This window comes from Tubulanus polymorphus, chromosome 5 (genome assembly GCF_964204645.1).
Source record: "Tubulanus polymorphus chromosome 5, tnTubPoly1.2, whole genome shotgun sequence".
Lineage (NCBI taxonomy): Eukaryota > Metazoa > Nemertea > Palaeonemertea > Tubulaniformes > Tubulanidae > Tubulanus > Tubulanus polymorphus.
This window is the reverse complement of record NC_134029.1, coordinates 862380-1004368: the sequence shown is the minus strand read 5'-3', so window position 1 is coordinate 1004368 and position 141989 is coordinate 862380. Positions and strand designations below refer to the sequence as shown.

The following is a 141989-nucleotide window of genomic DNA, read 5'->3' as shown; positions in this document are numbered from 1 at the left end:
CGGTATATTACACCTAGTTTGTATCACATTTATTGCTCTATCAATCTCTTTGTTCTGGAGTGCGTAATATATCTCAGATATCTTTTTACAACTTGAATATTCCTGAAAATGACTACTAAGATATAGTTGAAACGTCGAATAAACTACGAGCTCAATGACAAATTTCGGATCACTCTGAGTTGTATCTTTACAATCTATCTCTGGATAAACAACTTATTGATAAGAAGTTTAAATTTACCGGATTCATTTGATTTTTGTGAGGTAACCTCTGACTGTTTCTGTTCTTCATCTACACCAGTTTTCTGCTCTGCTGTTTGCTCTACTGCTGCTGCCTGTTCCGATGATTTCTCATCTTTGTTTATTTCAATTTGGACAGGTGCTTCAACTGTTTCATCTTTCTCTCCTCTTTCCTCTACATCTTTAGCTTCCTCTTCACTCTTATCCTCTACTGGAGCTGCTGGCGATGCTGTTTCGGTCTCCTGCTCAGTAGCACTGCTGTCAGGTTCAGCCACTGATTCTTTAACCTCTGGTTCTTCTGGCTGTGGTTCTCCAGCTGTAGGTTCGTCCTCCTTCTTTTCTTCGATATCCTCAGTCTTTACCTGCAGTAAATCAATGACCATCTTATTTATTGTTTCTAAAGAAATCTGAACATTTTCAGTTGTAAAATACATTAACAGCGTTACAAACCTCTTCAGTATTACTCTCTTCAGCTGTTACACCTTCTACAGTCACAGTTTCTTGCTCTTCATCTTTAACTGATTCTTGGTCTTTATCTTCTTTTTCATCAGTTTCTGCTACTTCAGTTACTGGTATTTGTTCTTAATATGAAAGTAACGGGGCACAAATTATTAACGATCTCATCTATAGATGTATCTCAGGTTTAGTTGAATGTCAATTTAAATTCATTAGGAATCTGGAGCTGGTTCCATAGTCGAGAATAGTCCAAAAGTCTTAAGTATAGAACTTAGATGGCCATAGACTGGTTTTAAGGCTAAGTCATGACTATGAAACTGGCCCCTGAAATCTTAAGAATTATACACCAGAACCGGAAATGTATATTCACAGGCAAGGAAGGAGTTCATCCACCGACAGAGCATCATACTAACTAATACCCTGCCTTAATCTCAACCGTTATAAACATGCCAGTAGATGGAATTACAACCAAAACCAATCCCTCAAATCTCTCAAGATACATCCATGCACCAAAATAACAAAATCACAAATCATTTTAACTGCAGATTATATTCATCCTCAAGATTTGTTTGGCTACGTTTTGATACATTCTGCAGTTAAAAATAGAGATTGAGTTTTGTATGTGTGTAAGACTAAGAGGTGATAGGATGACGACATACCAATTTCAGTAACTTCTCCTCCTAAAATACTCAGTACAACCCCGAGACACGGCTGCACTGAGACACTAGTGTTCTCTACAGCTTCTGTAGGAGTAAAGCGTTAACAGATTATGGACATATCAACTAGAGCGTCCATCATAGATTGGAGTGAAGGACAACTAAATGAATAGGGCTGTGAGATGAGTGAATAAAGCAGATCTATAAATAAAATCTAAAGGGATAAAATATTTGTACCTTCAGCTTCTGTTTCTGCCTCTGTGGCTGGTTTATTGTCATCAGACACTTCAACGGTTACATCATCAATACGGGTCACATCATTCTCATCCTTAGTTTCATCCTCTTTAACAACTTCTGTTTCATCCTCTTTAACCTCTGCAACCTCTTCCTTTACAACCTCCTTTACTTCCTCTACCTTCTCTTCAACCTTTGATTCAACTTCTTCAACCTCCTCCTTTACAACCGCCTTAACTTCTACATCTTCTTCAACCTCTTTGATTTCTTCCTTAACATCTTTTTCCACCTCTACGACCTCCTGGACCTGCTCGGTTTTTGGCTCCTCAGTTTTAGATACTTCCTGCTCCTCGTTCTCTTTCTCTTCAACGATTGTTTGAATTGTCTCCTCCTGTTTGTGTTGTTGGTGGTCGTTATGAATCTCGACTGAAACCTGAACTTGTTCCGATTCGGCTGCGTCCGAACTGCTGCCAGCACCACCTACGATAACATCATCGCTTTTAACCGATTCCTCATATTCTGATAAATCTGAAATAGACAATAAAATGAACATATGACTGACTGGATGGGTGAGGAGTTAGGAATTCATAAACATTAATGATAGCAATAGCAAGACTTGAGGCATAAGTCTTCAGGCATATTTCAGGACCAAGCTCCCCAGTTGCGACTTAAGTCCAAAAATAGTCTTAGATATTGTAATAAAGTCTTTAGAGGTGTTAGATTGGCGATCGATAGATGGTCTTAGATATAACCCATGATTGTGCAACTGTACCAAGAAGTTTACTAACAACTAACTTAAGGCTAGAAAGTACCGACATTTCAGAGAATACTGCATATTACAGTCCTACAAATGCTGCATTCATAAGATAGCTCTGAGTAAAACATTTATAGAAGACTAGTCAATGTAGAACTGTGAGATCCAGTGTTTCAATTAGGAACGAGTAATAATATCTCTTTAAAACATCTATAGAAGGAACTCGACAAACAAGAAACTGTTACTGTAAGATTGACTACATCAAATCCATTTAAACATGATATTAAATGGACCCACCTTTTTTATTTGGTTTTGGTTTAACGAGTATTTCATGATTAGCGCCGGACATATGAGCGAGAATACTTCCGCCGTCATCCTCAACAACGAGGACTTCCTGACGGCTACTCGTTCTTATACGAGAGCTCCCTCTACCAACTAATCCAAGCAGCAAACACAGAGAGATAGAGAGAGAGAGAAGGCTGTTAGTATCGAAGCGTTCAAATGAAATGAACATTTCAATGAGATGGAGTTAGGAATGTTAACTGGATGAAACATTCAAATTAGATGAACTTTTCATTGAGATGAATCTGATGAATGTTCGAATGAAAAGAACGTTCAAATGAATACGAACATGAAGAATATTGATCTAAATATATTTGAAATGGAACAGACAACAATTTTGCATGCAGCACCAGATGCAGCAGCAGCAGCATCTACCACAACCAATAAAATACTATATACCTCAAACCTTGCTATATACATCTACTACATCTATCAACAACTACTTTACACAAAGCCGTATGTCTCATGTAAAAATATGACATAAATGATATAAAACAGATGAAACCATTCAAGCAGAATAAACAAATCCAAAAGAGGAATAAATTCATTTATCAAAGTTATTGCAATAAGCAAAAAGATGCCGACTGATCATGCAGGTTTTACTGGACACCATCAAATCACTGAGACAGACACGCCACAAACAGTTCTTACCACTATAATCAGGATCACCATCCTGGACTGCTGCTCGTTGTCTGGCCGGAGTGCTGCTAGGTGTCGCCACTGGACTAGGTGGTTCGAGAATATCCCGATATTTCGATACCATTAAAACAGATACGAAATACACAATAGCCAACGCCAAGAATTGAGCTTGTTTCGTTTCCTCCTAAAACCAAAGTTTTAACATTCATAGTGAAACCGGCCCCAATAAGAAATATTTCAAGTATTTCATGGGTGAATTTAGAAAAATATTTTCATAAAAGTGAATGTATCATTATACTACAGGGATATCAACATATTATTGATGACTGTTTGATAAAGGTGATTTTCAAGAAAGATTTCAGAAGAAAGTTACCCTTGGACAAGAATATGACAACCCAGAACTATGATGCGTGAAGAGCAAAATGAATTTCCCAAATCAAATGAAAATCTATCAAATTCCCAAATATTTCAAAATTGTGAAATATTATCCTGAAATTTCAAGGTTTTTCCTGATTTTCTGTGGGGAGATGTAAATAAACACAGCAGTACTCACCACATCCCTGTAAACAACGGCTCTTAAACGATTAATATCCATATCCTGAAGCAAACGCTCCATATCTTTAATCGGAGAATTCTGATTGCCGAGATTATCGACGATATTCTAAAATAAACAGATTGAAATACGGTCGATCAGAATCGATACAATTCAAACTCAAAATAACGGATAAATTGCGCCGATTGTTACAACAGAAGGATCATGCAAACATTGAATGAGAATGAGTGGGAAACATGTGTAACTGAAACCTAGAAATAAATAACAAATTAGTATCAGATATTACTACAAATAGAGTGAAATACAAGTGGAAATGAAGTAAATAGAAATGAAAATGATTTGAAGTCAATATAGAGAAGTGATGTTGGTGCCATCTAATTTCATTTGACACAAGTGCAGTTAAACTATAGGGAGAGCGTTCAACACTCTACTAATGTAGGTATCAATGTGCAGCCTGGAACCAGCAACTCATCAGACAATCTGCTGCCTGTAACTTGCAGCCCTTCAGATAATCAGCAGCCTACAACCTGCAACCCATCGGACAATCTGCAGCCTGCAACCTGCAACACATCAGACAATCTGCAGCCTGGAACCAGCAACACATCAGACAATCTGCAGCCTGCAACCTACAACCCATCGGGCAATCTGCTGCCTGTACCCTGGTGACTTGGTGAAGTGTTGATGACTGTTAAGCGTTGAGATTTTAAGAGGTTAAGTTCTATTTGATAGAAAGGACCAACTGTTATTAATGGGACGTGGATTTGTTAAATACAGTACCTGAGGATCACATGCACTAATCGTAGACAGACGGGCAACATTTAAAGCCAACACCGAGAAAATAGAATATCTTATACATACATGTAAGTCCTGTACCTTAGACGTTGGTTGCGTTCCAACAATTAACGATTGAATCAGACTGTTGCTACGGGATTCGCGTCTCGGATGAGTCGGAGTCGCCATCGGAGTTTTAATCAGGTGACGATGACGACATTCGAGACAGTTTCTAACGGCGCACGTGCAGACAAGACGTAAACATTGACGTAATATTCCACCGCTCGACATGTTCTTCTCCTGTTCCAGTTCACCGAAGTTCGTAGAACTAGCGAACACTAGCACGTCGGTAAGATTCATGATGCGTTGTAGGAACGATACAGCCTGTTCTATCGATAGACCTTGACTAGACTCTAACATATCCAACTCGCACTGTAACATTAAACAACAAACGATTCAAAAAACATCTGAAATATCGTCAGGGAAAAACACACTAGAATAGATCTATGACTTCACATAGAAGAAGGTTTAGATGTGCAAGGGCCGTGCTGGTACAAAGATTGTAAGCTTCGTTTCTTTTTTAAGCCATCGTTTTTATTCATAAGTTTGGAAATCGCACTTTCTCAAAGATGGAATTTTTCTTCATTGGAGAAAATCTTCCAGTTCCAAAACATCCGACTTACGTATGGTTTACTGTATCTAGGCAGGTTTCAATTCCGGTTTAGGAAAATCAATACTGGATTAGAAACTCTCCGTGGTAAGACTGAAGATTATCATTAGCTAGCTCAGCTAAAGATTGTGCTTATTTTAAGTGAGTTACTTACACTGGGTGATGTAGCCGCAGCTAATAGAGGTAGTAAACCTCCACACGCCGTAACGAGGTTATCGGATAATTGTGAAACCATGTGTATTACATTGACTACGAACACGTGATTCTCAGTAGCATTCACAAAATCTATCACAGTCTTCGTACTGTGGCTGAAATATCAAAACAAACAAATATTACAATAGTCACTTATTCTCTACTGCGCAGTCCTCAGATCGGTTACAGTAGTGAATCAAATCCAAACTTATTTTCACAGATTAATTTTCAATTAAATAGAGGTCACATGATTTTGGAATTTAGAACCACTATCTACCCAGTTCCACAGGTTGTCAGTTCAAATTAGATCATTTCTGATGAGCCTGAACTGTAGAACAGGCTTCCTGGCTCATTTGCATAGTCATGACATAAGACCAAGAGTGGTCTTGAATCTTAAGAATACTGTTAGTCAGATTGGCTACAGAACTATGACTGGGGTGCAACATGCTCCCGATATTTACCTTTTCCACACTTGAACGTCCGTTTCTATAGAGAATAATAAATCTGACAGCAGTTTCTGATGTAAATACGACCAACGAAACTCTGGTATCCTGAACGGTGGCGCCCTCGGTCCCGGACTGAATATCTGACGACCTTGACCCTGTCTGAAACTGCCGTGCGAGCGACTGCGAGTGAAGTTATCGCGAGTGATTTCCGCGGTCGATTCGTGGAAACTCGTCGAGCGTCTGCTCGTGTTCGTCGCTGCCGGTGACGATGATGAGGTTGATGATGATGTAAATGATAAACTGTTCGGTTTATTAGCAGTAGCAGCTGTGGCAGGTGAGGAGAAACCGTTCACTAATTCATGTTTCTCTTCAACATGATTTGATTCTATTTTTGTATGTTGCGTTTGTTCCACCGGTTCCACCCGTTCTCCCTGTCCGACCTCTTCCACTTTCCCTTCCACTCCCTTCACGACTGAATCCACGATATCCTTCATGAAATCGATAATCTCGGAGTCGACTCCGGAATCTTTCTCCGGACTCTCACTCGAGATACTGCCATTCATTTTCGACGTGTCGACTGTTTTCTCGGCGGTTGTCAATGACGATGATTGTTGATCAGCTGATGATGATGTTTCGTTGCTGTGATCGTCATGAGATTCAGATGCTGCTGCTGCTGCTGCTGCTGATGAACTCTTTGGACTAGTTTCAACTGGTTCTACAACATAAAAACATAAAATTTTCAACTTTATTTAGCTTTTGACCATTCCTAATAAATAGTCCAGTGTAGGGGAAAAGGAGAGGTTTAGGGAAGAGAGGTAATAGTAATGGTTGCCACTTTTATTTAACTTGCTATTCCCCTGACTATTTCCTGACACGTATGTCATTTTCCCTGACTTGATCTGCTGGGAATCCAATCAATTAACACAGTCAAATATGTACAACATAGACAGAAACTGCTTGATTTCACGCGCAATCGAACAATCTCAAAAGATTTCCCTGACTGTTCCCTGATTTGTAGCTTACCTTCAGATATTTCAGTAACTGTAACAGTGCTTTTAGGTATTGGACGATTGAGTTCATCTTCAGCGTTCTGTGAAGCTGCTGATATCGTATTCACCGGATACTGATCTCTGATACTCGGATCACTGATTGTATCCACTCTTTGTTTCTCGTACTGTTGATACATCGCTGCCATGTGTATCTTAAAATCTTCATAAGCCACCTAAACATGAAACACGAAACATGAAACATACAGTAACTGTTTAGAAATACAGAGACTCATATCAGTAAATTAAAATGCGGTTTTGAGCTTGATTTCATGGCTTTTTATTATCAAGCTTTCAGGCAGTTTTTGAGGATTGATAGCTCTAAATCTTTGAGTAAAAGTAGTTACATGTGTAATGAATTCATTCAGTGAAATGAAGGGTAATGCTATCTCTTTGTCTCAATTTCTGAGTATATTAAGCAGTGCTCGCATCATGTAGCCTGTGTGCTTGAGGGTCAATGTTATGTATATAACATTATCCATCTATACAAAGTTGAAATGTATTTCATATTGTGAAAGTCCATTTCATGTGTTTTGCTGGGCAGGGGCTGCAGTCGCTCAAAAAGCTCTTTTAAGTTAACTAGTGGATAATAGATATAGTGGCAATTGAAATTGCAATGTTATCATGATATTTATCGGCCAGTAATCTCTAATGATGTTTTGAGTAACTAACTCGAGAATCTTAGTAACATTTCTATAATGTTTTTAGCTGATGAAATAAAGCGCTGTTTGTACCTTAGAGTGAAGAATAGCGAGAGTATCGATCCAAACTCTCCATCCTCCGTACTCGTATTTAATAGCGTGATGTAACAACATTCTGAATAAAGACATCACCATTTCAGTAATTCTCTTCTGCTCTTCGTCTCGCGGGTAAATATACGCCATCGTAAACAACCAATCCTGCCAGACGGACATCTGTAAAACGGTTCGTCGATTCTCGCGATTGTTGTTACACAGAATCGTTAAATCGGACAGAAACAGTTTCTTCACTTCGAGAACTTCGACGTCTTGAACCGATTGACGAATTAATGTCGCGATTACTTTCAGTATCACTGCGCAAAAAATAAATATAGCATTTTCAGATTTTTAAACAACTTCAATGAGACTAAGGCAGGTTTTGATTGGTCTCTACTGATTCTAGAATTCTCTTCAGGTGCGTGGATATGCTCTACCTATTCTGGAATAGCATAATCTATAAACCTGCGGCCGGTAGAGAATTTGTAATTCGGAATTGTTATTCTTAAACCAGAATACGATCAATCAAAACTTGCCCATCACTAGAATATATGTATATGCTAATCTGCAGCCCTGAACCCATCCATGCATTTCGACAGACAAATGAAAAACTTACTCGGATTTTCTAGTTTATAATTTGATTCCGGTTCTGGATGTTTGTCAAAATAAACTCTATTCGTCATTCTCTCAGTAAGAACCTACAAATACAATATAACAGTAGGTTAAACCTATAGAAACCTAACCACAGCAAGAGAAGAGAGTGAGAGAGGGACGGGGAGAGGGGGAGGAGTGAGAGGAGAGAGGGACGGGGAGTGAGAGAGAGGGAGTGAGAGAGGGACGGGGAGTGAGACTAGTGGAGAGAGGGAGGGAGAGAGAGAGGGACAGGGAGTGAGAGGGGAGGAGACAGGGAACAAGAGAGAGGGACAGGGAGTGAAAGAGAGGGTAGGAGTGATGAGTGAGAGAGAAAAGGGGAGAGAGGGGGAGGAGTGAGAGAGAAGGGGGATCGACAGAGGCATGGGGTGTGAGAAAGGGGAGGAGTGAGAGGAGAGAGAGAGGGACGGGGAGTGAGAGAGGAGAGAGCGAAGGAGTGAGGGAGCGAGAGGGACGGGGAGTGAGAGGAGAGAGGGGAGGAGTGATGAGAGTGAGAGAGGGACGGGGAGAGAGGGGGAGGAGTGAGAGGAGAGAGGAGACAGGGAACAAGAGAGAGAGGGACGGGGAGTGAAAGAGAGGGTAGGAGTGATGAGTGAGAGAGGGACGGGGAGAGAGGGGGAGGAGTGAGAGGAGAGAGGAGACAGGGAACAAGAGAGAGAGGGATGGGGAGTGAAAGAGAGGGTAGGAGTGATGAGTGAGAGAGGGACGGGGAGAGAGGGGGAGGAGTGAGAGGAGAGAGTGAGAGAGGGACGGGGAGTGAGAGGAGAGAGGGGAGGAGTGATGAGTGAGAGAGGGACGGGGAGAGAGGGGGAGGAGTGAGAGAGGAGATGAGAGAGAGAGACAGGGATTGACACTTACCTCAAACAGTACGTTATACGTAGCCATCGATAGTTTATTAGTATTCAACATCAATCGTTCAGAGATGAGAGAGAACAGATTCTGAGGTCCCATCGAATCGTGTTTACGTTTATGAGTCGAACGCATCAGGAAAAACCCGAGTAATTTCAACGATGAAATACGAATAGATTCATTGGCAGACGCTAACAGTTTATACACCGTTCTGAAATATCAACAACATCCTATACGTTATACTAACTACCAAAACATAAGACTACTTTTAAGAATGAGGTCCAAAAAGGTTTCCTAGAGCTAGGACTTCAGTAACGTGACGACTTATCAGATAATGACTTAATCAGGTTGAACATAGTAATCACTCGGTGAAAGTTTCCAGAATATCAGTAATATTTTACCTGACACCAGTTTTGCGATCGTAAGCAGGAACCATTGAAGCCGGATGTTCAGCCATTAGAGTAGTGAGAAAGTGTAACACATCCTGAAGGTTATCATCCTAAATAAACAGAGAAATAGAAACATCAAACTCATGAGCAAAAAAAATATCCCATTCTTCATATAATAATCAATCCACAATCTATCAGAACCTGAGCAATTTTTGATTGAAAATGAACTAAAAATATTGGACATTTTATCAGCACACTTTCAAAAACTGATTGTCCACACCTGACCAACATTTTTAATTGAACTCACTTCGTGCATAGTCGTCAGAAAGTTGAGAATGCTTTGTAGTTCATCGTCATGGATACCGTGACCTCGTAATATCAATTGTTTAATATACGCTAACATGTGACTGCGAATTGCCATGATTTGATCTTTCGGTGGTCGAGGGGCGTCTGAAATTATATCAACAATGAATATTTAGATCACGTTAATATAAATACCTGTGTTTTGTTGAGCTAAAATTTCAATCAACATTTCAACTACATCCTAATACTAGAAATCTTCAAGAATACTCAGTATTCCCTTCAATTATGTAGCTCAATGTTCATTAAATCATTATAAAGATCTTGTACATATATTGATAAATAAATATTATATTATATTATTATTCCTGAATAAAAGACTTACCACAGCCTTTAGGGGTAATACCACTTCTATCTTTAGGATTGATGACCCAGTAGTAATATTTGAGGGAATGCATAGTCTGTAATACAGCACTAACGCGGCGTATGTTTGTATAAATCTGAGCATCAGCGATGAAATCAGTGGCTAGGTATGCGTATAACTTATTCTGAACCTACAAGTAATAAACAGATAACGGTAGCATTAAGGCAAAAGATCAGACTCTGTTTACTGCATCATCTAACTCAGATATCAATGTCAAGTCAAAAGATCAGACTCGAGCGGAGTCTACTGTACCATCCAACTCAGATATCAATGTCAAGTCAAAAGATCAGACTTGAGCGGAGTCTACTGTACCATCCAACTCAGATATCACTCTCAAGTCAAAAGATCAGACTCGAGCGGAGTCTACTGTACCATCCAACTCAGATATCACTCTCAAGTCAAAAGATCAGACTCGAGCGGAGTCTACTGTACCATCCAACTCAGATATCAATGTCAAGTCAAAAGATCAGACTTGAGCGGAGTCTACTGTACCATCCAACTCAGATATCACTCTCAAGTCAAAAGATCAGACTCGAGCGGAGTCTACTGTACCATCCAACTCAGATATCAATGTCAAGTCAAAAGATCAGACTTGAGCGGAGTCTACTGTACCATCCAACTCAGATATCAATGTCAAGTCAAAAGATCAGAGACTTGAGCGGAGTCTACTGTACCATCCAACTCAGATATCAATGTCAAGTCAAAAGATCAGAGACTTGAGCGGAGTCTACTGTACCATCCAACTCAGATATCACTCTCAAGTCAAAAGATCAGACTTGAGCGGAGTCTACTGTATCATCCAACTCAGATATCACTCTCAAATCAAAAGATCAGACTCGAGCGGAGTCTACTGTATCATCCAACTCAGATATCACTCTCAAGTCAAAAGATCAGACTCGAGCGGAGTCTACTGTACCATCCAACTCAGATATCACTCTCAAGTCAAAAGACCAGACTTGAGCGGAGTCTACTGTACCATCCAACTCAGATATCACTCTCAAGTCAAATGATCAGACTCGAGCGGAGTCTACTGTACCATCCAACTCAGATATCAATGTCAAGTCAAAAGATCAGACTTGAGCGGAGTCTACTGTACCATCCAACTCAGATATCGATGTCAAGTCAAAAGATCAGAGACTTGAGCGGAGTCTACTGTACCATCCAACTCAGATATCAATGTCAAGTCAAAAGATCAGACTTGAGCGGAGTCTACTGTACCATCCAACTCAGATATCACTCTCAAGTCAAAAGATCAGACTCGAGCGGAGTCTACTGTACCATCCAACTCAGATATCAATGTCAAGTCAAAAGATCAGACTTGAGCGGAGTCTACTGTACCATCCAACTCAGATATCACTCTCAAGTCAAAAGATCAGACTCGAGCGGAGTGTACTGTACCATCCAACTCAGATATCAATGTCAAGTCAAAAGATCAGAGACTTGAGCGGAGTCTACTGTACCATCCAACTCAGATATCAATGTCAAGTCAAAAGATCAGAGACTTGAGCGGAGTCTACTGTACCATCCAACTCAGATATCACTCTCAAGTCAAAAGATCAGACTTGAGCGGAGTCTACTGTACCATCCAACTCAGATATCAATGTCAAGTCAAAAGATCAGAGACTTGAGCGGAGTCTACTGTACCATCCAACTCAGATATCACTCTCAAGTCAAAAGATCAGACTTGAGCGGAGTCTACTGTATCATCCAACTCAGATATCACTCTCAAATCAAAAGATCAGACTTGAGCGGAGTCTACTGTATCATCCAACTCAGATATCACTCTCAAATCAAAAGATCAGACTTGAGCGGAGTCTACTGTATCATCCAACTCAGATATCACTCTCAAATCAAAAGATCTGACTTGAGCGGAGTCTACTGTACCATCCAACTCAGATATCACTCTCAAGTCAAAAGATCAGACTTGAGCGGAGTCTACTGTATCATCCAACTCAGATATCACTCTCAAGTCAAAAGATCAGACTTGAGCGGAGTCTACTGTACCATCCAACTCAGATATCACTCTCAAGTCAAAAGATCAGACTTGAGCGGAGTCTACTGTATCATCCAACTCAGATATCACTCTCAAGTCAAAATATCAGACTTGAGCGGAGTCTACTGTACCATCCAACTCAGATATCACTCTCAAGTCAAAAGATCAGACTTGAGCGGAGTCTACTGTACCATCCAACTCGGATATCACTCTCAAGTCAAAAGATCAGACTTGAGCGGAGTCTACTGTACCATCAAACTCAGATATCACTCTCAAGCCAAAAGATCAGACTTGAGCTGAGTCTACTGTACCATCAAACTCAGATATCACTCTCAAGTCAAAATATCAGACTTGAGCGGAGTCTACTGTACCATCAAACTCAGATATCACTCTCAAGTCAAAAGATCAGACTTGAGCGGAGTCTACTGTACCATCAAACTCAGATATCACTCTCAAGTCAAAAGATCAGACTTGAGCGGAGTCTACTGTACCATCAAACTCAGATATCACTCTCAAGTCAAAAGATCAGACTTGAGCGGAGTCTACTGTATCATCCAACTCAGATATCACTCTCAAATCAAAAGATCAGACTTGAGCGGAGTCTACTGTATCATCCAACTCAGATATCACTCTCAAGTCAATAGATCTGACTTAAGCTAAGTGTATTCTTCTTACCTCAACAGGGGTATAGATCCACAGAGACGGATTAAACAATATATGATCGAACAGATGTTTAAGTAAAGGAGCTCCGGTCACTAAACACACGAGGTACTTCGTCAATTTGAGGAACGCATTTAAAACATCTTCAGTAATGTGTTCTCTTGATGACTGAAAAACAGAAACATAATCATCAGAATGTTGAACAAAGTATCATCATTTACAAATCCGAAATGAACGCACTTTTTCCAGTAAATGACTGATGACAAGGAATCCTTTATTTTGAAGTAATTGCTGTTGAATTGTAGTTGAACTTTCCAATAAATCACAAAGCAAACTCATCAATGTAGAGCTGAAAATAGTGAGAAAAATATCAAAATATTTAGAGCATGATAGACCACGAAGAAACAGGATAGAACATTTATTTAAGGCAAGTTCTCATTCAAACGTTGAAGCTAAAACAGTTATACAGAAAGGAGTTAGTTACATAGTCATGACTTTTTTGACCAGTCTATGCACTTATTTTGGTTCTAGATTAACCGTTTACCATACAACGAGTCTCAAGATTCTTACAGATTTCCCTGACCCATGATAAAAAATCCCCGATTATATCCTCAGTAGGGGCTTTTTATTATCAAGAAGTTCCTTGTGTCACTCGCCACCAGCAAGAACAAGACACCAAAAATTTAAATTCCCTGAATTATCCATGATTTTCAAGAAGAGAAGCAGAATTCTATGATCTGTAAGAATCCTGTTTTTCTAGGGTGGTTATGATTGTGAAACTGGGTTCCGTTTGGGTTTTATGATATCTACGTACCAGATAGTGTAGTCAACTAATTCATTGTTTCCGTCTGCAGTTTCATGGACACAATCTAACTGACCAAACAGTGGAAATAAAACCTGTATTCCTCCGAGGGAATGTAGGGTACTATGGATGGAATGGGTAACTATAGCTTTTACATCCTGAAAAAACAAAACATAAAAATCTTATTATTTCATCAGTCAATGAAAACAACAGGGAAGATTTTCATAACAAACAATTCAATAGAGATATCAATTTAATCAAACAGATAAAGAGAACAGATATTGACTGAATGTCTTCTCTCTCTTTCTCTTTCATGCACGCGTTCTGCTGTTATCGGTTTGTGCGATATTTCACTTGTTCATTATCAACTCGTTATTGATGAATGAACATTTTATCTGAACATCTCAAAACTGTATCTCAAGATCTCATTATCTAATAACTGTATCTCAAAACTGCATCTCAATATCATAAAACTGTATATCGATATTACATAACTGTATCTCAAGCTGTAAGACACTGTCAGAGTAAAATATCTCAATATCTTGAATTGTATAAGTAACTGTGAAGAGTAAAGTATTTCAAAATCTTAAAGTCTATCTCAATCTCAAAGTGTATCTCAATCTCAAAGTGTATCTCAATCTCAAAGTGTATCTCAATCTATCTGAAACTATAAGACACTTTGAATGGGGTTTTATGATGAAGGAACGCTTGCTCAATATCTCAGCACATGAAAATTTCCAATTTCAACATCCTCACGTGAAACTGCCCACATATAACAAAACGAAACATGAGACAAAAGCAAGAATACAAATTAAAATCTCTCGAGGGTGAAAACAAGAAGAGGATATGAACTAACCTGTAACATGAGTGAATGCGGTGAATGTATGAATATCGACTGATTGCCTTTGGGGGACGACTCCAGGCATAGCTGACTATCACAGGCTATTGGGTTGTACATAAACATGATGGAATTAGTTAATTTTCCGTCGTAGAGGATTTTACGCTGTTGTTCTCCGACTAACGCGATGCTCTCATTTTCATTACGATATTGACACTGAGAAAATAGAATAAAACAAACGAATCGTTTTATAATCGTATTTACAAATCACTCATTCATTCATTAATCAACGCATCAGATTACATTAGTAGCTGATAATAGCTACCGGTAGCTGTCACATTAATGCGCATCTGACTTTTTATAGCTTCTCATCTATTGCACCGGTATTTGTTTATCATTATCAACTGTCTCTTTAATTTCTACATCAGCTGCGAGTTTTACAGTTGTGAGTTTGTTGCTTTTACTCACTTTATAACCGGGTCCTAGTTGAAACATGGCACTGATCTGATTCTGATTCAGAGCTTCACTGAATCCGTAAATCGTAGACATCTGACCACAGAATATATTATCAACTTCATTCTCCGGCGACGCTCCGATATAACATTTATCAAACGGCTGAAAAACAAATCACATCAAAACAATGACAACAGAGAGAAGAGAGAGGGGGTGACGGGAGATAAAGAACTGTTGTTATAGTAGACTTTTTTCTGAGGGATGTGTTGTATCATCCTCCCCCAACAGGGATAGCTGATACTCGATACCATACCGGTTCGAATCCCTACCTGGAGAGGGAATGAGGCTCGATGCCATCAGGTTTGAATCCCTGCTGGGGGAGAGGATGATGTCATATAACGACACTAGAAACATCTAAGGGCAATATACATCTGGAGCCAGTGACGAAACAGTTACGACTTCCAAGTTTCCATTCTACATGATGTTGGTATAGCTATTCTAATATCTTAACATCAGTCATTTATTTCTAAGGATATATTTTGACTTGGTAAGTTTATGTGGGTCAGCTACGGCGATGGGTGAGCGATACTTACATCATTGGTACTGACTAACCAGGTCATATCAGTGAAAGAAACGAGTTGTCCATCAACGTAACATCGTAATTCACTTTTAGACCAACGATTGTATACAAATACTATTGATACCATATACCACTAGAAATACAACATTTATTCATAGTAAATCAAGAATTAATAGACGCAACGTTTCAAACTCATCTCTATTTTAAACCATCATCAGGTATGAGGAAATACGTGGAGGACTCTATGAACTACTGGGGAACCAGTTAATTGAGAAAATGTATGTATTTATCCACACCTGATGTTGGTTTCTAGAAAGAGTAAACAAATTTTGTTTCTAATCTTCTTCTAAATTTGTATATAGTGAATTTCAATTTTATTAACAAACAACATCATTTTTATCTATAGATTGACGCAACTGAAAAATATTTATGACGTAAATTATATCAAAGTCATCATCATACGGTATTATTATTATCTATTATGATTATTATTATACAATTATAGAGCAATGAAGAGTATAATTAATGGGTAGATGTATGACAGAAGAATTACAGAAATTCAGATCATCCGGGGTTCAATTTATAGAAATTATGATTGATAGAAAACATTTGCTGAAAATATATCAGATAATTTTCATCATAATTTGGCGTCTGTGTGTCATGTGGTCCGACTGACTGCAACTAGAACCCAGTTCCAACAGTTCTCACATGCATTTAGATTCTTATTGAAATACAAAGATGTACAGAAGCCACAATAACCAGTCAAATCAGTAACTGTGACGGGATGGCCACTTTTATTAGACTTGCTTTCCCCCCGATTATTCCCTGACATACGCGTTGTTTTCACTGACTTGATCTGCTAAAAATCCAATCAATAAACACAGTCAAATATGTAAGACATCGACGGCGGAAACTGTTTTATATGTGATTCCTGACTTTTCCCTGGTTCCCCTGTAAGTGGCCACCCTGTATGGGTAGTACTGTGTAGGTTAACCGAGTCTAGAATATTCTCTCTCCGTAACAACCCTAATTCAATCAATATAGTTGCCTACGACGATCAGTTTATACTTCAAAAATTCAAATAAATCATGATTATTTTTTAGTAAAATTTTAGGCAAATTTCTGATCTAAGAATTTATTACCTTTCTCGGTTGAAAGTCAAATTTGACGCAGTGTTGAAATCCTTTGCCTTTGATTTTCATTGCCGTGATCACGAGGGCGTTGCCCAAAAAATGTCCTGAATATCCGATACCTTTACTTGTCCGAAAACTAGAACAAAAATAACATCATTATGAGGATCTGGTTGGACAGGTTGGACATGTTGGACCAGATTGGACATGAAATACTTACCAGAATAGATAAGGTTTATCTCTGTCAATGGTAACACCTGATGCTGGATCTAATCTGATCCACGTACTGAATGTCCAACCGTTCTGATACGGCCATTTAGCAATAGGTGGCAGAGCGATCGCCGAACCCTTCGTTCCGGGGAAACTGAAGAATTCATCGGGACCATGTCTCTGAGGCATCTGTTTTAACACTGATAACAGTTTCACTGAATGACGAGGCTGAAATGTAATAAACAGAACCACAACAAATCAAATATCAGAAACAACCATGGGTCAGGGGTACACACTTAAGTAGTTAGATTGGCTATAGAACTAAGACCACCTTAGACTGGTCTTAAGTTGTTAGATTGGCTATAGAACTAAGTTGGTCTTAGACTGGTCTCAAGTTGTTTGATTGGCTATAGAATCGAGATGGTCTAAGACTGGTGATAAATCAAGTCATTATTTTGCAACTTGGTCTGGCATTTAGTCAGGATGTACAATAATTGATTGACTTCATGTCGGTAGCTAGTGAGAGAGATGAAGTGGCTGAGTGGTAGCTGAGAGGCAGCCGAGTGGTAGCTTTTGTTCACTGGCTCTTCTCAATCCAGGGTTCATGGTGGTAGCTGAGTTAGATTCATATCTGGGTCTCTAGCCTTAATCACAATGGGGACATGCACCGTGATAGATGCTCAATAGGTTGAAGGCTAAATTCAACAACAGTGATCGAGAGACTTACCCATTTACCCTGACGAGCTTTGAGCAGATTAAATAGCAGTTTTAATTCTTTGACTGTTATGCTGTAACTAGCCAGAACTCCGAGCATTTCAATCAACAAATCTACAATACAATAATAACATACATCATCATTACACGGTCACAAACATTTTAGTAAAGTGTATTGAAAAAATAGGGAACATTTTTTCTATCTACCAAGAATCATTGTAAGGGTACATTGCATAAATTTGAAGGTAAATTGATCTATTCTGGACTTTGATTTGTGTTGATGAGTTAAATTGTGGTTTTGGGCAGAGACTTGCAGCCAGCTAGCTATAGACACGTAATGCATCATTCATAATAGAATCAGCAGAATTTAACAGAGTCTTTTTACGCGTTGCTCCAGGGCATATTATTCAGATTCATCATTTATAACATGAATTACACATTAATAGCTCGAATCCATCATAACTGCATTATCATAGCAACCAGCCAACATAGCAACCATTACCCCCGGCAACCACAACTACTGTCATACACGCAATTCAGAAACAAGTCTCATGATAGGATACAGTATGAGAACCGCGGAGAGAGGAAAGAGAGACAGAGGGAAGAGAAATAGAATTTTGAAAGGAGAGACAGAGAGGAGAGAGAGAGATATCGGATATCTTAAAGATTATCTGTTTTTCCCCTGATGATATTCTCAATGAAAGTATCTATAATTTCGGATAGATAAAAAACCGATGTTGATTTAAAACGTTTTTCAGGATAGAAACCACTTATCCTGTATCAATATATCGACAACCAATATCAGCACCAGCTACAGCAGCAACAGCAGTACCAGCAGTTGCAGGTTCATCGATCAACACTTAGCAATTCTTAATAAACTATCAACTGATAAATCACTTTTCCTTTTCCTATTTATAAGCACAATGATACCAGGACTCAGTTGGGGCATGAGACCAGGACTCAGTTGGAGCATAGTCTGAATAAAGTCCAAAAGAGGGCTTAAATCTGAATACTACTCTTAAGTTGTTAGATTGAATATAAAACTAAGATGGACACAGATTAATATATCACTAATATCAGATTTCTAACTTTTCTTAATCTAAACAAATATGATTATTCATAGACGGAGATGAAATCATGAGACGATATTTGTGATAATTAATTTGATATATCTGAGATTGTGTTCAGCGTTGATGATATACCTGACCACGCGTCATGCGGGAATTACGTATCATAATAATCAATCAATAAATAATAATCAATCGATTAATAAAGATATTATCAATATTGGACGAGATGAAATTAATCCTCTTTCCTGCTAGTTCTATACAATACAGTATTACAACCGACCGCTGATACACAGATATCTGAAATATGTCGACGACATTTTCTTGCGACGCGAGGGAGAGAGTGAGGTAGAGGAAGAGAGAGATGAGGGAGTGAGGGTGAGAGACACGAGGGAGAGAGGAACTTTTCTTTTCTGTAAAGAAATGAGCATTGATTTTTTGTCGTGTAAGGTTAAGAACTGATGTGAATGATCTCACTGACGAAGGGCAGTTAAACGGTATAAATGATGATGATGATTGAGATCATTAGCTGATCACTGGACCATTGAATGTTTTATGAGACCCTCCTCACTACGTAAGACGTGCCATCAATTACCTATCACCGCAATAATCACACTCGTTACTAAGTCCGTTACTAGTCCACCAGTGCGATACTGATTTTAGTCTCGTACGGAAATACAGCGTTTTTTTCGCGCTTGTTTGAGAACTAAAGAAGAGATTTTTTCAAGTCAGTGTCACTGACAGAATTCAAAGTGGTAGAACTCGAGGCGACACAGTTCAGTGCTGTAAACGCCACATACTGATTACACTATTCTATTCACTGTAATTACATCGTGGAACATGAATCATCAGTGTAAACTCTCATTAGTTATTATAAAGTAGCCTTCATTAGCTGCACAGGTCCTCAGACATATTAGAATAGTCTCAGACATTGACCATTAGCTGTGTGAAGTGTGCACAATCAGAATTGGATACAAAGTGTCCTGTGGACTGAGCGGGTGCAGGTCCAGGCTGAGAGGGGGTGCACGGTCCATACCGAAAGGGTAACATGGTCCGGGCTAAGAACGTGCAGCTTCCAGGCTAGGAGGATGCAGGGTCCATGTTGCAGGGGTGCAGGGTGCAAGCTATACCTGTATTGGATATTGATTTGTCAATTTGAAAGATTGTTCAGACTTATTGATGAGTTCAGCTAATAACAATAAATCAGACACAATTTATGTAGACCTTTCGATCTGTTGTTCATTAACTACAATTAGATAGAGGCAGACAGCTACACCACTAATCAGGAGGAAATTTCTCCTCTACCCAGTTTTTATTCATGCCTTAAAACGGATAAAAAATTGGCTTTGTTTAGAAGCATTGACGTCACCGGCAGAAACGGAGAATGATGAAACACTTTTATAAGAGCAAAAACTTGAAATATCGAAAACCATTTCCATCTAGAAGAGACCGACTCCGAAATAGAACAAGCAAAGAGTTTGAAGATCATCGCATTCATCGATTTATCATTCGATGAATATCTCTGAGATAGAACTGCAAACAGTATCATCATCTATTGATAGAAATATCGAGAAGATTGCGTAACATATTTAAGTGTTAACCGTCACCGGAGTAAAATAATAACTACTGCTGCTTTTTAACTAGTTTTATTATCAACTTTATTTATCTGAACATCGCCTCTCAATGTCTCACTCAATTTCAGAATCTCTAATCATTTCTAAAGGTTTATTCATTATCAACTGTTTGATGAAGGGAGGGGAAGCTTGCTTATCTATGATATCAAAATCTCTGACTCAAAAAAAAGTTAATTGTCCTTCCCCTGCACCAGGCAGGATTTCATAAAATCTGATTATTATTCTTTCATTCATCTAGTTGGCCATAGTAAGTTTCAATTGACTATGTGACCTATCACACCCAATAAGTAACACAGTGAGCAGTGACACAGAAGTCATGTGACCTGCCTCTGCCAATGACCAACTTGTGGACTGACCTAAGCCAGAAGGTCATGTGACCACCAGCAACTACGAGTACTGACATATAGTCACAACCTAGGTCACATGAGCGACCTAAGCCAATCAGCGACCAGATTACAACTGACAACTGGATTGACCCCAGGAATAACAGATCTAATGGATTTAATTATAAAGCTGTTAAATAATAACAAATAGTAGAAATTTAGCAGTTATAGCAGAGACTATTGGATTGATGTGGATTATTACATGGATTAATATGGATTATTACATGGATAAGTTATCAGAATTAACGAAGTCTTGGATAATTAACATCTACCGCGAGATGGAAACTCAAAAAACCTTGAGATGTGATGTTCAGATAAAATGTCGATATTGAATCATGAGAAAGAAAAGAAGGTTAGTGCCACTTAAAGTTATTATACAGATGTGTGAATTAAGAATCTGATTGTGTTTAATGAATTCAATCATCAGTAGCTGCAGTAATTATAATAGTAATAGCGTATCAAACCTCAACCATTTTTAAAAGTGATACCTTGTTTTGCTAGTATATCATTAGGCACTATTTTACCATTTGAGCGAAACTCTACAAATACACATCATCAGTGTAAACAATCAATGGATGGATGAAGGGAGCAGTGGAGGTTTAATACTCCCCCATCTGTTGGGGGATTCAATATATCGGATATCACTCTTTAATCCAAGGAAATAAAGTCTTTTCAATGTTTTTGATGAGTTTTTTTTGTGCCTGCAGTCCATATACCACTAGTCCACTAGTGGTAATGTACAGGACCTCACTGAACACCCACTGGAATCACTTTCATTTTCTCTTAGGTTCTAAACTGTTAAGGAATATTTTAGATCATTTCAGATACAGCTATGAACCGTCATTGTTATATATTACAATATTACAAAGTTACTGATTAAAGTCATTAGTAAATAGTTTTAGGAAAGTAGCTATAGATTAGGTAGTTCCCCCTGGCAAGGCCTGATGGTGATACCGAACTCGGTAGTTTCTCCTGGCCAGGCCTGGTGGTGATACCGAACTCGGTAGTTTCTCCTGGCCAGGCCTGATGGTGATACCGAAATCGGTAGTTTCTCCTGGCCAGGCCTGATGGTGATACCGAAATCGGTAGTTTCTCCTGGCCAGGCCTGATGGTGATACCGAACTCGGTAGTTTCTCCTGGCCAGGTCTGATGGTGATACCGAACTCGGTAGTTTCTCCTGGCTAAACCAGGTTCACACTGTAGTTTGTAAGTTTTGGCTTGGCACATGTTCACCGAGGACAAGTGTCTGATCACTTGAAACGTACCTGCTACGACATTATCAGCGTGTCTTAGTCGTTCAAGTATTTGTTCTATAAGACTGATCTCCGTACACGCCTGTGAATTACGTTTACTTTTTCTCAATATCGCGATAAAAACGCTCCAGATTTCAGCCTGTAATTAAATGAGAAAAACATGAGGAGATTTGAGAGTCTCTCAGCAGCACGCCAACGACTCACTTCATAATTAATCTTAACACGAGAAAATAAAATCAAATTTGTCAAAACAAAAGAACATCAAAGTCACTTCATGCAGATGTTCTCAGACAACAACCGGGTTCTTCGACGGGGGTTCTCTGATGGGTTCTCTGAAGATCTAAGAATGATGTCAACAGAATGTAATTAATTTTGCTCAGTGGAATATCATCAGTTTTACACCTGTCAGGATTAAACTTCCTCTCCTCACTCACTCGTGTCACACTCTCTCATAAACCTCTTAGTTTTACCCTGATTAGAAATTTTCTCCGAGATTTTTGTCGTAATCTCAAATAATCCTCTTCACACGGACACTAATTATTCATTCTTATCGCAGAATTCAATTATTCTTTTATGGCCGGTTTTTATAAGATTCGATCCTCACTTCTGTTAAATTTGAGGCACAGTTTTTGATATTCAAGTCCCAGCTTCGAGATCTAAATCTCAGTTTTAAGATTTTAGTCTCAGTTTTGGAGATTTTCTTGGGGGGGGGATGAGGGTATCTATTTTACCTGTAATTTTGGTTTACAATGATCCAATAATTGCAGCATATAATTGATACTCTCCGGTTCCTGGATGATGAAATTATGCTCCAAATCAAACTGCGCACCGACCAACTATAAATATAAAAACAATACTTCGTTTAGATATTTTCACCTTGCGAAGGGTTAATCATAAGAAATACCAGAACCCTAGTTAACTATAAACACTCACTGTATGTAGTTAAAAAAACATAATGAAATGGTTGAAAAAAAAATAGAAGAGAATCCGACGTTTGGACTCAATTCTATGAGCCATTTTAAAAATCTGAACCATTTTCAAAATTTTACTTTATTGATATCAGATAGTCGCTTGTGTATGGAAACCAACATCACTGAAAACTATTGAGGTTTCTCTCGGAAACTGTTGTTTTTTTCTATAAGTTCTGTGTCGAGAGACAGCAGCAGAGATCTCTGATCATCTCTCATCTCTTAAGTTTTGAGTTGATTTTTAGCTCATTCTAAGATGCATCCTCAACTCTAATAACTATTTTTACTTCTATCGCCGAGCATTTGTCAGTTCGAACTTCACGCGACTCGTGTCATGTACTGTAGACTGATTGATTGATTCTCGTGACAATTCAAAATAGACGATCATTATTACAGTAATACACTGTCTATCTAGTGGAATATCTAATCCTCGCAGTAGGAACAGGAGAAGCCTCTACGTTGAGATGGAGTAACTGTGTCGTGGGATTCATATAAAACATTAGTCGAAGTGATTATTGAAGTGGCAATATAAAACTGATGATGCACGGTCGGAACAGTGCGTATGAGATACAACTACCTACAGCTCATACTCATCACTCAAGTGTTTAAAACATATCACTTTCAATCATTCTACAACAAGAGCTTTTCAACAATGTGTGTTCTGAACTACAAACTAGGATCAAACCCCGAGATAGCACAGTCAGCACAGACCAGGCTCAAACCAAGGATAGCATCGTCAACTCGGACCAGGCTCAAACCAGGGATAGTATAGTCAGCTCAGACCAGGCTCAAACCAAGGATAGCATCATCAACTCGGACCAGGCTCAAACCAAGGATAGCATAGTCAGCTCAGACCAGGCTCAAACCCCGAGATAGCATAGTCAGCTTGACCAGGCTAGGGCTAGCATAATCAACTAAGACCAGGCTCAAACAAGAGATAGCATAGTCAGCTCAGACCAGGTTCAAACCAAGGATGGCATCGTCAACTCGGACCAGGCTCAAACCAGGGATAGCATAGTCAGCTTAAACCAAGGATAGTATAGTCAGCTTGACCAGGCTAGGGCTAGCATAATCAACTAAGACCAGGCTCAAACAAGAGATAGCATAGTCAGCTCAGACCAGGCTCAAACAAGAGATAGCATAGTCAGCTCAGACCAGGTTCAAACGAGGGATAGCATATAGTCAACTTGACCAGGCTAGGGTTAGCTATGTATTAGTTTTAGTGTGTATAAGCCTCAGCTCAGCAGTACTCGCTGTACTACTCAGACTAATCACTTTCATTTTCTTACTTGACGCGGATTATTTTCTGTAAATGTCACTGGCTCAACCTAAATCCCGATGATGATTATAGAATCATAGAATACAGTGAGACATACACAGAGCTAACATCAGCATTAAATGAAATTCGCTGAAACTAATAACATTGATTCACTTATACCCAGACACACACTTACACAGATCCTAATCAGAAAGTGTTAAATGAATTCATGAATTCAATTGCAGCTGAGAATACTGAATCATGCATAACTGTGAAGACTGCTTCAGCGGTGGCGCGCGATTCATGTTTTCTAAGGCCATTTTCTCAGCGGAAAAAACATGTGTCAGTTGAGATGGGAGCAATAAACACTCATTCCACAATACATCCACTCTCCTCATAAATACAAATGACAGGATATAAATCTACTATTTCTGACCAGCACCAGTCACTGATGTTTAGAAGAATCTGTATTCACCGCTCAGCGAGGTGAGGCGAGGGAAAGTGAGGGGGTGAGGAAAGAGAAGGAAGAGGTGTTGGAAATTTATGATGGATTATGACTGATGAGGTTTTACCAGCTTGTTTTTAATATTTCAAAAAGCAATTTCTGGCGTGATTCCGACATGAATTGAATGAAGTTCTGCTGCCGTGATGTTTCACACACAGATCTGTATAATATCTGAAGTCAATGTCTGAACAAATATCAAAATCTACGTCAGAGAGAGAGAGATGAAAGGAGACAGTGCTGTGCCGTGAGACAGAGATAGAGGAGGGAGAGAGAAGGATAGAGAGACAGAGAGAGAGAGAGAGAGGGAGAGGGTCTCATGGTGACAGCGCTGGTCGTGAGATTTCATTTGCAATGAACCGCGATGCAACATTGAGAGTGAAAATGAAATATTGTCACTCTCTAAAAAGTGTTTACGGTGGAATAATAGTCAGTAGAGGGAGGGAGTGGGGGAGAGGGAGATGTGGGGAGTGGGGAGGGGGAGATGTGGGGGGACACACGCGTCGTGATGACTTTCATCAGATCCTGCCATGTGATAAAAATGTCGAACATTTTTTCATCTCTTTCTGCATCTCACGCAAACAATAAACGACACCACACCTTACTGACAAACACTGACAGATACTGCTGCTGCTGCTGCTGTTACTGCAGGTACAGCTGTAATCAGTGAATACCATGGTTACACAATGCAGTATCATGTCAGCTTATTACACAGTACTCATACATGATCTAATTACACAAACAATTGTATAATGACCTTTAATAGTTTAATTCCAATAACAGGACGGAGCATGGGAAACTCGTCTAACCCCTCACAGTCCGAGAACCTCATATAACCCCTCACTGCAGGGACAGTTCAAACATTTTTATGAGGTTCCTTTCAGGGGGCTTTCATGGTTGTAGTTCACCAACTCTCATAGAGGCAAGACAGGGGATGTTGAGGGGATGTGAGGTTGATGAACCCCTAGTGGATGATGAGAGACTGTTTTGAGTTGATAATCTCTGGAATTGTCAGTTATAGATGGTAGAGTTGATATATCGTGTGTATTCGGTGGGGACTAATGCCTGGATCCCATCCATCAAATAGTCAGACCCGCCCGGCTATCAGTCCGGCACGCAGTGACCAGTTGCAATATCATCAGTATTTCCATCGTGTAAGAACTAGTCGTCCAGATAGATACCTACTTCCTGTCTCTGGATACTGACTTCCTGTACACTGTGATCTGAATCTATAATCAGTTATACCGGTAACCCCCCAGTCTCTCACCACAGTGTCGCCCCCTATCACCCAGTCTCTGTCACCACAGTGTCGCCCCCTATCACCCAGTTTCTGTCACCACAGTGTCGCCCCCTATCACCCAGTCTCTGTAACCACAGTGTCGCCCCCTATCACCCAGCTTCTGTCACCACAGTGTCGCCCCCTATCACCCAGCTTCTGTCACCACAGTGTCGCCCCCTATCACCCAGTTTCTGTCACCACAGTGTCGCCCCCTATCACCCAGTCTCTGTCACTACAGTGTCGCCCCCTATCACCCAGGCTCTGTAACCACAGTGTCGCCCCCTATCACTCAGCACCATCACCATCCATGCATTGCATTTATAGACAAATAAATAACTGAACCAAAATGTGTACAATTTAATAATATAATGTAACAGAGTATAGTAAAGAGTGCCACACAGGCAGGTGACCCAGTCGCCACGCTTCATGAATATTGAATATTCATGAATAATTAATGAGTTGCTTAATCAATTCATTCAAATGACAATAGTTTCAGCATCTGTTGACAGAACGACAGGCAGACATCATATAGCCCCTCTATAACTATGAAAGACATATCTCACAACCAATAGTGCGAGATACATCATGATATCATCTCATCCTCCTCCCCATCTCTAAAGTATTCTCCAATTATATAATGTTAATACATGAACATGAAAAGTAATTGAGGAAGATTAAGTTATAGCAGTAAATACTATACTATATTGTAAGGTAATAATTAAGTGTAAAATAGTGACTAGTCTATAACTGAACTATTAGATCTATTACCGTTGAGAGTTTTTAAAGTGAATTCACTTAGATTTAAAGACATTGTAATATATAGCAAAGTGCTGATGTGAGATGACACTTATTGGGAATACAGATAGTTAATCTCAGGGAGGTACAGATGATAGTTTCTATCAGAGGAATCGGCTATACACAGCACATTTAGGATGCTACAGACATTTTTGTACAGTCGCTCGCAGCCAGTATTCTGCCTTCATCAAAATATCTTTAATCAGTCACAATCAAATTATTTTCATCAAGCCTCGGGATACGGTCGCATAATGTCTTCATTCAAGATGGCCGAACGTAATGTTTAGAGTAGGTTAGCGTTATTAGAACTGGGTTTAAGATGAGTTCAGGTTCAAACCAGTCAATTAATATACGATATGAATAAATGATAATATGTAAGATGATTAAAAACCACAAGCGAAGAAAGGAAGGAAAGGGGGAGGTTTAAAACAGATTCAGGCACAAAAAAACAACTTACGCTCGGATCCACAAAAACCTGCAGGATAAAAACATAAATAAAACACACATTTTAAATCAATTAATACTCTAATTAATTAATTGAATACGTAATCAGTTAAAACTATTATTTCGTTTTATGGTTCTAGAATGAGCCTGAATTTCTGGACTCAAACTGTCAATAGTTCAACGTTTTCGATTCAAAAATCGTTTCTAGTTTTGAATTTTTGATGCCATAAAAAGAAAATTCATGCGAACTCACAACATTCAATATTAAAATCACTGAAGAATTGTTTATTAACAGGGAAAACATAAAACATGCTTTCTATTAAATCTTCTATAGGTCAAATTTCATGCAAACGAAAGGAAACGATTGTCATGATGTCACGTGACCCCAAACAACGGCCGACCGAGTTCTTTTTCCCTGTCCCTTTATTTGGCGCTCCTGATTTTGGTGTAAAAATAAGTGGTCTATTTCTGACACAGATTTTTATTCTAACCTTAAATCTTATACTTTACACCAAACTATGACTAAGGGCTGTTTATGTACATAGCCAGGTGTCAGACACAATCAATAGCTGTATAATAATGAAGATAATAGCGTGAAAAAAATGATAAATGATATCGAGATCTCATTATGAGATTCTCAGTACATTATCACACACAGTATCTGAGACAATGAATAATTGATCACCGAGATATCAGTGAGATCAGATGAATTTCTCTAGGACCCCGTTCCCTCCTGACACTATTCACTCCCCTCACACTTAATCACTATCATTATCACACAGCATTCTGTGATTGCTGTTCTGATTGATGAACTCAGATCCACAGTCATACTCAGATATGGGGTCCAGACATTCTGTAAACCACAAACCCAGTGCTGGTAGAGATATTTCGACAAAAATTTGAAAGCATTGAATTCAGATTGCTTGAACGAGCGTGACGATTGGAAACAGTTATGTATCAGTATCTATGGTATCAATGATGAGCTGATACTGCTGATACTGCTGCTGCTGATACTGCCGCTGCTGCTGCTGCTATTGAGAAAAACATGAATTGTAAAACGTCAATGTATCATTGGCAACGAAATAAACAATCAGTTAATAGCTATATTCGGTGTGTCCCACATCAACATCAATATACATCAACACTTCGTAGTCTCAACACTGATCTTATTTGATGTAGAATTCCTACATTATGTAGTTAACTCCTCATTCTCCCTCTCACTCTCATCCTCCTTCTCATCCTCAAGGCCTCGGGAATCTTTAGGAATACACCAATCTATTTACTCAATGATAAAACAACAGGTGTCTGTTTCACTCTGCTGCGCTGTCAGGTGCGGAGTCTGTTCACTTTTTGTAGTTCTCTCTCTTCGTATTATTGTTTTTGGTGAATATCTCCTGCCTCGTGGATACGCTATTCTCATCAACAGCTCCCATCCACATACTGCTAGGAAATTGAATTGTCTGTGTGAGTTATGTCACTAAATCAACTTCCTACTGAAAAAATATCCGATAAAACAGCGGAGTGCGGGACCTGAGGACTTGCTGCTGATTATTACCTCCCAAATCAATACGTAAAAACATGTTTTTCTTCATTGCAAGAATTGGATTCACTCATAGACCCCAGTTCTAGTGATTTCACATATAAAACTAGAACTGATCTTATATCTGAAACCACATTCCAGTAGTCTTAAATACAAGACTGGTTCCAGTGATCTGAGATATGAGACCAGGTGTAGTAGTCACAGATATGAGACCAGCTGTAGTAGTCTCAGATATGAGACCAGCTGTAGTAGTCTCAGATATGAGACCAGCTGTAGTAGTCTCAGATATGAGACCAGGTGTAGTAGTCTCAGATATGAGACCAGCTGTAGTAGTCTCAGATATGAGACCAGCTGTAGTAGTCTCAGATATGAGACCAGCTGTAGTAGTCTCAGATATGAGACCAGCTGTAGTAGTCTCAGATATGAGACCAGCTGTAGTAGTCTCAGATATGAGACCAGCTGCAGTAGTCTCAGATATGAGACCAGCTGTAGTAGTCTCAGATATGAGACCAGCGCTGTAGTAGTCTCAGATATGAAATTCCAGTAGTCTTAAATATGAGACCAGCGCTGTAGTAGTCTCAGATATGACATTCCAGTAGTCTTAAATATGGGACCGGTTCCAGTGATCTGAGATATGAGACCAGCTGTAGTAGTCTCAGATATGAGACCAGCTGTAGTAGTCTCAGATATGAGACTGGTGTTTTCAATAGGCCCTATTCGACTATTTCAGTAATAAATATAATGTGTAATGTATGGGAATGTTGAGTGAATATTGGAGAATTGAAGAGTACTTCACACAAATACAACCGCATTCTATCTACATCTATCAATCAATATTTCATTTTTACAAAAAAAAAACAAAATAAAGAGTTAAAAAATGTTACGACTTGAAAAACATAATTCAATAGTTGTTCTTGGATAAATTAGACAGGATAGAAATTGTGAATGTAAATGAAGTCACCTGCCAGAGATAGTTTCACACTTCACACCAATTAAACTGGGTGGTAAACTGAGGGATTTTAGTTATTTCAGTAGATTGTGTTTATTGTAAACAATTATCATAGTAGTTGTGTATGGCAGAGAGTATTATGAATGAGACTATAGCTGGTCACTCAATCACTGTGACCCTGACCCTAACCTGTCATTGGTCTAGAGCTGGCAATTATGCAAATGAGTCTATAGCTGGTCAATGAATCTGCATAACAATAACCCTAACCCTAACCTGTCATTGGTCTAGAGCTGGCACTTTATGCAAATGAGTCTATAGCTGGTCAATGAATCTGCATAACAATAACCCTAACCCTAGCCTGTCATTGGTCAAGAGCTGCTCACCTGATATTTACAAACAGATCCCACCTAGGGTTAGCGCATGGCTCCTAACCCTAGCTTTTGATTGGTGTATAGCTGGTCACCTGATATTTACAACCAGCTCCCACCTATGGTTATCACATGGCTTCTACCCCTGCCTTTGAGAAAATTTTGAGGCTGGGAGACCGAGACCGTCCACCAGCCTCCAATAGTCCCATTACCATAATTGGGCACAGCGTGAATCCTCTAGATGATAATAGGATGTGAAGTGAGGTCACTCACTAAACCGGCTTATTAATATATGGAAACAAGGATTAAATATGAGGGGATGTAATGAGCTGTGATGAGTAAAAACTGAATCCATTGAGAACAAACGAGGGATGAGAACAACTCCTCGCTGTACGTGTCACTGGTGTGGTGAATACAGACATACAGGTACGTGTCACTGGTGTGGTGAATACAGACATACAGGTACGTGTCACTGGTGTGGTGAATACAGACATACAGGTACGTGTCACTGGTGTGGTGAATACAGACATACAGGTACGTGTCACTGGTGTGGTGAATATAGACATACAGGTACGTGTCACTGGTGTGGTAAATACAGACATACAGGTACGTGTCACTGGTGTGGTGAATACAGACATACAGGTACGTGTCACTGGTGTGGTGAATACAGACATACAGGTACGTGTCACTGGTGTGGTGAATATAGACATACAGGTACGTGTCACTGGTGTGGTGAATACAGACATACAGGTACGTGTCACTGGTGTGGTGAATACAGACATACAGGTACGTGTCACTGGTGTGGTGAATACAGACATACAGGTACGTGTCACTGGTGTGGTGAATACAGACATACAGGTACGTGTCACTGGTGTGGTGAATAGACATACAGGTACGTGTCACTGGTGTGGTGAATACAGACATACAGGTACGTGTCACTGGTGTGGTGAATATAGACATACAGGTACGTGTCACTGGTGTGGTGAATACAGACATACAGGTACGTGTCACTGGTGTGGTGAATACAGACATACAGGTACGTGTCACTGGTGTGGTGAATATAGACATACAGGTACGTGTCACTGGTGTGGTGAATACAGACATACAGGTACGTGTCACTGGTGTGGTGAATATAGACATACAGGTACGTGTCACTGGTGTGGTGAATACAGACATACAGGTACGTGTCACTGGTGTGGTGAATACAGACATACAGGTACGTGTCACTGGTGTGGTGAATACAGACATACATGTACGTGTCACTGGTGTGGTGAATACAGACATACAGGTACGTGTCACTGGTGTGGTGAATATAGACATACAGGTACGTGTCACTGGTGTGGTGAATACAGACATACAGGTACGTGTCACTGGTGTGGTGAATATAGACATACAGGTACGTGTCACTGGTGTGGTGAATACAGACATACAGGTACGTGTCACTGGTGTGGTGAATACAGACATACAGGTACGTGTCACTGGTGTGGTGAATATAGACATACAGGTACGTGTCACTGGTGTGGTGAATACAGACATACAGGTACGTGTCACTGGTGTGGTGAATACAGACATACAGGTACGTGTCACTGGTGTGGTGAATATAGACATACAGGTACGTGTCTGTCAGTATCAATATTCATCTCTCTCTATCTCACTGTATTTCAAACATTGATCTATTCATGTATCATCTATTTGAATGCAGTAAATGCAGTTTCACATCAGTGACAAATACATATCAGTTAATCTATAAGTTTTCATTTTTGATCATTGTAATGTATCATTAGTAATTCAGGGGGGATAGAAAATAAAGGTTTATAAATAGTCAGGACTCCGATACCAAACTAACATCCTCACTACCCTGTGCAGGCAGGCTACGTGTCTGAAACATCAATTCATTATTCTTAATCAAACAGTTATCAAGCACTGGTAATGAGAGAGTGAGTAGTGAACTAATACATTGATTACAATACATCAATCAATACCAGTCAGGAACCACTTATAAAATAATCCAGCAGCAAGTCAGCAATCATTCATAAAACACCCCAGCAGCAAGTCACCAACCGTTTACAAAACACTAAATCTACATTTTAAATTGAAAATCTTCACAGCTTCAATAAGATAAAACTGACTGTAGGCCTATGCATGATTCGAGGAAATGCTCGAAATGATGACAACTAGTGTCTTATCCTTCATGTATAATTGATGAATACTTGTCTCGACGCTCAAATGAACACCCACACAACTGTATAATGTCTGAAGTTTGTTTGTTTTTTGTAAGGAGTCAGTGATGAAGCAGCAACAAGCGGCATCTCCTCAGATATTGTGTTTAAAGGCGGATGCTAGAATAGTGAAAGCAGCTAGTCAACTTCTGAATACAGTAGTGAACAATGTGATACCTGGATGTAGCAAGGTATTATCAGAGATTTATAACATGTATTAATCCTCCTTTCAAACCTGATTGCATCGTGAAACTCTGCCACATTCCACCCTCGGCAGGGATTTGAACCAGATTGCATCGTGACACTCTGTCAGGTCATGTTCCTCCCTTGCAGCGATTCAAACCCGATGGTATTATGAGACTCATGAGTACTGATTTTTCTATAGTACAAATTCTCACGTATCCATATGAAAGATTCTTTTATTCCCTACTACAATATGTCTTATCTTCGCTCCGAGTCACTGTCAGTTGTCAGTTTCTGCCCTTCAAATAGATTCTGATATTTCTATATAAGTTCACAGCACTGAATGCTGTATTCTATTCAATGATATATTAGTCTGATAGGGCAGGGCAATAAAACGTTTTCACTGATAACATTAATTTCTGCAAATATTTGCTGAATATGAGACTGCATGAAATGGTAATACAACAATTACTGAGCTGTATTCTATCTCTACAGTTATACAGGGACTGTTCTATGTAGGCTACAAAAATCATTTTTTCAAACAGAAGGGTGCTGCAAACAGATGTTAGGCCTATACTTAAGGTTATGGGCTGATGATTTGGGTCACGTATACAGAACTTTTTTGTATCCAACATGAACCTAGAACCTGCAGAACATTGTATAAAAAAACCTCAAAGAATCACTTAAAAATGGATGGAAACTTCCACAGGATGAGATCATTGTGCGATGGTTTACTGCGTAACAATGGATCTGGTGCTGTGTGATTTGTCATTGTACAACTCTCTGCAGTACGTTCACTATCATTATTAGCAGTCAGTAGTACTTCAGTGTCAGTGTCACCAGTGAGTGCAGTATGTTTTGAGTTGAGGTTTAACCTTGTGGAGGATTTCTTATCAACATTAACAGCTGTTAAATCGTATTACATCCACTTTACTGTTGCATCCACCTGAGAGTGGACCTCCTAAACTTACCAAATTCAATACAGTATCGACTACATCTTTATCAGAGACCTGTCCAACCTCTATCAAACCGATCAATAATCCGAACTTCAGTTGAACATTTCCGGGTAATTTCAGTATATCATCGACTGTTTTAACGTCTTTCTCGTCGACTGGTTGACTCGGCTGATCTGAAGCCATATTCACACACCGGTTTCTGTTTCAATCTGTTAGATATTCCGCTCCGACGCCAGTATATCCAATAGAAAACAGTGATTTTATGATAATTTTCTCGCAGTATTTCACAGCGATACACCTCGATCCGCCATTTCACTTCCTGCTTCAGGGCGGTTAATACACGGCCGCCGCTGATTGGCTTTAATTCATTTTTCTCCCCTTAGTTATCTTTATGAAAAAAATAAATATAGTTTTATTAGATATTTGACCAGATTTGATAGAATTCTGTGACAATATCGTGATTTCTAGAGTTCATTCGGTATTTGTTTACTGAAAGGTTATATACTGTCCGCGGTGAATAAATATAAACTCGCGCACGCGTGGTTCGATGGACGGCGCTTACTGACGTCATCGAAATGGATGCGCATACCTGACTCGAACCCTAACCCTAGCCATCGATTCACCAGTGAGTTCGAATCCCAATTATTTGAATGGCCCGAAAAATATTCATACTTCGATTATAGTGATCTACGAAAATCTTTATCGAATGAATTGAAAGAACGATATTGTTAAAAAATTTCCTAATTTCGAGGTTTTGGAAGAAATATCATTTGAATTGGTGTTTTTAATGGGTATTCGACCTTGATTTGGGATACCGCGCAGGCGCACTGTCAATATGAGTAATTTATTTCCGGGTTGACCCAGTATTGAACATTGAATAGAGAATCATCATAGAAATATCCGTGAATAAATTACCAGTAAATGGAAGGTGGCGCCGTACAAAGTATTAAAATGGCTGCTGGAGCTGAAATCCAACGAATGCCGGTAAGAATAACCGTGAATTTATAGCGATCTCAGTCGATTTCAGGCTCGAATCGACCGTCGAAAGATTACATTTCAAAACCGCACCCGTTTTGAGTCGGGGAACAGAGGGGATGCTCGTCCTGTCTGGCTGTCAGACTCTTCTGCTGCTGTCAAATTTAATCATTCATCTCTGTGTGTATGTCCTGTTAGCCTGATTTGTTTATTTGTTAATTACTGATATCTGTTTAATTAGTGTCATCTCGTTAATGATAAAAGCATGCAGCGTAAATCATAAATTTATATATTACAATAACTAAACTCAGCCGCATGACGAAACCAGTTTTTAACTTGAGGGAGGAAAGACGTGGTTCGATTATCTGGAACGGTTTTAATTATATGTAAATAAGTGAAGTGTTGTATGAGTCATATTTCTCTCTCCCTGCGTGGTTGAATCCATGAATGACTTTCATTCAGATTGAAGACTCATCGACTATTGACTCCTCTTCACGGAGTCAAACTACTGACTCTTTGCTGGATACTAGTCGGAATATCCTGTCAATAACTACTGAAATATCAGAAGCAAGTATCGATCAAAATATTACCCAAGACTAATCATTCAACTATAGTTAATCAATGCTTTATCACTCTTTCAGTCAAACTCACTGCTGAAGTCATCATAGTTCTGGGACATACGGATCTTGGAGTAATCATTGAATAGGCTAATGCAGTGATTACTCCAAGATCAGATTTATTGTGTTGATGACCTTACATCAAGTAATTTGAATTGGGATGACTTCAGTAATGCAACGGCTTATCAGTCGAATGGCTGTTTAACAGTTTCACTGATACTGCAACAGAGTTTTAAAAACTCACTACTTAGACATTTTTAACCCCCTGTCCCCCATGACATCACTTCATCGAATAATTCAGTATTTCCCATTCTGCAGTGAGTTTTTCACATGTTTAACATTATTTACTCAAGAATTTTGACGGTAATCGGGGCCAAAGAATGAATAACTTTGTTAAAGCCTGCAGAAAAGATTGTGTTAGATTTTGGTGTTGGAATGAATGAGATTTATAACTCTCAACTGCATGAAAAAGATCCCGTTACTATAGATAGTGTTTATACTCATTATTTGACTATCAGCTGAAAATTATTGATTATTAATAAATGTCTGTAAATAAATCAGTCTAGATTAGTCATGGTGTCGACGATAGATGGCAGCACGTGCTGATGGTAGCAGCTGGTCTGTATACTGTGTTGACGCAGTCACGTCAGTCTCTCTCTGTACATGGATTAACAATGTATAGTAGTTATTTCTCACAGAAATATTCGGGTACCTACGACGAACGTAGATCTCATTTAGACGGATATAAATATTCTAGTTCTAGTTTAAGACGGACACCGTCTACTGCTGCTGCTGCTGCAGCTACTGTTAGTACCAGTAGTCAGTTGAGGTGTGGTACTGAAACCACTGATGTAAGTCTCTATGTCTCCTCATTCAATAATGGGCTGTATATTTTTCTGTCTGAAATCACTATTTAAGAAGTTTATATTCTGTGGATATTAAAAGATCTGTTTCCATTCAGTCGTCCACAGTTGTGTAGTCGAACTGTAGTCCTAACTGAGTGCTGTTAATCCTGTTTTTTTTTTGTCCCATTCAATCAAGTATGGAAAGGGTGTCACACACTAGTGTGTGACACATGTACCGGTTTACCAAGAAGATCAAGTCAGTGTATTGGACACTGTGTGACTCTAAGATGTGGACACTAGTGTGACTGTTGAAGTCAGTGTTCAGTGTGACCAGTGTTTTACTCATTGTACTATTGATTTAGGTGTATGTGTGGTGAACTAACAAACTTCGATACAATTTGAAGTGAACAATCAATCAATAACCTTCATATATTTATACATAATTAATGAGCAGCAGTATTTTAGTATTTAAGTTACACATAGAAACTAATGATTGATCGCGATATAGAAATCTGTTACATATTTACAGTTCTCTGCTGATGGATCCCATACCTGCTATAAAAACATAACATTCATCATTATACCGCAGTCTGAATTCATTATTGATAACTGAGAGGTTGGGGGGGGATGTGGAATGTCGAGTGATAAACATCAATTCTAAAGAAAGTAATGAATTGACTGTATATCTGAGCGAGGCGTATAGGACTGTACTCGCTATAGAGTTAAACTGTATTGATTCATTATTTAAATACATGAAGATCTCGTGTTCTGTGTGTAAAACACCTGCTTATATTAGATAACCAACTGTCGCATGTCGAATGATTCACAACCACATCGCAAAATATACATATATATATATATATATCCTGATTCTATTAGTATTTCAAACATCGCTGCGACCAAATGGTCTCTAGTGACTGATATTTGGTGAACTCTTCAGTCGTGTGGTTTACTAATGACAGGCTGTGATACTCTGCATCTCTCACTGCTTGTTCATACTCTCCTCTGCTTTAGGCATCGTCTCGCGCCGTTGGATTTATTCCAACTACATCGAGAGAAAAACTCGACAATCGAAACAACAAAAAAAACTATTGAGAATTATTTTAAAGTTTCAACTCAATTGTTAAACAGTTTCGAAAAAACTTCTAAATTTCTTTAAATTTTGGGTTTTTCTCTAATACTGAAGTAGACAATGACTCTGACAACATCTCGTGTCTATGGAAACCATTATTGCAACTAAGTTTAATGCGAATAGAAATGCTATCTCGTTGTAGAGGGCGCCGCACGCTACTCTGACGAAACCTCAAGATGTGCGACCGTTGAATTTGAACGGCCATGTTGGATTCGACAGTCTTCCCGATCAGCTCGTCAATAAATCCGTATCTCAAGGATTCTGTTTTAACATCATGTGTGTCGGTAAGTTTTAGAATTTAGTTCAACTCTGTAAAGAGTTGATATCCTGGATCCAGTTGTAAAGAGTTGATATCCTGGATCCAGTTGTAAAGAGTTGATATCCTGGATCTAGTTGCACAGTTATGGCTTGGATCTGAGTCTCTAAGATGACCTATGTGCGAAGTGAAGTGTGACTCTATGATTTAGAGTGAATTAAAGCTAATTTTCTTTCAATGATTATGGTTGTGTGAAGCCATTTTATAATATTTGTTTGTTTTATTTTTAGGTGAAACAGGAATTGGCAAATCGACGTTAATGAATACATTGTTTAATACAGAGTTTGATTCAGGGGCGTGTTCTCATGATCTACCAGGAGTGAAACTTAAAGCTCATACATATGGTACTTACATCATCTTACCCCCTCTTACCCTAACCTTCGTCTTCCCCCCTCTTACCCTAACCTTCATCTTACCCCCTCTTACCCTAACCTCCTTCATCTTCCCTCCTCTTACCCTAACCTCCTTCATCTTACCCTAACCTCCTTCGTCTTACCCCCTCTTACCCTAACCTTCGTCTTCCCCCTTCTTGCCCTAACCTCCTTCATCTCCCCCCTCTTACCCTAACCTCCTTCGTCTTACCCCGTCTTACCCTAACCTTCGTCTTCCCCCTCTTACCCTAACCTCCTTCGTCTTCCCCCCTCTTACCCTTCCCCCCTCTTACCCTACCCCCTTCAATCTGTTATTTATATGTTTTCTAATATTTGTAGATTTACGTGAGAGCAATGTGAGATTAAAGTTAACCTGCGTTGATACAGTTGGATTCGGGGATCAGATTGATAAAGAGGAGAGGTACGATTTATAATCACAATCCATTTCCACAGTTCTAGGCTCAGTTCCACAGTTCTGGATCTGGTTCCACACTGAATCCAGTTCCACAGTTCTAGGCTCAGTCCCACAGTTCTTGATCTGGTTCCACACTGAATCCAGTTCCACAGTTCTAAGCTCAGTCCCACAGTTCTGAATCTGGTTCCACACTGAATCCAGTTCCACAGTTCTAAGCTCAGTCCCACAGTTCTGAATCTGGTTCCACACTGAATCCAGTTCCACAGTTCTAAGCTCAGTCCCACAGTTCTGGATCTGGTTCCACACTGAATCCAGTTCCACAGTTCTAAGCTCAGTCCCACAGTTCTGGATCTGGTTCCACACTGAATCCAGTTCCACAGTTCTAAGCTCAGTCCCACAGTTCTGGATCTGGTTCCACACTGAATCCAGTTCCACAGTTCTAGGCTCTGTCCCACAGTTCTGGATCTGGTTCCACACTGAATCCAGTTCCACAGTTCTAAGCTCAGTCCCACAGTTCTGGATCTGGTTCCACACTGAATCCAGTTCCACAGTTCTAAGCTCAGTCCCACAGTTCTGGATCTGGTTCCACACTGAATCCAGTTCCACAGTTCTAAGCTCAGTCCCACAGTTCTGGATCTGGTTCCACACTGAATCCAGTTCCACAGTTCTAGGCTCTGTCCCACAGTTCTGGATCTGGTTCCACAGTTCTGAATCCAGTTCCACAGTTTGTGTGTTAGAATTTGAATCCGACACTGTTAAACTGGCTCCTGAAAATCAACCTCTAATTTCATTATGTAAATCATGTTATAGTAAATATTTTCTGCTATTGTTTGTGTTTTCAGTTATAAAGCGATTATTGATTACATCGATAAGAATTTCGAGGCGTTTTTACAAGAAGAATTAAAGATCAAACGAGCTTTACACACATTTCATGACACGAGAATTCATGTGTGTTTATATTTCATAGCTCCGACTGGACATTCGTAAGTATTACCGCTTCATTCATAACCCACAGAGTCAGTTGTAATGACATCAGTTGTAATTCTTGAATTCTCAATGAGGAATAAGTTGCTGGCACCCTATACACACTTTCTCTTCAGTCTGATAAAATGGAACCTCATTACTAATGATGTAACAATTGCTCGGTTATTACAAACATAGAATTTCATCCCAAATTGGACAATTTTAAACATTTCATATCTTCTTGATGTAACAAACTATCGGTTATAACGAACAGATTTTCTGGTGCCCTGATGTTCAATGTAATGATGTTACACTGTAATAATAAAAGCTTTCATGGTAATTGTATGAATGATTTTTGTGTAGATAGTGACAGCTGGCCGGCTTACTCGCCTGCCGCAGATTGTTTCATACATCAAATATTGATAGTTTGTAGGTTATGTTTCAATAGTTCTGTATTGCGGTTTATTTCAGGTTGAAAGCTATTGATTTGGTGACTATGAAGAAACTCGATAGTAAAGTCAACATCGTTCCCGTTGTAGCTAAAGCTGATACAATCACTAAAACTGAATTACAGAAATTCAAAGCCAAAGTAATGAAACTTCTAAAATCCTACTGAATGAATGAGAATATCGGAAAAATCCAATTTATGATACTTGGATCCAGTTCTTGTGTTAGTTGTTAAGATTTGACGAAAAGAGGAAAAACAAGACTCTAAATACAAACCTAGCCGAACTGAAGAGCTGGGTTCTGATTTTTTGAGAAATAATTTTTTATCAAATCTTCCACAATATATCTGGGTTTGTTCGACATCATAGAATGTTAAATCCACTGTGTATTTTATATAAACTGATCGTCGTATGCTGTGTTTACTGTATTTACAATTTCAAATCTCGAGAGTCGAATTAAATAGAAACCAAATCTGAATCTAATGGTGATAAAATGTGTTTCACAGATAATGAGTGAACTGGTGAGCAACGGAGTTCAGATCTATTCATTCCCTACTGATGACGAAACAGTGGCGGAAATCAATGCACAAATGAATGTAAGTTACATTTCATGTTTAAATAGAAATACCGCAATGTTGTTGATGATATTTATCTGAAGATGGGATTTAGATAAATCCCTGAAATGAAGAACGAATGTCAAATGAGAAACTTTTGAATGTCATCGTTGTAGGATTATTCATTATCTTCATCACTGAGATTAAATCAGAATGTCGAACACTCAGTAAAAATTTAACCCTTTCAGTGCTGACTAATCAATACTAAAAATTCCACCCTAGTGTTAAAGGTATAAATAAAACTGCGAAAAATGTATTCAAATCTTACCACGATAAGTGCCTTAGATGATGACCAAAAATTATGAAATATCGCAGTCTTATATTTAATATTCTAGACATTACGTTTGATGTAAAGAGAATTCTTATGTAGAGTACATCAGTATAATAGTTCATATTTGTGTCTGGTATGATTATAGAGTCACGTCCCGTTCGCCTGTGTCGGAAGCATGGATGAGATTAAAGTCGGTAATAAGATGGTGAAAGCGCGGCAGTATCCGTGGGGAACCGTACAAGGTAAATTCGTAACCGTTTGCATTGTTGCGTCGGTCGTTTTTTCTGTTCAAAATTTCTAAAAACAATTTTCTAAAAAATATTTTTTCAGTCGAGAATGAAAATCATTGCGATTTTATAAAACTACGCGAGATGTTGTTACGCACGAATATGGAAGATTTACGCGAGAAAACTCATTCGAAACACTACGAATTATACCGGAAAAACCGCTTAATATCGATGGGATTCGCTGATAATGATGGATCTAGGTACGACGATATTTCAATCATCACACGGGGCTTGTAGCGAGTCTGATAAAGTCTGAAAAGTGCTATTGGAAAAATTTGGGATAGGTCCCGATTGTTGGTTACTTTTCAGATAAAATCTTAAAAGTGCTGATTAAGGACTTAATGTCAAAAAATTATTCCAAGACAAATTTTATTGTGTCTTTCTGTTTAAAATAAAATTTTGGTTTGAAAATTTTACTACTTACAGTAACATCGATGATGTTAGATTTATAAAATCAATTCAATCAGCAGTAATTGACACTAGTCGACAGTAAGAGTTTCAAATCTGATTTCACTAACTTGCAGTTAAAAAAAAACTGATCAGTTTTGATTAATATTTGTTCTAATCGAAATTAAACCAATAGTTAAAGTTGTAATTTTTGGACAACTTCATTTTAGATAACCTTTCATAATCTATATTGTGAATTTTTGCATTATCGATTAACATTTGACACTATTTTCGATGTTTTCATTTTAACATTTGACGATGTTTTGACATTTGAATCAATCGGTGATGAAACTGTGGACGTGATTGTTGTATTATTTATTTCAGCCTTCAAGAAACTTACGAACAGAAACGTCAGGAACATTTAGCGCAGCTCCAAAAACGCGAGGAAGAAATGAGACAAATGTTCGTAGTTCGGGTGAAAGAAAAAGAAACCGAATTGAAAGATTCAGAGAAAGATGTGAGTTAAAACACGGTTTTAAGACTCCTTCGCCGTTTACCAAATTAGAAACCAAGTTTACTTAGTGTGGATGATAGAAATTTGCTTACAAAACCACCAAATAAACGGTTTACCGAGATAAACAGTACCGATTTAGGAGGAGTCTACTGTAATTGGGATATGAAAGTGATGCAGATGCTTCCTCAATTAGAAATTTTCTCCTTTCAAACATCCCGGAATGATTGATCTATAGGGACCTGTAATATTAGAGTAGGATGAAGGGGGTCTGATACCGTCTGGTTCCATTCCAGTTTTCCCGGTTAAAGGACTATAACTTGACATTTTGTCGTTTATTCTCAAACAGTTACATTTGAAATTTGATGCTCTGAAGAAACAGCACGCGGAGGAGAAAAAACGTATCGAAGACAAACGTAAATTCATGGAGGAAGAGATTAATCTGTTTAACAAGAAAAAACAAGCAGCAACGCTGGCAGCTCAACAGCAATCATCAACTCTATCGGCTACTATCGGTGGCAAGGGCAAGAAAAAATAAACCAGCCACTCTAAAACACCAGCGAGTGGAGGGTAGGGGAGTATCAAAAATATTGCAGCTTGGAGCAAACTACTTCAGCCTGGAGCCACCCTTCCTTTCAGCCTGGAATCACTCCACCTTCTATAGCCTAGAACTACCCTCTACAGCCTTGTGCCAACCCCCCTCTGAAAAGTACGGGTCCAGGCTGAGCGAAGGGATGCAGTATCCAGGTTGCAGATTATTTTGGTACTTGCATTGATGAAGCAGTAGAGACTGACTACATGTATATGTAATTAATTATTAAGATCGATTCGGCATCAATAGAAGAATTCGATTTAATACAAACATCTGCTCAATAATTAGGTAAAAGTGGCTTTGAATAGTGAATCGGTAGTTGTAGTGATTTTAGTGGTAAATTGTTGATGCTGTGCCTTCGATAGAGAGTAACGTGTTGTTTCAGTATTACGCGATGTATGGAATATTTAAGGTACATTCTGAGCAGCTATAACTCGCTTAAACGAAAACAATGATATAGGATTCTAGTACCGCGCGTCATCACCGCTGATCGCGGTACCGTATCTAGTCAATATCTACTTAAACCGATATCAATACGAAGTGACAACGAAAATAAGAAACCATTATCAGCAAGACTGTAGTGAACTGATATAAATCTCAGTAAAGTTAACGAATAAAAAAGATTTTTGTGGAAACAGTTTATTTCCTTACAGTTTCGAGGTTAATTTTAAAAAAAATAGTGAAGGTGAGGTTTAGTTTTAACCTATAAACTGTTAGGAAATAAACTGTTTCTACGAATCTACTGTGGGTTTTTATTCGTTATCAGCAAGTTCAGAATGAATAGAAAACTGTTTTTGAGACTGTAACCTGTAATTCACCTGTGTACAGTAGAAGTACATGTAGTAGTACTATTTTTTAAGTAGCAATATATATATAAACCTAGAACATGAAACAAAACCAAATATCAACCAAAAAAGGGGCCGTTTATTAAGTACATACACATCTACGCAGCAGGAGACAAAAAATTCCACTTTTTCCCCCATGTACATAATGCTTTAAATACAAGGTACAAGCGAACTAATTGCGAACTCTACTTTATAAACGGCCTCAAAAAAACTGTATCTTTTTCTCTAAATGTATTAAATGTTTTTATAAATGCTTCATGTATTCATCAATAATTCAATCTATATTCACTAGAAATTTTTATTCGTAGTTGTGTAAATGGTAAACATATATATAAAATGCTTGTATGATAATTAATTAGTTATAGATAGCTAAGTGTAATTAATGATTATTTAATTAGTTATGTTTTTGTACTCCGAGATCAAAATTCCTAGAATAGATTTTGCCCCCAAAAATTAATAGATTTATGAATAATTCAGAGATTCAGCGAGAGTATTTACAACTGAAATATCTATAGCTTTTCATTACGCAAAAAAATTGATACCTCTTCCAAACTGAACTGAGTGCATTTTATTAATCGTTGCATTTATAAACATTTGAGTTTAAGAGGTGCCTGGCTACACTGTGCCATCTATTACTGATGTTCGACATTTAATGCCCGAGCGCCATCTAATAAATAAAAAGATAACTCCCACGACACGTAGAAAAAACTACAAAATTTTAGAAAATGTTTCAAAAAGATTTGAGTCTAATTCTCTGGTAGTTTATCTTCAATTGCATTAGACAGTTGTCTACTGAAACCATAACTCTCATAATGTCGTAATGGCCCACTGACCAGCCGGAGAATTGTTTCCATGGCGCGTTGTGAAACTTTGTGATGATGATGCAATATTTGTGTATATTATAAGTGTCAATATCTCGTATTGTATTGTGTAGTTATTCATTGATAAAATCATTGTAAACTGTGCATTTCTTTATTATGCAAATTTATTTGTATTGGTTTTATCAAGAAGAGAATGCTTCGTATGAATTCAAGAATATTGATTTTAGTTGTCTTTTCATTGCTGTTGAAGAAACTTCAAGTGCTGCCCCGTGGATTCAAACCCTTAGAGTTTATCATTTCGAACTGTAACACCTATGGACGAACCGTAGAAGTGTAACTGAGTCCTGCTGCCGGGCATCCAGACAGTGAACCTCCTCTAGTGCTGCCACCTGAATTAAAACTGCTCCAGATTGAATGAATAACTATTGAATGAATACATAGAATATTGATTTATTTCATTGATATTCAAGTGACCCTTTTCCCCATCCAGTATTTATTAGTTGGTTTTTTAGAGGGTAAATCTCCGGCTGATCGGCGTATCTTGCGTCTCTCAACGTGGTGCGCGTGATTCTTCTCGCGCCATTTTTGCTCTTTATCCGATTTTCTCAAGGTGAAGGTCATCTCGTGTCCGCCGGTGATCGATTTACGAACTCCGGTTCCGTCGTCTAAACTCTTCAATCGATCGGCGAAACTTGATTTCGATTTCCGATCAACTTTCGACGCGGTCGAGTTTTTATTTAAACTGGCGACGTCCGACGACGATTTCAGTTCCATGAATTTAACCTTCGTTCCCGCGTCCGTATCGGCGCTGCGGTTACCGCGACGACGCTCTAGGTATTGTTGTTCTCGAACGAGACGATGTTGTTTACGGAATTCGCGTCGTAATTCCTGATCGTCGTCGGAGCTACTTTCCTCGTCGCTACTCGCTCGTCCATCCTCCTCACCCTCCTCTACCTCTTCGAACTGAGCCGCTAATATCGCCTGCTGTTGTTTCTTCTGTTTTTGTTTGTCTATTTTTGAAACGACGGGATTCAGTAGTTTATATTCGGCGCTCTCCGTGTCCACCTCGAAATCCGGATTCTCAAACATCGCCGTGAATCGAGAATCTTTCAGTAAATTACTCGCTGCTTGCGCCTGTTTCTTCTGTTTCTTAGTTTGCGGTACGTCTTGTTCTTCGACCAATAGTTTTGCGGCTAGAGCTTTATTTACCTGCAAAATATAAAATACAAAACTCACTTTTAGCGACAACTAGAACCATCGCAACTATTAACAGTCGACTCGTCTAAGGTCCGATCTGAACAACTCTAGGAGATAAGTGTTTAACTCAGAGGTGTCTGGTAACTGCTTAACTCTTGGTTGGGAAAAACTTTCACGGTCCAAGAAGGTCGGACTTGAACAGTGTATATTGTTTTCAGGAATATTAGTCATAATCATGGACATGTTCTTGACTCAAGTTCTAAAATGGTCTTACATCTAAAGATGGGTCAGTCGGATATAGAACCAAAGTGAGCTCGCTGGCCTTATTAAATCTAAGATGTAACTGACTCCCTGAGTGAGGGATGTAAGCAGTACTCGTTTATCTGAACGTACCTTCGGAAGTTTCTTGACGATAACCCGGTTCGAGCGCTGTTTATCAATTTTCTCTCTGATTTTCTGTTTTCTGTAATCGTCATAAGCGAACGGTTCGACGATCGACTTCGCTTTATGATACAGTCTCATATCGAGGAAATAACCGTGCATGTACGCTCTCAGTAGATTCGATCCGATCAAATGAGTTAAACCGAGTTCGTCTAATTCTTTACGAGTAACGAATTTATAATCGTCGTAAACCGTCGGTAGATTGCTCTCTTCTAACTCCTCGGTGAGGTTATCGAGGAACGCGCACCATTTCGGCGCCGGGCCGAGAGCCGGAACGAAATACGCCAACATCTTCGGCGCTTCGTTCGCCATGAAGAATAAACCGGTCTCGTCGCAAACGCATAAATCGTTTAAATCGGTTCCGGGTTCGATCGACGTGAACGCTTTTCCCGTTTGACGCGACCATAATTTCAAAATCTTTTTATCCATCGACATGACGAGGTCAAGGCCACCCGCTCGGTGGAATTCCAGCGATTTGATTGGTAGACCGTACATGTGATCTTTAGTAACGAGTGGTTTAGACGAGCGGATATCGTAGAGTAAGATTTGACCGGTGTCGGTTCCGACCGCGAAATTCAACGCGTCGCGATATTTTAACGATTTAATCGCCGGGACGTGTTTTATATCTTCATCCATCGCGGCGACCGCTTCGGCGCAATCGAGAATCCCGGCTCGAGTCCGGTCACGCGGATCCCAACATTCCACTTTACCTTCCGACGTACCGCACGAGAATAAATAATGATCCGGATTAAACTCGCAACAATTGATTTCCTTTGCTTCGGTTTTGATGGAATTCATAAACCGGCCCTGTTCGAGATTCATTCGATAAATCTCGGGACTGACTCCGACTACGTAGACCTCGCACGTCGATTCCAGATACGCGATATCTCGACCGAACTTCGGAACTCGCGTGCGATAATATCGGCCGAATTGAGCGTGGAATTCGAGATATCGATCGCTCTGCAGTAAAATCAGTTTCGAATAATCGTCCGATAATAAATGCATTTTAACGACTTCGGAATCGACGCAACGTTCGAATTTCATCGACATCTCCGCGACGTCATAGCAACGGATTCTCGGTTTATAAACGCCGCTCGTGTAGAGATATTTACCGTCTCGTGATAAACGCATACAGTTACTAACGGTCGGCATCTCGAAATCTTGCATCAACGTCACGCGTCGTCGGATATCGACGTCTTTTTTCTGAAGTTGTCGTTTTTTGCGATCTGATAACCACTCGGGGAGACTCTTACCCGCGCTCAGGTTATAGATCTTTACATCGTTAGGATTCGACACCTGCATCTTACACACACATTGACACCTGCCTAATAAATAATAACATGAAAATAGCTAAATTTCATCATCCTCTAAAATTGATCATCCGGCTGATAAGGCCACAGCAACGACAAGGGTATAGTCTGAATACCAGGGCTGGGTTTCATAGATGTGGAAGAAAAATAGTCCCTGGGAACATTTTAAAACATGGTTTCTCATTGTAACTATGAGTCTATGGTGGTTGTCACCTAGATTGAGGATTTACCCCTGGCCTAGAAGAGAATAACTTTGATACTCCAGTCTACGCCCAGGTTCCCCTACCCAAATTGTCCACTATTAGGGAACAACGGCTGGGGGACTAGGACCAGACAAGGGTGAGCAGGGTGCTGCTAACTTAGTAGCGTGGAATCAGAGGAGGCAATGATTACCTTGTGTATTGTATGTAGGATTTTTTTTGGGAACAGACTACTTCTCCTCTGCTTGAAGGAATAAGCCCTTTCGGCTTGGGTTTATGTTTGAAGTGGGGGTAAAAGTGCAGATCCGCACCTCTCCGCGTAACTGGTTCAATCAATTACGTTAAATATCATTGTTTCAGATTCAGAATGTCATCAGCAATTCAGTACATTGCCATTGGTTAATTTTAAGATATCTTCACTAGAAAGTAAGTAGTAGAAATATTTTAGCCAGGATTCTGGCAGTGGCATTCATCAGCAGATTGCGTCAATCACGAGAGGTGCGGATCTGCACTTTTACCGAAGTGGGATACTCTGATGATGGAATAAGAGAATTGAGGGTAAATTTATGGAGACATTTGACGATCTACTTACAATTAAAGTTTTAATATCAGGTCGAGCTTTAAACACGTGAATGCAATAAACTTAATTGAATTGACTGATTACGGCGTCAATAAAACCCGGACGAGGATTTTGATATTCAAATCCCGGTTACGGACTCCGAGGATGATGTCTGAAACCAGAACTCGAAAAACCGGGCCCTGTGAAACACCGGATGAGCGGGAAAACAATCTTTGAAGCAATAGTGCGAATAAATAAGCGACAAACATAAAGTGGAGGGAAAAACGTATATATTTCAGTGGGTTAATCAGACTAACATTAGTCACTTCCCCAGTGTCTGATGTTTTCTCGGCGGCCCAGTTTTTGAGACGAGCAGGAGAACATCTCAGGTTGGGTTTGTGAAATATAGTAGTAAAAACTTTCTTTTAATATCTACAAGTTTAGTGCATGGGTTCAATGTTTAGTTGCAAGCGAACAGACCTTATAACAGGCATAAGTCTGTAAAATTGACGAAAACAGCTAAATCACTGATAGACAAAACGTTCAGATAGTTAGCGTATGATAAACTGTAGAATTAACGACTTATCATTATTAGGAAAGTAGCCCAATTTCCAAAAGGACCAATAAATGAGTGTGATTGTTGGGCAACTTCTCTACGTCCTTTAGCTAACACTCCATACGCATTATACCAGTTAATTATCCAGGAGCGATTAGCGGAGAGTTCAGTATCACAGGGCTTGCACCATGTTCTCAAATCTTACATTTTAAGTTTGCTGTTTTGGGTTTTGTGATGTTTGTGTGGGGTTTTTGTCTTATTTCTGTAGTATTCGCACAACAGCGAGTGAGAATAGATTATTGACCGAAGTTTCTGGAACCAGTTCTCGAGCCATGATTATAATCAAACTTACTACGTATGATTATTTTACTGAATTTCTTCAGCGGATTTTCATACAGAAATATTCACGAATTTCTCGCCCCAGTAAAAGATATATGTAAAAGTTAATCACGTAATTACAGAGTTGAAGTGGAGTGGTGACGTCAAATAGGATTTTCCTCATGGAAGTTTCTAAGAAAGGTGTTACGGAAGTTGGAAGTGTGAACATTGCAAATGCGAGTGAAACTGTTACAAGCATTATTGTCGTACGTTTTGATTTTGTAGTTTTCCGATCGGACGAAACTATTTTTGGACCTATGAATAACTGAATTATAATAATAAGATTTGATGTTATTATCAAGGATAAGGGTAAGATGTAATTATGAATGACGACGGTAAAGAATACAACCTGGTCTGATAATTCATAGTAACACCCAAAATATGGATGAGAAAAAGACAAAGTTATCAGTCGTGGGATCCCTATTACCAATAGATTCTTCAAACAAATAATCCCAATGGTGCAACGGGCGAATCTAGGTGTACATATCAAACGAGATGTGAACGGGAAGAGAACAACTGCCGCACGTTCTAGAGATATCGCTACTATCAACCACGAACTAATGGCACAAATAACTCCCATTATTAATTCATAAGTTTTGCAACCTATTAGTGAATTTATCACGAATATTGGACTCGTGTATAAGTGCAAGAGAACAAACTGTATAATAGGCATCAGTGCAAAACCAATACAAACCACAAAATCACTGATAGACAAAGCGATCAGATAGTTAGCGTAAGATAAACTGCGGAATCTGCGACTTATCATTATCAGGAAACTAGCTACATTTCCAAAACCACCCGACAGAAATAAAAGCAACAAAGTGACGATATAAACCTTGCGGTAGCCATAAGATTTGTTATCTACAGATCTGATCACGATATAACTGTGGTAGGCGCGGCCAACATGCATCTGAGTAGAATTCATTGTGTGAAAATTCATGCTCAACCCGGTGTTCTTCTGAAACCATTATAACGAGAATAAACGCGTACGATTTGTTCAGAAGCATTTATACAAATGAATATAATTTGTCGATATATATTGTGTTAGGATCACTGCGGGGATGATGCGTTTACATGTCATGACGGTTACGGCTGTTTCTCTATTATCTCATTGATGAAAAACCAACTCTCTAAAGTTTCTGACTCATTTGTAAGTGGAAGTTTGTATAGTGCGTAAAATACACCTCGGGTGAAACTTTTGAAACTCGAATAGTTCATTGAGTTTAGGAAATTATTAAGTATTCACGCAGAGAAAACGCGAAAACTTTATCATACGACAACAGCAATTCGATTCGTGTGTCTCAGACACAGAGACTTCTTCACAGATACAGAATTTGTACAGATAAAGACTGTTATTGTAGCGGTATAGTTGTATGTATGATGTGACTGTATCGGGTTCTCCACCACCAAAAACGACGAGGCCCGGTGCCGATTCTGCGCTGTGGGTAGAAGTTAGCTTGAGAATCGACGACAATGATGTGAACGCATCTTATAAATTAACCTTCCTGCGCTAAACCCCGTATCAGATGTTTCTGCCAAACGCTATAAAATCTCCTCTTTATATAGTAAACTGAGTGTGCATGATGCAACCACCTGTTTACTAAAGTCATATTTACTATTCTTGGTATAATGTGTTACTTTTCTGTCGTTTCACCAGCGATACTTCGCACTTACCTCAACTTATTTATGTTACAAAAGAAAACTAAACGTTTCATATCAAAAATCAAATAAAATAACAATTTCAAACAAATTTGGAGCTAATAGGACACGGGACAATTATTACTGATTTTACCAGGTATATGGCTCAGGTGGGTCCAATGTTTAGATGCAAGCGAACATACCTTATAACAGGCATCAGTGTAAAATTGATCAAAACAGCTAAATCACTGATAGAAAAAACTATCAGATAGTTAGCGTATGATAAACTGTAGAATTTACGTATTACCATTATCAGGAAAGTAGCCGAATTTCCATCAAAGAAGAACAATGAATGGGGTGGACGTCAGACTTCCGATATCTGAGGCTATATGTCGCTCTGCCAGGATTCGATCCCGATTGACATTTTTGATATTTAGATATCTGACACATGCGCATTGCGCGAATTTGGAACATTATGACGTATGTGGTCATCGTGTCCACTGCGGGTTTCACTTTATAGTGCAGGAAAATGGCGTGCTTTAACATACAACACGAATACCAAAACCAAACCTTATTCCAAACATTACCACCCTCCCTACCCACCCCAGAAATCAGCATTTCAATAGTCGGTAAGTGTTTATAACATGGGTTAATATGGTGCAAATATATTTCATATCAGATATTGTGGGTATCTATATTTCTTGACCTTAAAATTCGTCTCATTTCGTTGTAATGAAATGATTCTTAAAAATGTGAATTAAGTAGGTTTGGTTCCGTGTGAATTCATCCTGTCCCTATTCCGTATCATTTTGAATACTTGATATCTATGTTTACGGTTGTATACGTGTAGATTAACTATTTCATGTAGAATCCATATCAGAAACAGTGAAAATAGACGTACATGCTTGTCTGCTACAAATGAGGTTGAAACTGTTAACGGAGATTTTCATAACTGTATTTCTTTCTTTCATGTTCAACTTTGGAGGAACCTAAAATAAAAGTACACAAAACAATCCTGAATGAATCAACTACAGATTAGAACAAGCAATTTGGTAAGTTTGATTTTAGAATTTGACTATTCTGCGGTTTTTGCTAAGGAAACAAAACGTCTTGAGATTTTCCTATCATTTCTATCATTTTTCTATCATAGGTATCATTTTCCAGTGAGATTTCTGGATTCAGCACAGGCTGGCTAACAAGGAATCCCAGTGTAAAATCAGACTTTCTTAGATTCAGCACAGTTAAACAAGGAATCACTGTGTTACAATCAGACTTTACTAGACTCAACACAGGCGTCACTGTGTTAGAATAAGACTTTCTTGGATTCAGCACAGAGCACATGAAAGAATTACGGTTTTATAATCACACCTTCGGATTCAGCAAAGGAAAAGAAAAATCGCTGTTTTAATCAGACTCTTGGGACTCATCACAGGACGTCAATGAATGGAAGTTCAAGATAAGTATAATTTTTCATACCACTATCACTGTTTATCAGTTGTTAATTTGATTTAAGGGACCAGTTTTAAAGTATCTTAAACCATGTTTGAAAATGAAATCACAGTTAGTTGTTGCGTCTTTAATTTTGTTCAATCCATCCAAATTACCTCCACTGATATTGGTGTGTATTTGCTAAGGGGTTATTTCGGCTTTCGGGTTGTAATTTCAGTGATACAAAAACGAATAAAGCAGGTTTATTGGTTTCCTACTGTGGATACACTCAATACGTTATTTCAATCAATATGAAACTGGTCTCTGATATCAATAACACAACTGTTATCAATCATGTTCTTTTATGAAAATTAGATATGTAGATCCATAGAGTTAGGATTTCTGTAGATTTTACTGCTGTACTGATTGAACAGTTACAGATACACGTAACATTGTGTACAGATACAGAGTACAGATCACTGCATTAACTTCATCCTGTGATTGAACAGTGATTTAATGTTCTCTCATCTTCATTAGATTCCCATCCGTCTAACTAAAACATCAGAACATTTCAACTCATCTAACCGTGGGGTTTGGGGAGGGTGGGTTGGGTTGGGGGAGGGAAGGGGTAGAGGGAGGGTGGGAGGGAAGGGGTAGAGGGAGGGTGGGAGGGAAGGGGTAGAGGGTGGGTGGGAGGGACGGGGTAGAGGGAGGGTGGGATGAAAGGGGTGAGGGAGGGTGGGAGGGAAAGTGAGGGAGGGATGGAGGGAGAGAAGGGGGAGGGGCTGTGGTAGGTCAGGGAGATATGGGTGGTGATATGACTTGCAGGAAGGTTTAGGTGGTCTAGGGTTTAGGTAGATGGTGGTTTAGGGTTTTTGGGAGATGGTGTGTTAGGGTCAGGTACACTGTAGGTTGAATAGTAGATATTCTTAGTCTTAAACAACACCATATTTCAGAAAATGTGTCCCACCTTTTTATTGTATTCGAATAACCTATATAGGATTAATAAGAATAAAATGCTTTTACTGTTAGGCATCACGTCACACGAGACTTTTGGAAAATGTCGTGTTACAATGACATAAGCGGTGCCCCAGATTTTTGAATGGGAATGTCCCAATTTGAGGGTCATTATTCAAGGAGTCCACGAACGAGTAACTTTGTATGATATGAAAAAGGACCGTGGCTGCAATTGAAACGCAGCTTAATTCAATTGAACATGATAATTACTGTTGAAACCTGGCGGTTACTGCTTCTTTTTGAATAAACTATCAGCAGCAGCTTTCTGTTTATTGTAAACGACTTTGAAAATATTCGAGTGCCGAATCACGTTTCACGCACAATCATTGTTGCTTCCTATTTAGCTGCAAATTCGAAGACAAACCTATAGTCTTCATTCATGAATACCGTGGAACTGATTAGAGAAGAGATTTAATCGCTTTTATAGATTTTCAGGTCCAATTAATTTGCCTTCAGCGAGCAGTACGCGGTATAGATATCACTATTTGAAGAAATATATTCTTAATAATTAGTTATCCTACTGTTATCAAAAACAAGAGGACACATTTTCTGAAATAGACCGTACGATTCATAGGTGAAACAATGATGACAAGGATTGACTAAGACAGAGTATTGTTTTATAATCCAGCAACATTTTCACGGATTAGGATCATTTCTGTGTTAGAGATTTTTGAGAATCCTTTTCAAGAACTCCATTTTAATGGAATATGTATCTTCTCACATATTATCAAATAACGATCCTATCAGAAATGGTAGATTTTTTCTCTTAGTGACGATTGTCATTTTTTCACGATCAAATCAGGTTAAGAATAGGCGGTATATTTCTAACGTAATAGGTGGATTATTTCTGAATATCTAAGTGCATTATTTCTGACTTCATTAATGCATTAATTCTGATTTTATTGATTAGTACATAGATTTTGAATACATTCAGTGTAAAATTTGACTTGATTCATGTGATCATATGGGTGACCATGTCTGATTAGTCAAAACGCTCCTTTTCAAAACAGGCAACGCTCAATTTCATGCTATGTGTGTTCGCTTGTTCAGCAGTTACAATTTTTTGTCTAGGCGGCTCCATATGTAATGTACCGTACCAAAATTCAGATTTATTATTAAGACCCAAAGCCTTTGGAAAGTGCCACTGCCAGGTGAACCGAAACCAGGGCCATCAACCAAATCTTTGACTCTTTGGTCACCAAACCAGGGCCATGAATGAAACATCAAACGAGGATCACGAATGAAAAATCTAAGCTATTCTATAATGCTTATAGAAACGTTATTCATTTCTGTTGTCTTCAAGAATCTATGATGAATTATATGAAATCGATATATGAATAATAATAATCCATATGAAATGATTTATGTGGAACCAATGACGTTGTAAAGGAAAAAATTAATATCTGTAGACAATATTGTATATCAATGCTGCTGCTACTACTATTGGTTTTATTGGCTGGCAACTTTGAGGGATTCAATATATCAACGAACATAACGTATTGCTGTTTGTCTCTAAAAGAGTTTTCTTGTCACTTATTCCTAGTCGGTACTGACGGATGCCGGCGAGAAGAAAATGAGAAAAATATAAAAAAGCAAAAAATAGAAAAAAGAATAAAAAAGAAGCCATATCGAACCTGTGAACTTAAAGCTGCAACAGCATAAAATGCTGATATAAAGAGTGGAGTCCGAGAGCAATTCGAAGGTTTAGTGTCCTGCTGGCCTAGATGGCGGGCATGGGTCTATTCCTACCTCCACTCAAAAAAAGAAAAATATAAAGAGTGGGGTCCGAGAGCAATTCGAAGGTTTAGTGACCTGCTGGCTTAGCGAGCGGGCAGGGGTCTATTCCTACCTCGACTCAAAAAAAAGAAAAAGAAAAAGAGAGTGAAAAGAGAAAGATGGCAAAATGATGAAATATGGCCGGATTTTTATTTGTCCCGCTGGGTTTAAGTGTTTAACAAGAAACTATCAATCAAACAGATACATTTTAAACGAGTTCTAGGAGTTCATACCAGGAGTTTATAATCAATAATTAAGAGATTATATGAATGGGATTCCATCAAACACCTTGCTCTGATATAAAGCCTCTAGTGGACTATCAACTGTCATTGGTCCACAATGGTTTCATAACGAGAATGATGACATGATGAATTCGTGAAGCAACAGAAATCGCGTTTTTAGTTTTGATCTATAGCTGAATCAGCCATCATTCTTGTCCTCGGTTTGTGCCTGGACTAGGAGAGTCCTTGGTTTGTGCATAGTTCTCTGGTTTGTGTTTGCCCTTCTCATTGTTAGTTGTAGAGGTTCAGTCCGAGTTTATCTCATTGCAACAAGCCGTGAAACGGTATACGACAATTTGAATGCCTCTTAAATGGTAAAGAAAGTATCAATGATGCAATTGATTAAGAATTTCGATTTGTTTATGAAATTGCTATGATCGTGAAAAATGGCAATCGTTTTGTAGTTATTGTAGAGTTGTAGTAGGAAGTGACACAGAGTTGACGTGGAGGGAGGGCACTACGGGAGGTTAGGTAGGAGGGCATTGAGGGAGGGCTAGGAGGGAGGGCACTACGGGAGGTTAGGTGGGAGGGCATTGAGGAAGGGCTAGGAGGGAGGGCATGGAGGGAGGGTGGGGGAGTGAGGGAGGGTGGCGCGGCGAGGGAGGGAGGGAAGGGGTGAGGGAGGGCGGGAGGGAAGGGGTGAGGGAGGGCGGGAGGGAAGGGGTGAGGGAGGGCGGGAGGGAAGGGGTGAGGGAGGGCGGGAGGGAAGGGGTGAGGGAGGGCGGGAGGGAAGGGGTCTGGGAGGGTCGGGTCGGGGGTTAGATGAGTTGAATTGTTCTGATGTTTTAGTTAGACGGATGGGATTCTAATGAAGATGAGAGAACATTAAATCACTGTTCAATCACAGGATGAAGTTAATGCAGTGATCTGTACTCTGTATCTTTACACTGGTGTTACGTGTATCTATAACTGAAATCAGTGCAGCAGTAAAATTCATATAAATCCTGTACTGCCTGAATTTAGAGATATGTTACATTTTGCTCTATTGTCACTGATCATTGTTTCTTTTTCTTTTCAGCAGCAGCGGCGGCAGCAGCAAGCGGTAGCAGCAACAGCGGCAGCGGCAATGGCAGCGGCAGCAGCAGCAGGTAAAACCCATTTGGAAATTCATCAGAATTCGCTTTTAGAACCATTCAATACTTGCTTATAATTTCCGGAATCAACAACTCTGAAGAGATCACATCATCTGTAATTTTGAATAGAGTGATCAGAAAAGGTGAGTTCTCTGACATTTACCTCCTGGTCAGAGTTATCAAGGTCCTTATGTTAGAATAATGAAGCCTAACAATTCTACAGTCAACAGATGAAATTTGTCTTGTCTGCCAAAAGCTTTATGAAGTTTGCAAATGGTGAATTTTTCAGTGCTCTTATTTCACTATTACCCCAAAATCTGTTAATCTACGTATACAATATTGCTTTATTTCTCTCGAATGTTTTACAGGAAGTGTCGATCCCGTATCAATCTACCAGGAAAATAGACAATAGGCTACGCGGTAATCGATACAAGTAAGATAGTAATTTACAGATTATAGCAGACGTGTACACGCGATGTTTCTGTATTTCAATGACCAATTTTTTCTTTACAGAATAAATTCCACCGAACACAAGAATTTACAGCTCAAAAGACTCGGTTCAAAGTTCACCGAACATTTTCAAATGATGACCATCAATTTGGATTCCTACATTTCAAAACGAATACCGGTAATTATCTCTCCAGATTCCAGTCTATATACCTGCTGTTTTACTGTAAACGTATCATTGATAAAAACTTGTTATTTTCAGTTTCACACATTGAATGAATTATTCGTGTATCTGATGAGCTCAGAAGTCGCTCAGATGTCGCCAGAAGTTTGAAAATGGTTTGTTTTCTAACAGGATTCAGCCCCTGACTGAGATATTACTCTAATTACGTAATTAATTCTTCTCGTGATATGATTTGGTATTTTTCAGTATGAAATTATCCCAATATCTGAAGAGAACGATTTGAAAGTTGATCAAAGATTGAGTAATGCCATTGCTTGCTTTCCGAACGCTGTTACGGTAAGTATCAGCTCTGTTTATGTTTTTAGGAAATACTTCAGGAACATACAAAGCTTTCCTATTTACAGTTAGGTTTCCTCGAGGAATTTTGTAATCTAAGAAGAAATGGAATTGTGGTACAATCATCAACTACAACTGTGAGTCAGTCAATACGTCGCCGAAATACAGGTGTAATGATAGTTTATTTCAGTTTACAGGCACAAATTTTCTCTATTCCAGGATGAACTAGTAACTAATATGCCATATGATAGGAACATGATGCAATATGCCATCTGAGAGAGATAGGGAGCAATTCACCATCAACCTGGGGATTGATTATTCACAGATCTGTCAGATTTTTAGCACAATCTTCACGAAGAGTCATGGAGAGTCGGCGAACATTTCATATTTGAGCGTATTTTCTTGAAACTTAGGAGAACTGCGTGTGCTTACAGGATCTAATGGTCCTCTTGTAGGTAATAAAACAAATGAATATTGTTTGATTGTGCCGGCCAATATGGGCATATTTGTTTTGTTTGTGATGGTTTCATGGACTGCGTATCACATATCCATAAAAACAACGGCTAAATCCCATGATTCGTTTCACAAAGCCGTAACTTCATTTTTGCTGGTAGAAATAGAGTTTAGCCTCAATGATTCAGACGTAGATTAGAACCCACTATATACACATTTAGATCATTAAACTCAAACTAAATTTATTTGCCAAGACTAATTTAAACGAAGTAAATGAATAGATAACTAGAACAGCCTACGAACTAAATCTCAACCTATAAGCACTGAATAACCTACTCTCTCTTTATACTTTCTCAATTAATTTGTTCTTACCGCTATATTTTTCGCTGTTCTAGTTATTTCATCACAACTGACGTAATTCTACGGTCTTGTCTTAATTCTTTAAATTTCTATATAACGGGTTTTAATCTTATTTTCATTTTTACTGAACGATTAATGATGGGCTTTCTGAGATGGATCAAGGGCATGAGATATCTACATCGCAATCCATGTAACTGCGTCTATATGTATAAATATGTATGTATAAACTTGTATGATAATGTAAATGGACTTGATTTTGTATGAACTGTTGTATGGTTTTAGTTGAAATAAAGATGAATATCTCTGTGTTGTTCTAATTGTGATTAAAGACCCCAGCAGTTTCATAGACTCAGTGCGTCACATCCCACTGCTTCAGTTTCATAATGCTTTACTCTGAGAACGGAATATAAGCTCAACTGAAGTTAAATCGAGTAAAGCTTTAAGAAACTAAGCCGAGGTTTCAGTTTCATAAAACTGCAGGCGTCTAGTTCAAACTGACCTCGAACATGCGATGGGCCAGTTGCTCAAAGGTTACAGTTAATCAGTAGATGGTTGACATAGTATTTATCTGCTGGTTATCCTTAAGCAACTGGCCCCCAGCATGCGAGGGTTTTAATGAATCTTGCCCTGGCATGCGAGGGTTGATTGATTCTGACCCTAGAATGCGAGGGTTTCAATAATTCTAGCCCCGCTATGCCAGGGTAATTTGATTCTGACCCTGGCATGCGAGGGTTTCAATTATTTTTGCCCTGGCATGCGAGGGTTAATTGATTCTGCCCCGGCATGCGAGGGTTTCAATAATTCTTGCTCTGGCATGCGAGGGTTTATTGATTCTGACCCCGGCATGCGAGGGTTTCAATTATTTTTGCCCTGGCATGCGAGGGTTAATTGATTCTGCCCCGGCATGCGAGGGTTTCAATAATTCTTGCTCTGGCATGCGAGGGTTTATTGATTCTGACCCCGGCATGCGAGGGTTTCAATTATTTTTGCCATGGCATGCGAGGGTTTTTTTATTGCCCCGGCATGCGAGGGCTTATTGATTCTGGCCCCGGCATGCGAGGGTTTATTGATTCTGACCCCGGCATGCGAGGGGTTCGATTATTCTTGCCATGGCATGCGAGGGTTACCATGTTTTCATATCATTGATCAACTTTGAATCCATTTCTTACAAAAGTGATAAAAAGAAACAACTAAACAATAAAAGGAAAATACTGCTTATTGCCTTAACGCCATTCGTGGCGGAGGCGCAATCGACAAACGAATTTCGCACAGAAATATTCACGAATTTCTCGACCCAGTAAAATATAGATATAGAAATTGATCGAATAGTTACACAATAGAAAGTGACTGTATATGTCTAAAAAAAATTCGTTTCTGTCCGACGAGATCGGTAAGAATATAGTAATAGCGGATGGAAGTGTGAACATTGCAAACGCGAGTGAAACTGTTACAAGCATTATTGTCGTGCGTTTCGCTTTCGAGGTTTTCTTATCGGACGAAACCATTTTTGAACCTCTGAATAACTGAATTATTATCATAGAATTTGATACAATTATTAACATTAAAGGAAGAAGAAAGACGTATATTACATACGAGATAGCAAGTATGAACTGGTCGACTAACTCGTAATAACATCCGACAAACTTGTAAGAAAACTTCATAATTACCGTAGGATGAATCACAATTATTAACGGATTCATTACGAAAATGAAAACAATGACGCATCGGGCAAAACTCGGTGTACATATCAAACGAGATGTGAACGGGAAGAGAACAACTGCCGCACGTTCTAGAGATATCGCTACTATTAACCACGAACTATTGGCACCCATACAACTTGTCACCAATTCGTAGATTTGACAACTGATCAGTGAATTCATGATGAATATAGGACCAGCGTTTAAATGCAAGAGAATAAACTGTAAAACAGGCATCAGTGTATGACTGATACAGAACGCAAAGTCACTGAGAGATAAAACGATCAGATAGTTAGCGTAAGATAAACTGCGGAATCTACAACTTATCATTATCAGGAAAGTAGCTGAATTTCCGAAGGCCCCTAACAAGAACAGGACGGGTAGAATGACCAATAAGACAGTACGGTAGATTCCAGACTTGTTCTCCACGGACATAAGAACGATGTAACTGTAGTAAGGTCTACCAACAATCTGCATTTCAGTAAGATTCATCGTCTCTCACGATATCTCGTGTCTCAACGAAAAAGAATTCTATGGTGATATAACAAAAGCTTATTTCTGCAACTTTAATATTCCTTTAAACATTTATGATACATATGTTTTCTGTAAATGATTTCTAAACTCACGGCTGATGAAAAATCGATTCGCGGATTTACAATGAATTCATTTCATCTGAACAAATATATACAATTCAAGCTCCAATATTGTATTCAGTGTTATGCTTAGAATTGATTGTCCTGAACTATTTTTTCTAATGGCCAGAATCACAGTATATAATGGTTGACTATGAGTTGTGAAGTCAGAATAATCGTCTCAAACCCGTGGCCGAACTTGTCGCCCGATCGCATCCAAGACAAGGTGCCCTTGCGCGCACCACACACACGAACAACTCAAGCAAATACTTAGGTTAGGTTAGATTAGGTTACTTAGGTTAGAAAAGGTTAGGCTATATATATATATATATATACCTTTATTCTTCATTCTTCGAGAGATTTGAAATAAGTGTCCGGTGGTTTCAGTCCAGGCAGGATTGCTGATGGCATGCTAGACTCACGTCTCGATGCCATCATGGGTTCGAATCCTTGTGGAGGGAGGATGGATTTGATTCGTAGAGATCTGTTGAATCTTACTGCGATCGTTAGGAAAAGGATAAACTTAAGAACGTTTTCCTAGAAATAATTCAACCAGCATTAGTTTCCCTATTCACCGCGACTGTGAGTGGCAGCACAAGTACAATATGATTCCTAGGTTAGAAATGAACATTTTCCTAGTTTAAATTCGACCATTATCCAATTGTTACTGAATGATTTAAAATGGTCGCCATTTTGAGTTTATTTCTTACATCTAATTTTCATACAGAAATATTGCCGAGCTTCTCGTCCCAGTAAAAGATATATGTAAAAGTTGATCGAGTAGTTGCATACTTGGAACTGGGTAAAGAAGAAACCCTTTTCTTCTGTGGAAATCGGCAAGAAAGTAGTTACTGCTGTTGGTAGTGTAAATATTGCAAATGCGAGTGAAACTGTTACGAGCATTATTGTCGTACGTTTTGATTTTGTAGTTTTCTGATCGGACGAAATCATTTTTGAACCTCTGAATAATTGAATTATTATAACAAAATTTGATACAATTATTACCGTTAAAGGTAAACAATAAACATGGACCACATAAGTGACGAAATAGATGTATTGGTCAGCGACTTCATAGTAACAACCAACGATTTGGTCAAGATACGTTGTGAAAACTCTTGCAATAAGGACTATCGAATTCACTGCGAGTATTATCAATATCGCAGCTCTTGCGAATCTAGGTGTACATATCAAACGAGATGTGAACGGGAAGAGAACAACTGCCACACGTTCTAGAGACATCGCTACTATCAACCACGAACTGCTGGAACCCATCAATGACATTATAAATTCGTAGATTTGACAACCAATTAGTGACTTAACCAACATTATCGGACCGGAGTTTAGGTGCAAGAGAAACGACTGTAAAACAGGCATCAGCGTAAAATTGATGCAAAACGTCAAATCACTGATAGACAAAACGATCAGATAGTTAGCGTAAGATAAACTGCGGAATCTGCGACTTATCATTATCAGAAAAGATGCCGTATTTCCAAAAGCTCCCAGTGAAAAAAAGAAGAGCGAATAAGCTATTGAAAATATGCGGTAGCTGCCAGTCTTTCGTTCAACAGACATGAGAAGAATGTAACTGTTATAAGGTCGGGCATATTGCAATTGTGTTGAATTCATGATTTAGTTCAACACGCAGACGTGCGACACTTGTTATCTCCCGTGTATTTTGGTAACTAATGAAGCCATTGAATTCACCTATTTGTGACGAGCTTATCTTCGTATCATTTCCATTGAAAGTTTACTGAAAATCAATTACTCCAGATTAGGCCTTATCACAAAGCGTATTGTGAGTTACAGTGTAGATTTATGCACATGAATTTGTATAAAACTGAATTGGAAAACCCATCAACATCGTGTGGAAAATTTACCTACGATGTCTAGGTTTGAATTAGATTAAATATATATTTTCAAAAACGGCTTCAAATCATAGGCGCTATAACATTTTTGTAAAAATTGGATTCACAATTTAACGTGGCTATGTTCTCTTCACACCAAGACTCGAGTGTCTGGTATAGTCATGTCCTGGTCGGTGGGCAAAATGTGGTGGGGTCAGAAAATGGTATCGCTTGATAAGAGATATTCTTATCATTTAATAGATCACCTTAGCAACGCTTTGCTGGATCCTCAGCCGGCTGACATCGCGAGCTCCTTGGAAAAATGTCCTCTCAACCGACCGGACATTTCAGAATTATCGAATCAGGATCGCGAGGGGAGACCCTCATTCGACCGGCCACTAGGGGACGTTTGTAGGTTAGAAAATTACAACAAATAACTTTTACAATTACAATTTACAATTTACAATTTATAAATGACGTCATATTGTCGAGTCAACCAGTATTAGTTCCTCAATCCACCGCACCCGTGGGTGGCAGCACAAGTACAATGCAATCTCTAGGTGAGAAATGGCTACCGAATTTTTTCCTAGTATAGATTCGACTATGTAAGAACTAAACTCTTTTTATATCATTCAGGACATCTTATTTTCATACAGAAATATTCTCGCGCTTCTCGTCCCAGTAAAAGATATATGTAAAAATTAATTGAAAAGTTACATACTTGGAACTGAGTGAAAATATCTAAAAGAAATTCTTTCCGATTCTCAGCTATCGGCAAAATCGCTGAAATAGAGGAAGGAATTGTGAATATTGTGAATGCGAGTGAAACTGTTACGAGCATTATTGTCGTACGTTTTGATTTTGTAGTTTTCTTATCGGACGAAACTATTTTCGAACCTCTTCTGAATAATTGAATTATTATAACAATATTTGATACGATTATCACCGTCAAAGGAATAAAGTTAACATGAATGACGTAAGTGATAAAATGTATGTATTGGTCAACTAACTCATAGTAACAACCGAATGTTCGTTCGTTAAAATGTAACTCCAGAATCCTTTGAAAATACAGGACAAGTACATTCACTGCGATAAGTATCGATATTGCAAACCTGGCGAATTTCGGCGTACATATCAAACGAGATGTGAACGGGAAGAGAACAACTGCCGCGCGTTCTAGAGATATAGCTACTATTAACCACGAACTGGTAGAGCCCATAAATGACATTATAAATTCGTAGATTTGACAATTGATCAGTGAATTCATGATGAATATAGGACCAGTGTTGACGCGCAAGAGAACAAACTGTAAAACAGGCATCAGTGTAAAATTGATGCAAAAAGTCAAATCACTGAGCGATAAAGCTATCAGATAGTTAGCGTAAGATAAACTGCGAAATCTGCGACTTATCATTATCAGGAATGATGCCGTATTTCCAAAAGCTCCCAGTGAAAAAAAGAATAGCGAATAAGCTATCGAAAATATGCGGTAGCTGCCAGTCTTTCGTTCCACAGACATGATGACGATGTAACTGTTGTAAGGTCGTCCAAACTGAGTAGAATTCATGATTCAGTTCTACTAACGTTTGTATAGCTTCAAAACTAATCTAGGTTTTCAAACTAAAACTAGGTTAGATTAGGTTACTTAGGTTAGAAAAGGTTAGGCTATATATATATATATATATATATATATATATATATATATATATATATATATATATATATATATATATATATATATATATATATATATATATATATATATATATATATATATATATATATATATATATATATACCTTTATTCTTCATTCTTCGAGAGATTTGAAATAAGTGTCCGGTGGTTTCAGTCCAGGCAGGATTGCTGATGGCATGCTAGACTCACGTCTCGATGCCATCATGGGTTCGAATCCGTGTGGAGGGAGGATGGATTTGATTCGTAGAGATCTGTTGAATCTTACTGCGATCGTTAGGAAAAGGATAAACTTAAGAACGTTTTCCTAGAAATAATTCAACCAGCATTAGTTTCCCTATTCACCGCGACTGTGAGTGGCAGCACAAGTACAATATGATTCCTAGGTTAGAAATGAACATTTTCCTAGTTTAAATTCGACCATTATCCAATCGTTACTGAATGATTTAAAATGGTCGCCATTTTGAGTTTATTTCTTACATCTAATTTTCATGCAGAAATATTGCCGAGCTTCTCGTCCCAGTAAAAGATATATGTAAAAGTTGATCGAGTAGTTGCATACTTGGAACTGGGTAAAGAAGAAACCCTTTTCTTCTGTGGAAATCGGCAAGAAAGTAGTTACTGCTGTTGGTAGTGTAAATATTGCAAATGCGAGTGAAACTGTTACAAGCATTATTGTCGTACGTTTTGATTTTGTAGTTTTCTGATCGGACGAAATCATTTTTGAACCTCTGAATAATTGAATTATTATAACAAAATTTGATACAATTATTACCGTTAAAGGTAAACAATAAACATGGACCACATAAGTGACGAAATAGATGTATTGGTCAGCGACTTCATAGTAACAACCAACGATTTGGTCAAGATACGTTGTGAAAACTCTTGCAATAAGGACTATCGAATTCACTGCGAGTATTATCAATATCGCAGCTCTTGCGAATCTCGGTGTACATATCAAACGAGATGTGAACGGGAAGAGAACAACTGCCACACGTTCTAGAGACATCGCTACTATCAACCACGAACTGCTGGAACCCATCAATGACATTATAAATTCGTAGATTTGACAACCAATTAGTGACTTAACCAACATTATCGGACCGGAGTTTAGGTGCAAGAGAAACGACTGTAAAACAGGCATCAGCGTAAAATTGATGCAAAACGTCAAATCACTGATAGACAAAACGATCAGATAGTTAGCGTAAGATAAACTGCGGAATCTGCGACTTATCATTATCAGAAAAGATGCCGTATTTCCAAAAGCTCCCAGTGAAAAAAAGAAGAGCGAATAAGCTATTGAAAATATGCGGTAGCTGCCAGTCTTTCGTTCAACAGACATGAGAAGAATGTAACTGTTATAAGGTCGGGCATATTGCAATTGTGTTGAATTCATGATTTAGTTCAACACGCAGACGTGCGACACTTGTTATCTCCCGTGTATTTTGGTAACTAATGAAGCCATTGAATTCACCTATTTGTGACGAGCTTATCTTCGTATCATTTCCATTGAAAGTTTACTGAAAATCAATTACTCCAGATTAGGCCTTATCACAAAGCGTATTGTGAGTTACAGTGTAGATTTATGCACATGAATTTGTATAAAACTGAATTGGAAAACCCATCAACATCGTGTGGAAAATTTACCTACGATGTCTAGGTTTGAATTAGATTAAATATATATTTTCAAAAACGGCTTCAAATCATAGGCGCTATAACATTTTTGTAAAAATTGGATTCACAATTTAACGTGGCTATGTTCTCTTCACACCAAGACTCGAGTGTCTGGTATAGTCATGTCCTGGTCGGTGGGCAAAATGTGGTGGGGTCAGAAAATGGTATCGCTTGATAAGAGATATTCTTATCATTTAATAGATCACCTTAGCAACGCTTTGCTGGATCCTCAGCCGGCTGACATCGCGAGCTCCTTGGAAAAATGTCCTCTCAACCGACCGGACATTTCAGAATTATCGAATCAGGATCGCGAGGGGAGACCCTCATTCGACCGGCCACTAGGGGACGTTTGTAGGTTAGAAAATTACAACAAATAACTTTTACAATTACAATTTACAATTTACAATTTATAAATGACGTCATATTGTCGAGTCAACCAGTATTAGTTCCTCAATCCACCGCACCCGTGGGTGGCAGCACAAGTACAATGCAATCTCTAGGTGAGAAATGGCTACCGAATTTTTTCCTAGTATCGATTCGACCATGCAAGAACTAAACTCTTTTTATATCATTCAGAACATCTTATTTTCATACAGAAATATTCTCGCGCTTCTCGTCCCAGTAAAAGATATATGTAAAAATTAATTGAAAAGTTACATACTTGGAACTGAGTGAAAATATCTAAAAGAAATTCTTTCCGATTCTCAGCTATCGGCAAGATTGCTGAAATAGAGGAAGGAATTGTAAATATTGTGAATGCGAGTGAAACTGTTACAAGCATTATTGTTGTACGTTTTGATTTTGTAGTTTTCTGATCGGACGAAACTATTTTCGAACCTCTTCTGAATAATTGAATTATTATAACAATATTTGATACGATTATCACCGTCAAAGGAATAAAGTTAACATGAATGACGTAAGTGATAAAATGTATATATTGGTCAACTAACTCATAGTAACAACCGAATGTTCGTTCGTTAAAATGTAACTCCAGAATCCTTTGAAGATACAGGACAAGTACATTCACTGCGATAAGTATCGATATTGCAAACCTGGCGAATCTCGGCGTACATATCAAACGAGATGTGAACGGGAAGAGAACAACTGCCGCGCGTTCTAGAGATATCGCTACTATTAACCACGAACTATTGCAGCAGTTAAACGCCATAATGAATTCATAGATTTGACAACCTATAATTGAGTTTATAACAAATATAGAACCAGTGACTACGTTCAAGAGTAGAAATTGTAAAACAGGCATCAGTGTAAAATTGAGACAATACATTAAGTCATTTATAGACAAAACGATCAGATAGTTAGCGTAAGATAAACTGCGGAATCTACGACTCATCATTATCAGGAATGATGCCGTATTTCCAAAAGCTCCCAGTGAAAAAAAGAATAGCGAATAAGCTATCGAAAATATGCGGTAGCTGCCAGTCTTTCGTTCAACAGACATGATGACGATGTAACTGTTGTAAGGTCGTCCAAACTGAGTAGAATTCATGATTCAGTTCTACTAACGTTTGTATGGCTTCAAAACTAATCGAAAGCTGCTCAACGCATGAGTAATATTAATCTATTAGCGGCGAGATCTCATACATCACAAAATCAATTTTGTTTGAGCGAACACAAAGGCGTAGAGAATGTCTTATGGGAATTAGTGTAAATATGAATCTATATCAACATAGCGAGAATCGCCAGTGTACGCTATTGTTTGAATAGGCGAATATGCATAGATACCATTTAAAATATTCAATCAACTTCGTGCCGAGAGTATTGAAATAATTGTTATAAGTGGGTGACCGTAGCAAGATTTGATCGCGAACCTCATCCCAAATGCTAAGGATCCCTGGGGAAGATAGTCATCCGTTCCGTCTGAGTTTCCTGGGGAACTTTCCCAACTTGGTCGACTAGAGTTCCTGTAGAAGCTGATCCTCACCGACAATGATGCCTTAGGGAAGGTAGCCATCCGACTGGACAGGTTTCCTGAGGAACGTTTAATCATAGAATAACAACACTGAGAATAGGAATAACTTCATATGTATTTAATAAGGCACATAGTGTTATACGCATTACATTCGTGTTTCTTAACAACATATTTATTATATGTATTTATACATTAAAATTTCAAAAGTATCAACTTTATACAAACTTTATTCTATTATATAACACATAATTGAATGAGAGACAGTTGCATCAATTTGTAACAAAATGGTCGGCCTCAAAGTACATGTAACCGTTTTTATGCATTAATATCAAAACGACGTGGATAACGCTTATGACTAACTAAAACTATTCTCTATTCGCGAAAACGAAGCTTATATTTTGGCACTTGACGAAAAAGTCGATGATTAATAAGATACGTGTAAATGAATGAATAAATACTATCACCAGAAAAACTGCTATGGCTTCTTTCATTACACATTTCAAAAAGAGTACGTCATGGTCTTTCGTAAGAGCATTTTAAATCTCAGGTCTTACATACAAATTTGTTTGGATTTCATGGCATTTCATCAAGAACGTCATGGAAGTTTACATTAGGTCGGGTCGCTTCAGCTGATAACAGAATCAGTAGATATGCATATAAAAACTATTTATATATTATATTACAGTAAAAACGAAGCCAATAATGTTAATTTGAAATGGAATGTACTTCTGGACGGTAACCATTGCTTAACTCTATATCCTTTACGTATATTGGTCCATAAGATTTCGTCCATACCCTGTTTCAGGATGGATGAATATCGCCGACCTTTCAAGGTCGCGTGCTTGTCACACGTGCTGCTCAACGCTAGTCACGTGGGTCACGACAGCTCTATTGTAATAATATCAAATAATAATACAAATTCAATACGTTTTAAACGCGCTATATACTGTTGGTCATTTAAGTAGAACTGAAAAAGTACGTAGCCTGGTAATTTAGTTTCCGCATTGAAACCAAATCGTTTGTAATACGTACTCCGCTGTTGCCGATGCTCTTGATGCATTTATTAAACATAGCGTTCTATAGTGTTTTGTTTCAAATTCGGTATTCGGGTCACGATGCTGACAGAAGTCCGGTAGCTATTGCTTCATTCGCTTTTTGATGTTTATAATAAAGGAAATAGGCTAAAGCAGCGCAAACTATTAACAACACGACACTAACTGTTACTCCGACTGGTATACCCCACTTACTCGAACCGGTCAATACTTGTCCTGAAAAACAGAGAGATATTGATGTAGTGATGATGTATTATATACTGTAGATGTCTTTCGTGTAATGGAAAACGTTGTGTGAAAGTCATATACAACATCGTTGATAACATAACATAAAAAACGTCCTAATGTTCTCTGTGCTAAAAGTAATCTATTTATGAATGGTGAATGAACACTTTCTACTTTCTATTCTGCGTATTATCTTTGATTTTCTGTGTTTAAGCTGGCAAAAATACGTATCACATACAATTTAAAGAGGATACTACAAAATATCGAAAAAAATGACGTCCGAGAGTTTTTTCTTGAGCTGGAATCAGAGTGTATTTAATGTTTCGTCTTCTAATAGTCATCTTCAGGAATACTGAAGAATAAACGTCAAAACGTTGAATAAACTACAAGCTCAAGGAATCATTTTCGGACTTAAGTTTTTGTTATTGCGGGATTCTCTTTATATCATCGTCACAAGACGGGAGTTTCTTATTAATGACGTATCATACAATAATTTGACCACACTCAACACGACTGCCTATAGTGATAATCGAGTTAGCTATTTGTGAATCTGTTAATTCTCGTGACACAACAGTTATATCATCGTCACAAGACGGGAGTTTCTTATTAATGACGTATCATACAAGATGTTGACCCAACACGACTGCCTATAGTGATAATCGAGTAAGCTATAAGTGAATCTGTTAATTCTCGTGATACAACAGTTAATAAAACACACGTGTATTAGAAGTTAGAAATACATTAGATAACACTGATAATGATGTATATACCTGGACCGCTGGTTGTTTGTTCTGGAAAATATAATGGCCATTGTAATAAATCATATTCCACTGTCTTTAGAAGTACCGTCCCAATCTTCATTTTAATCGTTTTTTGATTACTCTAAATGTCCCCGAGAGGTTTCCTTGCAAACTCACCTAAACATTGGGGAGGACTCTCCCAATTCCCGTTCGCTTGACAGGCTATCGTCGCTTGACCGTTGATGACTAACCCCTGTGAACACGTATAGGTGGCTCTGCTGCCAACTTGCAAACCCGTATCAGACAGGGTATACTGACCACCATCGACCACAGGTGGAACTCCGCAACCTTGAGCTACAATCGAATTAACCAAACGCGATATTTGATAACAGGAACCAAAAACAAAACCAAAACATCTGCCGCTGGTCTCGTGATGGAGTTCAAAACGTCATTCTAATTTTCAATTATTGATTTATGATACATTTGATTTAGCACCTACTACCGGGTAAGGCGGAGTCTACTGTAGTTAGATAAGTTTCAGGGCTTTCTACGTACCTTGACATTTCGGTGGGTTTGTCCACGTTTTGTCCGATTTACACGTCACAGTAGATACAGTACCGACCAATGAAAATGACGGGTTACACGTGTATGTAGCTATACTTCCATCTGTTTGTGAGGAGTATGTCGTTTTACTATTCTCTACTTTGGGCGGCACATTACAGAAAGTCACTGAAATTGTAGACATACATCCATCGTGAATATATGCTGGTTTTCAGAGGGTTCTTTAATGAGATTCAAAAACTGCAACAATCGTAATTCTACAAGCATTAGATAGTTCCCTGTACTACTAGAATTCCGACCTCCCTGATACAATCTAAACTATTCTGCACCATACCCATACATGAGATATAGGCTTTGCCTATACACATATACTTCTAAATCAAACGAACCTTCGCAAACTGGAGTTGGGACTGCCCATTTTCCATCGACTTTACAAGTGATAGGATTAGTACCAGCTATAGTGTAACCAGCGTTACACGTGTATTCAGCAGTGGAACCGTACGTGTTACCCGTAGAGACCTTACTACCATGAGTTATATCGGGAGGTACCGGACACGATAAAGCTAAAACATCGAAAGAACACATGGTCAAAAAATACGCCATACACGTCAGGAATATCTGGAAATCTATCCAAATTCGTTGAAATTAGAATTCAGATAGATGTCAGATAAGGTTCCCTTTCACGAAAAGCTTAATTCTTTAATTTCTGCATGATTTGGTTTTTCTTGAGTCGATCTACTTACCTGCACAGGTAGGTCGAGGCGACCATAAACTAGTCGTTTCACAAGTGATGACGCTTTGTCCTTGTAGTTGATATCCGGGGTTACACGTATAAGTGGTCGTCGAGCCGAAACTATTACCAGTGCTTGTCTTCGTAGAAAACGCAACGTCAGGAGGGTTACCGCAATCTTTCGCTGATATAGTTAAACAAATTCCGAGTTTAGCTATTTGTTCTAGTTTAACGTCAACTTCTTTTATCTTTACACTAATCCCTTACCTACGCAGGTTGGAGCTGGCGACGTCCACGTCCTGGATGCCAAGCAGTACAATATATTGTTACCAGTCAAAATAAACCCTGGTAAGCATGAATATTGCGCGGAGTCTATTTCGCGTTGTCCTGTTGCTATAAACCTTCCATTATTAATAGCAGGTGGCTGTCCGCAGAATTGCACTGAAAGTCGTAAGATAATTTATGTTAAAATGTGAAACCTTGATTTTGAAAGTGAAACTATATTTTAAAAGCATACCTTGACATTTTGGAGGTGCGGGCCACTGTCCATCATTCGGGCAAGTCACTTTATTCGATCCGATCATAATGTATGAAGGAGAGCACGTGTAAGTGACCTCATTGTTTAGAGTTGTAGCTGGAGGAACAGTGCGATCGCCATTCGTGATAGGAGGAGGAACGCCACAGTTAACAGCTAAATATAACAAAATTCAATCACTTTACATTTCAATCTCAGAATGTGTTCTTTTCTTAGAAATATATAACTTAGAATTGTGTGTTAATATTGGTGTTTATTGACATCACCAACAACGTTAAGCCATTTTGAGAGGCCAGTTGCGGTCATAGCTTGGTTTAATACCAATCTATTAGACAATGCGAGTTCCATAGCGAATTTAACAACTCCAGACCAGACTTTAAGTTAATGAAGCTATCGTGTCACAACTATGCAACTGGGCCCAGGAGATTAGGTGACTGAGGTCGTCATCAGGGTGACTATCTATTCTTTAAGTCTTTTCGTTGGTTTCAGTGATAATTTATCTCATTGGAATCCTTGTCTTTGTGCAGCTAGAATTGTTTTAAAGGTTGTTTTACTTACGGTTACACGCGGGCGCCGTCTCCCAATTACCAGTATTTCCTCCTCCTGTCACCACACATTTTATAGTAGGACCTCCCGACTGATTGTACCCCAGGTCACACGTATAGGTGGCGGTAGCGTCTTTCGTCTGTCCAGTGAATGTCCGTGCACCGTTTGTAACGACAGGCGGGGCCCCGCAAACACGACCTGAAAATAATGAGTTTAAGCATCTTGAAAAATTGAAATACACTAGAGAAACCCTATTCAGGAAGCAGTAAACTGTCGATTTATTCTCATGAATTTACTTCAACTTCTTGGCCAATTCTAAGATACTAAGGACCGTGTACCTAGGTCAAAGATAGAATACACGTTTGTATTGTAAACTATAAGAGGAAGTACACACCTTCACAAGTGGGTGCTTTTTCCCACTGTCCAGACGCCAAACATTTTATTTCGTTCTTCCCGACCAGAATAAAGTTGTTAGCGCAGGTATATACAACTTTATTATTGTATTTAGTATTAGACGTGGTGGATGGTGAACCATTAGCAACAGTCGGTGGTGCACCGCAGTCAACAACTACAAAAATACAAAACAACATTTACCAATACGTACATTTCTTTCCATATTCGTGTGTGACATCTACACGAAATAACAACTGATTTACCTGTACAGGACGGCGATGCTGACCACTGTCCAGTACGGCTGACCTGTGTAGACTGACAGACTGACGTAAATGGACTCGATAATTTGTAACCGGTATCACAAGTAAACGTTGCGACATCGTCTTTACGTTGACCGCTTATTTTTACTGAACCGTGCGCGATAGGCGTCGGCTGCCCACAGTAGGTTTCTGAGGTGATATAGAGATGAATTTTACATGAGATTAAGCCCACAAAACACACAATGATAAGTTATTGGTCTTACCTTCGCATTTCGGAACAGGCGACCACGTTCTATCCGGCTGACATGTTGATTTCACTGATCCTACTAATGTTAAACCCGCGTTACAACTGTAAGTTACAGCTGCTCCTATTCTGTAGTCGACACCGGTTATTTTACCGTTTGATATCGGTGTCGCTTGAGGACAACCAACAGCCGAGGAAGCTACGAATTGACAAAGATTTAGATGAAAATTCCATTAAGAAATTCACAGGCTTTCATGCATATATGCGCTGAAATTACCTAGACAAGAAGGTGCAGATGGCCACTTATTGTTCGTACACTTTATTGAGTATGCTCCCTGTATTTTGTAGCCTGTATTGCACGTATAACGAGCAGTATCGCCTTCACCTTGTCCCGCGAATGTTCGTGAACCGTGAGAAATTTGAGGTGGGGAACCGCATATTGTATCTGAAAATCAAACGGACAGGATATATACGTGTGCAAACGGCAAACTGTATTAGAAAGTCGGAATTAAGACTCGGTTGCAAATGCTGTTAGTATATTGCTTACCATTACATATCGGATGGACAGACCAGGCTCCATTATTCTGACAAGTAGTAGTTGAAGATCCGACCATAGTGAACTTAGGTTCACATGTATAAGTAGTTTGTGTTTTCGTGAATATTTTTGAAGCGTTTGGAATTTCAGGCGGAGGAATTGGACACGACACAGCTGTAAGAGAAGACGCGAGTTACAAATCCATCGTGAATATGATGATAATTTTTGGGAATATTTTCTTGCATACCTTCACACGTGCCAGGTTTACTCCATGTTTTCGTTGCACCGTCACATGTTACTGATGAAGCTCCTTTGATGGTGAATCCCTTATCGCACGTTACTTTAGCCGTAGCTCCACTAACTTGACTGGTATACTCAATTTTACCGTTCGAAACACTGGTCGGATGTCCACAGACAACAGCCTCACAAACTGGTAATGTGGACCATTTCGCATCTTTTTGGCATGTGATGAATTTTCCCATCAAGATGAAGTTGTTTTTGCACTCGTAGGAGGCGCTGTAACCGAATTTTGTCTGAGTGTACGTGAGCTTCTTCTGGTTCTGGATATCTGGAGGTTTTCCACAATCAACAGCTTAAAGGAAACGAACATTCAAAAGTTTATATTTTGCCCATTGCTCTTCTATTTCAGGACGCAACGGTTCTGGTTGAAAACATTGGAACTAAACGAGTTCGAGTCAAGCTGAACTATGACCTTTGGAACTGGGTTCGGTCTATATATCTAAATAACATACCGGCACATTGAGGAGCTAGTTTACTCCATTTTCGATCAGGTTGGCAGACGATAGTCGAATCACCTATCATCCTATAGCCTGGTTTACACGTGTACACCGCCTTATCACCTTCTAATTGACCGTCATATTTATATTCACCGTGATCAACTTGTGCCGGATAGCCACAAAACGTGTCTGAAGCGAGGAGGAAAACATAGTTAGTTCCAGTATTCCGGTTATACTGGTTGCTGCTGCAGCTTCCCGATCAGGAACCTTCTTTGAAGTCGTGATGATAGAGCGTTCACGAACAACATCAGAATTAAGTATGTTTTAGAAAGCAGCCAGAATCCGTACAGAGGTCGAGAATAATTAACAGCTTTACCTTCGCATCTGAGACTCGGTGCCCAGCTACTGTCAGCTTTACATTGACACGTATTCTGGTTCACTAACGTTCGTGTTGCTGAAGATGTGCACGTGTATTCGGCTAAACTCAGGTAGGTAGTTGTTAAGAATGATCTCTTAGCGCGGGCAACAACCGGCGGATTCCCACAATCTTTAACTGGTGGAAAAGAGGAAAAAGTCGAAGATTTGTACAGTTTTTACATAGTCGTGACGGCCTGGTAGTATGTTCCTAGTAGGTCTCATCACATATATCACGCTTTTCTTACATAAGAAAGGGATCATTGTGAGCATGTTTATCAAATTTGTTCTATTGTTTAGTAGTTGCCTTTTTGTGATGAATTAACTCGAGGAAATTGCAACATTTAGATTTTATCTCTCGTTCAGAACTTGTTTGCCCAGACTAACCCTAAGTGTACTAAGTGTATCTTAATACGTGCGCTTACTTGTACATGTAGGTGGAGGTGCGGACCACGCTTTCGTAGCCAGACAAGTCAGTTGTGCGTTGCCTGAGATCTGGTATCCGGTTTTACATGAATACGTCACCTTACTGTCTTTCAATTGTGAAGTGAATGTTTTCTCTCCGTTTTCTATATCAGGCGGATTTCCGCAAAATGTACCTAAATCGAAACAGAAATGCTTTCACAAACTTCTTCACATCATACTCTATAAAGTAACTGATGAATCGCTCTGACCTAACCTTGGCATTGAGGGAACGGCGATGACCAAGTTCCATCTGATTGGCATTTTATTTGTGATTTAGTTACCGCGGTAAATGAAGGTTTACAAGTAAATGTTGCCGTTCCACCGTAAGTCGTTCGCGTAGCGAGAACCTGGCCATCCAGGAACGGTGAGGGTAAGCTACTACAAGACTTAGCTGAAATTAGATCAGATATCATATTGGTTAGTATACTGTACTAACCTCATAAAGGAATCTACATTTTATTTGATATTTCTGAAAAAAATCTCACGATTGCATTTCACTGTAGGAGACCATTTCTTCGTTTGTTGACAAACTGAGGTACCGATACTACCGACCAACTCGTAACCGAGATCGCAAACATATGTGGATTTAGAATTTTGAACTTGTCCGTTATTTGTTAGCACTTTGCCATTGGTCGGTGCGATTGGGAGACCACAGAATAAATCTGTAATTAAAATCGAAAATCATAGAGAAAGTGTCTTCAATAGGTTTAAGGTAATCCTCTACTCGTTTGCAGTAACTACCTTCACATCTCGGTGGTGCGGTCCATCGTCCGTCAGTTGCACACGTCACTGTGGCCTGACCAATCAAAACGCCGTTCGCATTGCACATGTAAGTAGATGTACTTCCGTAAGTCGTTGTGACGGCTGCAGTTCGTCCGCGATTTATACCCGGTGGAACTCCACAATCCACAGCTAGGAAAGATAATGTTGAAATTGACGATAATCGTATGTATCAGGGATAGAAAAGGAACTACATAAAAGATTCCACAACTGCGTCCCAATTTTAGCATATTTGCAACAGAAATACGTTAAATCTACTGTATTTTGTAAATGATCAACTCTTACCTTTACACATTGGTAAAGTCGACCATTGTTTATCCGATTGACAGGTTATTGTACCAGATCCAACTAACTTATACCCTGCATTACACGCGTATGTTGTCTTATCACCCTGTAATTGTCCTTTGTAGACCATCTTACCATTCGTCACGCTGACTGGTACACCACAGAACGTAGCTGTAGAAAATAGATCCACAGATATCACGAGATTATCGAGGCTTTGTACATAAATGTGAAGTCGTATAAGTTACAGGTATTTGTAAAGCTTTAAGTCAACGTACCTTCACATTTTGGTGGCTCAGTCCACGCGCTGTTAGTTCCACAAGTCGCTGATGATCTACCGGCGATAGTAAATCCCGTTTTACACTGATAAGTCGTTTTATCCCCCACTGCAGTACCTGTCTTGGTGTAAAGACCGTTAACGACGCTGGGAGGTTCGCCGCAACTATTGGCTGGAAATATCAGATATTAACGGTGAGTTTACATTTTATCTATTGAATATATGATTAAGTAAGTTAAATTTTCAACATTCAAGAATGTTTAGCATTAAGTTTTAGTCTTCGTCATTTTTCATCATCTAAATAAGAAACGGCCACTTACAGATACATTTAGGAGTAGTGCTCCACAGTCTAGTATCTAAACAGATAACGGCAGGTGTCGATTGTTGTAAGGTGTATCCGGGGTTACAGTAATAGGTGGCAGTAGCGCCTTTCAGTTGACTAGTAATATGATAGCCCCCGTTCTGTATAGTGACCGGTAAACCGCAGAACATAGCTAGATATAGAGAATATCTTCAATTAGAGATTGAGACTTGGTCTACAAATTCTAGAGTTCGATTTGACAGCCGAGTTGGACATTACCTTCGCACGTAGGAGACGCAGGTGACCATCCATTAGAAGCGCAGGTAGCTTCATTCTTACCAACGAGCACGAATCCATCTGTACAGGAATAGGTAACTTTATAACCAAGCGTTGTACCGGAGAATGATACCTTACCGTTAGTTGGTTTCGTCGGTGCAGCGCAGTCCTTCGCTGAAACATCAATGTTACATTTCATGAGACATCAATTTCATGCATATTCTTTACATTTATACCATTGTCTCTTGTAACATACGTTTGCAGTCCGGTAATGGTGACCAGTCTTTAGATGTTTGACACGTAACTGCGGCATTACCAGTTACCGTGTATCCATCATTACAACTATAGGTAACTGATGATCCCTGTGATTGGCTGCTGAATGCGCCTGGTTTACCATTACTAATCGATGGTGGCACACCACAAAACGTAGCTGAAATCGTTGAAAATATTGCAGTTAGAATCAACTGTCTAACTGAGCTGGTATTGTGATCAATCGTGCATTTGGAATCATAGTTCTTTGATTTACACCTTCGTTTACATCATTAAGGACAAATGCATACACCAATACCGCTTAAGATGGATACGTACGTTCGCATTTCGGTTTTACTGTCCAACTTCCATCCTTTTTACAAGTACTTGAAGCTGGTCCAATCATTGTATGCTGATTGTCACAAGCATAAGTAACCGACGAGCCGAATGTTGAACCAGTGTTTGTGTTCGTGCTTGAAGCAACTGTCGGGACGTTTCCACACGTCACGGCTAAGAATTGAGAAAAAAGAAACAAAATCCGTTATCCATCTATGCAGTTTGCCCACGTACTGTCACTCTCAGTGTCTTCTCACCTTGGCAAGTCGGTGCTGTGGACCAGGTTTTTGTCTGTAAACAGGTTAACTGTGCACCACTCAACTGGTATCCGTTCTCACACGTATACGAGGCTGTAGCTCCAACGTTTTGACTCGTAAATGAAACGGTACCTTTTGCAACTATCGGTGGAACTCCGCACGCCGTTACTGTAAACGATAGAACAGTAGACAATTGAAACAATACCAAGAGACAATTTGGAAATCCTTGGTAGAAATGTAAGAAACTCCAGTTATGATGACCAACCCAAACGACCGTCCCAATAATCTCTCTTATTCTACCTCATTAGTTTTTTAACTTTTTTACTTACAAACTATTGGTCATCCAAAAGACAATACGAGTGTTATATATAATACATAAACACCAGTACAGTAAGTTCAGAGCTGAATATTGACATGTCGACGTAGAACGAAAGGAAAAGTATCATCTCTTTATTACCTTCACATTTAGAGATGGCGGTCCACGTCGCGGCAGTGGTACAGGTCCTGATCGGGTTTCCTATCAATGTGTAACCGCTACTACACGAGTACATTGCTCTATCGCCAACCGAATCACCACTGGATGATACTGAACCGTGCGCTATACCGGACGGTGCTCCACATCGTTTAGCTGTAATACATACATTTATTAATGAAAATATTTCAGACAGGGGTGATTGGATAGACGAGACTTAGATCCAAAGGTGGTCTCAGATTTCACGTATGGACTTAAGTCGTTTGATGCGATATAGAACTAAGATGGTCTCAGACTGGTCTCAAGTCTCGGCCTTGACTGACCTGTGGCCTCAGGTACCCATTAAACATATTGTGGTTTTAGAATTCCGGATTACAAACTCTCTACCGGCAGCTTCTATCAGGTTTACAGATTATGCTATACCGGAATAGATAGAGCATTTTCTGGTCGAATCGAACGCGCCAGAAGAGAATTCCGGAATCGGCAGAGCCAATCGAAATCTGCCTTAGAGGATAGTTTACAAGTGTGGTGGACTTACGGGTGCAAGTTGGTGCTGCGGTCCACTGTTTATTTGATTGACAAGTCGCTTTATCCGGGGTGGATATGGTATATCCAATGTTACAGGAATAAGTGGCTACGCCTCCTGATGCTTGAGTCGTATACTGAACATCTCCGTATAAAATAGACTTCGGTTGTCCGCAAAATGTATCTATAAATGGAGCCATTTTAATGATTATCGAAGAAATTGGAATCAAAATGCTTATTTCGAATCATATGCTCACCTTCACATATTGGTGGTGTTTCCCATGTACCATCGGCTTTACAGAATATCTGTGATTTACCGGCTATAGTTTTACCCGGATTACACGTGTAAGTCGCAGTGCTACCGGCCACATTTCCACTGCTGATTTTATTAGCATTTGGTACAGTTGGAGCTGACGGGCATTGTTTAGCTATAAAATGTCGAAATCCAATTATGATAAAGGCATTATCTTCAAAACGAAATTTACTCATTAAATTTCTGATGAAAATGTAGTCATTATTATCATCATTACTTTTAAGTTAGAATGCATAGAATCGATATTGGTTTTGTATACGTTTTTTCCTATATGAAAAACTGACCCGAACAAGAAGGCGGAGTACTCCATGCATTGCCGGATAAACACGTCACAACCGCTGTTCCAACTAGATTACCCGCGTTACAGGAATAAGTCACTGTAGCTCCGGGGAGTTGACTCGTGTAACCGGAGTAAACCGCGTTTTGTACAGTTGGAGGAACATTGCAAGAAACAGCTGGGAATAGAAGAACATTACGATAGTTCATTGTAGACGCAGTCTTTAATGTTTTGTGACTTTCTCAAAATGCGTCAATGATGCAACTGATTTTCACTATGTCCTTGATAAATGATATATGTTCAGTTACAGGGGCGGATTTAGACCGTGTCGACCATATTGCCCGAAACGGTCGGAATTTTAAAGTGCCTTTTTATATTTTCTCCGTATCAAAATTTGCCGTTGTAACCACCTGAGATACACAATGGATATTTCTAAAATATATAACCTATGTTTCTTGACTCTCAGAGATGCTCAGTAAGCTCTAAAATGATCGTAAAATTTCAAAAATTTTGCTGATATGCCTTTCGGCCCTAAATTAAGAATATATGCCCTTTTTATTGGTCGACATGGTCACAACATGCCCCTGGATCCGCCCCTGAGTTAGAGATTGTTAAAGGATGTCATGTCGACTACCAACTACAGCCCTGTCTGTTGAATGACGTCTCGGCTTTAGAACAAACGATGCCTCAATGGCTTCACATTTACAGATAAGGAAAAAGCCTTGTTTACACAAATAAAAGGGTACTGTTTGACTGACAAAGAAAAACATACCTTCACAACTTGGTGAAGGAGACCAAGTGATTGTATTTTGACACGTAATCGTAGCTGAACCGAATAGTATGAATCCTGCGTTACATTCATATATTACAGTACTTCCAACAGTTTGACCATTATTAGTTTTGACTTTGCCACCCGCAACATTCGGCGCAACTGGACAATTCTTCGCTGCAATACGAAATTAAAAAGGTCCATAAAAATGGATGTATTAACAGGAACTCATCTGGAAGAAGAAGCATTTAGGATTTCACACTAATAGTCCTACTCCTAATATAGAGGTCCATGATGGACAATAAAGAATTTTCACTCATGAGATGCAAGCCATGGGAAAATCAAGCTTAACCGGGGTGAAGGAGGTTCAAGCTGAATGAAACCGACACCGTGAATCACAATAGATAAAAATGATGTAGAATAATAGAACAGACATTGCAGGTGTGCGAATGGAAAAAAAATGATAGAAGCCGTGCATGCATGCCTCATCATAGATTCCTAATTAAAGCACCAGAAAAATCAAAACTGGAAGCAGCCTCTTCCTATAAACAACAAAAACAGGATACAAATCACTCTCAGAGTGAAGTATCCGTTTATTAATGAAACGCAACCAACCCGGTATTTTGCTACATTTCGGTGGTGTCGACCACGTCCTATTTTGATGACAAGTGCTGACCGCATAGCCGGTCATCGTGGAGCCTTTTACACACGTGTAAATCGCCACAGAACCGGCTATTTGGCCGTAATATTCTCGAGATCCGTGGCTTATCAGTGGAGGAGTTCCACAGAATGTCGCTGTAAAAATCGGCATAAACAAAATCAAGATTTGATAGGATACGTTGCATGAAACTCATAAGACTATTATAGGCTTCAAGTGGTTTCTTTGTGCAGAAGTGTTTTGTGCATTTGATATATATACATTCAACAAAAGATGCAATAAAGAATTTCTAATTATTGAATCGTAAACGATAGAGATAGAATAACAAAACAATAAAGTGCTGCTGATTCTGGTGTATGTGTCGAACGTGCAACCTCTGAGAACCCGTGACTGGTTCATTCAAACTATTCAAACCTCAATCACCAATCACTTACCTTGACAAGATGGCGGCGATTCCCATTTCCCGGTCGCCAGACACGTTATAGGGTTATTTCCTACGGCTGTATAGCCAGCGCTACAGGTATATTGGACAGTTTTTTGGTAAGTTGTGCCAGGTGGATTGTTGACGTGGGTAGCTTTAGGTACAGTCGGTATAGTTCCACAGTTCTTCCCTGCGTTTAGAATGATCAAATTCAATGATCAAACTAGGTAATTAAATCGAAGAAACATCTTTCAAAAGATACAATACCTGAACAAGTAGGAAGAGCCGACCATGATTTGTTAACTTGACACGTGGATGTGCCGGTACCGGAAGTGAATTCATACCCGTTATCGCACTGATAAGTAACCGTATCGCCTTGTTTTAAACCGGATAAGTTGATGATTTTCGCGTTGCTCAAAGACGGTGGATTTTGACAATGAGCCGCTGTGCGAATATAACGAGAAAGACAAGATTTTGTATTTAAAAAAATCATAATTCGAATGAAATTTCTATATGCACGATGTATCGGGACTAAGTCAGTGCCACAGTTCTCGAGACTCCACATTTGAAATCAGTTAATAACGAAGTTACACACAAATCTTAACTCACAACTGTGGAACTGGATCCCGACTATTATTGGATTCTTATCCTTACCTTGGCATTTTGGTAATTGTGACCAGGATCCATCAGCTTGGCACGTGACATCCTTCGATCCGACCATTGTGAAAGATGTTTTACACGTATATGAGGCTTGACTACCGACTGTTGTAGTTGTATATCTGGGAGTATCGGCGCTATCGACTGCCGGAGGTGGACCGCATCCAGCTCCTGTTAAGTCAGATTTAATACATCATTATGATCGGGAAGTAAAGGACAAACACTCAGTTATTTCTCAGTAGAATACGTGTAAGGGATTCGCAAAAGAACAATGGATGTAGACGATGATATCCGCTCCTGGACAGGTCTAGCTCCGTGCTAAAAGACTGACCCGTCTGGAGAGAACCGAATGCGGGAGGCTGGTTAGAGGCTGCTGATAAAGGATGCTTGTGCTGCTCCAACGTTTGGCTAAGGGGCGATGAGAATGAAGATGATAAAAAGGTTGATACGTCTGGGAGTGGGCCGAATGCGGCTGATGAAGATGTCCGCACTGCCCTTACTGTTGGCTAAGGAATGATGAGAATGAAGATGACGGTGATTGGAATACGTACCGAGACAGGTCGGTTCTGCTGTCCAGTTTCTATCTGTCTGACACGTAATGGTGTTGGAACCTTTCAATGTGTACCCGGTCGCACATGTAAATACTGCGGTATCACTGGCCATTTGTCCGCTGTATTTTACAACTCCGTTTGCTACATCAGGTGGAACACCGCAAAATCTTTCTGCAAGGAGAATTGAAGGTAGTGGTTGTATGGAATGTTTTACGATGATATATTTTCTTTTCATAAGTTCCGAAATCTTACTTTCACATCGAGGAATCGATGTCCATTGGCCGTCAGCCTGACACGTGATCACCGAATTACCAATCAGCACGTGAGTTGAATCGCACGTGTAGGTTGTTTTCCCGTTATAGAGGGTGGATGTTACAGCTTTATTTTGCTGGCCACCGATATCCGCCGGAGCTCCGCAATCCACCACTGAAAATACATTTACCTCCGTACAAGAAACAATAAGGTTGTAACACGTCATGTCGCCAAGTGTTTTAACATATAAAGTCTTACTATTGCAGGTTGGTGCTGCGGTCCATTGTGAGTTCGCTTGGCATTGTACTTGAGGTGAACCAACGATTTTGTATCCGACTTCACATTTATAAGTAGCAGTCGCTCCAGTCTGTTGAGATGTGTAGTGACAACTCGCTTTCTGAACTACAGGCGGGGTTCTACAGCCATTACCTTTTAAAAGATATCCAAATGTTAAGCTCAACACCAATAGCAGAGCATCTCTATTATAGACTCGAAAAAAGCTTACTTTGGCAAGTGGGTTTGGATGACCAGGTTGCGTCTGATAAACATGTAACAGGTGAGATTCCGATCATAGTAAATCCACTATTACAACTGAATGTTGCAGTAGAGCCGAATGTGGTCGCGGTATAAACTGCTTTACCGTCAGTTATAGTCGGCGTTCCACAATCAACCGCTGAAGAAAAGATATGTAATCAAAATTATCATAGTATTCATCCATTGCTGGGGTTTGTGATGGTCCGAATCCAACCTTTAACAGGTAACGAAATGACAGTATCTCGTAGAAAAAAAACAAAATAAATCTACTTCTAAGTGGAATGGAATGTATCATGTGAATCGGTCCCCAAGATGGAAATAAAAAGTGAGGATCCACACAATGCAGTAGATCGACAGTAGGGTCAGTTTATAGTTATCATAGACAAACTACTGAAAAACCACGAATTCTGAAATGTTGTTTTCATCCTTGATTCCAGGTGAAGTCAAAGATGTTTTACTTACGGTTACAAGTCGGTAACTGCCAGTTATTTACACCGACGCATGGGGCTATATTCGTGCTTGTAAACTTGTATCCAGTATCGCAGACGTACTGAGCGGTTGATCCGACAGTTTGACCGGTGTAAGATGATAGTTTACCGTGTGCTATGCCAGGAGGCTTACCGCAACCAATTACTACAAAGTCAAAACGAAAACAGGCGATTCTGTTATGTATACTAATAGTTTTAGAGGTACTGTATTAATCTTTTTATAAATTTTCCACTTCAGCATGGCTATTCTACAATTAGGTTCTGTGCCCCGCTTTTGACAATTTGATTCTGAATAACTTTCAACTTTATTGCTAAATTCAAGGTTATAATGTTGACAATATGGTGATATGATATGATCTATTTTCAAATACATTTTTACAGAATTAATCATGAGAGGTGTAACAATTTATAATATCTTCTTTTGAGCAACATTCAGTACATCGTTTTAAACAAAGTATTGCTTAGGAAGAATTTATCTTCGAGTTCAGGAATTCTAGATTTTACTTATGAAATTCCATAATCTTTCTCAGTTCATTCAATCAGTTTTTCTTTTTACCTTCACATTTTGGGATTTGACTCGACCAGGTTCCATCCGACAAACAGAGAGCCGAACTCTGACCGACTAGTTTGTAGTTATTGTTACAGGAAAATGTCGCTCGATTTCCGTAAGTCGTAACCTGAGCCACGACTGAACCTTGAGCCGGAGCTGATGGTTTACCACAATCAACGACTACAAAATCAAAACATATCTAGTTTATTACAAGATCAGAATGCGAGAATCTTTATTGGGAGTGTGATACAGGATCCAGCTCCACAGTGGCTTCACTATGGAATAGGATTCTGGTTTTTGAATTCTTTTTCACATACTTGTACAAGTTGGAGCTGTCGACCAAGCGACCGGTGGACCGGTAACACAGTTCACGGTAGCTGCTCCAGATATTCTATAGCCGGTGCTACAAGAATACGTGGCCGTAGCTCCAACATCTTGTCTTGTGTACACGACTGTAGCATGTTGAACCGCAATCGGCACTCCGCATTGTTTAGCTGCAAAGATGAAGCAGTCAGTTGCCAAATTTTGTTGATGGATTGAGCTGTTTGAAGCAAACAATTCTTTCAGTGTTAAAAACATTGTGAAAAAAACCAACAATAACGCCGAAAAACTAAGAGACTTTCGATTGAATTCAATGAAACATTTTCAAAATTGTTTGAAAATATCTTAAAGCAACTTGAGTCAAGACAAATTTTATTTATGGTTTTATCTTCAACTGAATTGAAGACAGTCTCTTGTCTATGGGAAGCAATTGATAACTGTCGTGTCTAGAAATGTAATTACCGCGGCAGGTTGGTGGTATCCCCCACGTTCCGTCAGACTGACACTCTATAGTAGGTTGCCCGATAAGCGCGTAGTTCGCGAAGCACTCATACGAAGCTCTGTCTCCGACGAATAAACCGCCGTATGTTCGCTCACCGCCAGGAGCTTGAGGTGGAGATGAACAAGTCAGTACTGTAATTATGAGAATAACTTGTCTTTCATCACCAGATATTGCACCATCTAACAGTATTCATAATATAGAATCCCACAATATACAAAGGTTGTAAGATGACTATTAGGATTAAGTCAAGGAAACTTTGAGTGCTTCATTAAAGTTAACTAGCAGTATTTTACTTACGTTTACAGGTTGGTGTCGTTCCCCAAGCCTTATTCTGACATGTTATAGGTGAACTACCGATGCGGATGTAACCAGTATTACATTGATATGAAGCCTTTGCTCCTTCTAGCTGACTACTGTATGTCAGTACTGCATTTGGGACTTTAGTCGCCTGTCCGCAGTGAGTAGCTATCAAAACAAAACATCTTCATATATATGTGAAAATCATCAATTTATCTAAAATAACTTCATTTTGCAATACCTTCAACGGTAAATGTGGGTTTAGTCCAAGTGCCTCCTATACATGTTACAGTCGTATCACCGGTAAGCGTGAAACCAGAATCGCCGTAATAAGTCGCTTTATCGCCTTCAGTAGGTTGAACTCCGTGGCTTACCTTAGTGTTGGCAATCGATGGCGGTACTGGGCAGTATTTAGCTGAAATCAGAATTTTCCTCGTATTAAAATCCCCAACCATCAAGTCTTTGGATTGATATAAAATACTTAATTTCATACGCACCTTTACAAGTGGGAGGCGTCGTCCACGCTTTAGAGATTTGACACGTAACATCAGCAGCTCCTTGGATCTCATAACCAGTATCACAAACATATGTGGCTTTATTGTTCACTTGTTGACCGGTAAATACCTTCAGTTTACCGTATTGGACAAGCGGAGGTGTTCCGCAATAGGTTTCTACAAAAGAGACCATACTGAATTATTGATTGATTCTTGAATTCAACTTCAAGTAAGATGATAGAATCGCCACAATCGAGGAACGGATGATATAAATTGAAAGCGCGCAGTATTCAAATTTACTTAAGATTAAAGAAGATAACTTATTTACTAAAAGTCTGAGTTTTGAATATACGTACGATCACATTTCGGTGCAGTGGACCAGACTCCTGTGTTTGAACAAGTAATCGCATTCGACATGCCGACCAGTGTATATCCTACATCGCACGTATACGAGGCTATAGATGCAGGAGATGTTGATGAGAATGAACGAGCTCCGTTTGATAGAGTCGGAGGAGCACCGCAATCATAGGCTGAAATAGATAAAACGTCCGTTATAGGTTCTATAGATTATCATAACACCTATCAATTATGAGATCGTCAGTCGAGTCATTTCTCACAGGGCGTATTCAGGGGGCAGACTGAGAGACAGGAGTATGAAAAAGGAATGATGTTAGAAAGGGCAAGTGTCCACATCGAGCGAGCTCCGGATCGACAAAAGCTGGAAAAAGTTTGAAATATTTCGAGTGTCCAATTTACTTACATTTACAGAAAGGAACAGTCGACCATTTTCTAGTGTCCAAACACGTGCTTGTATCGAGACCGTTTAGTAAATAGTAACCTGTATTACACTGATAAACTGCTGTAGCTCCTTTCAATTGAGACGTAAATGTTAATTTACTGTTCGCAATCGTAACCGGTACACCGCAGAAATCACCTTTAAAATAATATTCAACAAATACATGAATGTAAAGTGAATGACAAAATTGTTTCCGTTATATCGGAGGTAAATTCATATTTCACATTTCTAAGTGGATTTTAGTTTTATTTTCATAGGACAAACGTAATAACATCCTTTACAGCAAATATCACGATGAACTATGGAGGACTCGACAAGGGCCTGAAGGCTGTAACTATGTATAGAGTGGTCGAACCATTTACTAGGAACGATGTTACAGTAAGATTGTTGCTATGTACATTTTGGACAGTTATTAGTTCCCTGGTGATGTTTCAATTTACTTACTTTCGCATTTCGGCCCCAGCGACCATTGGCCCAGTGATAGACAGGTGATGGTTGATTTACCAATGAGAGTATGACCGGTTTTACAGCTGTATGTCGCGTAGGATCCGACATTTGTACCACTAGCAATCGGAGGGTTAGCGTTCGTTACTGTAGGAGCTGTGGGACAATTACGAACTGCAAAGAAAATCAAATAGTTTCCATGATTTTTTATTCCGTCTCAGTAAATGCACAGCAAGTCTACATTTTGGGGTTAGATTCAACTCTGCCGGGGTAAAACATAACGGTAGGTTTTGATTGGTCTTTATCGATTCCGGATTCTCTTCTGGCGCATTCGTTTCGACCAGAATACGCTCTACTATTCTCAATGGCACTATCAGTAAACCCGATAGAAGCGGCCGGTAGAGAGTTTGTAATCTGTAAACCTGATAGAAGCGGCCGGTAGAGAGTTTGTAATCTGTAAACCCGATAGAAGCGCCCGGTAGAGAGTTTGTAATCTGTAAACCCGATAGAAGCGCCCGGTAGAGAGTTTGTAATCTGTAAACCTGATAGAAGCGGCCGGTAGAGAGTTTGTAATCTGTAAACCTGATAGAAGCGCCCAGTAGAGAGTTTGTAATCTGTAAACCCGATAGAAGCGCCCGGTAGAGAGTTTGTAATCTGTAAACCTGATAGAAGCGGCCGGTAGAGAGTTTGTAATCTGTAAACCTGATAGAAGCGGCCGGTAGAGAGTTTGTAATCTGTAAACCCGATAGAAGCGCCCGGTAGAGAGTTTGTAATCTGTAAACCTGATAGAAGCGCCCGGTAGAGAGTTTGTAATCCGAAAGTTCTATTCCTAAAACGTTATACATATCCAATCGAAACCTGCCTAATATACCTAATATTCATTGTTTCTAAGTTACATTTCAATCGATTGTTAGATTAGTTCATTTCCATATTTTACTCAGTCACAACTGTAGAGACCAGAAGTCAAAATATAGAATCAGCTCTTTGTTTCAACTTCACACAGATCAGTTTGAAGATTACGTACCGCTACAAGTCGGTGTTTTCGACCAACTCGTTCCCGTACACGTAACTACCGCATTATCAGTTGGAGCCATCGAATAGCCGGGATTACACGTGTAGTAAGCCTTAGATCCGTCGTGCTGACCACTAAAATATCGGGTTCCATGTGATACAGCGGCTGGTGCATTACAAACCGGGGCTGTAATGTAGTAAAATTTACGTTAGACTTGTCAATGATACTTAAAAAGGACAAACGTGATTTCTATAAATATTTCTTACAGAATGAAAAATATGAAATTGAATTTACCTTCACAGCGAGGTAAAGGGGACCAGGATCCATCCGCTTGGCAGGTAACTCTATCATTACCGACTATGATGTTAGTGCTCGTACAGGTGTACGTCACTGATGTGCCGTAACTTGTAGATGAACCAGAGTGAGTTCCTAACGATAAACCCGGAGCTGCGCCGCAGTCATTAACTGTAATCAAAACAAAATAATATCATAGAAAATCCGTCGCAAATCCATTTTTGCAATGTAATCATTTTCGCTCCATTAAAGCATCGATTGAGTGAAACTCGTGCTGAAGTCGTCGTAGTTAGGACATGATGACAACTTAAACTTAGTAAATTGAATTGTAAATACAAATTAAGATTAAAAAATAGATGACTTCAGTAATGTGACGACTTATCCGTGATCGAATGGGCGAATAGAAAATCCGTTGCTTGATCGTGTTTTACCTTTGCAACTTCGACCAGCGACATCGCTCCATGTTTTACCCGCTAAACAGGTCGAAGTAAATTTCCCTTGAAGAGTGTATCCTTTCTGACATGAATACAAAGCCTGAGCGCCTTGATTTACTGATGTGTATTTCACGGCGCCGAACTGTAAGGCTGGTGGCGCAGGACAGAACGTAACTGCAAATAAAAGAGCGACATTTTCAGAAAGTAATGTAGAAAACATTGATGGAAATACCTGAAGAGCTTGTTGCACAAAATATCCAATATTGTAACAAATTGAGCTGTTTTCTTTACAGGAGAACTTGACACACATCACTTACGTTGACACTGAGGATCAGCGGACCAGGTGCCGTCTGCCTGACACGTGACGACCGAGTTACCGATAAGTGTATGCGTCGAGGCGCAGGAGAACATCGCCTGCGAACCGAACGTCAACTTCGTAACGCTAACGAAACGTACCGTCAATGACGTCAGAGAAGGGCAAGTAACAGCTAAATTTCAAAAGAAAATTGAAATATGTAAACAAAATCTGTTGTAGAACTCAGGTCATGCGCCTTATTCGTAATGTATTCGATGTTTATATAAAAGTCCCGGGCACAAGATTTAAGATATTAAATCTTCATTTTGTGTTTTTTGGTATAAACTTCATAGACTGTGAATTTTAGTCTGAACTGATTTCCTATTTAATATTCATCGCTACTTACGGTTACAGACTGGAGTTGTTGCTGGAGTACTCCATGATTTATCAGCTTGGCATTTCAAGGTTTCTGTTCCCGATAGTTTAAACCCATTCTGACAGTGGTAAGTAGCTGTATTACCCTGTAACTGGCCGCTGATAAAAGCGCTTCCACTCGTCAGTGCCGGAGGGTTACCGCAGAACCATTCTATAATCAAGATTGGATTGGATTTAGATACATCTTATAACTGTCAGATTAACTAAAATTAACAATTAACACTTATTATGGTTTAAACTTACGTTGGCAGTAAGGTATAGGTGACCACGATCCATCAGGTTGACACTTCGATGTCGCACCTCCGATCAGGAAGAATGCCGTATTGCAATAATACTCCGCTGTATCTCCGAAATATTCGCCTTGCAAAATCCGTCCTCCATTTTTAGGAAGTGGTGCAGAACCACATTTAACCGCTAAATACAAACATGTCAGAAGATGATAGTTAACAATCTCTTTATGTGAGTTGATAGTCACAACGCCTGACTGGTCACCAGACTGACCAGACGAACTGGCCACCACACTGATCGGCCGATGTTATCAACCTCGTTGGGCTAGTGGGGACAGTGTAGGGTTGGCGTACCGAGGTCCCAGGTTTAGCATTAAAGCTATTTATTTTTTACTTACGTTTACACAAGGGGTGTGTTCCCCATAGTTTATTAGCGAGGCAGGTTACAGCACTGTTCCCATCTATTACATATCCCGCATCACACTTAAAGATCGCTGTGCTTCCTTGAAGCTGTGAAGTCCAAGTAACTTTACTATATTTTACAAGCGGAGGCCTTCCACAGTGATCAGCTGTTAACGGAAAAGAATCATTAGAATTCACAACATTAGAATAATAGATTCGGCTGATAATGTAAGGTTACCTTCGCATTTTGGTGGTACTGATGACCAAGCTCCGTTTGCTCCGCACGTTGAGGTTGCAGTGCCTATTAATGTGTATCCGGGTTTACAGTAGAAAGTCAAGTAAGAACCTATCTGTAAACCGGTGTTACTGGAATCTCCATTCGTCAACGCAACAGGAGCTGGACACGCTTTTGCTAAAAGTAGATAACCATGGGTTAGTGCTGCACGAACGAGGCGTAAACAAGATTATTCTACGGCCATCTGTGGTTCTTCAGCCAATTTATCAACTTCTGACATATTCAGATTTAAGATCACATTTTGACTTATGTCAAGACTGAGTTCCATACTTAAAACCAACGGTGCTTGTATGAACAAGTAGATGAGTTTAATACCTTTACAAGATGGAACATTGTCATTGAGAAACTTCCATGCCATTGTACTTTGACAAGTAGCTATCGGAGAACCTTCTAATTGGAAGCCAGTGTCACATGTGTAATACACTACAGCATCTTGTATTGGTGTCGACATGCTGTACGAGCCGAATAATAACTGCGGTGGATCTTTACAAAATGTCGCTGAAATTATTCAGATATATATTAGTTCAATATTTGTGTGATTTTACGTGATGTAAAATCTGCTAGGAATACAATATAATCAGTTGAAATTCGCTTCATTGAACAGAGTTCTATATGGTCTTTTTCTGTCTCGGTACCTCATCTGTGGAATAGCTCCCCAAACCGATCATCACTGCAGACATTTTTTATTCAAAGAGTTTAATGATAAGTCACTTTCAAAGACAAAATTTTTTAAGGAATTTTAGATTGTTTTAATGCAAAGCACGTTTGAATTATCAAACATCATTTGATCTTGTGTAGAGATACAGACGATTAATACCTTCACATCGTGGAAGATAGTTATTAGTTCCAGCTATCCACGATCCATCCGCCTGACACGTGTACGACTGGGGCCCAACTCGGAAGAACCCGGTATTACACGTAAAGTCAGCCTTATGTCCGTACGTTAAACCAGTTTTAATCACGTTACCATTCGTTAATATCACATCGGAACATTTACGAGCTGAATTAAAACAAAAAGAAGGTCATCAATTCGGCTTCTTCGAAATATGGGATATTGTGGGATGAATACTCACGTTGACAAGTTGGTGGCGAGTCCCAGGTGTTTACAGTACCGCGGCATTTAATAGTAGCAGCACCAACGAGGTAGTAGCCTTCATTACAGCTATATGCAGCCAGGTCGTTGACATTCTGTCCTAAGAAAGTTCGACTTCCGTGTAGAATTTCTGGCGCCGGTCCACAAACGGTGCCTTCAATTAGAATGCGTTAAACATGTATATCGATCTATTCAAAGACAAAACTTGATAGAAACTGATCTGGTCTGGAACTAATTTCTGGTCCATCAACAGTGATAAAAACGTATCAGATATAGAAGAAGATACTTACTCTGGCAAGTAGGTGATTCGCTCCAGGCTCCGGCTAGGTTACAGGTAACAGTAGTCTGACCAACTGCCGTGAAACCACTGTTGCAGTAATAAGTAGCCTTCGAATTGAACGACTGACCAGATGTATTCACAACGGCGTTCGCGACCGTTTTAGGACTTCCGCATTGCTTCGCTGGAAGTTCAAAATTAAATTAGTTATCATTCAATAATTGACTGACTAGATTAACTTCAATGGATTTGTAAGAATATAGAATATAATACGGATGGTAAGATTGGTGCTACTTGAATTGAATGTGTTTAGAAGAGTAAACGTTAATAAGAAATAATTTCAAAACCATTTCAACCCAAAATCTCTAATTTCTATTTTCTGATTATCTCTAAGACACAAAACACCAACACTAAAAGTAACTAGACAATATTGACAAGAATGAAGTACATAAAGACCATTAATTCCACGAACACTACGAATATACGAACTGACCGTCAAAACTGTGCTTACCAACTAAACATATAGTAAAAGAATACATCGATATCGTGTCAGAAATGGTTGTCAAATTTCCACAAAACAATTAATCCAAATCAAATGACAAATTGACGAAAAAACCCACAATCAGGAAAAGTAGAAAAGTAGTGACGTTTCGACTTTGAATTTTACGAGCCATTTTCAATTTTGAAAACGTCTCACAGGAGTCGAAATGTTAGTTTTTCTTCATAATTGTGGGTTCTTCTATTGATTTAATTGAATACAGTGACTCGTCTATGGAAACTAAAGTAACAAATGCTTTGTTTAGTTAACGTATCATCTAAGTCGTATGTAAAGATTAGCTGTTTCACTTACCTTGGCATTTTGGTGATGAGGTCCACGTATTCGATGTTGTACAAGTTGAGGTTGTTACTGTAGAACTTTCAAACTCATACCCCTTATCGCAGGTATAAGTCGCTACACTTCCTTGAAGTTGACTCGATAGAAAAATCTGGCCGTTCGCGATCGGCTGAGGAACATCGCAAGTCTTTTCTATATAATTTAGAAATAATAGATGAACTGTTGACAAAACGAATAATGGCTTCTTTTAGTAAATTGAAGCAGCTAAGTGAAGTGTCTTCTGGTTTTTGCAAGGCCTGTATACTTAAGTCTTTCATTGATAATCAAAGATCAGAAAGTAAATTTGTGAGACATCATCCCGTTATTGGAAGGCCTTTGTAGTATTTGATTTCAAACTTCAATAAAATCACCGAACGTGAATAAAACACTCGCTTGTAACTCACTTTCACATTTCGGCAACGGTGACCACGATCCGTCAATCTGACACGTGACTTTCGGTTGGCCGATCATCACGTTGTCTTTCGTGCACGAATACATTATCCAATCACCGACACTCTGTCCGGTCGATACTCCATTCATATTCAATAGAGAAGGCGCCGGGCCGCACTGATATGCTACAATGATTTAAAAATAAATATTCATGTAGGCACCGTAGGAAGATGCGATGGTGTTTGGCCTCATGTAAAGAGAGTTCATCGATCATTGGCCAACACCATTCTCGAGGACAGCACGAAGAAAGCGAGGTCGGCCCAAAAGGCAATAAGGCCTGGATTGGTCTTACACTTCGTCTGTCTCTTCTGGTCAATCGCTGGAGCTGCCTCTACGACCATCCGGTTACCAGGCATGATGATGAGGGTGATGATGATCAAGCACTTATCTCGCTAATAACGTACCTTTACAGTAAGGAGGTGGTGTCCATTTGCCATTGTTACTGCAGATACTGGAACCAGTTCCGACTAGAATATAACCCTTCTCACACGTGTAAACAACACGTCTATTTACTTGTTGACTTATAAACTTCATCGTACTCTTAGCAACAACCGGTGGAGCACCACATTTATCAACTGTAAGTATACGAATTTATTTAGTTAAAAACCTCCAGTTCCACATTTCCCCGTTGGAGATTAACTTATTCTATATGTTCGGAGTCAAACTCATCCGATAACCTTCTTGTTAGATACCTGCTTATTTATTGGTTTACAATTTCAGAGCCAGAGAATGACGCCTATAGAAGCCTAAATGAACGCACAAGTTTTGGTAAAATCGATATAGAAAGGTACCTTCGCATTTCGGAATGATGTTCCATTTCCCATCTAGTTCACATTTAGCCTTTGCCGCTCCGATCAAAGTATATTGCGAATCACAGGTAAAAACTGCCGTTTCTCCGACTGTAGTTCGCGAGTAGGTGACTTGACCGTTAGTTGGCTTCATCGGTATCCCGCAATCACGAACTACAAAGAGTCGTTTGAAGATCGTTTTTGCATAACATATTCAGATTTTGCAATGGGAAGATGATAACAGGTTCGATTTAAACTCACTCGTGCAAACAGGTAGTTGATTGGCAGCAACCGGGCAGCTTATAACCGCTGAATTTGAAATGTCGTAACCGCTTTTACAAGTATACAGAACACTGCTGCCTGAAACCTGGCTTTGATAAACTGATTTCCCATTAAGTAGCGTTGGTGGACGGCCGCAAGCAGTTTCTAAAAACGAAAAGATTTCAATCTTCTTATTCTAATTCATTCTACATCGTTTTATTGTATCTTCATTGTAAGTCTTTCAGATATTCTGTGAATCGCCTTAGAGCCTTCATGATGAAGGCGCTGTATAAGTTTTTTGATAAGTGATGATAATGAATATAGTTATTTGTAGGTACACAAAGATGCATTTACGTACGTTCGCAGTGGGGAAGGGGAACCCAGAGTTGAGTGGTTTCACAAGTCGCGTGTTTGGATCCAATCAGTGTACTCTGCGCCTTACAGGAAAATTCGGCTAAGTGTAGATATGTGGTGCCACTGTAAGCTGTCACTCCCCTGGGTGGAGTTGGTGGAATTCCACAACTTATAGCTAGAATTAATGCATACATTCATGATTATTGGGTTTGAGCTAAATGGTCGCAGGTCCGCAGTTGTTAGAGTAAAAAATAGTTCACTTTCACAACTTTCAGTGATTCTTACGTGGTTAAAACTGCCAATATTCATTGATACTCACGGGAACAGATGGGTACGTTATGCCACGTGGAATCAGACTCACAAGTTGCCGATTTCAGACCTCTCGTGATCTTGTATCCGTTCTCACAGGTATATGTAGCAATACCTCCGTATTGCTGACTGTCGAATGTACGTGTAGCTTTTGATATTTGCGGAGGGGAGCCACAAAACTTTGCTAAAATATGAAAATGTGATAGTCTAACTTATCTGATTTAAGACCGACTGCGTGACTGGCTATTTGCTGGATCCAGTCGCAGATTCGTGACTCAAGTTTAAAAGAGGTTTTAAGTTGTTAGATTGGATATCTAACAGGTCTTATACGTATCTTAGAGATCTAAGCCATAGCTGTGTAACCCTAAAGAATATTGTTTCTTTAAGATTCTAAAAAAATAATGCATTATACCTAATACTGACACATACCTTGACACGTAGGAACCTTCATTTGAACTGTTGATTCGCATTTGTAAGTAGATATACCGATTAACACGTAACCGATGTTACAGTAAAACGTAGTATAATGGCCGTAAGTAGTACCCGTTTGGTGGTAGCTTCCGTGTGTCGAAAACGTAGCAAGATTTGCATCAAATGTACAAGTTATGGCTGGAAATAATGATATTGGTCATACATAGTAGTAAAGTCTATTCGGTTGCGTTAAAATTGCTGTGAATATTTCACCGAGTTGAGAATCAGAGAACTCAGCAGCCTGTTGGAAATGATGTAAATATTTCCCCGAGTTGAGAATCAGAGAAATGGATTGAGTGTTGTGACATTCGCTTACCGCAATTATTCACTAGTTAGAGTTAGAAGTTATAAAAATAAGACACATATTGAATTTCAAGTAAATGTCTTACGTTCACAAGCCGGTACTGGTGCCCATGATTTATTATTTTGACAAGTCGCGTACATTTGTGTCGTCGTTGCTGTATTTTTATAACCCGTGACACACGTATATTGCGCTTGAGAATTGTAAAGTTGACTCGTGAAAGTTCTCGTTGCGAACTGAACGATGGGCGGATAGCCACAGTATGGATCTACAATTTAGAAAAGTAGTAGATCTTATAAGATTTTCTTTCTCAAAGGCTTTTAAAATGAATACATATTTTAATGAAATAACCTTCGCATTTCGGATTCCCAGACCATGTTTTATCTGCCTGACACGTGATTGTGTCAGGTCCAACCAGTAGTTTCGGACTGTTACAGGCATATCGGGCAACTGATAGATATTTGGTGCCGCTGCTGACGTGAGTACCACCCAAGATAGCAGGAGCCGCTGGACATTGGTTAGCTGAAATTACAAGGATCTAGTCTATAGCAGTTGCAGCATTGTACTTCTAAAGTTTAATTTGCATTCATTGACATTTTTTGTAAACAAATTTCAAAGAAATACTTTTATATTATGAAATGAAAAATTCGATGAAGTTCGTAACCTACGTTGACATATAGGTGGCGTTGACCATTTCGTCGTGCATGTAATAGATGAGCCTAGCAGCGTATATCCGGCCTGACACTTGTAATTACACGTAGAGCCAGATAACTGACTTGTGTATATAGGATCGGCGTGTTTAACGAGCGGAGGAAGTCCGCAAACTAACTCTGAAAATGTCGTGTCAACGAACATAAAATACGACAACATTCAAGTGCTTTTTACAGCATGCACAGAATCCAGTTCCATCAGATGCGAGTTGATTAGGATTCGAAAATCCGTTTACGTGTAGGGTTCAGTTTCATGAAAGACGTTGAACTTAAAACAGTTAAAATTTGAATTGTTTGAGCTACATTGAAAACTTGGAGTATTAGCAATTGAAACCACCAATTTCGAGTAAATCATTTTCGTGAAACTGGACCCTGATATCGTATTTCAACTCTCATAACAGAACAGGATCCACTTAGTATCACAGTTGTCAGTTCAGTTTGAGTCGAGAGAGTTGAAATTAGTTCATTTCACTTTGCTTTAATTAGAGGGTTGGATTTCCAACCGAGATCAGGGTGAAACTGCAGTTCTCTCATTCCACAAAGACTTTGGTTTAACACAACTTCATAAGAATGTTCTGTGAAGCCGAGTCCTATGGATTCAGTACTTTCACTGTTAGATTTTCAATGTTTGAACTCCTGGGTCAAATCTTAACTGACGACTATGGAAATAGTTGCTGAATGTGTAATTCAGGTACTGTGTACTCTATCTATATTACTACTATTCTAATCATCTCATTAACACTCAATATCTATTTTAGAATTCGTGTGGAAATCTCATGTAAAATTACGAATATTGTTCATGTATTGTGACGATAGATACAGAATCGCATGCTTTATTCGATGATATGAAATTTATCGGTTTCCGTTTTCACAACTCACGTTCACATTTTGGGGCGGTGTCCCAGTTGCCGGTCGCCGAACACGTGACCGTCGGTGAGCCAATCATCACGTAGTTAGCTTTGCAATAGTAAGTGATTTTGTGATTGTAAGTCGTTCCGGTGTGTGAGTTTGCTGACGATTGGACGATCGGCACAGAACCACAGGACACGGCTACAAATAAAAACAGCATATCATTACAGTTTCAACTTTATAGTTACAACTGTGGTTTAAACGAGTTTCCTTTTCATTTAGAAAATTTAGAAAACCGACGGAACGAGAAAATAATTTCAAGAAATAAACAAGAAACTGACGCTACCTACAAGTTATGTTCATGCCCTCACTGGAGCCATCCTCTCGATATTCACAGATTATCACAAACCCCCTAACTGGAGCCACCCTCAGGATACTCATGGGCAACTTAAAACCCCCTCACTGGAGCCATCCTCGGGATAATCACGGATAACCCCAAACCCCCTCACTGGAGCCACCCACTAGGATACTTACGGTTACATGTTGGAGGATTTGAACTCCATGTCGGATTAGTTCCAGATTGACACGTGATCGTGGCGGAACCGGAAATAGTGTAACCCGTATCGCACGTGTAAACAGCATTGGATCCGACGAACAATTTACTGTAAGTTCTTTTACCGTTAGCGATTTGTGCTGGAATCGGACACGATCCTGGAAATTACAATAGACCTCACATGAAAACTTGTATTTTTGAAATAAGATGCAAGATGCGCTGGAGCGATGTGAGATTATCTCTTCAAGTGTATTAAATTTCGCCATAAAGTAAATCTGATAATATAGGCCTATACCTCAAAATATTCAAAACCCAGAAAATATGGAGATAACATGATATTTTGGTCACTCATGAGACCATCACCACCATATATAACATTTGTTTTTTATTTTCCGGTTAAAATGTGTTTATTGTATTTTTGACCGAGTTTTTGCTGAAGAAGTTGCCCAGAATCTTATGAATATCATGATAATAAACTCAGTGCAAACGATTCATTCCCGTAGAAAGTGACCATGCATTTAATTGCTGAACATGCATTTATTTCACTCACGTGGTTCTGATAGATCGACTATAAAATCATGGATGAAATATGTGAATTTAACCACAAATAAATATGTTATGAAGCACTTGAACGAATCAAGCGAATATAGATTTTACTTGCATTATGAAAATATTGGCTGTCAAAATAAACAAGTGTTTTACAAAACTCACTGTCCGCTAGAAACTGTGCAAGTGATCATTAAAAAAGGATGTTTTCTGAGGACATATATATAAAACAAATACTTACGAGGTTTATTCCCAGTTCGCTAACACGGAATAAACCGGTTTTCTATGTTAAAAGTGATATTCGGAGATTATTCAGAGTTAGCCAAGTGGTAATGAACCTCAGAAACCATTTCTTATAAGTTTGGACGCTTCCGTAGTTACCCTTTTACAAAAAGGTTGTATATTTACAAACTTACTTTGACAGACGACATCTGTACCCGACCAGGCGTTAGCGCTGGTACAAACTCTCGTCAGGCTACCGGAGGCGTATTGAAAGGTTGGGTTACACGCGTAGTACACTTCGTCTGAGAGGATGTACTGAGATTTAATGGATGTAGCGATCAGGTGCGCGTTTGCAATATTCGGTGGTGCGGAACAAATAAAAACTGTTGAAAAAAATATAGGAAAAAGCACAACAAGTAAATAACTACAAACAACACGTAAACTATCATACATGCATTAGAAACTACAATTCCTGGGACAAGACGGCGGGGGAGCGGGGGGGGGCATTTCACAGATCAATTTTTCATTTAAGTTGGTGTTATCATTGCGTGATATGGGCCTTCGACCTAGTTGAGAAATAAAGGGGCCAATTTTATAGACCAGTTTTGAATTAAACCCTGTGTGACTAGAAAAGAATTTGTCAAATAGTTGACTTGTCCGTATTATTGGTGTAGTTTAAACTGCTCCAGTTCAAAACGGTTATATTGCAACTGCGTTTATAAAACTAATTAACAAAAAATAGATTCTAAAAATAGAGTGAGTGTCTGCTCGTCTACTGAGGCAAGTGTTTGAGAGATTGATGAATGGTAAACATAGCATCCATCATAAAAACTAGAATCAAACGTTTAAGACAAAAACCTAATTGAAATCCTATCAGTCTTACTAGACAAATCTCTACTTTTTGGACAATATTCTTTTATACCACAGTTATTAAACACATTTACTGCAATATTGTTGATATCGACAAAGTAATTAGCGCTTTTAAAGATGTGCGGAATAAAAAATGACTAAGAAACGCGTCACAGAAATTAATCTCCACCAGACACTGTAGGCGTCACTAGTGGGCAATTTTCATATAGTTTTTTAGATGTTTTTCATCAATATTGAATGAATTAATACGGAGTTTGGGTTTGTACTTACGGACGCACTTAGGATCATTAATTCCATACGCTTTTACCCAAGAACCAGTGTCTGTCTGTTTGTTATGCGTACAGAATCTCTGACCATTGTCCACTTTAGGTTTCGAGGCTTGGTTTAAGTATCCTTTTTCGCATCCATACGTAATACGAGTAAGCCAACGATTACCGCCAGGTGTCGCCGTGACTACTGTGTGAGGTATCTGGGGATAGTTGGGACACATGATTCCTTGAAATCGAAAAAAGGACAACAAAATTATCTTTTACAGTTTCAATCAAATGATTTCTAATTCGATACCGTTGATACTTGTTTTCAAGACTATGACCTAGTTTATGAGTTACCATCACCAATCCCATCCCACCCCATCCATCACATACCCTACCCCACACCACCCATCACATACCCTACCCCACCCAACTCATCACATAACCTACCCCACTCAACTCATCACATACCCTATCCCACACCACCCAACACATACCCTACCCCACCCAACTCATCACATAACCTACCCCACCCAACTCATCACATAACCTACCCCACACCACCCAACACATACCCTACCCCACACCACCCAACACATACCCTACCCCACCCAACTCATCACATACCCTACCCCACCCAACTCATCACATAACCTACCCCACACCACCCAACACATACCCTACCCCACCCAACTCATCACATACCCTACCCCACCCAACTCATCACATAACCTACCCCACACCACCCAACACATACCCTACCCCACCCAACTCATCACATACCCTACCCCACCCAACTCATCACATAATCTACCCCACACCACCCAACACATACCCTACCCCACCCAACTCATCACATACCCTACCCCACCCAACTCATCACATAACCTACCCCACACCACCCAACACATACCCTACCCCACCCAACTCATCACATACCCTACCCCACCCAACTCATCACATAACCTACCCCACACCACCCAACACATACCCTACCCCACCCAACTCATCACATAACCTACCCCACACCACCCAACACATACCCTACCCCACCCAACTCATCACATACCCTACCCCACCCAACTCATCACATAACCTACCCCACACCACCCAACACATACCCTACCCTACCCAACTCATCACATACCCTACCCCACCCAACTCATCACATACCCTACCCCACCCAACTCATCACATACCCTACCCCACCCAACTCATCACATACCCTACCCCACACCACCCAACACATACCCTACCCCACCCAACTCATCACATACCCCATGCCACCCCATCCATACCACGATCTATGTATGTATACAATAAATGATTACTTTGTCGTATCTGGCAGGTAGCTGGACAATTCACCAATGTTGTATCTTTGAACAAAACGCACCAGTCGCTTCTGGCATAATATGGACAATGGCAGTCGCGATCTTTCAGTTGACCAGCTGAAGAAAGAAACATCATCAAAATTCGTTGAGATTTATATGTGTAAACTGTATCAGAATTTGAATTTTTGAATGATAACTTTAAGAAAAGTGCACGCTGTAATTACCTGCAGGACAAGCGCAAGAAGAGTTGCAGGATTTCATACATTTTGAGTACATATAAGCCGGGTTGTTTTCACATTCGCCAACTGCGGCCCAATCGGCACATTCAGTCACTGTATCGACACAATCTAAAGAGAAATAGGCAAATGAATATTTCTAAAACGACTGAATTACTTCATGTCTAATTATTCAACGAAACTTTTCAAATTCGATAACGGCAAGAAAGCAAAAAAGAAAAACAACAGTCACACTCAATAAACACGGAACAACTAGCTGTCTGAACTACACGGCATGCAGTGAGGAAAATCGTCTCAAGGTCCGACCCTTGATTTCCAAAATATCCGACCCGCTGAAACGGTGGTAGGTAGAACCCTTTAACCATCTCGTACCCGATTGAAAGGTGCTGCATATTTCTAACAAGAAGTGTGTGCAAGCAACAAATATCTTACTTACCTACGGCTAGAATCGGGAGAAAAGAAGGACAATAAAAACATTAAGCGTACAGTGTACTTTAAAAATAAAATTATATAAAGTTATAATAGGTTTCGATAAGAATATTTGATTCAAAGATAAGATTATGTACATATAAACCTACCATGAGCAGGATGCGCTTTATAAACAATCAGCATAGACACGACCAACGCCGATGAGAATAACAGTTTTTGGATCATTTTTAATGATGAATTTCGTCCGTTTTAATCCTAAGATTCACGTCATCTGAAATAGAATTTCATACATTAGAAATCTAGAAAGCGTGATGTAAATTCAGAATAATCACTATTTATGATATTACGTAATGATTATCACCTGTAACGACTAACGAGGAAATTGCTACCGAGGAAATTGTTCAAGTTTCGCTGATTCGATTAAACAGTTTCTTATTTAAGATTATCGTCAAGCTCTCGGTAACAGCTGTACTTTCATAATAAATTCCTTGAATAGTCAAAGTGACTAACGTATGATTGATGAGATTGAAAACAACATGAACCATGTTTTCGCATACAAAGTGTTGTAATTATAAATATTCGATAATCTATATGAATTACGTGTATATATGTAAATTCTTGAAAATAATTAACAATGAGATCAACTGGGAATATATTCATTATTAATTACAAATAAATCAACATTCCAAGTATCAGAACATACGTAATCCATGGAACTACTTGTATTTGATTTAGTTTCATTAATTAATTGAAAGTTTAAAGCTTGTAGTCAGAGCAGTCACCGCACCTGACAGGTCACCACAGCTGAATGGTCAGCACTCTGAAACGACACACTTCCAGACCAAGAATAGCCATATCGACTCAATGGTCAAGTGGTTAGAATGCTCGCCTGACACGCGATTGTTCAACGGTTCGAGTCCTACAGGTTCTAGATTTACTGCCTTGCTAGGTTTAGGGTTATTTTTTGGTTTATTTTGACTTGTCACTGATAAGGTGTGTAGGTAGGTGAGCACATTTTCCTGATGAAGCCACTTCGTATGCACTTGTAGTGAAGATCATATTTTCTGACTACCAGTACCAGATCTTCACGTTTAATGTGACCTGGTGCCTATACATCGATTTGGTATGAAGCTATAGTTATTGAATGGTGGTTGAAAATCTTCGTTTATTCATGATATTCACTAAAGGGAAAGATATCGATAGCGCAGTTTTACTGTTTAAATTAAAACACAGCTGCGACCAGATCATTTATATTAACCAGGTGGATACCTCATCTATTCAGTATCCGTGGATCAATTTCTCAATACCGATATATCCAATAGACAATCTTACGTGGGAGGTTCGTTAGCATTTCAAATTAAGACTTGATTTAGAGCTTGTCAGAGGGAGCTGTTGAATGCTGATTGACTGCTGAATAAGGGAAACCGCACCGATTGATTCACCGCGTTGCATATCAAAATGCTCGAAACAATTTCTATTCATATCGAAAACCAGGGGTAACACTGTACAAGACTTAGCTACGTACAGGAATGAAAATACATGACAAGACCTCCGTCCCATAACATTACAAATGTATTTATTTCTTAGAAAGTTATAAAAACAAATTTTTTTGAAGGAATTGAAAAACTGAAAAGTTGATGATATGACAAGTAAGGGGCTGTCCAAAAGAGACGTCCACACAAGATTGTCCAAATTGCACTAACTCCATCGGCCGAAAAAGCAATAAAAGACATCGATATCTAGTCATTATTGTCCAGAAAAAATAATATTTCTTTATTCATCACTTGATTATCTATTATAGACTCCAGACAGTTTCCATACATGACCGTGAAAACAACCCTCTCCCTCTTGTCCACAAAACTCAAAAATTTACAAACTCTATCCCCTCGATGTTGGGCGTCTTTTATGGACAGCCCCTAATATAATATAGTTCAGACTGACAAATAATCTTGATAGAAACGAATTACCATAAAAACCAATTGATCTAAAGACGTCAAAAACGAAGGAACGTTAGGTGAAAATCCGTTTTCGCGCATACGAATCTTAATTCATTGCGCATTGCCTATAAAATGATACGACTATAGCACATTGGAATATCCATTAATATATCTGTAGCTTGGTTTACAAACAATATACTGAAGAGGGCCCCAAGAAATATAGCAGCTGAATCGAAACCAGTAGCATTTATAGTCGAGATAGTTTCAGTAATACTGATAATTAGCCTTGGATCCGTTGTTTATATTTATTCGTGTATTAGAAACCTTAAACACACTTAACCATTAATTACAAAAGCTCTGAAATTTGCGTAACGTTCAAGTTAATATTAGCACAACTCTTACATATAAATATACTTGTTGACATTATACACGAAGACATATGTCACCATGCAAATATATTAGTTTTCATATCAGTGCGCAGTGTTGTGTAGACCAGTTTGAAATATCACGCTTTCGTCAACGACGCTTTTTAGATTGTTCTCTAAAGCTAAAAAGAATATTTAATTCAGCACAGTTTAAATGCGTATAAAAACTGCCGCGATGATTTGATGAACAAACAACCAAAGAATTCTTCAGTCTAATATTTCCCTATCTAGCCAGAATTCTAACAAAGCCTGAAATTTTGACATCCAACCAGAACTCGATTGATTGGAAAAATGGTCTAATTTTTGTTTGATGTTGAGTATCAGTTTACCATCGGGGGGTTGATATGAACCCGACTACTTTCGCACCCTGGCAACGGGCCTGGGAAATCAGTATTCCTTGAGCTAGTAGTTTATTTCAACGTTTCGACTTCATACTCGAAATGGTCATCTTCATGAATAAGACAATTATTGTGATATGGTTACAACACGGTGTGATTCACCAGTATTATTCTGATACTGCAGTGATGGGCATAGGACAATCATTCATTACATATTATACAACGAAACCTCATTTTACTCTTGGTGAAAACCTATTTGAAATTGTACCTTTTTGACTAAGGTTATTTTTCTATTCAAACTACGAGAAAGCGTCAATTTTGCAATATGTGTGACTGAGTGATTAATATAAAAAGTCGACAGCTGCGTTTAATAAGTGTGAGCTGTATGAAACGACACGGCGCGACCGGGTTACTATTTATACATGTGAACATCAGTTTAGCCGCCCGACCGCCCGGCGACCGCCTGACGTATGACGAATATAGGGCGTTGTTACTATCTACAGATTCTGCGCAGTACGAATCGCATCTCGTAAGAATCGAGTTATGCATTGTCCCAGATTTAAACTAACGATGACCAAGCCATGCTTTCCTAGTGGCAGCGCCAAGGCGCGCGCTGGAGCATGAAGGAAAAACTGGTCTTTACCAACACCGCCACCTGGCGGGTTGACTGACCGATAAAAAGAATCGTCGCTGAAACGACGTCTAGAATCCCCAAATGATCTCTCTTGATTATAAAAAACCTTCAAGAATAATTCTATTAATCGTGTATTTGACAAATTATTCGAAAGGAAATCGATTCGTTGCAGGAAATATTTTTGTCTCAATCTTATTTCATTTTCACATTGGTCGATATTCATCGTGATTAACTGTTAAAGGTTATCGCGGAACTGGACGATAGGATTTACCCGCTCAGTCAACCGTGATGACTTTCATTCGAACCTCTGGACTCTCACAAAATCAGTTCCCAGAATAGCCGACACTTTTCCGTGACCCTTGACGTATTGTAATTCCCACAATATGTTCACACCATGACGGTGTAAATGACTAAACAATGATAAGAAATCAATTAACCTCTAGTATATACGTGATCGTTAGCAATTAATTATCAAAACTGGTTGATGATGCTAAATTTCGATTGAACCCTCCCCTCCGTAGAGGTTTAGTGATAAACTCATGAATTTTTGCCATTGAAGTGACTTCATTCCAGTTCCGCATATGATTAATTATAGGGGTAAAGACAGAGAGTTAGATCTCAAATAGGATCAGCATTCATTCTAAAAACTGAATTTGTAATTTCGCTTTTGTGGCTCGTCGTGAATTTATTGAGAGTAAAACAAAATCTAATCGAATCGAATCAATTTCAGTATATATTAATTCAAATCTGGGATAATGCGCCCTAAATCCATCCCCATTAACCGGTAGATATAGGGCAATGATACATAGAATACCTTCTGTCGCACATCATTATCTAAATCATTCAAATTCTATATCAATAAATTCAATGGTAAGCAGTGGTTTAGTTATAACATGTCATTAATGGCCCACTGCGCCTTTCATATACAAAGTAAACAATTTGTTTAATCAGAGTCATTTGAATTCCTTGTATGAAAATCAAATTGATGTCATTGATTTTACGTATTCTGCTAGACAGCTAAACATTGGTCTAATGTGTATAAAATTCAGAAGGTGATCCCTATGATCGCCTTAAAATTGCCACAGGGCGATCACAAGATCACTATAATTTTGGGAAACGTGGGACGATCTTTGCAGGGTGATCGCAAAATAAGAATTTGTGAAACAGGGGATCTTATCCTTATAGTGAACTGTACATGAACTGCTCGAAACAGCTGAGAATTAACACCAGACTAAACCCATATCCAATATCAAATCAAATCGGAATTCAACCCGCTTCAGAATCTGAGACGACCTACCTCATTAATCACATTAATCCGACCTACCTCATTAATCACATTAATCCGTTTATTCAACACGTTATCGCTATTCTAATTAATCCGTCCTTTCCTATACGAACTGATATGATATGATCCGGATCAGTTTATCCCGATGACAAAATAGCACCGGTCAAAATCACGAGTCGCGTAATTTCCAATATTTGTGAGATGGTCGAAGATAAACAGAGTACAAGTAGTGTGTAGTATCTGGTAACGGTGCGTTACTATGAGCGCTTCAATAATAGAAAAATCCCATATGCGCCATATTGCAATAGGTCGATTATTTTCAGGACGCGATTCTCTACGTGTATGGATTAAAATACATAGCTGATTCACACAAAACGCATATAATTTATTATATAAATAAAATGAACAAACGCCTATGCCTGTATCGTCACTAGGCGCCATTGACGATAAAACTGGTTTCGCGTCCCCGTGTTGTCAACAGCATTCTTCGCAGGATATTTTAGTCGCGCATGGATTTCATAATTACCTACTTGATAAAAATCACGACTTTTTGTTTTTTTGTTTACGCGAATATTTTGGAAAAAACGCCTTGAAATATCAGGAAAACGTAGTTACGAAACAATCAAGACGCTTTTCTTAAGACTGAGAAATGAATCTGTTTTAAAAACTACCCAAAATGGCTATAATAAAATGCAACTTAGAACGTTCATAAAATGTCAAATTGCCTTTGTGTATCAAGTTGAATGATAAAAGATTGTTCGTTCTTACTTCGACAGGACTAGGTATAACTCACAGGGAGCTATTCAATTTGAAGATAAAGCCAACAGAGACGAACGACTCGGAATTTATGAAAGTGTCAAGATTCCCAATGGTTCTAATGATACATTATATCATAGAACGCGATAAAAACTCAATAAACGATAAATAGAAGTAATCATTCCTCGTCATAGCAACGAAACTCAGACACTGTCCGCACATCAGCAGCGAGTCTGTCTCGAAGTCGCCCCCGTACACTCTATTCCGCTGCATGGGATGTATCTATGCTTCACTGCAACCGGGGGCGAAACAGTTTTTCGCATCACTGGTCCAGAAAACTGATTCATACCACGCCATTTTGTTGATGTTTTCTATTTTCCTCACGCATTCTCTAAATCGCTATTTTCCGTTGACAAAGTACGAACACTTTCGAACTTGTTAAAAAGCAAACCACGAATATTAATCACAAATAATTAACGAATCAATGATAATACTTATCCACTTATATATGATACAATAGTGAAAGCTGTGGAGGAGCCATGTTTTAACCTGGTGTCAAATCAGTAAACGTTACTAAAGCTAGTATTTTGGAGGTAATCTTGATTTTATCTCAAGTACGAACTTTCGCTTGCAGTGCATAGAAGCTTCATCATGTAAATAGCAATAATACAATAGCAAAAACATATAAATCTGAGTTCAAATCGTTTATTTTTCACAAGTTTCCATTTACCTGTCGATGTTTTGGTTGAGTAAATCTCGTTTCCGACCGAATCGAATCAACATCGTTGCATTTTCGCAACATTTCAATCATCGCACTCTTCCGCAAGTTATGTATGTTTATTTGATCGATCATCAATTCAATCTCGTGTTTACGTAAACAATCTATTTACAAAACATTATCACCGGCAGCGTTTGTCATTACTTCACGGCCGGATGATGATTTTACTATTGACACAATCAACTTCGGATTGAGAGGATGAGTTTACTCGTTTCTATGGCGACGCCGTGAAAAAGAAGATGGCGGACGAGGATATTTCAACGAATGAACGGATCTGATTTCTGAAACCTCCACACTCCGGAATCTCATATTTTTCAATGGTCATTTTTCATAATAGTAATAATTGATTTAATTTCCACGTATATAGAGCTTATTTGATAAAATATGAATATTCACTGCGCTCTTGATATAAAATATTATGGGTGAGAAACCTCTGAATACGATCAAAAGCATTGTAGAAGTTTTTAGGCGAGATTTGAAAATGAAAACAGTGGGGCCATCATCACAAACTCCATAAATGGGGAAAGGTTTTTCTCCAATCTTGCGTTTGACATCATTAATTTTCTCTAGTTCATCTAAACTAAAATTTTGAAGCTTTTTTGTCTTTCGTCTTTTCAATAATTCAAATTGTTCAGAAATGTTCTGTACAAACATAACGAATTGTGCTTGAATTTGCGTTGTTTTATAGCGCCTATAAATTACATACAAACAACCATACGCCATCTAACGTTCAAGGTTTATTTCACAGAGGGCCAACATTATCTATTGAGATTTAGAAAAATATCACACAATTTTGCACCAAATTCTATGACAAGTACAATTATAGGAGAGTGTGAAAAAGAAAGTTAGTACAACCCTTTGAAGCGTCTTCAACTGGAAGATACTAAAAATCAAACGACAAAACCAACACATAATAGCACGATATCGTACATGTTTTATTACCCTCGAGGAGAATGTCAGAATCCAGTTTCACAATTTCCCTTTTACAGTCAAATAAATTCATTTCACTCGAAGTCTTGATGTCGAATGATTGCGATGAAACTGGTTACGATGAAATCTAAACGAGAATCGGTGGTACACAAACCGCCTGGACTCGACATCCGCGTCCGCTGGAACAACTAGCACTTGTTTTACACCCTTTGAGATTAGTTTTAACAGCTTTTAAATGCAGGTTAGACTGCGCCCAACTGTAAAATATGAATAAAATTGAAAATCTGTGCAACATCAACAAGGAGAAATGTAAACAAATCAGAAATAACATTGTTCATTCAGTGAAATTGGTGATTTGTGTGCACCATATTTTTCTTGGCGTTACAATGAAGTTGATAAGAATGTTAAAGCCTCAATAAACCGAAACATTGTCATATCTTGAACATAGTCATTCTTCTATGTTTTGTTTGGAGTTTTTGGAGTTTTTAGTTAATCATTCATTGTTTTGAATGTTTCGGTTTTTTCATTCTCGTGTCAAGGAAACTTACGGGTAGAAGAGACCGCATGATTTCACACGAAGCCCTTCAGGGCATGTAGCGGTTGGTTGTCTGATGAAAGCACCTGGTGATTCAACGATCGTGTAGAATTTACTATCAGGTTTACATCTGGCAATCGGCTGAAAAGTGATTTGTCTAATGGCTAGTTCTATTTTAAGTAAATCCTACAAACATTCAGCATCGAATCCTAAAATACACGTTTCGTTTTTTTCGATGTATTGTGGGTTTTACTTAATCTTTTGGATATAATTTCGATCTTAATTTTACTGATCGAATGCACTTACAGAAACGACCGGTCTTCTCGCGGTTTGACTAACGCGACACGATTCGCCCGCAACTTTCCAGTTAGAATCGCAATTCAGAAAATTATCGCAGTCACAAGAGACAAGTTTCGTTCCTGCGGGGCATTTCACTGCACTCGTTGCATCGTCATGCGGTTTTGTCGGTCGACCTTTCACTACTATGTCATTCGCCGATGTGTTACACATCAAATAACAAGCTACAACATCACAACCGCATCGGAATCAAATCAAGATCATTTCATTATCTTATACGTGAAATACGTGTGCGTAATCATAATTCGAACTTACCGGCAAATATCAAAACAATTATCGACTTCATTATAATTTCACTTTTCAATTAAACTTTAGGAAAATATAGTTCACTACAATCAGTCGGAACTGACTTCACCGTAGATTCTGTATTCGATTAACCGATTTCCATCAAATAGAATGCACATATATTGAAGAAATTCCCATTATTCAGATCTAATCACATAACATTTAAGCCAATTGAAGCCAATTGAAGCCGATTGTAAGGCAATGGTGAAGTTTAAATCTATTCAAATTGTATTTTAAGAAATACATATGTAATAATAATACATTGAGCACTGTTAAATTAAACCTTACGTTCTGAGAATGTGCATAAATGAATATTACCATTTTTCTATGGTCGTCTAGTAATACTTATAATCATTGTGAATCAGCCTCTGGATTCTCCACTCGAAAATCTGAACACCCCCCTCCCCCAGCACAGTTATCCAATCAATACAAACATTGAAACCGCCATTTTTACAAAATTCTCTCTACGCATTTTCGACTTGAGTACGCCATATTGGCCGGCAAATGCGATAAGATGTTATCATAAAATAACCTCGAAGTTTGAAAATCCCCTGGATTATCTTCATATTACGGATGGCAAGACTCGAACACTGGTTGGTAAACATGCTGTGACGTCACGTATAAGATCTATATTTGGAAACGTAGATGAGTCGGTAATATTATAACACTAGGGCACAGCGAGCGATCCGTCTTGACGTAGGCTTACTATAGTTCACCACTTCATTCAGTTATTCATAACGAGATCATCAGTGATTTTCATTAAAAACGTGTTTATTCATCATCACTTTACACTATAGAAGTGCAGCAATTAAGTACAATAATTTCGACAAACAATAATGTTAATCTTTCAATATATATATTCTCGCTATTTACAATATTCATATATATGACATCAAAACATATTATAGTAGAATAGTAAGTAAGCGAAGCTGTCAAAAACATTTGCCTAAATTTCAGGCTTTATTTCTAACAAGCAGCAACATTGACATAGCATATTTCACTAGTACAATCGGCAGATTCTCTATTTTTATTATAACCGTTTAGTTAGTGAGGTAGTATGCACTTGAAAATGATTTTCGATGTTGCCCGATTCTGTCTTCTGAGATTCTAACAAGATATTCGTTTCGACAAAATTGATGACGAAATCATTTTATGCACATGATGACGTCATCGCTTACAGCGCCATCTACAGGTTTTTACGGATTAGGCTCTATCGTACACAAGTTTGTAATATTTTGCGGTTGAAGCCAGAGTGAACATTTATAAATAAGATAATTTACTTACAAACTATTACGTAATTCAACAAGATTTCGTCGCAATTCAGATAATTAAATCAGTTATATATAAATACGAAAAAATATATTTACAAAGAAAAACTTAAACTAAATCAAAGCTCTCGTTTTTGTAAGTAAAATCGACCGATTCAAACAAGAATTCCATAATCAATGTATAAGATTGGTGAGATTCAACTATAGTCAAATATATATATCCTAACAAAATGTCCAGTGCACAATGTTATTCGTGAAGTCGATGACGTCACAGCCCCTTTACCCTTCGATGACGTCACGATCGTTCAGTATTTTTCAGTAATATATAAATTAACGCTGTACATGATAATAAATGCAGTTAACATAACCTTGAAAATAATGTGAACACAACAAACAAATGTCTACCCTCGGTTCCCCATCCCTTTCTATCAAAAATCTTCGTAATCGATCTATCATGAATGCTGAATGTATTTGCCCCACCTGGCGTCGGGGGAGGGAACCATTAAGTAAAACTAATAACACTAAGAGCCTCACAGTCATTACACTCGTTCATCTTGGTTATACAAATAGATATACATAAATATGCCATGGAATGGATTGAGACAAAGGAGGGATGACCATTTTGCATTGATACAATATTTTGATTTCTACTCTTCCATCGCCTGTTTGTCACATCGGTTCATAAAATCCCTCGCTTTAAAAGCACTCCTTGTTTCAAGATATATAGATGGCGCACTAGTGTCGATCGGCAACAAGTCAATACAAATCGAAGAAACGAACGCACGAACATTTTGTTCTCTCGCAGAGGAAGCAATTGGCAGTGGTTAGACTAGTTGTCCCGTTCTGGCAGTTCAGTTTAAACTTTCATCTATCCGAGGGCAACAACGACGCGCAAACTGCAGTAGGCCAGTCTTATTAAACCCTCAGATCACAGAAAGAGATGATGATAGCAGCTCCACGTGGAACCTCAACGTCGCGTCACGCATTACGAGTTACTCGAGTAATCGTAGTCAAAGTCGTCGTCTTGGTAATCGTTGTTAATGTCGGAGCGCGTTTCAATCTCTATCGTATCTTGATTTACTTCGTTAGCTGTCAATAGAAACATACACATTTTTGAGAAACTCTTTTTTTGTATCATGAAATGAAAACGGATTTTCGAGTGGAAAAGATGAAAAGTTTATTCAAACCCCAATTTTGGGTCTTCAATAATGGGTATGATATCGTACCTCTACAGCGACCTGAATGTTTTGTGGTTATCGTGGTGCCTTTATTACACATAGCCGATCGTAGATCGCACCAGCTCGGGTAGGTGACACCGTCAGAACCGCAGATTGTCCGTCGATCGAAAAACGGTGAACAGAATCCGCATTGGATACATCTGGGGCGTCCAGTGTGCGAGTCGGTGATACATCGCTGACTACTGGGGCATTGTAGAGTTGCACAGGTGGCGCCCTCTGTAAATAGAAACATTATTTTAACTTTGACAGGCTCAACACGCGAAAAACGTGCAAACGAATAAGAGAGAATAAGCCATTAACTCCTTCAAACTAGCTATGATCGGTATAGTCCCTTTTATTTGACATCATTTGACCTAAGCAAGTATCCATTTTGTGAATTGATTTTAATTAACAAAGTCTATTTGTGCTTAAAAATATTGCCAATACGGAGGCGATGTCTCAGTCAGTGACGTCACACGATGACGTCACATTCGTCTGCTGAGACCGATATTTACATATAAACATAAGAATTATCGGAATGCGTAAAAACATCGTGTGACAATATTGTTTGTTATTCAAACTCGTGATGTTTCAATTCCTCGCGACCCCGATTGAGATTCATTGTGTATTATATTTAAAACAAGTTTTCACACCTGATGACCCGGTGCAGTGCGTAATACAAATTATTGCGGTATTCGGAATTGGAAATATTCCAAGTCATTGACGGCGGAATCGTCAATAAGTCGTAAGACCGCATGTCTAAGTGTGCTAGTCCTTAAACATATCTTGTTACATCATTCTTGTTAAAGAATGTTTTGATTATGAGTGAGGTGTGAGTTCTGACGTTTCAAACAACTAGTCCCAGCTACTTTCACAGTCCAAAAGTGGTCTTAAATCTAATGAAGTTTTTTAAGGTTGGCTATATAATTCAATATGGTCCAAGTCTGGTCTTTAATCTGAGCCATGAAGACTGGCCTCTGTTGCGGGCCCCATAGTCGAGACTAAGGTGGTCTTAAATCATGAGACTTGTCTCAAGTTGTTAGATAGGCTTTAGAACTAAGATGGTCTTTGACTGGTAGTTCCATTGCCGAGAGGCAGGAGGTCCAAAAGTGGTCGTAAGTCTTAAGACTGGTCAGCTTGTTAGACCTTGTCAACTTGTCTTAAATCTAGGATTTATTTTGCGTGAAAAAATCCGAGTCAAAAGTCAAAATGAATTCCTCAATCAGACCTTGAAATAAATGCGGTCGAATTGTACTTTAATCTCAATTCTAGGACTTTAACAATTCACATCAAAACCTACTTTCAAACAAATAGAAAGAGTTTTGTAGTATATTTTTAAACTGAGATCCGAAGATCTGGAATCTTTCCAAGTCGGTTGTCTTAATAATCGGTTTATTGCGGTTTGGCTGGCGTCCAAGCGACTCACACGAGAATTGCTTACAGGTTTAAAGAGTAAATTTATCTTCGATGTCAAACCTCGGATCTGGTCGAACAAACAATGACGCAATAATAGCCAATGTTCTTGTAGATTCTATTAAAACACGGATTAGTGCTGAAATAGGATATGCCATTCTGAGACCGGCGCTATGTAATTAACGGTAGCAAAAACTAGACAGTGTAAAATTCGGAGATTTCCAAGTAGTCTCATCTCTACGCATCGAAATTCGAAGTTTCAATCAAGGCCACGAAGATGACGGTTCCGTCCAAATAGAGTAATCGATTTGAGATAATTGAGAATCTCTAATAAGTTTAAAATATTTTCGTTAATTGGCCCGTAATGTTTCTACAGGTGGCAAGTGATATTTTTATCAATTTGTGGCAATAGATTACATGAATTTGAGTATTTCATGCAAACTATTCTGAGTCACTAATCTTTCCCTGCAACGATGCAACACTGCATAATTGATATTGGGCGCTCAGGAGTCATCCATCAGGCCAGGTATTCCCTATTACTCCTGGGATGAGAGAAGCAATTAGGATAAGGATCACGCCCGGGGACTTTACGGTAATGTATACGGGGTTCGAACCCACGGCCGAACGCGCTAACCGCTCGGCCCGCAGCGCTTCCCAAACAGTGTAGATTCGAGACCCTTTGGTCAAGGTTTTCAAGCGAGTCAAGTAAACTGTATACACCTATCGTAAAGCGGCGCCAATTTCTGCTTAGAATCCATCCGTGTTTTAGCGAACCGATCAATCACGCAATCAGCGCTAGGAGATAATACAATCATATCGCAGTGTGTTTTTAACAACAGTTCACGATGTGTTTAGTACGCGCGAGCCGCCTCTAGTGAAACCAATCTACGAACTTCCATGTAACACAAGCAACAGGTTTAACCGTATCGTTTCATGTAAAACCGACACGTTTGGTGGGCTCATTAACCAAATTAGCCTTACGGGTTTAGTTACAACGTCTGTCTCGACTAGCGTTCGCTAACCGAGTTACCTTTAATGCCTTTGAACTAACCAGACGCCGCCGTTTACGTTGTAACTAAGCGTTAAACAAGCAGTTTCACCGATGTAAACGATAAAGTGGCGGTTAAGATGATCAGTCTTGTTGACGGGGCGGCGTCGAGATTGATTTCATCCATACTACACGAGAACTTACTGACCCTTCGTTCTAAGAATATCGAACGAAAGTCAAGAACCGATTGAACTTGTTTCCGGAAACCTAGCGCTGAAACAGGCGGCGAACACCCAGGGATTCTACTGAATCTGGTTCTAGTTCTTTTCAAATCGACCGAGAATTGAATAATGATTACGTTATGAATATGCGCGGTAATTTCTTACTTCAAACTGCGTGTGGCGTCTAATCCACCTAACCTTGAGAACTAGTATTGGCAAGTTCCTAGTAACGCTATGAAACCCAGAAAGGACTGTCTTATTAGCGAATTGACGCAAAACTTTATTTCTTTTATAGAAGGATAAACCCGCAATTATCACCGTTTTTTTTATTTTTTCTCATTTGACTTACCTATACATGGACCCTTGTATGCGGCATGAATTGACTTTCCCTGTAAACACGAGGCTGCGAATAATTTACACATACTGTCGTAAGTAATACCGTCTCCTCCGCAGCGCTTCTCGTGAGCCTGAGCTGAACGACATCTGAGATTACAGGCGATACAATGCGGCGTATGATTCTGATCTACTATACAATACTGACCACGACCACAATCAACATCGTCACAGGAATCTGAGAGAGAGAAAGACAACTAAAATTACTGTATCGTTCCTGAAATATCTCGGACAAAAATGTTGTACCTCAATGAACACGTCGGATTAGACCATCTTGGCTCTTTAGCCAATATAACGATTTAAGGCCATTCCTAACACCTAAGACCATATAGATCGTGGCTGTGCATCTGGGCCCTGGGTTTGAATTCAAATTGTTTCAAATCTATAACGATTGAGGGAACTTACGTTTACAGCGACCTCTATAATCTACTTCTGTTTGTTTATTTAGTCGACAATTTCGTCTTTTCAAGTGACATATATCACGATATGTTTTCTCATCGAAGCCGCAGATCGGTCCCGTATAGCCGTATTCTTTAGCGTCACAATCACTACGACATGAACAGCGTGGCTGACCGTTCTTCATTCGACAAACTTTATCCCTCCTGCATACGACATTTTCGCAAGTCCCTGAATTCAAGAATCGATTTGACTTTTAGAAATATCTTACAATCTCTGAAATAAATTTCCTTTTTCCATTGAAAAATTACTTATAAAATCATTTCAAATGAATTTCGTTTAGAGAATTACTTGAAATAGATATTTGGTCCTTTTGAAATTTTCTTTTGAAATCTGAAACGCTTATAAATATTGAGAATTTAGTGACGTGAACTTACTGATACATCGTTTACAGTTCGGGGTTCCTCGTCCGAGAGCCTGTTGCAGAAACAGTTCTCGACCGTCCAATTCTTCAGCGGTCCAAGCAGTGTTTAGAAACTGTCCTCCGCAACACTGCTGCTCGGTTACATCCTGCATTAGGATCTCTTCACAGTTCCCGTGCGAGTTTATACTGCGCCAACACGAACCCGCTGTACAAATAGAAATCAAAATAGAATTCGGTGAATTCAAAATTCTTATTCCTTACGACTTTCTGTTTTATGTTCTCTGTGGGGGGGGGGGGGGAGGGAATTCTTTTCGAATCATACGATGAATAATGGAAGAATTGACAATGACCAGTGAGTTGCTTTCAAAGATCGATTCAACATAGGTTGAAATTTTTGAAATGATGGCCTCACGAATATTGAAATTCGACGCAGCGAGCAAAAGAGTGAATTTTTCCGATAATTTTCCCTATAAGTTCCACCTATGGTTGATACGGTGACAAAATATTAGGATGATATCTTTAAAAATGAGACCGTGAGAAATTACGTAACTTCATCATGCGATAAATGATAATTTTGCATCATTTTCAACGATTTTCCTAAATACACCCGATTCTATATTCGTATGATCATTATCCTTTTTGCACTAGTTATGAAACTATGACATTGACAGAACAGTTTTAAGAAAGTCATAGATTTATGACGGTCGTTTGTGAACAATGATGTCTGAATAGGTTTGATATGAGTTTGGCTCGACGGGTTTTCTGGACAGTAAGTTTTTGTTTTTGTATGGCGCCGCCGCTGTAGGTCTCTTCGAGGTGTAACAACCTTCTGAAGACGTTTGTGCGGGATTCCATTCACAAAAGCGTGTTTAATTTAAGGAAGGGCACCGGTTTGTGTCGAGGGTGTTTGTAGGATGATTATGAATTCCATTTTATGAATGAATGACACGGTGACACGAGGCAACGACACAACTCACATTTCACGCTATACAAAAAAACACACCAAGTTGACACATTGTACGTTACATGTCAAATTCACTCACAGAATTTGATATGAAGAAATAAAATAAAAACGAACAAATTGATCTACTACGATTATTTAAGTTTTGGATAAACAAAATCTAGAAAACGTGATTTATCCTTATACCATGATTTTAGGTACACGTAATTGAAAATGAATTAAGATAGAAAAACTGCAATATCCATATTCTAAACAGATACAGGAAGACGACCGATAGAAATACGAAACATAAGATTGAAATGTGTATATCAAGAGACATTTTCATCGACGCTCTTTGATCCCGATGTGTCTCTAATACTGACATGTCACGTGTTGTTACACGATATGTTGCTAATGAAGAAGAAAAAAAAAGTTTTGTTATGACGGCGTCTACGACCAAATTATTCCACGGGGACAAAAAGAAACCTATCTATCTTAAGAAATACCACCCACAAACCTTCGATCAACGCGGCGCAGCGCTCTCTTTCTAAAAGACTTTTATTTATCGCTTTGTACGCTTTCATTATTAACAATCGCAAATTCGGGCTTTCATTGATTCGAATAAAACGCAGGAATTTCTAGGCGTTAAAAACTCCATCGCAGTTTTTTTTTTCATGAATTCTCATACGACAGGGCGTCATAGAGATGACAATTTAATGAGTTTGATCTGCTGGGCCCGCAATTTCACGAACTATTTAGATTCAAAGTTTAGGTTTAGTCATGCTATTCGTTACTTCGACATTCAATTCAACCTTGAATGTTTTAAAATTTAAAAAAAAATTACATGAAACTGTACCTTGACCTTCACAACAAGACTACCTTCAAAAAACTGTTACAATAATTTAGAACGGAATGTTTTCCAAACATCATCAACCTTGATTCAAGTATAGTGTACTATTGAATATAGATATATTTCCACACCAGACAGTGATAACGGTTTATTGGTAATTCGATGATTATTTTGACGGGTAGGTCTAATATATATATATATCGATTCTATCCGTTCTATTCTTGCGAATAAAATATCGTAAAACGTTCACAATTACGTTGTTATTTTCTGTATCGATGGCGAAATCAGCAATTTGTGATGGGAATCGCGTGAGCTGAGAACGGATTAGCTCTGTTTTACGACCACTAGTTTAGTGTGTAATCGTACGATGTTAAACCACTGAGATAATTGGTAGATTGGATCGTGAACTCTCTACGCGCACAAGTAAAATTAATTATTATGGTACGATGCTAATTGGTCATCGTAAAATCACCTGATACATAATAATAGCAAGAGTTCACATGTAACGATCAAACTCGATCATCCCATAATTTGAACTCTTTCCCTCATCTCCCCCTCCCATCTCTCTTTCTCTCTCTCCCGTCCCTCTATAATCCCCTTATCCCTCTCCCTCTTTTTAAATCGACAGTTCATTGCTCATTGGTTTTTGAAGACAGCTCGACGACAGATACTAGGACGCGATTTAAACCCAAAAGAACTTTAAGTGGGTTCATTTCGATACTACAAGTATAATCGAGATATTGACATTGATACCGTATTACAATGTTTATGGGATTGGTGGTGGTATGATTGTCCTCTAAGGATTTGTTGTTATGTTTGGCCGTCTATCGCGGCGTTAAGTACTTGATGATCTACCCGCAATGTATTTCTATATGCCACCCACGAGTTTATAGACATTATTATCCAAATGACCAACTAATGTCACATTAAATAGCACCTTACCACAAATGGCCATTCAATCATTATTAGACCCGGTGTGAACTCGGTCGTTACAATTCAGTCGGTTTCTGTGATTGAGGTTTTTACATCTTTTTTAGAGAGTACGCGACATGCAGCTCAATTCTAGTCAATTACTTCTCGTCGACCACCGGGCTATAATCATAAAGTTTAACAATACTCGTCTGAGACACCGGAGGTTACCTTAGTACGTCACTAGAGCATCGAGTTCACCGGGCTACTGACCCTAATACGGCTATACTTGGACTCTTGAAATTCGTGTCAAAATTTCCTCAATTTTCCCATTTAGATTTTTTTTAATTTTCAATTCAAAAGTCGCATCAGATTCAGCGCCGCGACATCGCCCGAGATGGAAAACTTCTTGCGTGGACGTTTCGACCCTCGTCTAATCTAAGAACGCATATATCGAGAAGAATTAGATTAAAACAACTCGATAAATCACTCCGACTGAAGACGGTATTAACAAGTTTGTCTAGTCTCAACAACTTGTAGCTACTTGTTCTCACAGCTTTCTACTAACACGTACACGCATTCACTCAGCTGCCAATACGTGATTTGTGTCGTTAAATCTATACTTAACGTTTTTATGTTTTACGAAGATGAACCGAAGACTTCGTAAATAAATCACGCTAAAGATCATAGAAAACTTTCCCTTGGAAAAAGAATCGGGACCGTGTTATACATATATATATGTATCTAAAAATACACCACAACTTTGAACCGCCTATTTTTCTGAGAAGTCTGTCTGGGAAAACAAAACATAATCGATGTATTTAATGTATTTTATGAATGATTGGTTGTGATTATTAAGACGAATCGTGTCTGAGTGAAATGTGTAACGTATTACGGGCGGCTCCGATTTAGTGTCTCACCAGCAAAGTTGTAAATGAATTGACATGATCGATCTTATACAATGGTAAAAAATAACTATTTTGGTGAGACAATACATATGTAAGAATAGAATGGCTCCACCCGCGCGCAATGTAAGATGTAAAGCACCGGATTTATCGTAAGATGATGGATTGTGCGGTGGCCTTGACGACATTATCCATCACTGTCGAGGTCACCGATATCCGAGGATTAATCGAATGATGTCGGTCACGTGATGAACACCGAATTAATGAATGCAAACTGTCGGGGCGATGGATTGATTTTCTTGAACTTGAAATTTACAGAATCATTTATCGTAAAATATTATAGTTCGTAAAAGTCTTTTTATAAGATAAACTAATCGGTCTTACCTTCAACAGTAACGAACTCCAACAGCGAGATGACCACCACGATTACGCAAAACACATCCACGTGTTTCATAAAATTAGCTATTTGTCTCATTGTCGTTCGGTTCGTTATTAAATCGTCTGTTCAATGATGATGAAATATTCGTCGTGTAAAACTAACAGATGGATCCAGGTACAACACCAGTAAGTAATAGATATAGTTGATGAAAAGTTCTGATACTAAAATGTTTACGGCAGCAAATCGAGGTTATATTTACGTGTGTGAGCTCGCAGAAATCGCTCCCACGCGCTGATTTGCTGGCGATCATATCTCGAGCCAATCAGTCGTCGACGGATTCAACCAGGCTTCGCTGATTGGTCAATGTCAAGGCGTGTCATCCGAATTCAGTCGACAATTTTGGCAAACGTCCCGCCGCAGGATTACTATGATATCAGATATAAGGTTATCCATTGACCGATTTATTAAGATAACACAACACCATATTTAGACATTTAATGTCTGGCTTGTCTGCGAAGAATGGTCCAATGACCTCCATTTGACCAAGTTCATCTAATTCGGTCTCGTACACTTTATTATGCGTCATTGACTCGACGCGAAAAATTGCGACGCGACATAAAAGGAAATCGAAAGGTCTCAAAAGAAAAATTCCGAGTGATGTTTAGAAACCATTTCTAACTAGTGATTCTGGGAAACCTTTCAATTCTTGAATAATTCATTTTTGTTGGATTACAAATTCTTGGGATAGACCAGCGCTGGGGGTGGGTGCGGGTCTATCTTGTCAAGTATAGGAAGTGAGAATTTGTGAGTCCTCGTTGAAAATGTACATCGTAAGAAGGAAGTTTTGACAGGAAAATGGCGTTTCTATACATGCACTACATGACCGACTTCCGACTTCAACCGAATCCGGATGAGATTGTCTTCATCGCCTGACATCATAACTGTGAACTGTTTAAGCTGACCAGGTTCAGTAAATACTGAACTTTAGGTCGTTAAGTATGGCTGATGATAGGGAGAAATCGAGTTTGTGACGACCGACTCAGAAAACACTGAATCCGGTTCCACAGTTCACGGTTACATTTGACATTTGAGTCAAATCTTTGGAAATGGATCCAAGTTATTCCTATACAATCCGAGGAATCTCGAGAGCTTGCTTCATTCGGAGAGAGACCTCTCGCGCCACATCTCAAGAACTCGGACCTCTCCGTATCTCGAGAACTAGTTCATTTAACTCTTCATTCAATATAATATAGACATCGTGACGTCATACATACAGTGACGTCATCATAAATCCAGCACGGCCTTCAGTATCTTAGTAGCTTCGTCATGGCACAGACAATATACGGATATCGTCAAAAATATATAAAGATTATAAAGTATTTTTGATAACATGTGATTAAACTTGTAGTAAGTAAACAATCAGACCCACACATAGTTTAGATATCACTCGTCACATCTGGATCTATACCACAGCAGTTTGTGAAATATTACTGCATAAGATGATTGAAGAATTGTTTGAAGACGGAGACTTCATTTGAAACAACAGCTAATTTTCTTTATTTTCACTTCACTTCTTCGATAGCTATGAATATTTCTACTGACTTACGAAGAAAAGAAATAGAAAAGATAGAATTCGATGGAGCGTTCTCTGCTACGAGAATAAGTTAAAATACTCTGATCTTCTTTCTATAGTTTTTCTACACTAGGAGATCTAGGAATTGGGTGTTTATACCGGATAATGGTTCTACGAGTGTGGGGTGGGCTTAGCACTTTAGGGGCACTCCTGAGCCATCTAAACGTACGCGTTTGATCCATCGCAAGTGTTTACTACGCTGGACCCTTGAGAAGACGATTCCAAGAAATACTCATTGTGTCTAGACACACGACCGCGACCGCTGTTTCAAGCCTTCTCATTAACCGCAAGTACGTTCGCTCGAAATTCGAAACTCTCGCATATTTTTAATTGCGCTCAATTGATTTAACAAAACGTTCGTATTCATTCGCACTTTTCCAAGCATCGATATCCGTATAAGTATCAACAGAGAGGAATAAGAATTTTTCTACGAACCGTTCAAACGCCCGAAAACTATGTAAGTCAATGAAAACAAAGTTCGTCTTGAAGGATTGTATCGTCTTGCAAAAAATCTAGTTCATTTCCAATATTTAAGACATATTTTTAAAAGCTAGTTTATAGACGGATATAGAGTGCACTCTCTCCAGACAAACGGCGCGTGTAGTCAAAGACCCCACAATGAGCGCAAACTTCTTTTCTTTACGCAACAGTAATTTCCCAAACACCGTATTTAATTTAGCGTGAAAATTTGCACATTCCTGGCATCAATGATGTAGGTAGGAAGTTCTTGTCGCCAAATTCATCTTTTTTTTACGCCGTGGCTTTTAACCGGGTTCGTTCCGTCAGTGATCGGTGTGTAACCAAATACAGGATAAATAAGCGCCAAATCGATCTGAAAGATTAACTCTTCTCGGTTCCATAGTCATAGCTTAGACTTAAGACTCAGTTTTAAATCTTACAAACCTAAGAACGTTGTTAAGATATAATACAAGTTTTGGACTTAAGTCACGCTACCGCAATTGACCCCGAGCCCCAGGGGCAGATTCCTTAGTCAAACTCCAAAAGTAGTATTAATGATAATGATTTATTCTCTTTAACTGGACCCTGGTTCAAATTCTTGAATTCTCGATTACATATTTGCATGTTACAGAGCATGTACTGGTTCATCAGATTTTTTAAAATAGGGATTCCTAGAAAAAATCGGATAGTTCAAGAAGTTCAGAAGGTTGTCTTTCTTGTTTCGAAGCGATTGAGCTGTCGAGAATATAATTAATAATACTTACACGAAAATAGTTTACACAATTTGAATGTGTCCTCTCTGTGAACTAGAAGCACCTGAAACGCCTGATCGTCTGGGCAGAAAAACACCTTATTCTAGCATACAAACGGATTCAAACTATTTGTCTTTTTCCATGTCGAATGGTCATTTCAAACCGAAACCATTTTTGGCTTCAAACTATAAATACAATATGCTGTTTTAAATTTAGATTCATCTGACGTCATGCTAGATTTTTCATTCTTCAATTTGCCGCGAGCTCGAAAAAAATAAAGCGAACTCAAACAAAGATAGAGTTTATTTTCGTTAATTTTTTTGTGAGAGAGAAATAATTTTCTTGTCTTGTTATGACCGTCTAGACAAATGCAAGAATAATCGTAGTCGCAGTTGGTCACGCAAAACTGACGTAAAAAGTGTCGTTTCTCCGGCTTCATGTTCGTCAGATCAATGCGTCACCGACTTGTTTGGTTTATTCAACTCTGACATTTTCATATTTTTCTTAGTTTGATATTGTTTGATGTGTACACGGACTACAATCTATTCGAATCTTTCTAATTGCGGTAGAATTTCTGTAGCCTCGATCGACGATCCGACGTCGTAATGTTCAATTCCGGACGAAAAATATTTTCCTAATGAAAAAAAAAAATCATGACGCGCGTAAGAAATTGTGCGAATAAATCATGCGATCAATTTTTTATTCTTTTAGGAACACAGCTTGATAGGTCTATAAAATAGAAAACGATCGCCGAATGAATACTTGTGTCGATCGTCAGAAAATATCAGAAGTCATATCCACCGCTTCGCCTGCCGCCTACAGATCGGTGAATGGATTGAAAAGGATGCCGTTGAAGTTACATTAACCTCTCAAAACGTCCATTAATATGACGATAATCTACTAAAACACTGCGACACGTATTCGTTGCCGTAACTTTTGGCATTTTTGTCGCCGCTGCGCTCTGACGAGGAGAACAGAAAAAGACACATCTCTTACCTTTGATCGCGTTGCTGCATTTTTAAGACAGACTCTCGGAGACTTCTATCAGAATCCATTTCACCCACTTTGTCATCATAACTGTACATACCAGCGGCAGCTGGATATTCGATGAAATCGGAGATTAATATGATATCCTGTCGTAATACTTAAATTGATTATCTTGAGATTAAGCACCAACCTAATAACTCTTGGCGAGGGACAGTGTAGTTTTATTCATTTAATTCACATGTATTTTGAAAAAAACATTGTCAACGAGGAAAACAATTCAGACTTAACCGATTTGAGCTTAAACATTTTCACGAGACCGGACCCGGGGAGACTTGTTTTCTGTAATAATCTGTTTCGTCAGCTGCCTGTTTGTCTGAACCGTAGGTTGATCGGCTTAGAACGTTAATTATCCGGAGATTCGGAGCGAGACGCATTTCACGTATTCTATCAAAAAGCCTAATGGTTAAAAAGACTATAAGCAGGAGTTCAAATGAAACTGATATTTCCCTCCTGAAATATATAACCATTGTCACTACGAGCGACTACGGGCTTTACCGTGCCTTAAGTCATGATGCCCCGGGTTCGAATCCCGATGTCAGTAGAGTGAGACTGAACGTACCAGAATCTTCACGGTCAGGTTTCAATCCCACTCAGTCGAGGGAAAATGGATCTTTTCATAAGTTCATATTTCCATATCTAACGTTATACACCCAGGTTTAAAAAAAGCTTTGTATTTCAAGTGGCAGATTCCTAGTCAAATACAACGCCTACTCGTTGACTGTCGATGATGATAACACAGTTTAAGATGATGAAGTATGAAGTAAAGGGTGTAACTGAATGTGTCGCACATTTTCCCTTATTGATAACATGTCTGATGAAGCGCTAGACTAGAGTAGGAGTGTGCGTGGGAGGCAAGAACCACCAGTTGCGCTGCTCCTCTCAGACAGTTCTTCATTATTCGCATTCAGTAACTGTCATCCCCTCGATCGTCTCGCTCGGCGCACTGCCATCATTCATTCAACCTACCTGAAGCGGAAGCGTTGTACCGGAAGAGGTCGTATTCGATATACCCGGGGTCAGTTACCATCTAGGTTTCTGTAAATCAACTTTACTTCACGACTTCAGACCAATCTGGAGCCTTGAAACTAATTTCGGCTGAACGACTGGACCTCGGTCGTATATTACAGACGGTTACTATCGCGAGCGAGGACCAACCAGGTGTCGCTAGTGGTAAATTGGTTTACCGCTCCTCAAAGCCTCAGAATTGCATTTAACTTATTCAGTTACGAATAGAAAACTACACAAAACACCGGAAACGAATCTTGATAACATATGTACAGTGAATTTGGATCAGTTCAGATTTTATCGAAATAAACACACATGCCATCTGGTGGCGTTAACCGGTACCTCTCTCTCATTTAAGTTTTATTTAAGAAATTCACAAATATACCAGAAGAGTTTTATATATCCGTATTTTTATTTACAAACAATAAACACCTAACAGGCTACCGTACATCTACAAAACAGGATTTTAAATAGGTTCCATTCATATCTTGTAGTTTTCTACTTGGTTGATTTCCTGGTTCGTCGATCCCAAGCGAAATTGGCTCCGTAAGACTTCACTTTATATTTCGGTAGCCTCTTTTCTTCTATATGGTATTGCCAACCTACGTTCATAAGGAAATAAAGAAAACCCAAATAAAGACATATTTCCTTAACCCTTTCAGTGCTGACTAATTAATACCCTATAGTGCTGGAGAAAATTTGAAAATTCTCAAAAATTCCACCCTACTGTGTTGAACAATGGGAATACCACTATAGTGCGTCTACACCGTTGTGCGGTGTATCGTTAGTTACTATTATTTCACTATGTTTGACACTTGCTGCCATTTTTCAATAGAGATAATTACAAATTACTAATTACATCAATACACCGCAGTGCGGTGTACTAGCAAAATCCATCACTGATTTATACACCGCACTGCGGTGTAGACGCACTGAAAGGGTTAATCGCTCGCGTATATTTGAATTCAAATGAAGAGACATTACCATTTCTTTCACAGAATTCAGCAGCATCTTCCGCTGTCAGAAAATCCACATTCATATTAGAAAGAGGATCAGCGCTGAAAATTGAAAATAACGAAATAAATTTGCAATTCTAGAAGTCATTCAAAAATGGTTATTTAAAAAATACAGTCTTTGTCTCGTTATATTTGTTTTATCATTAAAAGGCGAAACGAGTAGAAAATCTTTCGTTTTCTCTTGATTCTCAATAAGCTGGTGTCATAATGATCTAGAGTTGTGTAACTCATGTTCTAATCAGCATCCATTAGGCTTTTACTGCTTGGTCAATATTAGTTTAACAGATGAAGTAGAGAGAGAGAGAGAGAGAGGGAGAGAGGGAACTAACGGGGGTGAAGTTTATTATATACGGAAATCAAACGAACAGGTTATAAAAACAATGTGTCACAGAAATATCGTCAGAAAGATTACCAACCAATATAGACAGGGAGCCTTGGGTTTAGGGTATGATTTACACATCTGATTTATGCCTCGAGTTTAGGGGGAGGCACCCTATCCTACAGGAGAATTCAAACCATTATTCTGCTCAAACGAGCGATTTTGTTGCTATTATCAAAATTAGCCTGAAGCTGATGTACATGAAAAACCAAAAAAGACAAGTTTTATGAAAAAGCTGAAATTGGTCACATTTGAATTGTTGTCCTCATTGATAACATACAAATTTAACCAAAACTTAGGATTTAGATTTTTTAGTGAAACTGGTCCCAGCAAAGAAGACTACTATGGACTTCTTTATTTCATAATAAACTCGGATAAAGGTAAATTATTATCATCATTATTCATTTGATTGATGTTACAATTTCCTTAAATAAATAATCAGCTAAGAACTGATATAATATTTGTCCAGAGAACAGCTAGTTTTTATTAGAATTTCATCACCATTGTTTCAATCAGAAAATGACAAATTGCCAGAAAGTTTGAAGAGTTCTTTAAACAATAAATCTATAAATGCATAAACGATATAGCCTCAACATTGTTCATATTCTCCAAATTGTCAGGAGAAACAGATCTTACAGTTGCTTCTAAATAAATCACGATTCAATCACGGCGTTGGATCATTTCTTGTCTTACAGTTATTTCTCAATAAATCGTATCCGACAGTCTACAGTTATTCAATTTCTCTAAGATGCAATTCTAGGCAACTTATTCATTAACTTATTTTAAAACTAAACCAAATTTTCAAAATTAGCGGAATAGGTCATGTACACTCAGATGTTGAGAATAGATAAGGGAGCATCTCAAAATTTCGATAGTTACTTCAATTAGAATAACTTTTCAATAGGTTTTCCACTTGTAATTTTGCTATTTCATTTTCTAATTAAAAGTTGTGATCGAAATACACCCGTGAGAACGTCTTATCTTTGTCTGTGGTCTCTCATTAGAAAATCAATAGTTCCAACTTTGGCATGTGTCTAATCAAAGGGGGGTGGGGTTGTAAGAAAGAATGAGACAGTTTTTCTAATTGATGCAACTATTGAAATTTTGAGATGCTCCCTAATAAGACTGATAACAGATACAAATATTTAAGAGATTAAAAACTGAAATTCATTAATTAAAATCATAAATCAAACATCAAAAAATGTTTCGATTCTCTCTAGAGCATTGTCAGGTCTGAAACATTGATCATTTAACTTTTGATTTGAATTTCTGATTCCTTTACGAAAACTTTCATTAAAACGATTTCACACTTACGTAGATGTCCAGCCCATCAGGGGATTTTCCCAACGCTCCCTTGTCTCAAATTCTATCCTCCATTTACGAGTTCCACGGGATCCACTCTGCATCGCGTTCCTCGCCGGGCAAAATATTCGCACCTGGCGATTCTTAATATGTTCCTCGGGGACGCCGCTGAGAGTTGTGATATCCATCTGTAATTAAACATAGTCTATCATTGTCTGATATTAAAATGAAAATTATCGTCTATATCCTCATCGCTTGAATGGGGACCTCCTCCCTATATAACACCCCCGCGTAGAATGAGGGAGGTTGAAAAAGCAGCTTCAGTGGTAGTTTTTCCACCGGTACCATTGAGTTGAGCTTTCACTTTTTGTCGAGAAAGTGATCGTTAAAACCTACAAATTTTGGACGTCTCGGAAATTGGTTTTTCAATCTCTTTAGCAGGCACGGCACTGCAGGTTGCATTCTCCAAGACCTGTCAGCGCAGGGTTCGATCTAATCACTTGTCCGATTGCCCGGGACAAGTATATTCTCATCAGGGCAAGTAGGTTATCATTATCACTTGTCCCCCGGTCTTGTGCAATTTTATATCACAAAGCTTTTTTCCCACTCGATACAACGGATGATAGCGCCACCAATCGGACTGCCTGTGTAGGGCAAGTAGTTTTTGGAGGGGGCAAGCGAAATTTCAGATATGCTTGCCCCCCGGGCAAGTGGCTTTCATTCCTTAGATCAGACCCTGCAGTGTCATCAGTAGTAAACAGATCAGGCCATCAGTTTTCTCTAGCTCTCTATACTGTAAGCCTGCTGTCACTGACTCAGTGAAAACTTTTGAAATAAATCTTTTAATTGCTCTGTCTGTTCTACTCTTACTTTCTCAGGAACCTCAATCAACTGATGTTCATCTTTAATTGAAGCAGCGATTCTTCTTTCTTCTTCGTTCAAATTTTGAGTCGAGCGAAAATTAGCCGACAAAGAAACAGCCCTAAAAACAATCAACAATTCATAGATTCAACCAACTGACATTATTCACTAAATCACTGACTGACGACAAAGTCAAAGATTGCGACCCAAATTAATCCACTTTTGATCTGTCCTGTCAGACATAAAAATAGCTCAGAAAATCATGAAAATACTCGACAAGCTGCAAAATGAAATGCAGATAACGACTGAGGAGAAATTCAATATAAAATGTCAAATACAAACCTAGAAACTGCTGCTAATTTCACATTATTTCCCCTCAGTATTTGTTGAGCTAAGATAGACGCCATGATGGATGAGTATAAAACCCGTAACGGACCGTAAGGAAGGAAGCGATATCTGGACTATCGATGTACCGTACGGTAGCGCCATCTGCTTGCAATCAGGGGTAGCTCCGAGAATATCCAACTCAGAGCATCCTTTTTTCGTTTTGATTGTTCCCTTACCACAGGCGGCCGCTTTGATTTGCCGGTGACTAGTCTGGAATCGGCGATACATAATCAGTTCTTGGCCGGCCTGGGGACCGGGCGGTGCCGGGCGTTGTGCTGCCTGCTGAGTGGGGTAGTACACGGCGGTATCGGGTTCGAGCCCGTGCCGAGCGAGGGAAAATGTATTTCTTGCCCACTAGCGTTTATTGAATGTCATCAAATTTTGTCAATGTTTTGTTTTGTCAATTTAATTGAACTCCTTAACTGGTTGGCAAAGCCGCTTCTGCCATAGACTGGTCTCTATGAGAGCGCTGCCGCGATATGGACGCTCCGATGTGGATATTCTCGGAGCCACCCATTTCTCTTTGGTTGGGCCAAACCCGGAAATAAATTCATTAAATTACTTACAAACTCTGTTTTAAAAAGCTCTATTTTGTCGTTGAATCTCGACATTAAAGATGAATGTCGTGTTAGCTGTGAAGTTGTATATCTCTAAGATGATAGAGGACAGCGGACCCGGAATGAAAGTACTTCTTATGGATAAAGAAACCGTAAATATTAAAATATGTTCGGAAGAAAGATTTAAATAGTGTAGATTTACTTTTCATCATCCGAACAACATTGACAAACAAAAGCAGGCTCCATCGGGGCCCCAAATGCTGAAAAAGTCGAGTCAAATCAAGATAAGCATATTGGTCTTGGATGGGAGCCCTCTAAAAAAACACCCGTCCCTATCATCGCCTTTTGGTGTCCATCGACCGTCGTATTATGGCCCTTATCTAGTTAGTTACCTAATCATTGGTGGTAAGCTTTTTATAATCAGATGGGCTTATATGTGGTTTGTGAAAATATCCGGGTATGACTGCAGTTTAGGTGTCCCTAATGGTTATGTACCTAAGCTTACCATAACACTATTCTTTAATAACACTAACGCCACCCAGTGGATAGGTGACCCAAACTGCAGTTAGACCAATATCCGATCGTGAAACTATACCACAGACAGGTTACTGACTAGCCCTTACACTACCCCAAATCTTTCCACATTTCATGTTGTTCTCATTATCTTGTATCTATTTGCACAGACGAGTATAGTGAGTATGGTTTATGCTCAATCCGAGATTCTACAGAAAGAGGTTTATCTATTTGAGAGAATTGACTCGAAGGGTCGAGAAATGATGAAGCATTTGAAGTGTATTTGTTTTTTGCGACCGACTAGTGAAAACGTGGAATTACTATCGGCTGAACTCAGACAACCGAAATACGGGCTTTATTTCATCTGTAAGTTACTTAAAGTACATCATCAGCATATTCTTCTCTCTCACACATAGAAATGATTTTACCGTTTTCTTGACCTTTTGAAATCTATTTTGTTTATAAGAATACAAGTTTTTTTTCTGTTATAGATTTTAGTAATGTAATCAGTAAACAGGATGTGAAGATTCTGGCCGAAGCCGACGACCAAGAGGTTGTGCGTGAAGTTCAGGTCAGATATTTTAAGCTCAATAAATCCTTGTCTAGGTACTTCCTCCCTGTTGCAAATTCCTAGAAGACGATCAAATTTTCTTTTTCTATTTGTAGGAATTTTATGGAGATTATATCGCTGTTAGTCCTCACTTATTTTCATTCAATATCGTCGGATGTGCTCAGGTTTGTAATAAACGCAGTTATATAGCAAACACTTCACTGCCCTCTCTCTCTCTCTCTCTCTCTCTCTCTCTCTCTCTCTCTCTCTCTCTCTCTCTCTCTCTCTCTCTCTCTCTCTCTCTCTCTCTCTCTCTCTCTCTCTCTCTCTCTCTCTCTCTCTCTCTCTCCCTCTCAATCTCTCTCTCTCTCTCTCTCTAATTGTATATCTATTATCAGGGTCGCAGTTGGAATTCGGAATCTTTGAAAAGAACTGTTCAGGGTTTAACGTCGGTTTTATTGTCTCTGAAAAAATGCCCGATGATTCGATATCAGAATTCGTCGGAAATGGCTCGAAGATTAGCTGACAATGTTAGAGTAAGTGTTTGACTACTTTCAGTTTACAACAAGAAAACTTCTATTCATTGTTATGAATGACTCGGTTACTCACAAAGTCTGGTCAACTTAAATGTTGCATGTATCTCGAAGAGAATTGTTTATTTTTATAGCAAGTCATATCAAAAGAAGCGGCGCTATTCGACTTTAGAAAGACAGACGTTCCGCCGATTTTACTGCTGTTAGATCGTAGAGATGACGCAGTCACTCCTTTAATGAATCAGGTAATTATTCACAATTACCTAAACTCTAATCGTTAAAAATGCTACCGATATGTTTTAATGTGCGAGATGTATTTGAGGAGAATTGTCTAATCTGATTTCAGTGGACGTACCAAGCGATGGTTCACGAATTACTAGGAATCAATAACAATAGAATCAGTTTAGCGAACGTACCGGGAATATCTCGCGACCTTCAAGAAGTTGTTTTATCGTCGGAGCATGATGAATTTTACGCTAATGTACATTGAATAAAATCACAATTGATTAATATCAGGAATTCGCAGTGTGCGAGTATTGCGCATTCATTTTATCGGTATTTGTTTTTTGTTTGTTAGAATATGTACAACAATTTCGGTGAAATAGGAAATAATATCAAAGATCTGATGGACGAATTCCAGAAGAAATCAGAAAGTCAAGCGAAGGTTGAATCTATAGCTGATATGAAGGTACGTTGTAAAGATTTACCCCGCGTCGAATGGACCCCGGTCCTTGATAAATGTTGTTTTTTTTTTAACGATTCTTTTCAGGCTTTCGTCGAGAATTATCCGCAGTTTAAGAAAATGTCGGGAACCGTTGCTAAACACGTGACTGTAGTAGGAGAACTGAGTCGACTCGTCGGTAATCATCGACTTTTAGAGGTTTCAGAAGTCGAACAAGAACTAATCTGTCAAAATGATCATTCGCAATCGTTACAGGTTCGATGCCCTTTACAGCTACTGAATTCATGCACGCCTTTAATGTCATATAGCCATCGTACTGGATTTACCGTAATAGTAATTGTTAGAAATGTTTATATACAGAAAATCAAGAGTTTAGTGTCTGATGATAAAGTGAGACAGATTGATATGGTTCGACTCGTAATGTTGTATGTGTTACGCTATGAGAAACACAGTAATAATGACATCACCGGGTTACTGGATTTATTGCGTAGACGCGGAGTCAACGAGAAATATTCCATGGTATAAAACTACTGATCATATTCTGGTCGATTCGTCGGTACTGAGAGTATTTAGGATTCAATATTGATATATTTCAGCTTGTCCACGCAGTTTTGGATTACGGAGGTCAAAGAGCTCGAGGTAGCGATCTGTTCGGGAATATGACACCTATTTCTATAACTAAGAAATTTTTCAAAGGTCTAAAAGTGAGTAATGTATACTTAAACATGGATACCACTAATAACTGTGTCTGATTCCGTGAATTCAGAATCAGGGACTCGTCAAAATAATCTGATATATCGAATTGGTTGTTTTGCTTCTTGCAGGGAATTGAGAATATCTACTCTCAACATACACCATATATTTCTGAGATTCTTGATCAGTTGCTTAAAGGCAAATTACGCGAGTCAGCCTACCCTTATCTGGGCACCAGTCAACTGAGAGACAGGTGCGTCTAAATCTCAAATAATCTATCTCACCGTAATAATCTCACTATATCTTAAACTACTGGTATCTCAAACTCAATCTCATGATATGTCAAAACTGTCTCGGTGTATCTGAAACTATCTTGTTATTTCGTGCTTTATCTCATTATGATATATTTCAGACCGCAGGATGTTGTAGTATTTATAATCGGAGGTGCAACATACGAGGAATCTATAACCATTCATAATATGAATAAGAATACACCGGGCGTTCGTGTTGTTTTAGGAGGAACTAATATTCATAACATCAACAGGTAAACACAATAAACTATTGTAACTATATAACTGTCGTATTCAAATAAACTCTGAAGGATTCCAACCAAATGGTAAGAAAATAATAATAGTTGTTAAAATTGATATTGATGATAGGTTAACACGATCTATCAGTTTTTCAAATGGTTCTAACTGGATCAATCATAAGTTATCATGCAGATCCAAGATACAAGCTCACTATTACAGCTTTTAAAATCTAATGATTATAAGAATGCCTGGAAAATAAACAATTATATCTAAGTCCTAGAATCGGAGTAAAAAAAGTCCTTGAAAGTCATGAACTGAGATTGGCCCCGGACACAATGCAAGATACGTCTCTGTGCCAATTGTCTCTGATCTTTTATTATCTTGTATTTCAGTTTTGCCGAGGAAATAACTGCAGCATCTCAAGGTCACGGCGGTGCTCGGGCATCCAGACAGAGTAGTCACTGGTAATGAATACCATTGTGAACATTCCAAAAATAATGAGATTTGCCGAAAGAACAGATCGCTAATACATATGACATCGAAGCGAGCAATGAAATATTGTCATTGATGACTGTTAATACTTTCAGTTAAGCGTATTTATCTAGTCATTATAATATTCACTGTACAGAGGGACATGTGCTATCTGTGCAGCATTGAATGTGAATTGTGATTTCATGTAAGGTATATATGTAAATTTATTCATTGACTTTAAAAGGGTTATTATGAATATTGTAAATATGAATATGTAAATGATGTAAATAAATTCGAAAAATATGAAATATTCATGACTGATGTAATTATCAATGCAAAGTAGCAAACAGTTTAACAGCTTTGAATTAACGAGATGAGATTAGTTTCAATGATTAACTATAGACTAATTTTTCAACTCAAAACTATGCATCTGGAGATAGATCCTACTGCTGCCTGGAACCACTTTGCTCCCATTTAAGACAACACTAATTCATTAGTAAACCTGTTATTATTCAACAATATTTTTTATTGAAAAAAAAATCAACCATTTTCATCATCATCAGTTTATATAAATAAATTCCAATAGTAAATTAATCGGTTTTAAGTCTATTTACAATTAAAACATTTTAATAACAAAACAATAATCAATTTATGCATTTAATAAACATTGAGGCAATAACAGTGATTTTTGAAATTTTGTTTTAGAATAAATGAACTGTCTTCAGGGCCATGCATGAAGTGCATACAAATCGGCTACTTCTCCATTGTTATTAGTGCTTCTTGCCTTCAAGAAACCAATTGCTTGAAAATTTTAAGCTTAAAACAATTTAGTTAGAATTATTGTCCTCCGCTACCTGCAACTAAGTACACATTTTGAGTTTGAATAAAACTTTTTTCATGAAACTCTGCCCAGTACAGCAAACAAACCGATTGCAACGATTCAAAAAATGTCTTCCCTCAAATGTTAAAGAAATTATTTAAATACGAATTCACTAATTTTTCATCAGTTTCAATAATTAGCCTTGAATTCCGTTTTGATAACCGACAAATTCGTCCCAACCTTTACGACATGTTTTAACGATCCAACAATGTTCATCGTCGTCGGCGTTACGCAGGAATTTAAAACTATAATCGACGACGACCCGCGTGATCGGGTTATAAAACCCGTCTCCGCAGTCGTAGCAACCGTCTGGGATATCCCGCGGAGGAATCCGATTGGTTAGTTGAGATCGTCCCGCTGGTTTTAACCCGTGACAGATTTCCGTATAAAACCTTCGATCGTAACCGTCACAATACAACCAATCATCTTCCGCGTATTCTAATCCGTCGGCGAATGTGAACTTCCCTTCTATCGCGATTCCATTCTCCCATGTCGCTTGATATTCGCTGCCGTTAGGGAAGAATAGCGTCCCTTCTCCGTGAAACATCCCATCTTTCATCTCACCCTCGTATTTCGTCGCTGTTGGGAAGTTGTATTTTCCTCGACCCTCCATGCGTCCATTTTTCCAATCTCCCTCGTAACTGCTGCCTGTGTACTCCATTTTGATTTTATCTGTAGAAAAACAAGATTTAAAAGATTCCTCAATTATTGACAACAGTCTTTAAACACACACAGGAGGGTAGGGGCTTGATGTAACGTTTTTACTCGGGTATCTTCTTGAAACTAAGTTCCCGCCAGGACATGCAAACCAAATCTGACGCAACATGTTTTTTTTTTATTTGATACCCGACCAACCTGCGCCGTCATCGTCTCTGAAAATATGATATAAAAAAGCCTGGGACTGGGCAATACCACTGGCACACGACTGACTGGCCCTCTGCTCTGGCCTGGGTGGGACCTGCCAAATTAGGGAAGCACAAGAAGGGCGCTTTTCAAGGGGCGGAGTATGATCTTCGATCTTTCGTCCGCATACTCTGAACTCAGAATAAAACTTACTGTGTTCCTGATGTCTGCCTTATCGACGTGTTGACATTAAATTCGGTGTTCAGAAAAAAAAATTATTTTGCTCAAAAACACTTCCGGGTTGTTACTGTTACCATAACAAACGAGCGCCATCTATATATGCAGAGCGGAATGGCGGGCGGACCGATAAAATAATTATGCGGTTAGATAGAAATGGACTGATTTCTTGCGAGCTACGCGTATTCTTTACGTCAATGATATTAGATATTTTGGACCCTAAACTGCATCCAAACATGTTGATACCGCAACTGAAAATCAGTTACAAAGCCTCTTTACAAATTTTGTAACTATCATCATGTTTTCTACGTGGCAGCGAAACAACGATGATTGGAGCTCAATCAGTTTTTAGAGCCCTGGGGGCGGGTGCCCGGCGTGAATGATTATAGGACGATTGGTTCAGGCACACGATGGTAAATATCATTGTAGAATAGTCCACACAAATTCACCAAAAACACACCCTATCGCTTTTTGGTCTGTAGCCTAGATTTTTTTTTGCAAAAAAATATCAGTGGCCCCACTAAGTCTTCTCATCCACCACCTATCCCATACTACGATCTTGCTGGCTGGGCCAGGGTGAGCTCAGGGACGATGACGATCTCAGTAAGGTTTTACGAATTCGGTTGATCCCTTCCTTCTAACTGTTGATATGCATGTTTCAAGTATTGTTGTTGAATCAATTAATGATCTGATTTGATAAGACTGTCATGGGCTTCATCAATGCTTGGAACTATAGGAAATCCATGACTTTCTGTGGTGTATTTACGAATGATATTTTGTATCGTGGCGTTCATCATCTGTTAGTTTACTGACATCTCTTTCCGCGTAGAATTATGAAATGCCGTCAGTTAATTGACGAATTTCTTTTTTACTTTTAGTAAATCGTAGAAATTATTCGGCCAGTAAACTCATCCGTTCATTAAGTTCAACTGACATATGAGTGTTTGGTTCCACACAATCTAATTGATCAATTTTAACATCACTTCCAACTGTATAAATTACGTTCTCCAGCAGATGTCCATGAGATGGACCAATAGACAGAACTCTCAATCCTCGATAAGCACATTCAATGTAACAATAACGAAAAGTTTCTGCTATATTTGTGTTGAAAACCTTGTGTTTCCAGTAAAACAACTGTTGAAATTACTGAATGAAGCGAAACCGCCACTGTACTTGTCAACCATATTGAATCAGTGAATTCTGAATAGTGAAATGAGATCTTTATATTTTAACACATAAAAATCAATGTATAGGGTTTAATACTTTTATTATCCATATACAATCTGTCACATAATTACTGTCAGACGAACGATAGATTACCTGGGATAGTACACATACGAACGCCTAGCTTATACACAACATTATTTGGTTAAATTTGATCATCAGAGGTCACGCAATGATGGATAAAAACGAGAATTTTGGAATGCCGATCAGAATGAAATTTAGCTTTGCTTTGAATGTATTAATTTTCTAGATAGATAGAATTTGATTAAATGTCTAGAAAAAATTCAATAATATGTTCACCTATTTCCTAGAGACCAGAAAAGTATCATGGATAGTTGGAACGATAGGAATTCCATGACTATCTACGGTGTATTTACGAATGATATTTTGTATCGTGACGCGTTCATCATCTGTTAGTTTACTGACATCTCTATCCGCGTAGAACGATAGAATATCGTCAGATAATTGACGAATTTCTTTATCCCGTTCACTGATACTCGGTCGATTAGGCATCAGAGCTAGATGAACTATTGTTCCAACTTCATTTACTGTGTGTGAAAGCGTTTGAGTTTTAGTTTTGGATAAAATATCAGGAATATTGAAAATCCCTGCATTCGGTGTCTTCTTGCAGATCCCGGATAAAGCGCTTTCTATTTCATCACGGATGTTGGAGACGGAATCGTTAGGTTCGTGCAATATAGATATTCGACCATTGCTGTGAGTGAGTTGATACAACGCGTTCTCCAGAACAGCAGCAGGCTCATCAAAATAGTAGCAAACATGCGAAAACACCAATAAATCGTAGAAATTATTCGGTAGAAATGATCCGCTGTCCTTCGTAAATAATCGGTTGTGTATATTGTAAGAGAAATGAAACTTACTGACCAGTAAACTCATCCGTTCTTTCAGCTCAACTGACATATGAGTGTTTGGTTCTACACAATCTAACTGATCAATTTTAACATCACTTCCAACTGTATAAATTACGTTCTCCAGTAGATGTCCATGAGATGGACCAATAGACAGAACTCTCAATCCTCGAGCTTCTTTGACTGCACATTCAGTGTAACAACTTCGAAATATATCTGCTAACTTTGTTGCTCTTAAAATGTTCGAATTTCCAACGCAGCAACTGCAAAAAATTCTAAAGGAAGTGAACGCGTCATTGTACGTTTTGTCATCCATTGTAAATGACTATAGAACTGCTATCATACTATAGCTAATATATTCGATAAGGGAACTGTTTATATCTATATGGGTCGCGGTGTATTTGTATTTTTCACGTGATTCTCGTGTCGCATTTCAATGACGGTGATGTTTTAAATTTTAATTCCGATCCATGTAAATACAATCTTCCAAACAGCCTGAACAGGCTTGTCACTGATTCGGTGCTATCTCGAAGAATTGGTCTTGACCTGATAACGACAGAACGTTCCACTTTGGAATAGTAAAACTGACTATATCGTTTTTATTTCACAAGGATTTATTTATCAGTGATAGCAGACTTGTTTGAGACACAAAAACTGTCGTGATAAAATAGGTTGCAAGAAGCGAAATATGACAATTATATGTGAAAATTAGCTATGGTATATATGCATTAATGTTGTAGGTGTAGTAAGAATTCGATTAAATATCTAGAATGAAATATCATTAATAGTTTCAAGTTTAGTTTATTGCTCGAAAAAGATATATAATTTTTTCGAGTATAACAAAATATGCACACCTAATTTGCACACCTATTTTCTACAGATAAGAAAAGTTTCATCAATGCTTGGAACGATAGGAAATCCATGACTATCTACGGTGTATTTACGAATGATATTTTGTATCGTAACGCGTTCATCATCTGTAAGTTTACTGACATCACTTTCCGCATAGAATGATAAAATATCATCAGATAACTGACGAATTTCTTTATCCCGTTCACTGATACTCGGTCGATTAGGCATCAGAGCCAGATGAACTATTGTTCCAGTTCCATGTTTCGTATGTGAAAGCGTTTGAGTTTTAGTTTTGGATAAAATCTCAGGCATATTAATGATACTATCGCCTATATTTAGTGCCTTGTCGCTGTTCTTAGATAAAGCTTTCTTTACTTCGTCTCGTATCGGGATCGGTGAATTGCTGGTGTCAATAGCAATGAATACTCGACCATTGCAGTGAGTAAGTTGATACAACGCGTTCTCCAGAACAGCAGCAGGCTCATCAAAATAGTAGCAAACATGTGAAAACACCAGTAAATCGTAGAAATTATTCGGTAGAAATGATCCGCTGTCCTTCGTAAATAATCGGTTGTGTATATTGTAAGAGAAATGAAACTTACTGACCAGTAAACCAATCCGTTCTTTCAGTTCAACTGACATATGAGTGTTTGGTTCTACACAATCTAACTGATCAATTTTAACATCACTTCCAACTGTATAAATAACGTTCTCCAGTAGATGTCCATGAGATGGACCAATAGACAGAACTCTCAATCCTCGAGCTTCTTCAACTGCACATTCAGCGTAACAACTTCGAAAAGCTTCCGCTAAATATGTTTGTGTTAAAACGGCTGGACTTCCAACAGACATTCCCAAAAAATGCCTGAAAGAAGCGATATTGTCGCTGTACATTTTATCGTCCATTTTAAGCCGCTGAGTATTACAAAATGAACTGGATCTAAATTGATATCGCATCCACTACAAAACAGAATAAATTATGTTAATTATGTTCACGTGCTAAATAAAAATATTTTAATGTGTTTTTGAATTTTATGTAGGCCTTCGTTCTAAAGTCTATATTTAGTATAGAATTTATATTCTACCTAGACTTCAGACCCGTCTCAAATTTACATTTGGCACATAGCATCAATTAAAAAAAATATATCTTAAAAAGAAGGGCAGCTTATATGATTATCTCTCTCCCCCTCCCTCTCCCCTCCCCTCCCCTCCCCTCCCCTCCCCTCCCCTCCCCTCCCCTCCCCTCCCCTCCCCTCCCCTCCCCTCCCCTCCCCTCCCCTCCCCTCCCCTCCCCTCCCCTCCCCTCCCCTCCCCTCCCCTCCCCTCCCCTCCCCTCCCCTCCCCTCCCCTCCCCTCCCCTCCCCTCCCCTCCCCTCCCCTCCCCTCCCCTCCCCTCCCCTCCCCTCCCCTCCCTCTCCCTCTGCCTCTCCCTCTGCCTCTCCCTCTCCCTCTCCCTCTGCCTCTCCCTCTCCCTCTCCCTCTCCCTCTCCCTATCCCTCTCCCTCTCCCTCTCCCTCTCCCTCTCCCTCTCCCTCTCCCTCTCCCTCTCCCTCTCCCTCTCCCTCTCCCTCTCCCTACCCGAGTTACGATATTCAGCTGATATATTTCTTCAAGTCTAATGTTTAACTCGAACGTTTGCATCAGTCGAATTAAGTCAACGTTACTTAGGAGAAGATACAGATAGACCGCTTAGAATTAATTGAATCTAATTCAATCATAATTCACCCAGGTGACTATTGTAGGATGGATGATCTGCGGCCGTCGAGTGGCAGCTGTGTATGTACCGTACTCGCGCGTCACAGTCACTCTGTTGCAGGTACAGGCGTTGGTTATCATTTCTTACCGTTAATGTTAATTTGTCGCATCGCATGCGGCTGCGACAAATTCTCTTGCGAAAAACTTATTATTTATGAGGCGGCGACTGGTAATAAAAACAGTGTTCATACCTCTTCCTGTGAGTCTCGATATACCCACATACACAAATACATGCCAGAGAATTCCGGACAGGAGCCAACCTCAAACCGATGCCTCGTCCAATTTTTACTTGCTCATATTCTGGACGTAGAAACTATCAAACTAATGAGGTAAGCGTAACTAGCTGAGTTTCTGAATATTGTTTTGAAAATCAAACTTATTGTGCGTAGATGTTTAGAATAATTCATTATCTGTAATATTTCGTTCGTTAGTCTATCATCCCACTATTCTTCTTGTAAACCGATATCTACCTAAATATCATCTTCATAGAAACTGCCAATCAAAGACACTTACTTTTTACCAGTTACTTTTCCTTCATTCATCATTTCTTTGAAGATCGTTTTTTAGAAGACGAGCCCATCAATTTACTTATCAATAATAAGATAAAAACCCACTATCTACAGATTAAAAGGATTCAAAATCAAGAATTCATTTATTCGAAAAATCTAAAATATATAAGATACACGACGTTTCGATCTCACACTAGAGATCATCGTCAGGTGTGAGATGTAGACTAATAAGAGGGGTAAATATACAGAGAAGCCTTGCCAAACACTAATTACTTACTCACTCACTAATTTACTAAATTAACCTGTTCTCCTCTGTATATATACCTCTGTAATAACGATAAGTAGAATAATAAATGCTATCGATTTACGCATGTCTTATAGATATCAAAAATTGCCTATGATAACACTATTACTTATTAGTATTTTTGTAATCACTCGGTATGTTCTATACCGAACAGGTGCTTGTGTGTATTTATAACATCGGTTTGAGTTATACATAAACGTAATAATACACAATTGAAACTTGGAACCGATCGATGTTGATGGTTAGGTCACCGATATTCAATTACCAAATTATCCAATACATGGACGTCACGAAGTAATTATGATCCGCGAACATTCAGGATATAATTTTGTATCGAAAAATTCGTCTTTATTTACGTTAAAAACCAATCTTGAAGTTTTGAAAGCGAAAAAATTGATCTTAACATTCGTCCCTCATCTCATCTCCCTATTGATAAGTGGGAGATTGAATTATCAAAATTCAAATTCAAAATGTATTCAGTAAATAATCATACAAATGATTGAGGCTGAACCGAATATAGAATTACAACAAATGTATTAAAAAGGTAAAACATGTCTTCGACGGAGTCGTCGATATGTGACCCGGGTTTAACCATAGAATCGAAAAGAGTCCATGGTTAAACTGGCTCCGACCAAACCGGATTCATATTTGGCCCGCGTTCACAAAGAGAAGCGCGTATATTCGATATATTTGACTTGAAAACTGTTTTTCTTCACTTCAAGAAACATTGTTTTTAACGTTATTACCCATTGACGAGTGGGTGGTGTTTGTCGTTACATCTTTACAAGATGAAAATATTAGATATAATTAGATCGGAAAATTCTCTGTTCTAGAAAAAAATAGTCATTCTTCCAAGAAGATTCGCTTAAATAGAAATAAAGGAACGCGCGAAACCCTTAAAGTTTCAGAACCTTCATTCAGTTTACGAGTCGATTCTGACATTTTACTCTTCAAGCATCGGATTATTCAATTATTTTGGCCATTCAAATAAGTACCACCCACGCAATTCCGATCCGGAACCGTCGGATTTGGCCGTCAGTGAACCTATCCCTTTAACGGCGGGAATAAACTTATACCCCCCTCGGGGACTAACGGATCAACCACTCCTTAAATAACTATCGCTGCATCGAAAATTAATTTTATGAAAACAAATCTGTCCATTGCGCTGCAGCTGCTTCAGAAATCTAAATCAGTTCAGTTTTGATTGGGACTTGAATAGTCATCGGCATCATATACGCGAAATGAACTATGTTCCAATTCAACATATTTCCAACAGACCTAAAGGCGAGCTTTTAAGACACCACGACCAAGTTCCATAATGAGTCAGGATTTGAATCTCAGAGTAAACACATTGAAAATAAAATTATTTAAACTCTAAATGGCGAAATGCCTTAAATCATATACATAGATAGCTGAATATTTGATTGTTTTATTTTTGTGATTTGTTAAACTTTGACTAGATTAA

The 141989-nt window shown here is 38.9% G+C and overlaps 11 protein-coding genes and 2 long non-coding RNA genes across 16 annotated transcripts in view; 2 read left to right on the top strand and 11 right to left on the bottom strand.

Annotated features, from left to right (window-relative positions):
- LOC141905415 (neurobeachin-like) overlaps positions 1-33823 on the bottom strand; it is a 67334-nt gene extending 33511 nt beyond the window's left edge. Inside the window, exons 1-29 of the mRNA XM_074794272.1 lie at positions 33537-33823; positions 27320-27337; positions 22792-22896; positions 22073-22199; positions 17737-17837; positions 17020-17237; positions 16812-16938; positions 15683-15802; positions 15105-15251; positions 14655-14852; positions 13811-13956; positions 13237-13345; positions 13012-13164; positions 10305-10473; positions 9927-10069; positions 9632-9729; positions 9240-9441; positions 8347-8428; positions 7731-8047; positions 6974-7172; positions 5966-6665; positions 5467-5620; positions 4745-5074; positions 3872-3979; positions 3331-3502; positions 2635-2772; positions 1587-2111; positions 688-818; positions 239-599 (exon numbers count right to left, since the gene is read on the bottom strand). Of these exons, the coding sequence (XP_074650373.1) occupies positions 239-599; positions 688-818; positions 1587-2111; positions 2635-2772; positions 3331-3502; positions 3872-3979; positions 4745-5074; positions 5467-5620; positions 5966-6665; positions 6974-7172; positions 7731-8047; positions 8347-8428; positions 9240-9441; positions 9632-9729; positions 9927-10069; positions 10305-10473; positions 13012-13164; positions 13237-13345; positions 13811-13956; positions 14655-14852; positions 15105-15251; positions 15683-15802; positions 16812-16938; positions 17020-17237; positions 17737-17837; positions 22073-22199; positions 22792-22896; positions 27320-27337; positions 33537-33704 (5566 nt within the window). The 5' untranslated portion in view covers positions 33705-33823. The remainder of the gene's footprint in view (positions 1-238; positions 600-687; positions 819-1586; positions 2112-2634; positions 2773-3330; positions 3503-3871; positions 3980-4744; positions 5075-5466; positions 5621-5965; positions 6666-6973; positions 7173-7730; positions 8048-8346; positions 8429-9239; positions 9442-9631; positions 9730-9926; positions 10070-10304; positions 10474-13011; positions 13165-13236; positions 13346-13810; positions 13957-14654; positions 14853-15104; positions 15252-15682; positions 15803-16811; positions 16939-17019; positions 17238-17736; positions 17838-22072; positions 22200-22791; positions 22897-27319; positions 27338-33536) is intronic.
- On the bottom strand, positions 28271-32645 carry LOC141906472 (uncharacterized). The gene is made up of 3 exons (XM_074795776.1): positions 32618-32645; positions 31234-31783; positions 28271-28337 (listed from the first exon to the last, which is right to left on the bottom strand). The coding sequence occupies exons 1-3, from the start codon at positions 32643-32645 to the stop codon at positions 28271-28273; spliced, it is 645 nt and encodes a 214-aa protein (XP_074651877.1).
- A 565-nt stretch (positions 33824-34388) lies between the features above and the next one.
- On the top strand, positions 34389-44144 carry LOC141905425 (septin-2-like). 3 transcript variants are annotated; one of them, XM_074794286.1, is made up of 12 exons: positions 34441-34505; positions 34959-35063; positions 37233-37374; positions 37637-37750; positions 38117-38198; positions 39035-39175; positions 39627-39744; positions 40108-40197; positions 40632-40728; positions 40817-40973; positions 41545-41677; positions 42021-44144. In XM_074794286.1, the coding sequence occupies exons 1-12, from the start codon at positions 34443-34445 to the stop codon at positions 42207-42209; spliced, it is 1431 nt and encodes a 476-aa protein (XP_074650387.1). In that variant the 5' UTR covers positions 34441-34442; the 3' UTR covers positions 42210-44144. The 3 variants fall into 3 exon arrangements, with proteins under 3 accessions (XP_074650388.1, XP_074650387.1, XP_074650386.1); XM_074794287.1 differs by lacking the exon at positions 34959-35063 and having other exon boundaries at positions 34389-34505; XM_074794285.1 differs by lacking the exons at positions 34441-34505; positions 34959-35063 and adding an exon at positions 35563-35964.
- Positions 44145-44374: 230 nt separating this feature from the next.
- On the bottom strand, positions 44375-47720 carry LOC141905422 (nucleolar protein 10-like). The gene is made up of 3 exons (XM_074794280.1): positions 47670-47720; positions 45520-46892; positions 44375-45138 (listed from the first exon to the last, which is right to left on the bottom strand). Exons 2-3 carry the CDS (start codon positions 46867-46869, stop codon positions 44395-44397), a joined length of 2094 nt encoding a protein of 697 aa, XP_074650381.1. The 5' UTR covers positions 46870-46892; positions 47670-47720; the 3' UTR covers positions 44375-44394.
- A 19459-nt stretch (positions 47721-67179) lies between these two features.
- LOC141905416 (sushi, von Willebrand factor type A, EGF and pentraxin domain-containing protein 1-like) lies at positions 67180-88000 on the bottom strand. Its single transcript, XM_074794273.1, has 53 exons — positions 87856-88000; positions 87574-87747; positions 86550-86723; positions 86070-86243; positions 85666-85839; positions 85313-85486; positions 85057-85230; positions 84816-84983; positions 84479-84649; positions 84013-84189; positions 83702-83875; positions 83120-83290; positions 82629-82796; positions 82382-82552; positions 82124-82297; positions 81872-82042; positions 81318-81491; positions 80931-81107; positions 80677-80853; positions 80200-80379; positions 79588-79761; positions 78823-78993; positions 78483-78653; positions 78239-78409; positions 77686-77856; positions 77229-77396; positions 76975-77145; positions 76643-76816; positions 76390-76560; positions 76130-76303; positions 75811-75981; positions 75536-75706; positions 75212-75382; positions 74956-75132; positions 74685-74861; positions 74431-74604; positions 73968-74144; positions 73607-73780; positions 73102-73446; positions 72867-73028; positions 72597-72764; positions 72339-72518; positions 72079-72264; positions 71817-71990; positions 71435-71620; positions 70859-71032; positions 70609-70782; positions 70355-70525; positions 70001-70174; positions 69606-69779; positions 69228-69404; positions 69081-69101; positions 67180-68301 (listed from the first exon to the last, which is right to left on the bottom strand). Exons 2-53 carry the CDS (start codon positions 87641-87643, stop codon positions 68144-68146), a joined length of 8925 nt encoding a protein of 2974 aa, XP_074650374.1. The 5' UTR covers positions 87644-87747; positions 87856-88000; the 3' UTR covers positions 67180-68143.
- Positions 88000-88676, bottom strand: LOC141905436 (uncharacterized). The gene is made up of 3 exons (XR_012619259.1): positions 88607-88676; positions 88287-88463; positions 88000-88026 (listed from the first exon to the last, which is right to left on the bottom strand). It is a non-coding gene; the product is annotated as an uncharacterized LOC141905436 (long non-coding RNA).
- A 41-nt stretch (positions 88677-88717) lies between these two features.
- Positions 88718-94097, bottom strand: LOC141905294 (sushi, von Willebrand factor type A, EGF and pentraxin domain-containing protein 1-like). Its single transcript, XM_074794126.1, has 16 exons — positions 94045-94097; positions 93687-93851; positions 93429-93599; positions 93042-93212; positions 92592-92762; positions 92164-92340; positions 91327-91497; positions 91017-91190; positions 90761-90943; positions 90259-90441; positions 89887-90060; positions 89645-89815; positions 89263-89433; positions 88991-89170; positions 88756-88777; positions 88718-88721 (listed from the first exon to the last, which is right to left on the bottom strand). The coding sequence occupies exons 3-16, from the start codon at positions 93577-93579 to the stop codon at positions 88718-88720; spliced, it is 2103 nt and encodes a 700-aa protein (XP_074650227.1). The 5' UTR covers positions 93580-93599; positions 93687-93851; positions 94045-94097.
- Positions 94098-95192: 1095 nt separating this feature from the next.
- Positions 95193-97342, bottom strand: LOC141905292 (C4b-binding protein alpha chain-like). The gene is made up of 5 exons (XM_074794123.1): positions 97215-97342; positions 96711-96881; positions 95790-95951; positions 95473-95643; positions 95193-95389 (listed from the first exon to the last, which is right to left on the bottom strand). Exons 2-5 carry the CDS (start codon positions 96775-96777, stop codon positions 95193-95195), a joined length of 597 nt encoding a protein of 198 aa, XP_074650224.1. The 5' UTR covers positions 96778-96881; positions 97215-97342.
- A 26-nt stretch (positions 97343-97368) lies between these two features.
- LOC141905437 (uncharacterized) lies at positions 97369-99272 on the bottom strand. The gene is made up of 3 exons (XR_012619260.1): positions 99142-99272; positions 98196-98384; positions 97369-97391 (listed from the first exon to the last, which is right to left on the bottom strand). It is a non-coding gene; the product is annotated as an uncharacterized LOC141905437 (long non-coding RNA).
- Positions 99273-110245: 10973 nt separating this feature from the next.
- Positions 110246-119800, bottom strand: LOC141905429 (follistatin-like). The gene is made up of 6 exons (XM_074794290.1): positions 119687-119800; positions 115712-115903; positions 115284-115505; positions 114835-115056; positions 111873-112100; positions 110246-111735 (listed from the first exon to the last, which is right to left on the bottom strand). Exons 1-6 carry the CDS (start codon positions 119775-119777, stop codon positions 111632-111634), a joined length of 1059 nt encoding a protein of 352 aa, XP_074650391.1. The 5' UTR covers positions 119778-119800; the 3' UTR covers positions 110246-111631.
- A 5183-nt stretch (positions 119801-124983) lies between these two features.
- LOC141905433 (NADH dehydrogenase [ubiquinone] iron-sulfur protein 4, mitochondrial-like) lies at positions 124984-128615 on the bottom strand. Its single transcript, XM_074794299.1, has 5 exons — positions 128478-128615; positions 128145-128256; positions 127287-127462; positions 125562-125635; positions 124984-125179 (listed from the first exon to the last, which is right to left on the bottom strand). Exons 1-5 carry the CDS (start codon positions 128540-128542, stop codon positions 125076-125078), a joined length of 531 nt encoding a protein of 176 aa, XP_074650400.1. The 5' UTR covers positions 128543-128615; the 3' UTR covers positions 124984-125075.
- Positions 128616-129059: 444 nt separating this feature from the next.
- Positions 129060-133330, top strand: LOC141905423 (vacuolar protein sorting-associated protein 45-like). Its single transcript, XM_074794281.1, has 14 exons — positions 129060-129231; positions 129763-129958; positions 130084-130163; positions 130259-130327; positions 130541-130678; positions 130810-130920; positions 131022-131156; positions 131253-131363; positions 131445-131612; positions 131718-131876; positions 131954-132061; positions 132182-132303; positions 132463-132594; positions 132973-133330. Exons 1-14 carry the CDS (start codon positions 129139-129141, stop codon positions 133046-133048), a joined length of 1698 nt encoding a protein of 565 aa, XP_074650382.1. The 5' UTR covers positions 129060-129138; the 3' UTR covers positions 133049-133330.
- A 246-nt stretch (positions 133331-133576) lies between these two features.
- Positions 133577-135749, bottom strand: LOC141905434 (MORN repeat-containing protein 5-like). 2 transcript variants are annotated; one of them, XM_074794302.1, is made up of 2 exons: positions 135472-135749; positions 133577-134603 (listed from the first exon to the last, which is right to left on the bottom strand). In XM_074794302.1, exon 2 carries the CDS (start codon positions 134590-134592, stop codon positions 134068-134070), a length of 525 nt encoding a protein of 174 aa, XP_074650403.1. In that variant the 5' UTR covers positions 134593-134603; positions 135472-135749; the 3' UTR covers positions 133577-134067. The 2 variants fall into 2 exon arrangements, with proteins under 2 accessions (XP_074650403.1, XP_074650401.1); XM_074794300.1 differs by lacking the exon at positions 135472-135749 and adding an exon at positions 134988-135309 and having other exon boundaries at positions 133578-134603.
- Between the last annotated feature and the right edge of the window lie 6240 nt (positions 135750-141989).

What these genes read in the sequence shown, in the direction of transcription:
- LOC141905429 (XM_074794290.1), bottom strand. Translation starts at nt 119,777, where the DNA reads ATGAGACAAATAGCTAATTTTATGAAACACGTGGATGTGTTTTGCGTA. An exon ending in GAACTGTAAACGATGTATCA is followed by an intron (nt 115,506 to 115,711) that starts GTAAGTTCACGT and finishes TCTTGAATTCAG; the next exon opens with GGACTTGCGAAAATGTCGTA. An exon ending in ACATTCAGGTCGCTGTAGAG is followed by an intron (nt 111,736 to 111,872) that starts GTACGATATCAT and finishes TTCTATTGACAG; the next exon opens with CTAACGAAGTAAATCAAGAT.
- LOC141905434 (XM_074794302.1), bottom strand. Translation starts at nt 134,592, where the DNA reads ATGGAGTACACAGGCAGCAGTTACGAGGGAGATTGGAAAAATGGACGC.
- LOC141905292 (XM_074794123.1), bottom strand. Translation starts at nt 96,777, where the DNA reads ATGATTGGCTCACCGACGGTCACGTGTTCGGCGACCGGCAACTGGGAC. An exon ending in CACCGCCCCAAAATGTGAAC is followed by an intron (nt 95,952 to 96,710) that starts GTGAGTTGTGAA and finishes CGACATTTTCAG; the next exon opens with AGTTAGTTTGCGGACTTCCT. An exon ending in AACGCCACCTATATGTCAAC is followed by an intron (nt 95,644 to 95,789) that starts GTAGGTTACGAA and finishes TTGTAATTTCAG; the next exon opens with CTAACCAATGTCCAGCGGCT.
- LOC141905433 (XM_074794299.1), bottom strand. Translation starts at nt 128,542, where the DNA reads ATGGCGTCTATCTTAGCTCAACAAATACTGAGGGGAAATAATGTGAAA. An exon ending in CTGATGGGCTGGACATCTAC is followed by an intron (nt 125,636 to 127,286) that starts GTAAGTGTGAAA and finishes TTCAATTTTCAG; the next exon opens with CGCTGATCCTCTTTCTAATA. An exon ending in TGAATTCTGTGAAAGAAATG is followed by an intron (nt 125,180 to 125,561) that starts GTAATGTCTCTT and finishes TTATGAACGTAG; the next exon opens with GTTGGCAATACCATATAGAA.
- LOC141905425 (XM_074794285.1), top strand. Translation starts at nt 35,719, where the DNA reads ATGGTAGCAGCTGGTCTGTATACTGTGTTGACGCAGTCACGTCAGTCT. An exon ending in GTGGTACTGAAACCACTGAT is followed by an intron (nt 35,965 to 37,232) that starts GTAAGTCTCTAT and finishes ATCTCGTTGTAG; the next exon opens with AGGGCGCCGCACGCTACTCT. An exon ending in TACAGAAATTCAAAGCCAAA is followed by an intron (nt 39,745 to 40,107) that starts GTAATGAAACTT and finishes TGTGTTTCACAG; the next exon opens with ATAATGAGTGAACTGGTGAG.
- LOC141906472 (XM_074795776.1), bottom strand. Translation starts at nt 32,645, where the DNA reads ATGTGGCAGAGTTTCACGATGCAATCAG. An exon ending in GAGTTTCACGATGCAATCAG is followed by an intron (nt 31,784 to 32,617) that starts GTTTGAAAGGAG and finishes TGATACTGACAG; the next exon opens with ACACGTACCTGTATGTCTAT. An exon ending in CACACCAGTGACACGTACCT is followed by an intron (nt 28,338 to 31,233) that starts GTATGTCTATAT and finishes TTTTCTCAATAG; the next exon opens with CAGCAGCAGCAGCGGCAGTA.
- LOC141905422 (XM_074794280.1), bottom strand. Translation starts at nt 46,869, where the DNA reads ATGCAGGTGTCGAATCCTAACGATGTAAAGATCTATAACCTGAGCGCG. An exon ending in TCGTCAAGAAACTTCCGAAG is followed by an intron (nt 45,139 to 45,519) that starts GTACGTTCAGAT and finishes TATATTTTGCAG; the next exon opens with GTAAATAAAGCTCTAGCCGC.
- LOC141905423 (XM_074794281.1), top strand. Translation starts at nt 129,139, where the DNA reads ATGAATGTCGTGTTAGCTGTGAAGTTGTATATCTCTAAGATGATAGAG. An exon ending in TTCTTATGGATAAAGAAACC is followed by an intron (nt 129,232 to 129,762) that starts GTAAATATTAAA and finishes CTATTTGCACAG; the next exon opens with ACGAGTATAGTGAGTATGGT. An exon ending in GATTAGCTGACAATGTTAGA is followed by an intron (nt 130,679 to 130,809) that starts GTAAGTGTTTGA and finishes TTATTTTTATAG; the next exon opens with CAAGTCATATCAAAAGAAGC.
- LOC141905294 (XM_074794126.1), bottom strand. Translation starts at nt 93,579, where the DNA reads ATGAAGCCAACTAACGGTCAAGTCACCTACTCGCGAACTACAGTCGGA. An exon ending in CAATGTTCCATCTTGTAAAG is followed by an intron (nt 90,061 to 90,258) that starts GTATTAAACTCA and finishes ATCTACTTTTAG; the next exon opens with CAAAAGCGTGTCCAGCTCCT. An exon ending in AACAACTCCAGTCTGTAACC is followed by an intron (nt 88,778 to 88,990) that starts GTAAGTAGCGAT and finishes TTTGAAATTTAG; the next exon opens with CTGTTACTTGCCCTTCTCTG.
- LOC141905416 (XM_074794273.1), bottom strand. Translation starts at nt 87,643, where the DNA reads ATGGCTCCAACTGATAATGCGGTAGTTACGTGTACGGGAACGAGTTGG. An exon ending in CGCACCACCGAGATGTGAAG is followed by an intron (nt 75,133 to 75,211) that starts GTAGTTACTGCA and finishes TTTTAATTACAG; the next exon opens with ATTTATTCTGTGGTCTCCCA. An exon ending in GCCTGTTCCGAAATGCGAAG is followed by an intron (nt 72,265 to 72,338) that starts GTAAGACCAATA and finishes ATATCACCTCAG; the next exon opens with AAACCTACTGTGGGCAGCCG.